Here is a 144,179-nt window from a genome sequence, read left to right on the forward strand (position 1 = left end):
GCCGGCTGAAGGCTTACGTACGTTTCGAACACAGAAGTGATTGAAGAAAGGTTTAGATCGAATCACTCCTGTTGGACTTCCGCACCCCTCTATTGAAAAGAATTTCAACTAAATTATGTTCCCGTCACCAAAACAAAATTCCCTTTTCATGAGGATAGCTTTCCTACAAACCATAATTCAAATGAAGCAATTCCTGCAATTTTTTATGAACTTTTGAACTATTCACGAATTTAAAGGACATCCTGTTCATCAGATTGAATTATCGGACATTCCGAATATAGTGCGCTTCTTAAAAGAAAACATTCGGACATCAGAGGAATGTCTTAGCTCAACTGCAAAACCATTAGTAAATAGGAATGAAGTTTCTAAACACCAGGGGGAACGGTACCTACCGTCTACGGACCAAGAAAACCCTGAACTTTCTGAGTTTCTTATTATGTCTTAACACATGTTTCACAGGAAATGATTTCCGATTTAAGTTTAAGAGGATGTTTCCGGGAGCACTTCCGCGAGTCTGAAATCTTTATCACCCTCCTTACCCGGCTCCTTGTGTCCCATCTTGTCACAGACTGAACACAGAGCGTATATTACGTACGCTTTCTCGAATCCAATAGTGGAAATCTTTTAAAAGGTACTGCCTTCTATGTTGAAAGTTTGGACTTCGTGGAAGAGAAGACGAGGAGGAGGAGTTGAAGCGGCTTCTGAGAAGAAAATCCAATCGATAATCTCTTTGCTGATATCGAATGGTACGGATAAGTTGGTTGTATTTTTTAATCTAGAAATGATCGCAGAGAAGTCCCGTGTTCTCTCTCTCTCTCTCTCTCTTCTAATGTTGGGAATCGTTCGTGAATTCGAGACATCTTCCATCATCGTCTTATTGAACGAGATGCTTCTTAAAATAGAAAAAGGGTATCTCGGGTTTTTAGGTGGAAGATATTTCTTGTGTCCAATCCGATCTTAATCCGAAACGTAACTCGTTTTTCCTTATAATCATCTAATGGATCAAGTTCTTATAAAAATGAAATCGTTCGTTGTGTTTTTTGATCCTTTATATATTTTCTCATGTATACTCATAATGGTGATATTACTCGTATTTCCGTATGGAGAATTCCAGTCATTTTTGTGGCCATTCCATTTCTTTTTTTCATTAAAGTTTGCGTTGTCCCCTTCCCTTATTTTCCCCGAAACCTACACGAATTATGAACTTATAATTGAAATCTTTCAACCTTAAGCTTTTAATCGTATATCAGGTTGCTGTAGATGAGGATTACAGTTAAGATATTATCGCGGTTTTTAAAGTAATTTTCTTTATTTATATGCTAAATTACATTACGATAATTGTGACAAATATGCAGGTTGTTCTGTTAATGGACAGGCAAACTCAGAGGGTTGTTAGTAGGAGACATCAAGAGGAACAAAAATTGCAATGGAACATGGTGTCGCAGACCACGTTGAGAGGGTGAAAATCGCGAAAAACGCACGCAGGTTTCGACGTCAGGATGGAACGACAAGAAATACAGTAATAACTACTTTATTTGATTAATTATTGCAAGAGTTGTTGGAAATGGCGGCCGCTGGCGTCATTGCACAGTCTACAACAACGTAAAAACGATGCTTTTGATGTCAGCCGCAGTGACGCCAATCCGCGCTATGAGATCTTCCGGTGTGTCCACAGGCGTCAGACATGGTGAGCGAACCCACGAACGCGTTCAGCGATCAACTGACATCCACCTTTCGTCTCCTCTGGACTCAGAGCCTGCATGCGTTTTTCGCGATTTTGCCATGCTCCATTGCAATTTTTGTTCCTCTTGATGTCTCCTACTAACAACCCTCTGAGTTTGCCTCACCCTGTATATAAAAAATACCCTTTTCGCATATTTTTTATGTTCAACAATTTTTTTCGTCAAATGAATTTTAGATCACTGAAATTCACTGCAGTATGATACTTAAATAACGCAAAAAAATTCAAGTATTTATCATCTTGTCTTCCAAAATATGGATGCGTGCGGACCACAAATACTCACAGAAGATACATTCCGGTATGCATCGATTTGTTAGAAAGTTCATATAGGAGTGTGTGTACGAACTGCATGTATGGTAAGGTGGTAATAATATGGTAGTAGCTGCTACATTTCCCGTCCACTAGCAAGTTTTTATCAATTACAGACGTAATTGTCAATTCCCCCCCCCCACTTCCGCTGCTTTTTGGCGAGAATTGGCGTTTTTCCGTATTCCCTTGTATTTAAAACTTCTGTTTTAACGATGAAATACGGACAACCGAAGTATAGTTCGATAAATACTTCAATCCATCGATATCGGAATCGATCGTGCATGTCCCCTATTTATATCAAGTTAAATTCTTCAGAATGAATTCCGGAGAAAACAAACGGTGTACGTGGCATTTTATGTATTCATAAAATGGACATAATATCTATATAGGCCTATATATAAAATTTATTTTCTGTCTGTGTGTGTGCGCGCGTGTGCGTGTAAGCAGCACCTCTTAGAGATAGGCGGCCTCCGCAGTCTGCTTGCGACGTCAGTAAGTACTTCATTTTCCCTCAGAATATTCAGGGGGAAAAAATTCCCTGCTCGTACCAGCATCATCATTGTGAGGAAAAGAAATGATCGCGCCCAAAATTGGTGATTTCTATGTCCCACATCCAATCACTATGCGGTATTTGTGAGCCAATCAGGAAGATTCTACGCCAAAATAAGAAGAAAGGAAACAGGATGCTGTATTTCAAAATGTGGCAAACTTGCTAGATAGTCTGAATGACGTTTATGGCAAGCAGTGCAAAGGACTTCTATCTGTAGGAGATGCTGGTATGAGAGTGTGTGTTCTCTATACAAATCTACAATTTAAGATCGATCGTCGCCAAATTTTGCGTATACAGTATAAGGAGCAGGACCCGGATTGAGTGATGGGTTACTTCAAAGTTCGTCAGAGTAGTAACGGAAGTAAGTTGCTTTGCATCAGTCTGAAGTTGTGGGTGGTTCTATCTATCTATCTAGCGGTATACGCAGGTATACCTTGGTTAACGAATTTTTTCATCTAACGAATACTGTTTTCGGGATTTTTCCGCCTCAGCTTACGAATACGGATTCGACTAACGAGCATTTTCATTAATACGTATGCACCTGCTAATATAAAATAGTTGCGTCATGAGTTGAAGGTTCACGCCAAAAAATCGATTAACACCCACGTCTACCTCGTATTTTTTTTATCAGATGCACCTCCAATTCTTTTTGTAAGAATTTCATGTAAATGTGAAAGATTTCCGGAGTGATGAAGGGATTCCGGAACGAATCATCTTCGTTAACCAAGGTATCATTGTATATCGAGAAAACCCGGAAAGTGCCGGGTAATATAGTAATATAGCCACTTTTTTTCATCTTTACTTCAGAAAACGGAAACCAGATGGCAAGCATGAACACGAAACAAGCGCAACTCGACAACATAAACACGTTAAGGCCAAGCATACACTCAGAACACACATTCCGGAATGTGCCGATTCGTTATAAATTCCGTAGAGGAATGTCTACGATGTGCATGTTCGGTTAAGTAGAAGTAGTAGTATAGCCACTTCAATAAACTTGAATCATCGAAACAATGTAGAGTGATTCCTCTTATCTGGATAAACATAGATAGATAGATAGAACCGCTCACAGCCCCGGACTGATGCAAAGCACTTTACTTCCGTTACCTCAAAAGAGGCAGAGTTGTGTCGGAAAAGTTAGCAAAGATTTATAGTAGTGGCTCCCCTTGCCCCGTGCTCGCAAGTTTCGAATTACTCGCGTCGTTCTCCCCATGAAGACAGCCATCAACTCGATGCAACGTACAAGCCATTTGACAAAAATGGGTGACTGAATCCAATGACTAGGGAGAAAAATTGCACGTGCGCCCAGTGGCACATAACGGCCGGAGACCGCAGCCTGGGATTTCAAAAGAAGGGTGGGAAAGACTTGTGGACAAGAAAGAAGAAAAAGAAGCTGGCATGTTGAAGCGGGAGAGATTTGAGAATGGCCTAAATACACAATGCATACGAATTACATATATACAGTGCCTCGACTGTGACGGGAAACGAAGAAACAAAGCCTCCGTCCACAGCGCTGAACAGTGTGTTCTGCTCGCTCTTCCCCTTACAGAACATGCAATATATACACACACAGAATACACACATAGCCCACACTGCGACGGGAACAATCAAACAGAGCCTCCGTTGTCAGCGCTGGACATTCACATTTGAATTACATGCATACATTATTTACTTTACAAAAATTCCCCTTTTTTATACTATTGGGAATGAACATAAACATTACTATGAAGGTAGTATTGGGTACAAATATCACCCTGAGCTCATACAAATATTCAAGGTTACAAAATTACTATCATACTATAAAAGTGCGGCTGGAACAATCAAACACAACCCCCGTTGACAGTGCTGGGTGGCAGCGATCACATTTGAATTTCCCATGCATATATTTACATAATATATTTATATAATATACACTATTTACATAATATAAATTCCCCTTTTTATATAATTGTTGATACACATAAACATTACTATGCACGACACATATATTGGAAAAAATGCCATAATGAGCTCATACAAATATTCAAGGTTACTAAACCACCGTCATACTATGAAATTGTATATACAAATGGATAAACATAGCTTTTTTTCCTCTGTATTCTTTAGATTACATAACATATACATGCCTTTCAGTAAAAATATAACTTACATCTCTTTGATACGTATATCGATGGTATCACACAAAAATATCATAAATCGCCGTCTTTTTCTCCTCACATGTTAAACAAGTATTTATCAACGTTGTTGTGCGATGCTTTTATGGTTTCCATCGATGTTTTATATAAGAAAAAGAGAAGCCTAACATATGATAGAGCTAATAAAAGAGGTTCGGTGAATTAAATGTTTATTTGGTGGCGACGAAGATTTCTTTTTTTCCTTTACGAACGTATCCAAACATACGAAATATTTTTTAAGTTATTCAGAAATAAAGAAGCTAGTGATACGAAATATATTCACCATTTTGCTAACGTGTGAATATATTTAAAATAAATTCGTAAATTCGGGAATAAATACTACTACTGAACTGTACGTGAACCTCCGCGTAAACAACAGTAAACATTCCTCTGGCTGATTTCTAACGAAACGGTCTTTGCCGCATATTGTTGGATTAGTATGTGTGTGTGTGGCTGTAATGTATTTGCGATGTCTGAGTTATATGAGCGCTTTGTGTTCGAAAAGTGTTGCCCCCGCCCCCAGTCTTTCATATTGTAGAATCCCAAATTGCGGAATGTGAATGGAATGCACATATGTGTACTATTTTGTTTTGCTTGTCATTTTATTGTGCTTGTATGTATTTCTGAAATGTTTGGAAATTGTGGAATGCATATGGGATGAGCATATGAATTATTTCATTTTGAATTTTAACTATATTGAACATTATTTGTTTGAAAAAAGATCGCAAGATCAATATGAGGTTCCGTTTACATGAAAATGTTTGAAACGGGATTAAAATAGTACCGTGTGATTAATGTCATTAAGTGCTATTAATTGTTTCTATTGTTTCCTATTTTCTTTTGATATGATATACATACAGGGGGGACAAAAAGTCCGTAGAAACTTTTAAAATGAATAAAAACCGGAAAAATAAACGAAATAAAATACGGTTTGCAGGGTTAGCAACGCTAGGTCACGGGAATTTTTTTTAAGACAGGAAAAAATAACTAAAAAACAGCTGATAGATGGTGCTGGTATGAACGAGTTCGGTTGAAATATGCAAATGAGACGCTTATAAGAATTTGCGTTCCTAATCCACAACCGTTGTAAACCGTGTATGTGGACTTGCTGTACTCTGCCGTTGCTGGATTTGTGACTCGCCTGCAATGTGTTATCCCCTGTGGTGGTGGTGGTCATGTGGAGCACATACCGCTGTAATAAACGATTTGGAGACATTCTGTTTGTTCTTTGCGTATCCTTTCCTTTGACTTATGTACGTCAGCGCCACCTATCGACTTTTTCTTGAGCTACTTTTTCCTGTCAAAAAAATTCCCGTGACCTAGTGATACTAACACTGCAAACCGTTTTCTATTTCGATTATTTTTTCGGTTTTTATGAATTTTTAAAGTTTCTACGGACTTTTTGCCCACCTGTATTTGTACTTTAATTGAGCCATGCTCTCAATCTCGATAATTAGGACTGTATTTCAATTTCCATATCAAATACCGCAAGAATTCCTCGAAAATGTATTCAAAAGTCATTCCAAAAGAATCTGATGCGAAATTCCTTCGAACAAAAGATGAATTGGAAAGAAAATATTGAATATCGGGAAATATTCGTCGCGGATTCCTATCGACCGGTTCTCGAAAATCGGCAAGACATCGAAATGCCGCGAGATGTCACTGAAGATTTATGTTTCGAAAACATATATTTCGTGGTTTTGTCTCAGTCGAATTACGAACTCAAAGAGGGCCGGAGAAATCCCCTCGTTATAACGAAATTATAAGGGGATTCCAGGTTTTTGCATTGTTCCTATGTAAACTTATCTGGGGGATGAGAAAGGTGTTCGTTATGTTCGAAAATGAGAATTTCGCTATAACGGTATCCGTTGAAACGGGATTCAATTGTAATTTCCTCTGGCAATCCATGCTTCTATTCGAACCAAAAATTAAATCCCGCGGCATTTGATTTCTTCGGAGATGTCCAGCCAAATGCTCTAAAGTCGATATTTTTTCCGTAACGTAGCCATCATGGGAAATATCCACATGCCCAAAAGTTACCGACAAAATCAGTCGCTTCGTTTACGGAGCGCGAAGTCTTCAGTATATGGCAGTAATCACGAATTTGAAATAATAACAGTCATTTCTTCAGATTGAAACGATTCAACTCTGTCAGTTGCTTAACGCATTATTTACTGTTGTCCTTTTTGGGGACGCTTGTTTTTATTACTAATTAACTAGACCAGAATTGAGCGTTTTCGTCGGTTCCTAGCCCTTGCAGGCTGTCTTCCGGCCTGCAAATTGACAGGGATTGGCATATGAAGAAAAAGATAAGTTTGTGCTTGCGTGTCAGCGGTGCAGTGAGAGCATGTTTAGAGAAATAAACTTTAATGCCAATCCAAAAAAGTGGGTAATTTACAGATCTTTGAATTCAGAGCACTCATCGCGAGAAATATTTACTATACTCTGAAGGAACATTTGTCATTAAGGAGGGTATGTCTAATTAAGCGGAAGAATTTTTAGTTTTGATTGCTGTACCTACATTTTGAGCTGACTGCTATAAACATTACAAACTCAATAAAATTATTCTAAAATTTTAATATTTCAATTTTTTTATTTTAATTACTAATAGCTTTAATTTAATACAAAAAATTCCCAAATAATTTCCCTTTCATATTTCATTCATTATATCAATTTTAAGTAATTGTTTGATGTTTAAAAAGTTAAATATAAGAGTTTTGTCGCATGATATGATAAGTTGAACGAGACGTTGCATTACTCAGAGATTGTATAAGTTGTCATATTTTCAGCAAACTGAGACTTTCTTTCCAATTAGAACTGTTGGAACGCTTTTGGATTTTTAAGAAGATTAAATTTCCTGTCAATTAACGTTAATATAGTTTAGTGTTGATTAATTTTCCTTTCAGAAAATTGTTGCAGCTAAATTTACAAGTCGCGACAAATTTTGCAAATCTGTGAAAACTTGTTTTAATTTCTTGAAAAATTTCAACTATTTAAAAGAGAAGAACTCACCTCTCAGTTATATACAGGGTTAAAGTCATATTCTTATACATCCTTTATCTCTTGAACTGTTGGTGATAGACACATATTTTTAATTAGAAAAATAATCTGAATAACAAGCCCGATTCAGATAAAGTCCGTCTCAAAAGTGTAGACATTAAAATGTTTGACTGCGCCGTGGTTAATGAAACCAAAATTTGAAATTTTGTTTTCATTTTGCTTGTGATCAGAATGCAAAAACCTACTTATGCGGGCTTATTCTATGAATTCCTCTTCTCCCAGGCTCTCATTGAATGAATGATACTCTGTCGGTCAAATTCTTAAGACTCTGAAATTACCAAGTAAAATCACCCGTGCCCCACCGAGATCGCATTCCCTTGCATTCGAAGAACTATCAATCTTTAGTCATCTAATGATTACGTCCTGCTTTTAAGTTTCTCCATGTATGGCTAATCAAGTCCTCTTGAATAAGACAATAGAAGCATCACTCTCCAGTCTTGAATGTTCAATCAGGAATGATGAAAGCTCGCTTCGAAGAAGACAGAAGAATAGTTTTGCATGCTTTCCAGTTCGACATTAATTTTTCATGCGTCTGGGATTGAATCAAGGAGCATTTGAAGTAAGCGGATATCGACGTTTGGTGTGAAGCATTAAAAAATGAAATTATGAGACACTTTGACCCTTAAATGCTTAGCTTTGCATACGTGCAAGGATTCTTTTAGACGTTCGTTACTGCAGCCAGTTTGAAGATAAAAATTCAGAATCAACTTTCACGTAAACTGAAGTCGAATTGTTTCCTTTTTATATTTTGAATTAGTCGATAGATGTCCCAATTAACGCCAACAACTCCTTGTTGTTGAAGAGCATCTGCGATTGTGATCTTGTTAATTTATTAGAATGTTTGCCTTTATTTTATTTTTTTACCTGAAAGTTTGCAACCCGAATTTTTTTTTTACATAACTGAATCATACATTTTGAATCATACAGAATGTAATTATACGGTCCATCTCGAAAGGTTAGGCACTATAGATTTTTAACTGCGCCATGGATACCGTTACCAATTTTGATTTCATTTTTGTTTACTTGTGATCAGAATGAAAATAACCTATTTTAACTTCAGTCATTGTATGTCGGGGAAAATAAGTTTTGGATTTTTTAAACTCAAACTTTTGAAAAATAGCTGTCTTATATATGTTTAGAAAATCTTCAGATTATATGCAGATTTTGAAGATTGCGTCTATGTGGCGTATCAGAGACGTGATAGTTTAAAAAGCTATCTCACATTGGTTTTCATATTAAAAAAAAGCCAAAAGCGCCGCATATTGTGTACGATGAAACGCTTCGAGTACTTCATTTGAAAGAAAAAGAAAGGCTGCAAAAGGCATTGCTATTGCTTTAAGCAGGTCGAAATTAAGTGTGACGTGTATTGACCCAAGGTGTACCTAAGATCACGGAGTGAAAATTTCGACAGTTACAGTTCATAGACAGATCAGAGAAGCTCGTATTTGATTCATTTGCTTCATAAAAGAGTGGTTTGGAAATCGCCTGTTACAAGGAAACACCAAAGAGAGGTGAAGAGAGATTGAAATGGGGACAAAATCGTATGTATTATGAAGACAAATAACTTTATCATAATTAGAGGGGCAAAAAAAAAGAAGTCATGTTTTAAACAGATGGTTTCAGCAGACAGTAAGGTGGAGCTTCGATAATGATATGGGCAGCATTTGCTTTTAATGGTTGGGCTTCTCTAACGTTTGAAATTGTTCGTCAAAACTGTGATGATATACTAGGGACACAACGTCGGTAAAACCGAAGGTAATACGAAGAGAACAACAGCTAGACTCGTTTCGGAACTGCACGAAGTTTCTTCGTCAGTAGCGAAGAAAAATTGAAAGATAGAGAAAAATTCAATTTTTCTTGGCTGCTGAAGAAGGAACTTCATAGTCCCAAAACGTGCTGTTGTTCTCGTATTTATGGTTTGCCGACGTTGTTTCCCTAGTATATTGTCTCACCCGAAAGGTAGTTTATTTCTTTTTCTAAAACTCTGGTGCTTAAAGGAGATCCTCGAGAACAATTTGCTGCTGATTGGATAAGATTTAAAAGGAGGACCGAACTTGACATTTCAACATTATAACGTCTCTGTTCAAAGATCTGCTGCCACAAAAAAAGCTCGCCAACAGCGAAAATGCATCGGTTTTAGACTGACTATCGATGCGTCCTGACTTGAATCCTATTAGGAATGTATGGGGCATATTCACGATAAATGTGCTTGCAAATGAAATACAGCATTTTCGACTGTTGTTCACTAGGAGAGCTCTATCGAGGAAGCCTGGTACAGTTTTTATGTTGAAACCTTACAGAATTTAATTACATTCATAGAGGATAACGCGTTTGACTTCGTTAGCAAAACATGAAAAGTCTATTAGCTATTAAAAGCCGGAAATTTTTGTAAATCTGAATTTTCTCTAATCTTTTGAGGCAGCAATTTTTTGCATTTTCTCTAAATTCTCTTTCGTAGAATGTTTTTTTTTCTATAAATGTAAGAAACGCTTCGGGTATTATCCATGAAAAAATGCTAACTTAACTCGCCGTATTTTTTCTTGTTATTTTAAGAAAAAAGCATTATCTAAACTTTTGGGACGGACTGTATGTCTTTTTTTCTGCTAAGGGTCATATATATGGTGAGATGCAAAATTTTCATACGATACCCTCGTCATTTAACTTCCAATCAAAAAGTTGTTGCCCTGCTTATCCTGAGCCCAACAACAACAACAACAAAACATTCGATGTTTCTAAGTACAATATTCGTGGTGATATTGCTGATTGGAAGTTAGAGGAGGGTGGCATTTCAGAATTCAGAAAAGTTTTATTAAACTGCAGCGCATTGCAAAAAAAAAAAAAAAAAATTTTTTTGAATTTTTTCTTAAGTTCGTTCCTTAATATAAATAAAAAATATATGGATTTTTTTCCCTGATATACATTTTTATTATTCATAAAATATTGAGATATAAATCAGAGGGAGATTCCCAACCTTTCTGAGCCCGAGAACCAGCAAAATGTCTGAAACAGTTCTACGGACAGCTAATTTATGGTATGGGAGGGGGGTGTATATATATATATATATATTTGGTATACAAATGAATAATTTCAATTTCATTTGAATTTAATTTTCAAGTTTTCTTGCGGACCACCGCTAGTTCACAGGTGATAGGTGCTTATTTTAGGTGATTTTTGAGCTCAAAAAATATCTCTTCTAATATTGCACTTAGAAAGATGCAATTTATTTATTTTTTGTTAATCTCAGAAGAGACAGAGCAACAGTTTTTTTAGTTGGATGTTAGAGGACAGGGAGATCATATAAAAAATTCAATTTTGTACCTCAGCAAATAAACGGCCCCTAGTAAAATGACTTAAAATGGGTACGTCATTTGAATACTTTTTTCTACTTTAAACCCTATTTCTATACCGATTCAAAAGATAGATGCTGTATAAGGATATATTGCTCTACATCCTGTATATGAATTCAGAAATATTGCAAGACGTATAAGATTATATGTATAGCTGTTACCGTTGGCTTCGCTTGCAGGGATTTGGTAATCTGAAAATTATTCGGCGATGATTCCCCCATGTAACACTAAAACCCCTCATGACCTCCTTGGGGGTTGAATTTTCGGAAATCCGGTCTTACTAGGTATCAACATTATAAAATATAATACTGACTAAATTTCATACTTATGGCTTCGGCGATTTCGAGACAGTTCAACCCTCTTCGGGGTTGAAATTCGAAAAGTCCATTCTTAGGAATTCTTTGCATCATTAAATGAAATTACTGACTCTACGATGCCCTGGTGCGCCTCTAATCTTTGTTACAGCCGCCGTGGAGTGATGACGTTGACAAAGGTTTTTCCGAAGAGATTCTTTGTTAAATAGCTCTGGGGAGCCGGTGGAGCGCCCAGGTAACTATTGAATAGGGAAATAGGGGAGCCACGAATGTAAAAATGTTTGAGAACCCCTGCTCCATGGGGTTCTAATGTTAGTAAACTCCTGAGAATGCGTGAGCCCACCCCACTTAAGAAGTCACTTTTTGTGTAAGCACACTTTGGAAAATTACCATTCAAATCGGAAACTCTTCCTACAATATACACGATGAGTCCAGCGTTCACTCTTATCACGTCAAAGAAGGCTCGCAAATTAGCATTTCAAGTAGAAGCCACTGAAGTCTCCACCCCCCCCCCCCCGCAAGGCGTATACACCTTGACAAGCGAAAGAATGATGTTTGTATTTCTTCCATAGAACGCCCGACGTAATATTACGTCAAAAACATTGGACGAGTTAACATTTTAACGGTCGAATCGAGAATCAAATTGATTTTCTTAGTTTTTTTTTCACTTACTGTCCCTCCTGATCCTTTAATTAGGATCCACCAAAAAATTATTGGAAACAAATTTCTAGTATGTTTTATGGAATTGCCCATGTCCATAGAAAAAGCACAAAAAAGTTAAATTTTATTCATTCTTAGAATTAAGTTATTTTAAAAAATTAAATTAATAGCGTGAGTGCTGAAATGAATGAAATATTTGTCATGTGAATTCTAAGTTTGGAACCCATACGTTCAGGAAAAATAATATTCAAGTCCACGAAAAGTATTTTTTCTACTTATTAAAACCGATGTTCCCAATTGGAAACATTGGCTGTTAAAAGATTAACACCGAAATTTAACGAGTTATTCTTTCTAATATTCTATGGATTTTGTCTTAATTCATTTTCTATATGCGAGGCTCGTAGAGAAAAGTCTGTGTTTGGTAAAACACATTTCGCTTCCATTAGTGCAACTGCCGTAAGACTTGTATGTGAGAGAAGGAAAGAAACAACTTCTTTTGCTGAAGATTTATGCGATTGGTCAACCTGTTGACCTAATGTTTTGTAGATGGCGCTTTGCGAACGGCGGGCATTGAATACCCAAGTGAGAGAGAGCCACACACAACCGACACGCAGAGAGAGCTTCTTTCTAAATTTAATGGTTCATTCCACCGAGCGATCCGCTTGTGTTCATTCATTTCAGTTCTGTCAGTGAAGAAAGTTGCATCGACATGCGCTCACTCTCTCGAGACATTGAAATCAAAATCTTCGCTTTGACTATTCAGAAAACTTTTGGCAATTAAATATTCATTTGTGTCGTCAGATGGTGAGTTTAAATATATTTGTCTTTTATACATAAAAATAAATATATTTTGATAATGTATCATTAATTTTATTTATTATTTATTCTCAATATTACTATGAATAACCTATTCTAATGTAGGATATATTTGACATTTTTCTTTTGATATCTCAAGATATATTTTCAAAAATAAATGTCATTAAACAGTTATATTCTCATATTTAAATGAAATTTAACGTGATATGCTGAATTTTTCATCCCTTTCCAACGTATTGATATTAATTGAAAAAAATTTGCATTTTAAATCTTTTTTTTTTTTAATTTTGTGTTGTGATGTGTTTTAAACTTATAATTGGTAAGTTTGACGCACAAAATTTCATGTTCATGATGAATATGTTGTTGCGTATTACATAAAAAAAATCTATTTTTCCAGTTTTCGTTTTCAAAATTTCATGAAATATAATTCTCATGCTGTTGAAATTGTATTTTTCAACAATTCATGGATTGTTCTCATTCTCATTCACCTTAATTATATAACTCTAATATGCATTTTCATTATTAATGTAATATTAATATATAAATCTCAAAGTGTTTCTTAACCTTTCTTAGCCCGAGAACAGTAAAATGTCTGAAACAATTATTCGGACCATTTATTTACAGTTTACGGTGGGTCTAATCTAACTTAGGTGAATATTACTAGTATTTTGGACCTTTAAATGAATAATTTTGATTTCATTAGAACTAATTTTTCAAGTCTTGCGGACCATCTAGTTCGCAGATTGAGGTTGAGAAACACCGATCCGAAATAATATGCTTCAGATGTATATCGATCAGTGTTATGGGAATAGAATCACATGAGCGCGGTAGCCCAGGTCGGTAAGATACTCGCCTAAAGTACCGAAGAATGTTTTGAAGTGTCGCAAGTTCGATACCCGGTTCGTCCTTGCCAGAAACTTTCCTGACACGGGAGTACAACAGAAACGGCGACATTACCACAGAAAAACATTACTACGGCATGGAGTCCCGCATCGAGGGGTTATCGGACCACCCTCTCGGTGAGTATAAAAAAAAGATGCCGTTCGGAATCTGCAACAAATTGTAGGTCCCGGTCTAATTAGCCCTCGTGTGCAGAAAACGACCGAGGTGCGACAAAAATGATCAAATGATAGAATCGCATTGAAATATCTCCAACTATTCTCTCACGGTTATGGAAATTGCAGTTACGAAAATTGCTTAAGGGTGACACTGAAGTGCCCGCAGATGAAACAGGTTGCAGCGAGATAATTAAAATTCCAATTCCGTGAACAAATATCTTTGATATAAACGATAGTTGCAGCATATGAAATTAAAACATCAGTCCGATAATAAACCAATACTATTCCATCGCTTTATCACAAACTACTGTAAGATAATAGAATAAAAAAATGCAGACATTCCCATTCTAATATCTTTTGAATTAAATTCATTAATACTGTGTTTTTCGATCGGCACTTGTCCGAAAATCCCTTCTTAAAACACCGAAGGAACCGCGATTTTCGAAATTACGATAGCAGAAAATATGTTTTTGAGAATCAATACTTTTGTTATTACTCATAGTCGTATTCAAAAGAGATATCAGAAGATGAGCTTTAAAGATAGCATAAAAAATGGAGAAATTATGATTAATTTACTTATATCTGTATATCCGTGGAAACATACTTATCTATAAGCATACCATTCCCATTACACATTGAAAAGAACTGAGTCTATTCGGGAACCAACTAAACGTGAAAATTTTTCGCACCAATCCCACTATATACTATGTTCCGAACTGTTATATGTGTCTATTCAGAGCAAGTGATCTTAAGCTTTTTTGTTCCATGGAGACACCCTGGCGTCGATAAAAAATAAAAGCCACGAAATTATATCCCCCTTTAAAGTTACAAATCAAGAATAACATTTAATACCTGTAACTGTGGGGCTGGTTCGATTAAAAAAAAATAATCGGGTCGGTTAATCGATCAATTGCTAACCGCAGTTAAAAGTTTTAGTCGAGTTAATCGATTCGATCAATCCGATTAAAGTTTGCAGAAAAAGTTTGTAATATAACTTCATTTATATTTGACGAAATTTATTTTTGATGTTTTAAATTATGTTGCTATTCATAACGTTTTAGATGCGTGTCCATATTTAAAAACATTTGAATCAATATATTAATCAAATGTTCCGCCATCGACGAATATATGTCGATTCAATGAAAATTGGTGATACAGAAATTTCAGTTGAGTTTGATGAGCTTTCCAGAAGACAAAAAGAAACATTTATTGTCTCCACCGTGAAAACATCAGTTTTCGTATTCCGTATAAATATTTATTAAGCATCCATGCTTTCGAGGACATTTTTTTTTCAGCCACTTCTTTGGGAAGTTTGCCTGTCGTGGCCTTTGTATTTGGGAAGCATCAGCTACTCTCCCAACAAGTAGTTTTCGGCAAGAGTTTCCTAGAAAAACAAGATAAAAGTATGAAGACTGGAAGTAGTTTCGAAATCAATGTGATTAACCTAAAATAACTGATTTAAATGACAGAGCAAGTGAAGAAACTTCAAGGTTTTACAAATACCTTCAGACTTTTTTTAAATCTTAAATTGCTTAATTTATTCTTATTCAGGGTGATTCAGAAAAGATAGGAAAAACTTTAAGAAATGATAAAACAGACCTATTACAAGCAATTGTCATCAAAGAATGCATGGTCTTACATGAAACTCAAACGCGCTAACGCGTTTCGAAACGACCGTTCCGCGAACATTAAAATGACATTCCTGTTTAAATTTATCTGCAGAAAAAGAACACCATGCAGGCAAATGTAACCTGGGGAAGAAGAAGAAACCGTATGCAATCTGCGTCACAGTGAATAAAAGGCGTGGAAGCCAGACCTGTGAAATTATTCCAGCGTGCAACTGTTCTAGCAGTTGTAACGTCCGGGGTGATATGGCGCACTTTAGTAATATTGAAAAAGCAAGCATGCATTTCATTTACGGAGCTGCAAACGGATGCACCACAAAGGCAGCAAGAATGTATGGTGAACGTTTCCTTCACAGGCGGTTACCCAATCCGAAAACATTTACGCGCTAGCTGCCGATGCAAGCGCGAAAGGAAACGGGATCCTTTCTTGTTCACTGATCGGATGCACTGGGACGCAGATTTGCATACGGTTTCTTCTCTTCTTCCCCAGGTTGCATTTGCATACGGTTTCTTCTCTTCTTCCCCAGGTTGCATTTGCATACGGTTTCTTCTCTTCTTCCCCAGGTTGCATTTGCATACGGTTTCTTCTCTTCTTCCCCAGGTTGCATTTGCATGCATGGTGTTCTTTTCACCTGTTGATAAATTTGAACAGGAATGCCGTTTTTACGCTTGCGGTTCGGCAGTTTCGAAACACGCTAGTGCGTTTGCGTTTCATCTTAGACGACCATGCATTCTTTGATGGCAATTGTGTTTGTATCGGTGTGTATCATCTCTTAAAGTTTTTCCCCTCTCTTCTGAATCACCCTGTATTTATTTACATCTAACGAATAGGTGTATAAAATGAAGGAAAAATATTTTTATAGAATCAGTTAATATATTATATAGTTACGAAAAATGTTCAAAATTTAGCGATCAAAAATTTTGATTGACCAATGAAAATTTTTAGAAGATTCCGGACATTGACTTGATGAGTTGATGGTATTGGGGTAAGAGTTTTTTTCTTCTTTTGTCTTCAATGCAGTAACATAATGTTTCCGGATTAGAAAGACCCCCCCCCCCCCCTGATCACTGTTTAACCCTCAAAGTAGAAATCTCGAGATATCTCGTCTTCTTAAAACCATCTCATTTCGGCAATCCCTAGCCCATCTAGCTCTGTACAGAGAGCTTTGCCTGTGATAACATGTTTTCCTTTCCTTCCCGCCCGTCCTGTCACTTAATTGACAGTGGCCGGAGTCAGTTTTTGTTCAAAGTCTGATAGGAGGAGAAAAGAAAATATGCGTTCCCTTTCCCTTCGAGGTAATTACGGGGCTATGCGTATTTGCGTACAGCATAAATAACATAAAACGATAGTTTTTCTTCTAGTTTTATTATTATTGTTTCTTATCGAGGGGAAAACACTTATCAGCACTCGCATACAGTGGAAAAATATTTTTTTTGAACAGAAATGGCAATTTCTAGAAGGTTTGGTGATTCCCATTGTGGCTGTTATACTGCGGATCTCAAAAAAATTTAAAAGCCGCTTTAAAGTTCTTATGACTCGTTGATCACTCTTTGAAAATATCCGAAGACCCCGGTGTCACATTATGTTGCGAGTCGATGGAATAGATTTTTGCAAATGAAGGCGGAGGGGAGATTTCTCTCTGCTAACTATCACCTTCCCCACCCCCTCCCCACAAAGTTATTCAAAGACTCGATAAACAGCGTTTTCATCTAATGATCCATTGTGTTTTTCTGTATTTCGCTTGTTATATAGATTTGAAACTGAAGTCACATGAAGCATATTTCTGAAAGATTATCGTCAGCCCACCATGGACTATTTTTAGAGAAACAATATATACTGTATGTATTTCAATGTATGATTCTTCGTGTCTGGAAAATTCATCACTGTGATTATTCACCGACACCAGTTCGACATGAGTGAATGATCGAGTGAGCAAGTGAGTGCGAAACCGCCCTGTCACTAGAACTAACTCACCAGGTCACTCAGCCAATCACTGGGTCGCTCCCTCTGTCACCCACCCACTCACTAGGTCGCTCATGATATCACTTAGTCGCTCACTGTGTTACTCCCTCTGTCACTCTGTCACACACTCAATCACTACTTCACCAAACACCAACTCTGACCATATCGCTCTATTGCAATTTACTGTCATTAGTGAGAGGGGTTGGAAGTGAAGGCGCTGTCTATCGGTGGTCGCCTCGAGTTCGTTAGGGAAAACATCTTACCTATATCCTCCCTTGGGTTCGAACCCGGGACCCTGACAACAACCTTCACGATGGTAGACGAACATCTTACCACCATGCCACTCGGGCACCACACTCAATCACTAGGTCACACATTCAATCACCAGGTCACGCACTTACTCACTAGGTCACTCATTCTATCATCAACTCACTAGGTCACCCATTCTATCATCAACTCACTAGGTCACCCATTCTATCATCAACTCACTAGGTTGTTTACTCTGTTATACACTCAATCATCTGGTCACTCACTCTGTCAGTCTCTCACTGACAAAGTAGGTCACTCACTCTGTCAGTCTCTCACTGACAAAGTAGGTCACTCAATCTAGCCCTGACTAGGGTGCTCATTCTATCACTGACTAAGTAGGTCACTCAATCTAGCCCTGACTAGGGTGCTCATTCTATCACTGACTAAGTAGGTCACTCAATCTAGCCCTGACTAGGGTGCTCATTCCATCACCAACTCACCGGATCACTCACTGCCTAGGTAAATCGCGCACTCTGTTACTCCCTGACACAGGTCACTCACTCTGCCACATGCACTCAATCACCAAGTCGTTCACTTACTGACAAGGTCACTCAATCACTAGGTCACTCATTCTGCCCCTCACTCATTGGGTCACTCATTCTGTTACTCACTCACTAGGTCACTCGCTCACTCATTAGTTTGCTCACTCACCAACACTAACCACTCTGTCACTCACTAACTAACTACTGTACCATTTACCGACTCGCTCACTCGGTGATTCCTTGCTCGCTTTCTGGGCTGTAGTCGGTGAATGTTCCGTCGATGAATTGTTGGTCGGTGAATTTTTTTTCTATAAACCATGGACCCCCCCCCCCCTCACATACAGGGTGACTCTAAATTCATGGGACAAACTTTAAGAGATGATATGAGACAAATATGAGCAACCAAAACAAGCATTTTTAGTCTTAGAATCACAATGGCAAAGGCGGTAGAGGGAGTTCTTGTAGAGCGCCCAATTTAGCACCTCACCAAAACACAAATATTATATTTTACCAACGAATTTGCTGCGATACATGGTATCGTTCCCGTTACATTTCGTTCCGGGTAAGTTTCGCAAAGGACTGTGAGTCGCAAAGGACAACGACTGTGAGTGACCGTATGAGTGACTGACTACGTGAGTGACAAATTGATTAGGTGAATGATCATAAGGGTGACAAAGTGATTAGGTGAATGATCATAAGAGTGACCAAATGACTAACCGTTTGAGTGACCATGTGAGACACCGAGTGATTTACCGTAGGACTAACCAAGTGATTTACCATATGAGTGTTCAAGTGAGTAACTGAGTGACTGAGTGATTAATTTTATTAGTGATTGACTGTATGAGTGACTGAGTGATTAATTTTATTAGTGATTGACTGTATGAGTGACTGAGTGATTAATTTTATTAGTGATTGACTGTATGAGTGACTGAGTGATTAATTTTATTAGTGATTGACCATATGAGTGACGAAGTGAGTGACCATGTGAGACACAGAGGGATTGACCATATGAGTGATCAAGTAATTGACCATATGGGTGTTCAAGTGAATAATTGAGTGATTGACTGTATGAGTGTTCAAGTGATTGAATGTATGAGTGACCAAGTGATTGACCATATGAGTGACCCAGTGTGTGACCATATGAATGGCCAATTGAGTGATTGACCACATGAGTTACCATCATACTACCACTCATATGTTCACTCATACGGCCAGGGTCGCTCATATGGTCAGGGCAGGCAAACTATCACTAGCTTGATCACTCTTATACGTTCACTCATATAGTCACTCTCTGGGTCGCTCATATGATCTGGGCAGGCGAATTGTCAGGGGTGACATTTCCGGGAGCAAAAATATACCGATGACAACATATTGGGGCAAAGTTCCCGTAAACCGTATATGCACGATACCTGAACGAGCTTCACAATTCTTTTCAATCACTCAAGCTATCCATCATAATAATGATAAAAATACATTAAAGGAACATCTCGGAGACTATCGAAAGGATTTCATCTGGACACTCTATTAATCTGCTCATTTCGTTTTCCCCCTTATCGCGTAGTATTCCAAATAAGAATTATTAGCTGTCATCAAGTTTCAAAAGTTTGCGTTATCAATAGAATTTAACAAAGGGAGCAAACAAATTATTTGAAATAAAGTGGGCTTGGCTTCATTTTTTATTAATTACGTGGCCATTATAACACGCGGCCGCACCTTTAATATGTTTTATTTTGCTTGCTACCATTTTTTCGTAAGATGAATCCCGCTTTTTGTTTCGTTCATTTTTCTTTCTTGTCTCGCTATCTACGGGTATTATCAATTGCCCCCCCCCTCCTTTTTTTATTCAAATAATTACTTTCTTTGTATATTGTTCATAATTTTGGAAAGTGTAAAGGGAATTTGTTTAAAATTAATTTATTTCATAACCGGGGAAGAGTAACTAGGCAGGTACAACAGGTACACTGGGCCCACTTGGAAGGGGGGACCCCAGAATGAGCCTAAATGGGCCAGAAGGCAAGTCCGTTATTTCAAATTTTTCCGGGGGGGGCGGGGGGCAAAGCTCATTTACTCAATGTATGTATGTATATATTTGTATATAGCAAGAATTATAAAAGAGCAACTGACAGAAATAAGATTTATTTGAAAAATTTCAAAAGTCAGAGTTTTTATTTTACGGCTCCTCATTTTAACTCTAATTTTATATATATATATACCACTTTTAGTGTATTTTCAAAAGCCAGGGGGGCCGTTGCCCCCCTGACGCCCCCCCCCCCTCAAATCACGGGCCTGCCAGAAGGGGCTTAAATTCAAATTCTTACACAGGAATGGCTAGCTACGGTTCTGTTCATAGCTATTACCGATATTAGCGTACGTATTTTTATATATAATTATTATTATTTTATCCTTATTATTTAACAACAGATTTCAATTCTTAAAATATCCTTGACAACATATTCTCGCGTACTGATCCACAAAAAATATGTACAAAGCATGGAAAGTTTCTTTTGGAAATGTTAATGAAATTACTGATGGCGTAATTTTTACGCGGTAGTGTCTTTCAACTTTTTCACAGTTGTAAACCGGTGACAGTAGTGGGAAAATTTTGCGGACCGACGGAAGTGGGAAAAATAATTCGATCACCGGCAAAAAAAAAAATAAATAGAAGAAATAACATAAGCACTGGCAAAAAGCTTGCCGATTTGGCAAGTGACCAATGGATAGCATTTTGTAAAAAATATTGCTATTTTTTTTCAAATTTATCTTTCTTTCAAACTCTTAAAATTCATGAAATTCGAGCGAATCGTTACACATGTTCATATTTATACAAAGGTGTTTAACAGCTGGCTGATGCGAAGATATATTTTGGAAAGAGAGAAAATTCAACTATCCCTGTGTGTGTGCGGGGAATCGAACCCACGTCTTTTCACTTTCCGGGTGAACGCACTAGACTACAGAGGCAACGAATATCTCAATCTTTCCTTGGAGCTCGTGCGCACTGAACGGGACCGTACATGGACGGCCGGACATAACTCATTACTCAGGCCATAGCTCACAATTGCTGACAATGTCACCAGATGGCGACTTATCCGAGGATGGTGTCATTTATGATTTTATTTCGTACATTTTGTTTCCATGTTTAGAATTGATTGATACAAAATCATACGAAATATACAAATACAAATACAACGCCACAATAGGCAAAATTCCCAAGGAGGTGGCTGAGAACTAGAATAAGTGGCTAAAGAATAATTAACCTAAATGATTTTAAAAATTTTTATTTACCAATGAAATGACAAATCATTATCATCATAAAACTAACATCTAGAAAATGTAGAAAATTCATCAACATCATGTTATTCGGGGGGGGGGGGGGAATTTGCCATTAAAACACCATCCACTTCCCTTCTGTGGGACGCAAAAACTTTTTCTCCATATTTTATATTCATAAGGCCAACGGACATTTATCAAGTAATTTCATTAACTACATACTTAGCAGTTCTGCCGACCATCACCCTGGTTCAGTGAAAGAGGACTTCCCTGATTTGCCCGTAGGCCGCTCGGGCAGCTTATTTTTCTACGCGAATCCACTGACTTGCCCGACTTTTTCCACTCTTTTTACTTTGCCGTGTTTTGAGCTGTTTTTAAATACAAAATCGTTTTTCAAGAATGTGCTTTTTTTGGACATAATTTGGAAGAAAAAAAACTGTTAAATGATTAAATACTGTAGAAAACGTAGCAGTAATCCTCGCGCAACTGGAATATTGCGCTTTTATACGGGGTCCATGCAACAATCTATACTCACTGATGCTTTCTGTGTTGCTTGTTTTATACGCAATTTCACGTTTGCATTAATGACATAAGTATCACTGATGTGTGTGTGTGTACATATATATATATATATATATATATATATATATATATTTGCCATGGGTTTTTTTTTTCATTTTCAATCATTGGAATTCCGAAGTTAAATTCACTTTTTTATATAAAATTTTAAATAATGGTATTGATGATTGCGATCTTCTTCAACGTGTAGATTTTTCTGTGCCAATTCGAAATAAGTGTTCGGTGAACTAATCGCCTGCCTAAACCTCGAACAAATATTTTGTGACGGTTCTCTACTTTTGAGATGTGTAATTTGTATAATCAATGCCCTTTGAAACCCGATATGTTTAATTCAAGTACAAAAGAAATTCTCAAAAGTTATGTACTTATTAATGAGTATTTGAATATAGGCCATTCAGAGATAGATGTTTAGGTTTTTGTATCTTATTGTATTTCTCGTCTCTTGTTCATCTGTATAATTGGGCAATGCTAGCGTGTTGAGATGTGTCTAAATCTTCTATATATATAAAATTGATTTTCTGTGTGTCTGTGTGTCTGTGTGTGTGTATGTTCTCTATACAAATCTACAATTTTAGATCGATCGTCGCCAAATTTTGCATATATACCAAATGCGACCCGACTTGAACGATAGGCTACTTTAAAATTTCGTCAGACCAGGGCAAATGCCCCAAATGGGCAAAAAACTGTCCGGCAACAATGGTTTTTGGGCCTTAACAATCACTTTCCGAACGTTTACTTTGGTTACCGTGGTTCCCTAGCAATGCGTTTCAGACGTGTATATGCCTTTACAATGGTTTACAATATATTATATATCTATCTATCTATCTTCTATATATATAAAATTGATTTTCTGTGTGTCTGTGTGTCTGTGTGTGTGTATGTTCTCTATACAAATCTACAATTTTAGATCGATCGTCGCCAAATTTTGCATATATACCAAATGTGACCCGACTTGAACGATAGGCTACTTTAAAATTTCGTCAGCCCAGGGCAAATGCCCCAAATGGGCAAAAAACTGTCCGGCAACAATGGTTTTTGGGCCTCAACAATCACTTTCCGAACGTTTACTTTGGTTACCGTGGTTCCTAGCGATGAGTTTCAGACGTGTTTATGCCTTTACAACGGTTTGTCACTTCTTTAATGCTGTCAGTGATGTATAATAGTTTATGCCTTTATAATGGTTTGCCACATTTTCAATACTCTCAGTAATGAGGCTTTTTGAATAGACGTCATAATCATCATCAGTATTGCTTTGAGGGTCAGGAAAAGGGTGATCCTCATAGAAATCAGTATTAAAATTGCCGATTTAACTGCATAAATACGGAAATTTAGTGGGGGGGGGGATTTCCTGCCACATCAATAATTTTAAAAATTAAATTGAATTCTCGATTTTTGAAATATTGAATTCGCTTGGAGATACGAAGCCCAGAAAATTAAAAATATGAATAATTTGCCGGATCTACTTTTGAGTTGGATATCCATGTAATAACATTGATTTCAACTTTTTATTTACATCTTCTCAAGCATGAAAATTAATGTCTCCGTATTGTCTTTTGATATTTATTTGCATAAATTCATATAGTTTAGGATGTTTTTAAAATTAGTTATGGGCTCCGTAAAGTGCATCGAAAAAATTCCACAGCTTTAATTAAGCATTTTTGGAAGCTGAAACAGGCAGATGGATAACTTGAAGTTCAGGGGGAGGGAATCGAAATACCCATCCAAAAAAGGGGGAGGGACATTTCCACGTTTCTTTAAATCTAGATTTGTTTATTTCATGAGTCGCGCAGGACGTCGTCATATTGGTTAACTTAGACACGGTTTGCATGTCCCTCAAAGAAAGAGGGAGATATCACGTGTTTCTAACAGCCTCATTGAAGAAAACCCGGGTAGCGCCGGGTATTGTAGCTAGTAAATAAATAAAGCGCCTCTTCAAAGGGTTAATGAACATTTTCCCACGATCATTTTGTTTCAAACGTGAAAGTTACACGTAACAATAGAATTTAAAAAAATAAGAAGAGTACTACAAATACGGTGTTGTTTGTTAATACAAACAACTCTAAAAGAGATATTTCCAGTACGAATTCTATTTTGGAGATGAAAAAGGAATTCACCGAACAAGCATCCGTATAATGGCGCTACTGGGATTCGTCGTTGTAGCAAAAATATACAAGATCAAAAGATTTTCTTCCAGCAAGATTAAAGATCCGTTTCCTCGCCATCTCCTAAATCTGTCAATTACGGAGCCCAAGCGAAAATCTACACACGGTCGGTATCAAAGTCCTTGAACTCCATGTCACGAGATCAGTGAAATCTTTGACAAGGAAGACGAAGTCGTTAAACAAACACGGCGACAACCCCCCTTCCCCTTCCTTTTTCTGCGTGCTCGCATGTATTAAGTGACAACTTGAAATCCCCATCTCTTCTTCTTTTAGTTACATTTTCACCTCTGAAAATTTTGTGTATTTATAGAAAAAGACGGATTTTTTCTAGTTGAAAAAATCTAGTATTTTTTTTGAAAAATATTCAAAATTGTACTCAAACAATGATTTTTAAATCAGCGTTTATGTGTTCATCCGTTTCCAATCAGGATATTTTTTATAGGCCTACTAACTTAATACGGATGAGACAATTGAATGAGAACGACGTTATTTGAACCCAAAATTGCAAAAAGAACCACGGCTATAGGCGTTTCGGAACTATAGGAAGTTCCTTCATCAGTAGCAAGAACAAAAGAAAATAAAAGAAAAATAACGGATAATATATACTCCTTATAGAGGGATTTATTTTCTTATGTTGTTTTGTTTTTGTTACTGATGAAGGAACTTCCTATAGTTCCGAAACGCCTATAGCCGTGGTTCTTTTTGCAATTTTGGGTTCAAATAACGTCGTTCATTCAATTGTCTTACCTAACCCAAAAGGTAATTAATTTTTTATAAATACGGATGATTATGTCACACATCGAATTCGTAATTGTTCTGAATTTTCAAACCTTGTTATACTCTTTCATGGCCGTTTATGGATGAACAGCAATCGAGCTGGGATCTGAAAAATTCACTTTCTGATGTTTCTGCTACATCTGTGTCTCTTTTTTTGTCATGGAGGCCATACGAGGTCACAGGCCATCTTTCCGTGGTCACGCTATGCAAACGTGATGTCAGATAAGAAGGATAGAGAACGTTAAAGCATTATATGGGTTTGACTATATTTTTCTATACTTTGAAAAAGACGAAATTTAAATTTTTATTTAAATGTTTTCTTTTTTTTTTGGGAAATTCTCTCGTGGCTCCTCACCTGCTTTCCCCTAGTTCTTCAACACGAGAGGGTCTCAACCCACACTGTGAGAACCACTACTTTAGGGAATTTCAAATGAAAAATGTTGTGCGTGTATACGTGTGTCACCACTAATGTCTTTATGCACGCTTTGTGGTCATGAAGTGCGGTTATCTGTCTTCCATATTAGAAATAAAAATAGCTGGTCTCTAAATTCTTATATTCATATTTGTACAGTATCATGCTAAAATCCAGCCTTTCTCTATGGAGGTGATTTTCCAAATGAAACTGACTCCCTTCAAGCGTCAAAGTTTGATAACCACAGGAAACCTACTTCAGCCGTTAATGTCACACTTTTCTTCGCAAACACGCTTCGCCATCATAAAAAAAAAAAAAAAAGAAAACTTCGGTCACATTTCTCATTACAAAAATGATAAAATTCATCAATATGGTATTTTAAAAAATTATTTATTGCAAAAATTTCGAGATTTAAATATGAATATATGTGTCACTCGTCATTTCTGCAATAAAATTAACATTTTCTACGTTTATAATAACGTAAGAATGTGATCTGCATTACTTTTCCATTCATTTTCCCTACAGTCTTTATAAACAGAATATTATAATAATATATTATACAGGGTGTCCTGGAAGTGTTAATGCGGCCTTTATCTCATAAACCGTTCGTCGTAGAGGTATGACTACAATTTAAAAAATGATCAAAATGTGTTTAAAAAAATTATCATGTATCCCGAGAGTAGAAATACATGTGTCACAAAAATCGGCGAAAAGTTGGGAAAGAACAGCATAAATTGGGGGGAGGGGGGAGAGCGTTGTCCGTTATAGTTCCCAGAAAAAAATCCATCATAAAATTATAGGAATCCTGCTGCCACCTATCAAATAAAAACAAACCTATCTAATACTTTCAAAAGAAAGTTGTTTATTTCAAACCGGTATACACATAAAAACAACCAAATTATATGTTCAAATACCATACATCATCCATTTTCTGCTCCACACCTGCAAAAAATATTTTATGCTCTAAAAAATACTACGTTACTATATTTTAATATGTCACTAAATGAGTTCTTGTAGCTCAAAAAAACGTATTAGGGGCCGTTCAAGTATTACGTCAGCAAATTTTTAGCCGTTTTTCCGACTCCTTCCCTCCCTCCCCTTGTGAGCAAAAGTCAGCAAAACTCTGACCCCCCTGAAAGCAAAATTTCGTCAGCACTGCCCCCTACATCCTAACGCATATTGTTGGGATCAGAAACGCACGCGGGAGGGCGGCGGCATAGGGGGGTTCATGTGCCTTCTCAGACGAAAAATCTTTTTTTTTAAATTTAAAAAACATTTAAAAAAATTAAAATTTCGAAAGAAAATATCTTTATATGTTATTATAATCCATTTCTGCTCATTCCAATGCTATTTGAAGTGTAAGAACTTCAAAATTTCTCTTTAAGAAATTCATTGCGACACGCCCTTTAAGCCATATATGGTAAATACTTGACCCGCGGACCAAATGTCGCCCTCAAAGTTCGTGGCTTACCTCCTCAAACGTAATTTTAAAAAAAAATGAAATAAGCGGCACATTTACAGATCGCTCAAATGCTCCGTGGCACAATTCCAGAACATTTGAGTGGCCCGTAGCACATTTTCAGATCACTGAAGTAGGCCCGTCGAACATTCAAAGAACACTTAAGTAACCCGCGACACAGTTCCAGAACACCTAAACGATCCGTGGCACATTTAGAGATCCCTTGAGTGACATGTGGCACAATTTTAAAGCACTTAAGCGGTCCCCCAGTGCGGTTCTACATCACTCAAGTTACCCGCGGAACATTCCGGGATTACTTAAGTGACCCGTGGCATAATTACGAATCACTTGAGTGATGCATTGCACAGTTCCAGAGCACTTGAAGGATCCGTGAAACATTTACAGATCGCTGAAGAGGATCTGTAAGGGATTTGAAGTAGGAAGAATGTTAGTTCAGTTGCCCACAATCTAGCGAAAAATGATGACGTAAGCATCATCCAAATCTTCCCCGTCCCCCACTGTCATCAAAAGCAGCAAATCGGAAACCCCTCCCCCATCGATGCTGACTTAATACTTGAATGACCCCTTAACCGTTATTTCAGAGCACAAAATTTGCACATGTATGCAGTGTAAAAACAAACAGAAAAGGCATCATACCACGCATTGTTCATTTTCAAGCTGCACACCGGTTCAAAGCAAATAAAAAATTTTATTTCGAGATTTAAAACTAATAGTTTTGTTTTTATTTGATAGGTGGCAGCAGTAGTCCCAGCTTAAAGTGTCTTCTCTCGTGTATAATAAGAGAGCATATTATTGTTGCACTAAAACTCCTTCTGGCATCTACAGACATGGTGGGAAAAGGCGCGTTGTCCGTTAGTTTTGTTGCTCTTTCCCAAATTTTCTCCATTTTTTGAATTCCAATATCTAACTGAATATTGCAGTTAAAAATGGGATTTCTTTTTGGCTCAGAAGAAACAGGGCAACAACTTCCTTATTGAAAGTTATAGGACAGGGGGCCGTATAGAAATATAGATTTTTTGTTTTGAGACACACTGTATTTCCACTCTCAAAACTGGTACAGGGTAATTTTTAACCCATTTCGAACATTTTTGTAATTGGAATCATATTTCTACGACGAACGGTTTATGAGGTAAAGGCCGAATTATAGCAGTTACTGGACACCCTGTATGATATATAATCCAAAAAAGAAATATGATATAAAATCATTTTCTCTAATATAACTCCAAACTCAAACCAGAGAAACATTTCACCAAATCCCTGCAGCGAAGGAGATAGAGAGCTTCTTCCATAAATTTTTGAATATCCGAGAAATACGTTCCCTACGCGGGGCATTATTTGACATGCGAAATGATACGAAACACATGCGCCTGAATTAATAATGGCCCTACGCATTCCGGCTATGACCCCCGCAAAATAAGGGATATCTATTCGAATATACATGAGCTAACGATTTAAACTTGCATGGTGGTTGGTTGCCTGTAGGTTGGTATAACGTCTCTCGCCGGAGTGATACTCTTCCACTGGGGGAGATGTTCAGGGTTAAGCAGCGTAGTCGCAGTTTTGTGAAATCACTCCCATGGTAGGTAACAAGAAAAAAGTAGGCCTAGTGGCTTATATATACGGTCTGAATCGTTCCTAGAGGCTACGAATAGATAAGAGATTTCTACCTGAGGAGAAGAGGAGCCTATCTCTTTTTTTATACGCCATTTGTGGTAGCACTTTACGCTGTGGCCAATAGGTATCGCGTTTTCCGTAATAAGATTTAACCTTCAACCCTATTCGTTTTGCTGGGGCCATTCTCCCATATATCCAGAGGATTGCAAGAAAATTTTGTGGCTTCGAGGCAGTTTTATGGTGTGAATTCTTGCGGTACTGCGTGACTTTTAAAGTAACATCAGCACATTCCCCGTAACTTTCATCGTAAATATCACTTTTTTATTCCTATTATTTTATAAAATGCGGACGTGGCTTTGGTCAAAGCGGAACGAACAGAAAGTTTAGGTCAGTAAAGTATGTGGAGATGACACGAATACGAAATGCCAAATGTTCTTCAAGTGTGTATTTTAAACCGGTGTTTTTCAATCGCTTGTCCTCCGTTGACCGGTGCTGGAGCACGCGATACATTTCGACCTATTCGTATAGTAGCTACAGGATTTAATAGATTCATTTTGAATATCGTACCGTCTCTATTATGGTTTTTATTTCAGCCTGCCAAAAGCTCTACGAATTACTTCTCAAATTTATATTCTGTGCCGGATATATGGGAAAACCATTTTTCTCCTCTTCATTGTTTTTGTCAGCATATTATCATCCCACGCATTCGGTTTTTGCGGTCCCCAAAATATTTATCCCGTGCATCTGGTTTTTGCGGTCCGCCAATTGTTTGTCATATTCACGATATGTTTTTTTTTTCGCCGATCCGTAAATTATTTCTACTATTTATTCATTTTATGCCTGTCCGCAAATGATTTTTTTTCTGTGTATTTATATTTTTGCAGATCCACAAATTACTTCTCGTATTTAAGGCATTTTTTGATGGTATGCCAATTATTTCTCCTATACATTTTACTTTGGTCGGTCTGCAAATTATTTATCCTATTTATAGTATTTATTATTTTTTGCTGGCCAGCAATTAATTTTACGGTATGCGTTTTTGATTTTGCTAGTCCGCAAATTATTATTTTTCCTATTTGATTATTTTGTGTGTGCGCGTGTGTGTGTGCCGCTGTTCAAATTATTTTTTCAACATTTCCACCAGTTCACGCAAATTTTCCAATTAATAGCAATGGTCAGAGGCTGCAAGCTCTTAAATTCGCTAATACATGATTGGAGAGTTGCATTATCGCGTGGTGCGAAGAATGCTTTGATATTTTTATTTATGTGAGAAAAAAATGTCCTTCAGCCGTGTCACAGTAGTAATAACCCAAGAGGGGAATCGAATGAAAGTTATTCTAGCTCTTTATAGGGGATAGCTCTTTATTCCAGCTCTAGTGGGGCCGGCGACTTCGCCAAGTGGCCGGTGATGCCTGGTCCGATAACAAAAGACATGATCTTTTATCATCGTCAAAAACGTCCATGTTAGTTAAGGTAACCCATAAATCCGCAGTCACGATGCGCTAATCGCTTTTCCCCAAAATTTTGCAGAAAAACTATATGTTCATATATAATTATTTTTATCATTTTTATCTCAAATTTCACTTTCTTTTCTCTCGTTACATAGAGCTAATCCGATACAGCTGCATGGGCATGTATCACACGTCGGTGATCAAAAAAACTTCATTTGACTCCTACTGGACCGTCTTACATCAGCACATCGAGCTTTGGCCAGGGATCTCCGGCAACTTTGCGAAATGACCGGTCACTGTCCGAATCATTTCTGCAATTTGGACTTGCCCAAAACTCTCGACCATTTCGTGAAGTGGCCGGCCCCGTCGCTAATCGGTCGCACTTCGGGCTTTGGCAGTAACATATATATATATGGAACACTGTGTAAGAAGGTTTCCGCAATAAGGGAGGTACAAAATATTGGTTTTTGGATGGCACGAAAGGTTTGGTTTTTATGGCCCCGGAAAGACGGTTCGGGTTTTCCAACAACACGCTCTATATATAAAGATCGCACTTAAACATAACATGGTTAAGACCAAGCGAAGCAATATCTTTATCTGAATGATCTACCGGCTTTTCCTAACTAACATCTTTAAATAACTATTTCCTTCAATGTCGGGTATCTTTTGGAATCACAGCTGTTCAGATTCAGACATTCATTTACCCTCGGAAAAATCTTAAGAGTGAATAGTTAAATTTCATACGAGATTTACACGTACATAATTCCTGTACCTCGAAGATTTTGATGCCCATAAATCATTTCTGAGTCCTTATATCGACTTTCAAACCAATTTGCCCTAAACCGTATAAAGTTTAGTAACGGCAATTATGAAGAGTAACAGAATAGCCATTCACATGCCATGTGGGTGGATTCTGTAAGAAAATGTAAATGTGCTTAGCATGTACGCCAATATTTTCCCACAGAGTTGAGCTCGTTGCTTAACTCTTCGAAAACCTCTTTCGAAAATTCCTTTAAATATATGGAGACAACAAGGCTGAATCTGACGGTTGTTGGGCAACCAAAATTGATGAACCTTGAAAAAAATTGTATTTTATAAAATATTCGAAACTCAAAAAATTAACTCTAGATTAAATTCTGATTATTTTTTTTAATGAAAATTCCATGCACGGTTGTCATGAAAATTTTGATGTACCATGTGATGTTGCAGATAACGTTTCACATTCGACAACATCATAAAATAACGGAGGAAAACTAATTTCACATCAAATGTAACTCATTTTGGAGAAAAAAAGAAAGAAATAGAACCCAGAAATATTTACTGGAAGTAATTTTTTGAATTATATTACATTATTAAATAAATAGTTTCCCAACATCATTTACATACTAGGATATAAACAGGGTGCGTAGGTAACAAGGTGTATGGCATTTTACTGGCAAACTGTTGATCTTAGAGGCATACTTCCGATTAGAAAAAATATCCAAATAACGAGTAGCACTCAGATATATTACTCATGTTGCAAGGGGTTGTATAGTTATTAAAATAGAAAAATTAACTTTTTATTCCGCCCCTGGGTGCTCAAAATCCCAATTGCAGAATGTCTCTCTTGATGCCAACAAAACAATTCCCCGTTTTCAAGTGCAATATTCAGTAAGGTGTTTGAATTTAATAAACGGGGGAAACTTGGGAGAAGACAGCATTAAATGCACAGATAAAACATACTTCTCACATTTAATGCTGGTTTTTTACCCCAATTTATCTCCGTTCTTCCAATTCAAATATCTCAGTGAATATTGCACTTAGAAACGTAGAATTTTTATGTGCATCGAGAGAGAGACAGGGCAACAACTCTGTAATTGGGTTTTTGAGCACAGGCTGTCCGTATAAAAGTTAGCTTTTTTTATTTTAATGAAGTTTTGAGGTTGTATTTGAGGTTTAAACGTTCTTTGGATACTTTTCTCAATTGAAAGTGTACTTGTAGGATCAACGGTTCACCAGTAATTTGCGATGCGTGCTGTTAGCTATGCACCGTGTATATTTAAAAAACAATTGCAGTCAAGTCTGATGAACACTATGATCAATATACCTTCAGGAGCATGCCTAAATGGAACGAAGGAATGAAGTCCCAACTTAAGGAAGTTTTCTGCAGGTATTATGCAGTTTGCATTCTGAAGGCCCCTCCACTTTTTTGTATTCTGAAAAATGTTGTTTCCATACCAATAATACATATAACTTCACCTGGAACGTACGCATTATGTTGCGGTATTTAGTACCTTAATCGGCCAATCCATGATCTTAAACATGTTCTTTCCCGTGAATCTGTCTTATCCCCCAGGTGTGCAGAGCCGTCTCAGCATCATGAGCCCAAGGAAAAGTGGTGTTCTTAGGGAGCCCGTACTGATCTGGAAGTAACAACTTACATACACTCAAAAATCACATAAAAATTTTCCAGAGTTTTTTAATTTTTAATTTTTTGACAACATAACAAATTAATACGAGACAAAAATGGTAACACGTAACAAAAATTATAAATAAAAACAAAAATAAAGTTAAAAATAAAAATAAAATTAGGAAAATTCAATCTGTGACCCCAAGAGTTTTATGTGAAAATATATATTAATTAATATTACTAAATTTTATGTAATAAATCACACTTTTCTTGAAAGAACTTACTCCTAGAAGTCATCTTAAAAAAAACCCCTTTAAAGTTAAACTTTAAGTACTGCCTTTTAATGAAAGCCCCCACAAAGTTCACATTCTGTATATTTCTAACTCAAAGTTTACACAATTTTCTAAGTTATGGCTTAACTCCATGATGTCAAAAGAAAAAATTCTAGAGTGAGGAAAAAGCAACCTCCCAACATTTGTGGCACCAGGGTCTGAAAGGGATTTACACGTACATATGTTTTCTATAAGAATGGTTCACGATATAAAAGACATATAAAAACAAATACAAAGCATTGTGTAACATGTTTCGCGGTAATAGTAATGAATACAAATATTTTTCGTTATTATTAAATTTATTTTAAATTCAATTACGATACCAAGAAAATATTATTGCTGCGTGGTCATTATTGATACTGAATTCATTTAATGAAATTATACTTCCACAACGAATTCACACATTCACATTTAAATATTGTATTAATGCGACAAGTACCCGATAGTACGTCATTCATCTTCAAATATTGGGGGAAAAAAATTAAATTCTCTAACATTTTCAGGAAGACTTACCTGATAAACCATGATTATTCTTCATAATTAATAAACTACAAATTATCCAATCTATAGAAAAAAAGGGATTGAATTTCCTTAAATATATATAAATCAAGTGGATATGTTTTTATTTTTTATGGTTATTTATAAAAGGGTAAGTTTCTTGCCCATGTTTGAATAAAACTTGATTAAAATGTAAACGTATTCAAATTAAATTTGAAAAAAAAAATTAAATTTCGCCCTTAAAAAAATTAAATATTAAGAAAAGGCTTTTATTTTCTTTAATATTTTTCCTTCAAGAGAAGCAGTTTCTTTATCTCTCATTTCTGCCATGTTCTTGTTGAAATATTCTCCCACTCACTTCATTTCTTTAATCTTAATTCTTTTGTTTCCGAAAGATCTTTCTTGATGAAAAACTTGAGAAAAAAAATTTCGTATATTATGGAAATTACGTATGAATATTCAAGTTAAATCATGTTTTGGATTTTTTTTATGAAAACTATGAAACGAAAAAAGGGAAATTTAAGACACAAAATTTAATCGTATAAAAAAAAATTACGTTTATATTCATGCAATGTTAGATGATAATTTGAAAGAAGATTTTTTTTTAATTTTATGATTTTAATAATTATAAAGGTCGTCCCGTAAACACGGCATAAACTCCGAAGAACAAGAATTCTCGCTTCGAATGAATAAAACACGTCCAAAAAACAAAACTTGTTTGATCCATAGTTTTCTAGGGAAGTGTTGAAAAAAATTTTGACGTCACTGCCGGAACATGGAATCAGAACCAGTGCCTTTTCCGGCAGGGGTCTTCAACCTTTCAGATACTGAGGGCCAAATTAAACTTTCCGTGGAGCCCGCGGGCCACAGTCATATCATGATATTCCCCGTTATTAAACCGGTCACCCATAATTATTGAACAATTTTGCAGTCTGTTTCATGAGTTAGTTTAGCTACCGTAAGAAAATTGCAACAAACAAAAAAACTAGATGTGATTGCAACAAAAAAAAAATCTTATTTACACACACAAGGTTGCGTTTCCCGTCACAGTTGAGACGCTGTATATATATTTTGTATATACTGTGTATTTAGACCATTCTCCCACTTAAAACGCCAACTTCTCTTTCTTACTTGCCCCACAAGTCTTTTCCCACACTTTGAAATCCCAGGCTGCGATCTCCGGCCTTTATGTGCCACTGGGCCATGGGCGGAGATACGGGACCCCCCCCCCCCCACCAGTGTCAAGTGAAGTTGACTGATCTAATGTATATATGCATATATGAATTGACTTCATCATCGTTTCCCCCACCAGAAATAATAACAGTGCCCACCAGACTTCCAAGTCTATCTCCGCTTATGCACTGGGCGCTCGTGCAATTTTTCTCCCTCGTCATTGGGTTCAGCTATCCATTTCAGTCAAATGGGTTGTACGTTGCATCGAGTAGATGGCTGCCATCATAGGGAGAACGACGCGAGTGACTCTATACTTGTGAGCACGGAGACAAGCAGCCTCTATAAATCTTTGCTAACTTTCTCCGACACAACTCTGACTCTTTTGAGGTAACGGAAGTAAGGTCCTTTGCATCAGTCCAGGGTTGTGAGCGGTTCATCTATCTATCATTGCACTAGATGCGACACCATAAACATTGTTTCCCGTTTAATCCACAAACTAATAATCGTATGAATACCGTTCTTTGGGGTGCAGTACTTTAATTTATATGAAGGAATAATAAGAATTCAGCAGTTTTGTTAAATCAAGTTTCTCGTTTTAACCTGGTACGTGCAGTCAAAAAATAATATAGGGTGCTCTAGAAAATAAATTAATCCAGATATTTACTGGACGCCTCTTGAACGTCAAACAGTATGGTCAGGAAAAAGTTTATTTGCATACAAGATGCATGCACCTACATTCATTGACGCCATCAATCTAACGCATAATTAAGATTTCAAAACCAATTTTTGTTGAAGTCATTAAAATGAATTTGGACGCGCATTTTCTTCTAGAAGCCTCTTTGTAGTTATGATATTCAAACTCACTTAAGACACATGAAATGTCACGTAACCCGTTTGCAAGTCCTTCAATCAATGTTAAAGGCTGTTGCGATGAGAAAAGTTCAGTTTTTATGATTGGTGATTCTTTTGATGGAAAACTACCAAGAAAAAAAACAAGAAGAAATCATTTAAGAGCATCAAACGCAATCATCGCGAATCAAGGACGATAAAAATAACGAGAAGGAAAGAATCTTTTGCAAGTTCATAGTGAAAAAAGGTTCAACCTTGGCACTCCGAATGTGCCCTTGATGATCTATTCATCCTGTATTTTTCAAAACACCGCTTTTCTTCTTTTTTTTTTTTCTCCCTACTACAGCACAACATACAAATGTCCTTGTTGTCGATAGCAAATGAGATTCATTCAATAGCCTTAATAAGGCAGATTTTGTTGTTTCTCTTAAAAACAAAATTTTCGTATTGAAACAGTTCGAGGGAAATGAATGCAGGCCGTCCATATAGAAAATGAAAAAAGTAATTATCTTGAAATGACAAAAAGTAATACCTCTCAGGGGAACAGCACTCTGTCCCACTCTTTTGCTGATCTATATTAATGAATTATGCCTTCTAAAATTGCATGGTAGTAGAATAGTATCTTCCGCGGATGGTATTGTTATATGTTGAAAATAGAAATATATTTCTCATTTGATTACTAATTTTAAATACGGCCTTAGACAGATTAACACATGGCTAGCAAAAAATAAATTACTTCCGAACAATACAAAAAACAAAATTTATGTGTCTAAAAACTACAGATGTGAAATCTGAAACTCCAATATCACTAAAATTGCAAGTTTGTAAATACCCCTCCCAACGCTGCTCTTGAAATCATACAGAAAAAGTAAGGTAATATACCTATTTCAGTATAGTTATACAAGACGATCTCAAATGGAACAGCCATTCAAACAATGATTGTAATAAAATAAGAAAACAAATCGCAGCTTTTATATAGATTAAGAAACATTAGTTCATAATCCTTATAACAACCAATGTCTGGTCCACTCACCATTGGTTCGCAAATATTTCACTCATGCCCACATGACAGCACAGCGATGTTTTTTTTTACTGCAGTCGCTGCAGAATTTCCAAATATGACCTCGTTGAAGTATGCACTGTAACCTTATAATTTGGAAGATTCCATGATTGTTGTCGGTAACATTCAATGTTTAATGCTCGTTGAACGTAAAAAATGCGTTCTACAATCTCGTAACCCACATGGGATATTGTTGCATGACATGAAATTTTTCATTAAACCCCCCCCCCTCATTGTTTACTTTCTTACCATCTTACCAGTAGAAACCTGCGCAACCAGTAGAAATCTGACATCGTTCCACGGCCATATTCTACAAACGGAATGCATTAACCCTTAAATGCTTAAAATTGTTCTTCTCAGCTGATGATTTTTTCATAGTTAATGACACGTATATATAGAAATCCTGAAAAATCATTTTTAAAAAATCTATCTCAAATTATACTGCTTATACAGGGCCTCAAAAATCACTTATAAAATAAATATGTTGAAGTAATATTACATGCCAAATATATAATGACCTTCAAACTGTAGTGAAGAAAAAAATTTGGGATGCAAACTTCCAGTGAAAACAATAAATACACACAAAACATTTTAACAAAATAAAGCGAAATCACAGCCGAACATGCTCTTCAACAACAAAGAGTTGTTTGTGTTAATTGGGGCATCTATTAGCCAATTCAAACAATAAAATGAAAAGAATATGACCTCAGCTTATGTGCAAAGTCGATTCTGAATTTTTATCTTCAAACTGCCTGCAGTAATGAACGTCTAAAAGAATCTTTGCACATATGCAAAGCTAAGCATTTAAGGGTCAAAGTGTCTCGTAATTTCATTTTTTAATGCCTCACACCAAATATCCATACCCACTCATTTCAAATGCTCTCAGTGATTTAATCCCAGATGCATGCAAAATGAATGTCGAACTAAAAAAGCATCCAAAACTACTCCCTGTCTTTTTCTATGCCAGCTTTCATCAATCCTGATTGAACATTCATGACTGGAATGACGTTTCTATTGCCTTATTCAAGAGGACCTGATTAGCCATACATGGTAAAGTTTGAAAGCAGGACGTAATCATCAGAAGACTCGCGTTCTTCGGATGTGAGGGAATGAGATCTTGATGAGAGGTACGGGTGATTTTACTTGGTAATTGCAGGGTCTTAAGAACTTGCGCGAGAGAGTATCATTCACTCAATGAACCTTGGAGAAAGGGATTTCATAGAATAAACCCAGTTATTCAGAGTATGAAACAACCGGAAAAATTACAGATTCGTTGGACTCACTGGAAGCTAACCTCAGGGCATATTCACGGAAACAAGTTCGAATTTAAAGGCGCATTTGGTAAATTTCGGAGTTGTTTTGAGAACTCACACTCAAACACACATTCCTTTATATTTATTCATAACGTAATCAAGCTTTGAAAGAGATTCAGTTTGGTTACTCCAATATTGAATTGAAACAGGTAATGTGAAACATCCATTAGATATAGTCCGTATTTCAAATTAAATTGAAATGTTTATGGATAATATTATACAGGGTGCTTAAAAAAACATCGCTAAAAGGAAAGGGCAATTCAGGCATACAGTAACAATCAAAATTCACATAGGAACATAGGTGCGCAAACACCATTTGGAAACAGCATGTGTCACTCCAAATAATACGTTATACAAGGACGACGAAGAAGAATCTTTCTACAATAATTTATTTATGAACAATACTACACAGTAGATACTCAAAGATTTTGCCAGACGTACTGACACGCGCATTGCATCGACGCTGCATGGACCGCCGCACCTTCTCAAAAATACCAGGTCTATGGTGCAACCAAGTGTATTTACAAGTTTGGGACGCAACAACTCCCTGGCAGCCTCGGATGACATTCGCGCACCTATGTTCCTATGTGATTTTGGATTGTTATCGTACGCCTGAATTACCCTTTCGTTGCGATGTTTTTTTTAAACACTCTATATAACAATTGCTTGGAAAGTGTCAAAAATAAAAATGAACACGAACATAGGCAGATTTTGGATGCATGTTTGCACTTACGTCCTAGGGAAGGGGATTTTGTGCAGGCCTTCAGGCAAAATGATTTGTAGTCCCTTATATCAGTTATGTAGGAAGAACGAAGGCAGTCTTCAAGCTCAAAAACTTGTCAGTTCCACATTACAGTACACCATGTGTGCACAAGATTGAACGATTAACCCTTTCCACGGTTTTATGAATTTCACTGATTCGCATTATAAATGGTAAATGAAATCACTAACCCCCCAATGTAAAATTCCATTTTTTTTTACAGACCTTTTTCCGGATTTCGTGCAGGTGATAGTGTTCTCCGAGAACAATAAATCAAGAAAGAGAAACTCTCGATCTTTCTTCGGTTACTTATTCTGTACGCATATTCCTGTGCTAGTCCAAAAAAGAAGGTAAGAAAAAGTATATATTTCAAACCACGTCTCTCTCCTCTTATCAAAATGTTTAAAAAAAATTACTTCACCCACTAATTCAAAGGGGTTACGGAAAATATATTCTTAAGAGAAACAAAGTTACACAAAGAGTTCGTCATCACGAAATAAGCGGCTTTAAAGGAGTTGCCGCTCTGCAGGTTAAGGAGGCGAGATATCTCGTAATTGCCTCTGACAAGGTTAAGTAGGCAAAAGATATCTCGTAAAAGTCACTGAAAAGGTTAAAAAAAGCATATCTCGTAATTACCGAAATAAAACATCAAGCTAGGCAGGATATCTCGTAATTGCCGAAAAGCAAAGCATCAAGTTAGGCGAGATATTTCATAATTGCCGCTGAGAAGATTAAGGAGGCGAGATAGCTCGCTAGTTATTGACTGATTCAATAAGTATCAAGCACCGATTCCTGAGAAAAAACAATTCACTTCACTTAGTATGTTTTTAGTATAATGCTGTCATCAATATGGACTGAAAAAGAGTGTTTTTGCTCGATCTTATGAGAACTTTAAATATTGGCTACAATTTGTTTCCAGTGGCTTCTGCTGGCATGAACGCAGTTGCTCAAACCTCTTCGCCTTCAAGTTCTCCTCGGAAACGCGATGAGAATTATTTTTATGCATGCTTTTCAGATCCGCCTTTTCGAAGTTTGAATAACCTATTGTGCTGATTTCAACCGACACCGTCACCGTTTCTTCTTCTCGGATGTTTGGAGGAAAATAATAGATTGACACGAAGCTAAATCTGGACCCAGTTGATACACACACACAATACGAGCATTATGTGTGTTTGTTTTGACAACGTGATTGCGAATATCCAAATTCACTGAAACAAAAATGAAAAACCACTGTGACACCGGGGCCTACACACAGCCAAACTTGTTTTCTATTGAAAAACAACATTTCAATGGTTTCACGACCTCTGTTTCAGCTGAATGTAACTGTTTTTCTTACCCTTAACATTGAGAAAGAGGTTTCAGGGACGCGAAATAACGTTCTAAAAATAATCAAAGATTTGATCATCTGGCTGTGGAGCTCCAGTGACTCATTTCCTCGCCAGACTAAATAAACACTATTTTCTAGCCAAATTTTTAGATGTAGTGCATCGAAAACATTTTGCAAATTGCAATTATTTTTTGCGAAATAATTTCCTCTGATTTCATTCAATGGCAAGAAAAAGGATATTTCTGCAAGTGTTTGAAAAGTTTTGGTCTTAGGGCATCTTCTTCAACTTCAGCACTTTCATGTTTTACATACCTGTCCACAGGGCGTCTCGTAAATTCTGCCGAGCGAGGGTCCTCGCGTGGAGTTTTAGAAGCATCTGAAGAACCATAAATCACCATAATCTAATAATGGAACTTCTTTTATCACTAAAACGATGGGAATATCGAGCTAACTAGAACGATGGATAGCGGTCATTTTAATCGCAGTCGGAAAAAATCAATACAAATTATTTTTCTTTACCTAAACTTCTTAATATAGTATCTATTCGATCTCTGCTTTTTTTTTCAATAAACCCTTGTTCGTGTTCCAATTTTTTTTTTTTTTTTTTTTTTTGTGGAATTTTCAACAAAAGGGTTTCTTACGACAAAGACTTGATTTCGTGTTTTTTTTTTGTCCGTTTTTTTTAGAAAAAGGTTTGATTGATTTTTTGAGCTCTTGCAACATTCGTGGCTGCATTTTAACTTGGCAGTCTACTAACAAGGTTTGAAACATAATACGGTTCAGAAATATAAGACGACATTGCATGCGTGGAATGAATAAACCTTGAATAGCTCCCAATGATCAATGTAAAATGCCAATCACATTATGGACTGAATGAATTTATTTATTCGAAAACATCAACGACATAAATTAGTTTAAAATTAAAATTTCATAATCTGTGATTTCAATTTTGTGTGCGCATAATACTTAAGACCTAGATTTTCTCTGATTACCAATTGTAAAATTATTTTTTTGCTCTGCCGAAAACATATGTTGTGAAATAATGGTTCCCCCACATCATCCAGCAGGGCCCCTAGACTGGGATCTGTGGTGTATCACCCGGAAGCCCCCTCCCCTATAGTGAGTTTATAGTGTGAAGAAACAAGGAAAAAAATAAGAATCATCTCTACCCCCTGGCTGGAGCCCTGCCGTTGGCTACAATCATAAAAAATGAAAATTATTTTTGTCGTGCAAAATTTTACCAATGAATGCAATGTAGTAAAAGTGCGCGAGAAATCTGCCCATTTCCGCATGTTTTGCAATCATATTAGTTAAATATCTCTATAGCGGTCAAAACGACCTGTGCCGTCGTTCTAGGTAGAATATAATTTTACTACCAAACTAAGAAACCTAGAACATTCATATTTTATGAATTTGAGCCAAAATGATAAAATGCATAAAATTTCCACAACCTACGATAAACCGTTCGGGCGTAATCGTATGTCAAAGTAGCTTAGCGGCCAAACTTACAACTTCCGTCGTTGCTTGAGAAACGCTTCTTTTGAGGACGTCTTGAACACGTAACCAGCATGATGACAACAACAAAGAACAACTAATAAGTGTATTTCTCTAATAATTCGAAGGTGCGGTAACCCAGGTCAATAAGATACTCGCCTAAAGTACTAAAGAATGTTTAGAGGTATGGTGAGTTCGATACCTGGTTCGTCTTTGTCAGAAACTTTCCTGACACAGGGGTGTAGCAGAAATGGCGGCGTAGCCACAGAAAAAGATTGCTTCCGCAGGGAGTGCCACATTGGGGGTTAATGCACCAACCTCTCGGCAAGTATAAAAAAATATCTGCCGTCCGGAATCAACAATAAATTGTAGGTCCCAGTCTAATTAGCCCTCGTGTACAGAAAATGACCGTGATGCGATAAAAATAATATTTATGCGCATTTGTCTTCTGCATAAAAATATCGGAAAAGTATCTGCCACAAAAACATGAGAACCGCCTGCTGCCACCTATCAAATAAAAACAAACCTATCTGTTATAATTTTTTAAGTAAAGTTAGTTGGTTTCAAACCGGTATGCAACGTGAAAATGAACAAAATGTTATGATACCATGCATCATCTATTTTTGTGCTGCCTTTCCTGAGTACATTTCACGCGCTAAAATACCTGTTACGAGTTTTTTTAAGTTTGCCGCACAATCAGTTCTTGTAAGCACTAAGAACGTATCAATCCATATTCTGGCGTGTAAAAAATTTACGCCAGTATGCAGTATAAAAGCAACCGATATACGACATCATACCACATATTGATCCTTTTCATGTTGCACACCGGTTTAAAACCAACAACTAATTACAACAAATTCAAACTAATTACAGCTTCGAAAAATTACAACAAATAGTTCTGTCTTTATTTTATAGGTGTCAGCACTGATCTCAGCTCCAGGGAGGATATAGGTTGGTGATTTTCCACTAACGAGCTTGATGCAACCACTGATAGCCAGCGCCTTCATTTCCAACCCATCTCATCAAATGGCAGTAAATTGCCTGATAGTGATAAGGCCAAAATTGGTGTTTGGTGTAGTAGTGGTCCCAGCGTGCAATCCAGGAATAACATTTATGCTCATTTAAGTTTGAAATCATGCCATAGTAAACTGCATGAGTACTCTTCCCCTGATTTTCTTCAAGATCCCTGATATAAAGGACATTAGAAGTCTTCACGGAAATCCGTAATACTTTTTCTCAATGTTACGGAACGCATACCAAAAATTTAAAAAAAATAAATAGAAATTCGTGGTGGCAAATCACTAAATTACATTACTATTGTATCGAAAGTAAGCAAAATATATTCTAATTTCTTTAATCTAAGGAAGTCATAAAAACTGGATATCCAACAAGAAAAAGGAATTATATCACTTATTTTTGGGCACGTTATAGACGTAGGTCACGACTTCCGAAAAGGCAAAAATAAAGACCATTTCCTTTGAAGCAATGTTCGAAATGAGAAGACAGATAAATAAAAATATAAGTAAGAGCTCTAAGAAGGCGAAGAATTCGAGGCTGAATTCTTAAGAACCGTGAAAATATCTCCTTTTGCCATAAGAAATTTGATGGCAGCCTTGCGAGAGAGAGAAAAAATAGTTATTAATAACTTAGAGGAGAAAAGGAATTCCTACGATATTAACTCTTACGCTTGTGCCATCCTAACACATACAAGTATAAAATATAATGACGTTTTTTTTTTCCCTCGAACATATGGATCAGCGCGAAACATAATGGTCCTTAAAATTCTTCAGTAAAGTTTTCTGTTGTCTTCATTTTCTGCCTCAAAATAGCTCTTATCATTAGTTTTTTCGTGTGTGTATTAAAGAAAAAATTTGTTAATTATATTCGTAAATAGCTTTATAGAAGGAAAAAAATAATTTTGTATCCAAATTTTGCTACTTTTAGCGAAATTATCTTTTAATCAGATTATGTATTTCCACTATTTTCAGTGCATTTGGCATTTAAGTAGATTTCTGTACAGATTTTTTCGGGGGGAACCATGCATTACCTCTAGCGCTTGTACTGATGCATTTGTTCCGTAGACAAATAAAGTGTTGCATTATGTAACGCATTTTTCTTGAAGAATATTTTCATACATTCTGGAAATTAAAAAATATCCTCTTAGAAAAACTCTAATACCTCTTACCTAACGAATTATTAAATAAATTTATTGCTCAATTGTGACGAGATTTTTGTGGGAAAATAAGAGATTTTTCGTAATACTATTACGATATATCGTCTGATGCTGTGTGGCCGTATTCCTAGGATGCATTTGACATGAAACGCCGTTGAGACCGGTTGCATCGTACCGTAATTGCTTTCCACCCCGTCCTTAATAAAAAGTTATTTTTTCTAGAGCAAAGTGTTATCTGGAATTGATACCTTGCAATTTTCCAACCTTGTGCAGCAAACACAAACTGTACCCGTAGAGTGGTAGTTGCAAAACTTCGCAACCGTGGCTCCCTTACCTTAGTTATTGTTCATAGGCGACTCCACACAACAGTCTCAAGGAAAGAAACCGCTTCTTGGGATTGAAGAGGCACACATCAATATGGACAATTCACCGCGATGCCCTAGAAACTGCTACGCACACTTTGAGGAACCCACTGCCGTAGAAAATTTCTCACGATAGAGGTGACAGAGTTTCTATTTCACTATATCATCATGCATGACCCCCATATCCTAGAGTAGAGCCTCTATGCAACTTCTACTTCACCACACACCAACACTTTGGTCACATCTTCATAAAACAACTTACTAACGATCGAGTTGGGTCGGAAATTTTCTCTGTAGAGAAAGTCATGTTATATATGATTTCTGTCCTCGTCTTAGAAAAAAGAGATATTCAATAGATGGCGCAAAAATTTGAGCAATTTGAAATTGAGTTATTTGTTCGTATGATTTATGATTGAAATAATCAAAATTAAAACCAAAAGTTTGAATTAAGAGCAAAAATAATGACTCGTACCTAATCCGCAATATATACAGGATGTTCCATAAATCCGTAAATAGTTAAAAACTTTATAAAAATTGAAGGAATTCGTATACAGTGATACATAGGCCAACGAAGATGTTTCAAATTCGTTTCAAAATTATGTTCGTTTGCCGAGATGCGATTTCCCATAGTGTTCTATGTAAAATCGTTTAATTCCTATGTGAAATCGTTAAGTTTTATAAAACAGTAAGAGTATTATAAAAGACAAAACTAACCAAAGGCTAAGATGAACAGCTTCCAACTGAATGAAGGAGAACTTAAAAGAGCATAAAAACTGAAGATCTTTTTCTTAGTTCACAACATTTACACAACGTTTTGCTCAATGTTTTTACAGCGTAGTCTTGTACCATGTCTCCAAATTCTATTCAAGGGAAACTTGTCAGAAGCTGAATCTTCATCAGAAGCTGGCTTCTGACTCTTTGCGGGAGGAGAATTTAAAAATCTGACAATTGAACTTTTTTTTTAATGTTCTGGAGTTCTCCAATTATGGCACACAGTATCACACTGTTTGTGTTCTCATTCAGTTGAGCATTGTCTATAAGAAGTGAAGCTTTTTCGCGCGCGGTTTTTCTCCTCTAAAATACGTATTCACTGTGAGTCCGATCATGATCCCCACATATTACCTCTAGACTAGGATCTTTGGCGGGAGTCTGATCAGATTTTCAACGGGCCCCACTATAGTGAATTTGTGGTGTGAAAACAAAACAAAGATATAAGAATCGTCCCGACCAAAAGCCCTGTCAGCTCTCCTCCCCCCTCCTTGTGAGGACCATGAATTCGGCACTTCCATGACCACTGATCAGTTAGATGCTGAAAGCCTTGTCACTGTAACAAAACTTAAGTCTGGACCTTAAAAAAAATTATTTTCTGTAGTGTACTTTCAGAAGCTTTCTGTAAGAAAAATTCAGGTTCCCCAGTTTGACATAAATTCGTAAGGGGTCATTCAAGTATTACGTAAGCATCGAGTGGGGGGGGGTTCGGATTTGCTGACTTTTGATGACAAGTGGGGGAGGGCAGTTTGAAGGTTTGTTACGCCATCAACCACCCCTTTTTGAAGATATGAAATATTCTAAGCAGCTGACGAAATTTTGCTGATGGGGGAAGGGGAGGTCATGCTTACGTAATACTTGAATGACCCCTAAGTCGTGAATGACTTTTAACTTGGAAGATCTCGTCCAAAAATTTGTCGTGTTTGCGCTTATAACTGAATTGAATCTGTATTCGAGTGTGAAAATTTTTGACAAAAAATCTTCATTAGCCAAGGCAGAAAAAACCCCGGAAAAAATCTTTGTTAGCCGAGGTATCACTGTATTTGAATGCGATTTTTTAAAAAATTTCCAAGGGGAGATTTGTTTTTTCTCTCCCATGCTATATGAAAAATTAATTTGAATTTATGTCGATAGAAAGCGCTGCATAAATGAAAGTCACTGGAAATAAGCAAATCAGAGGCCCATACAACGCAGGGTGCAGTATTAGCTCATTTCCGGTCACTGGCATTCACGTAAGGTTTTCATTGTGAGGTTGACATGGGTTGGCAAAGCACTATTGGTGAAGTTGTTTCACCTCATTCACGAATTGCCGGCTGACTGAAGCTTTACGTACGATTCGAACGCAGACGAGATTGAAGAAAGTTTCAGGTCTACTTCCTCCTCATTCGAGTTTACGCGGCGTCCTCTATCGACGGAAATGCAAACTGAAATTTTTTTTGTACCAAAAAAGAAAAAAATAGACCCCTCTGTAAAAGAATAACATTTTCGCGAACCGCATTTAAATAACACTTCAATTTCTACGGACTTTTAAACTACTTACGAAATTTTATGGGGGGCACTCTGTATTATTACTCAAATTTATTTCGTAACTAACATCTGCGTATAGATGCTGTTCTCACAAAAATTATTTAACCACCAGATACAGACTCAAGTTCTCAACTTACCATGTTTGTCTCTATATTGAAGTTATATGTCTACAGTATTCCCAGATTCCCTTGAAAAATTTAAAAAAAACCAGTACGTTTCTGAATATTTTATGGTTTCAAGATAACACGGCGATGCATATTTATAGCTTCCTTCACAAAAACTGTCACGGCTGACACACAAACTCTATCTAAATAAGAAAAGATATACACCCGCCAAAACTGTATTCTGCCAACTCCAGACGGTCCCGAAGGGGGAATTGGAACCGAGAGTATTCGAATACGATGTTCCTCCAAATTGAAATTTTCCAGAATTTTCCGCAAGAAAAACTTTCCCTTTTCCATGCAGGGTCGAATGCTCGAGAATTCAAATGTCTATATAAAAATGTATTTTTACAAGTAAAAGCTGTGTGTGTGTGTGTCATAAAATCTATACGTTTTTTTTTTACGAGTCTTCGAGACAAGAACCATCAAAATTACTCAAAAATCACAGACATAACCGTAACACCATTAACGTGTCCGAAAGACATCAACGATAATCGCACCTCGATATCGTCTCAAGGGTACTATTTCTGAAAGAAATAATTTCCTGAGAATAATACGGGGGGGGAAAAAAAAGCGGAGGGGTTTTCTTAGAGTGAAATAAAGGGTTGGGAATCACTGATCCATCAGATAATTCCAGACAAAACTTTTATTTCGTCGAGACCGAAAGTACTTTGCTCAAATATTTTCCAACGAGACCCCAGAGATGGAGTGTTAATGCCTCGGTGAACGCTATAGTGAATATAAAAGAAGAAAAAGAACTATATGTTTTCCGTTGGTGTTTGTTGTGTTGAGAGAACACAAAAGGCACATTGCATTGCTTTATGTATGGACACAAAGAACTAGTGAAAGATTCTATAGGGAGGAAAAAAAGAAGTGAGAACTTTTCTATTTTTGAATTTCTTTTGGGTTTCACTGGCTCCGGAAGAATTTCTGTCATCAGTGGTGGTGGTGGAATCCGATGCTTCAATGCCATAGGATTTCGTTTTTATCGCCGTAAAACACATTTTACTTTCAAGAGTCTTGGTGTGTTTGCAGCTTCATCTTCAATGAATTCTATGAAAATTCTCTCGACGGAATTATATCTTCTTAATGCTGGAGAAGAAGAAGAAAGAGAGAGAAGAGAAGAGATTGACTGGCTTTACATAATTTTATATACACACTCATAAAATGATTTATATCCACAACCAAGAGTTACATCTGTTGTAGTAGAAGTTACATTCATATTTGCGATTGAATTTCAGTTATTTTGAAGTTGTTTTATTAGGGGTCGTAGTCCAAATGTTACGCCATGATGCCCAATATCGTTATTTTATAAAGAAGGTGGTCTGCGCTCCGTTCTACTTGCTCGTGGGGACGCTGCGCTCAGCAAATAGTTTCGGCCAATCTATGTTGCCGCTACTACTACTGAACCAGATATGCATCTCGTTGTTGCCGCTACATAATTTCAAAAGTTTAATAATTTCAAAACAAGGTGAAATTATTTTGAAATTATTTAACGCTAAATAATTTCAAAACAAGGTGCAGTACTGTCTCGAAATTTGTTGTTATAAAGAGTAAAATAATTCGTGCAGTTCTGGAATTCATCCCGAAGTTCTGCTACGTATGTTCTCCAACCTTCATTTTCGATGCGTACTGCACAGCGCATGCTAACAGATGACCAAACTGTCCAAATTTTATGGCACAGTATCTAAATATATTCAGAAAAAATGTTTCCGCTATCATTTCTTAACTGAAGTTTATGTCGTTGAGTTTCATAACAAATTGATAAGGCTTTCCTTTAGTTTCATAATTTCCTGATGAATGGTTAAATCTATAGGCAGCTCAGAACTATTGGAATTCAGTCATCCCGTGACTTACAAACTTCTCGAGTTGCGAACTAAAATGATTGGTGAATCCCAGATCGACCTTGGTGCCAGCCGACAAAAATTATTGAAATAGACTCTTCCTGTTCTGCCAATCTTGGTATTCAATGGAAATTATGTGTTTTTAAAGAATAATGTAGAAATAAACCATCTAAAAGTTTAATTATATATATATATATATATGTTCCATATGCATACCGATGGTTTTCAGCCCATGGCCTTATGTGCCCTTTGAGACCCTGGGCTATGATATTCAAAGCAGGCCATAGGCAAAATCCACAGAAAGAAATCCATTTAATTAGTTAAAATTGCCCTTGGATGTGGGGATCCGGTAATAGAAAATTGTCAAAAAACGGGAACCGCGGGACGATAAAAAATAGTCCTGTTCTAGGCTCGCTGGACGCATTGGGATGTACTTTGATGCAATTGTGTTTAAGTTTGCGCATGCCATTCGAATATCGCATCGGTACGGGAGATTTTTAGATCAACATCTTGCGTGGTTCGTACAGTGCATGAAAAGTATTTGCTCAGGAATTGTTCAAAATACCCATAGACAATTTTAAAGGCCTTGTGAAAGACCGAATTCACAAGGGCTTCTTGAAAAACTCAAGATATCGGTGACTTGACCTGATCAGAATTTACGAATACTTCAAATACGGATGGTACTCGGAATGGAATCTGCTCATAAGATGGGTTGGGGGTCATCCGTTTCAGGTGCGCGAAGTGCGATGGTCAACCTACCGAATTTGCTTTCCTCACGTAAGGAATGCAGTTTGCGGTCCTAAAAAAAATGCTATTCGTTTCATTGCGCACAATCACCCACATTCATTATAGAACAAGATCAACTCATATTGTACAAAAAAAAAAAAAAAATCAAGTATAAACAAATCTGTGTCCTGTGATCGATTTCTGAAGGAACCTCTGACATAAGATGATGTTACAAATAATAATCATGATTATGATCTGCTTTGATAACATAATACCTTTGTAATGAAATTGTAATAATTGAAGGAAGAATCGAGAAATCTTCAGTATAAGCTGCAAAAGAAGTGAGAACTCATGAGTGGAAAGTGTTAAAAACTTCTCAAGAAAGATCTCAGTAAATTTAATCTCAACTATTTCTATATTAGGTTTAAAGGAAATTGAATTTAAACAAAAATCCCTCGAAAATGAAAAAAAAAAATCCGATAAGAGAAAAAAAAATTCAACTCTTCATAAATTTAATTTTCTCAATTGTTTAGGTAACCACATATAAACGAAAACGAAATACATTCTGACCTAGACCCTCCCTCACAGAAAAAAAGGAAAAAACTCGCTGTTTTTATCATTTAGTTTCCCGAAACTTTGAAGTCTTAAAAATATTAGTAAATCAAGTATAAAACCCAGACATTTGTTAAAAAGTTAGTCATTTAAAAACTATTATAAACTTATTACTAATTTACAGTTTTTGTGACGTCTTATAATGTAGATGGGGAAACCTTACTCGTTTTTTGTTTGTTTCTGATTGCAGGTAAATCCCGATACTTGTGTAATAAAATATATTTTTAAATGCATTTTTGCAAATACAGTCGGCACTGCTTAAATGGATATCACCGATTTCAGCACATAATACCCGATTGTGTGAGAAACAATTCAATTGCTGTTTATCACCGTTCTTATTGTTTATATATTGAAAATTGATGGAGGATCAATATTAATAATGCTTCCTTAATAAATCATACATCAAAATATGAAATTAAATTAAACAATAGAACTTCCCATACCGGACAAGCCCTATTAGCGGACACCTCTCATCAGTGTTATCTAAAAAAATAATATTTCAGAGCGATTTCATTCCTCTCTCTCCAAAATTTTAAGGAGCAATTTTGTAAAAAAAAAAAAAAGGTGGGGGGGGGGTATTTTCTTTCATGACAAACTGAGAAATAACTCTATAAAAAAATTACCTAAAATTTTGAGAATTTTCACTCCTGGCCGAAATTTGGAGGAGTAAAATTGAATTTTGATACGTCAATTACAAATCCAGTTGCATATTGGCGAACACTGCCTCGAAATTAACGGGCTTTTTTTGCACAATGTCGATATTGACCTCAATGGATAGGAATGTACATTAAACCCCCATATCGACATTTTGAATAAAAGGACGATATGGGCCTTTGTATATTCCTATCCACATCAAAGGACACTTCTCGTGAGCGAACAAAATTTTCTGTCCCATAGGTGTCCGCTGTCGAGAGGTTTCCCGTATTGAATTGCAACGACCACAATACCTGGCACACATTCTTAGTTTTTACGAAAGTTATGGGCTCAACAGAGAGGGGAAACATGAAATAATTAAATGTACGTACTGAAGATAGTTTAGATACTTCGAGGCCTGTAAAAACTCTCAAGTGTAGATTTTTTACTAAGTTTTATTTTTGCAACATATTTGCCGTCGATTCCAAACGTTTCATCCAATAAAAATAGTGATTGATGGAAATTAACAGTTGTAGTGTAAATCATAATATTCAATTAAGCGGAAAAAAGTTTGCTGAACGTATTCGACTGAACGGGGAACTTTAACATTGTGTCTATGAAAGAAACTTTTGTTTAAGAGGACTTTATCCGTTTAAGCGAAGTTGACTCTGTATATGTACAAAAACATTTACATTTTTAAAAGTACTACAGAGTGGATGATGCAATTTTAATGAACGTGAGGTTAGACAAAAATTTAGGCAGTATTTTCTGACGTATTGTAATGTTGCTGTTTTTTAACACAGCAGTGTTAGAAATGACATTTTCGGAAACACATGGTACTACTTTACCGCACACCAGCTCCGGTCATATCGCCATACGAGAATTTCCGAGCAGTGGAGTTGGGTGGAAATGAAGGCGCCATCTATCAATGGTTGCCCCAGGCCTAGTAGGTAAACCGATTGTTTTAGATGACCCTCCCCTTCCCTTGGATTCCAACCTAAGGACCTTGACGTTAAACTCGATGGTGGAAGACTAGAATCTTACCACTGCACCACTCGTGGGCTGAACATACGGTACTGGAATGTTTAACGATAACGATCACCTCAATATAACAACTTTATCAAAATAACACCAACCCTTCCTCTGTCCCGAATTGCTTCTATATATATATTTATTTTATAGCAATATTGCAAAGCTGCAAAACGTGCGAGAAAATGTCGGGGAGGAAAAAAACTGCTCTATTACTCTCTATACCCAGATTTTTTTTCAACTACACATAATAAAACTAAATGACTCCATTCTTAACATGTTCATTTTTAAGAAACATCAACGCTTCAGACTCACTTCATCAGATTCAAGATGATTGTCGTTTCATAAACCGTCGTTGTTGAAGATTGTCCAAGATTGGGACCTACATCCGTAAAACTGGAGTATTTCTCGGGCATTCTGCCAGAGAAGAGACTTCCATTACTTTGAATAGCGGTTGCGTGTCTCCGGCCTATCATTATTGAGTCACTTAGCGTGAAACACTCTCTCACAGAAACGTTCACGTGATTTCACATGTATGCGACTTCATACGTAACGCTTAAATGTTCATATTGTTAAATAATGTTGGTTATTGTTTTTAATTTAATTTTATATACATATATTTTTTTTTAAAATATTAAAACACCTAAATTTGTAAGTGTTCTGCAATGTGTATTGTGTTCCTATACACTTCTAGGCACAATTGCGAATATAAACTCGAACGTAAAGTCGGAGAATAAATGTATATGTTACGATAAATGTGATAAATATCGGTTATTATACATAATGACTAGCTATCAGGCATACTTACCAATAATCTTGGCAAGTTTGATAAATTTATCACTGGCGAATATGCAATCACTTTCATACCCACACACACACAAGCGTCGTTGGTAAATTTTATAAATACTGAAAACATTGTCACTTTCCGAAGGTTTTTATCAGCTGGCTGATGCGAAGAGGAATTTTGGGAAAGAGAGAAAATTCAACTGCCCTTGCGGGGAATCGAACACACGTCTTCCCACTTGCCGGGTGAACGCCCTAAACTACAAAATTATCACTTTCACGGGTAATTATGCATAACACCCTAAAGTAATTGGTGACCCGCAGCACATATACTCATCACCTAAGTGACCAGTGGCACAGTTTCAGATTTCTCAGACGACCCACGGCATATTTTTCCAGATCACTTAAGCGGCCGCGATGCACAGTTTCATATCACTGAAGTGATCCATGGCACATTTCCAGATAACTTAATTGGCTCGCGGCGCATTTAAATATCACATAACCATTTTTTTTTAATCATTTTTGTCGCACCACGGTCATTTTCTGCACACGAGGGCTAATTAGACCGGGACCTACAATTTATTGCCGAATCCGACAGCCTTGCTTTTTTATACTCATCAAGCGTTTGGTGTGCGAACCCCCCTTGATGGTGGACTCCCTGCGGTAGCAATCTTTTTCTATGGTCATGTCTCCGTTTCTATTGCAACCCTGTGACAGGAAAGTTTTCTGACAAGCACGAACCGGGTACCGGGTATTGAACCCGCGACACCTCTAAACATCCTTTTGTACTTCAGGTGAGTATCTTATCGGCCTGGGCTACCTCGCGCACTAAATATCACATAAGTGAGCTACGGCGCTGTTCCAGATTACACTAAGTGGCATTAATTTACATTAAGTTATTAAGTGGCCCGCTGCGCGTTTTCAAATAAACGACGTGGCACCCCACTATCCTAAAAATTAAGCACCCTTGTTTTATATGTTTTCATAATTATAATTTAACGCGAGTTAAATTATGGAAGGTCAAGAATCATGTTGAATTGAGGTATATCAAATCATTTCTATAGTTTTCCCTTCAGTGTATATGCTATGCTTTGTATTTTTTTTTTTCATTCCATTATTATGAATTGATCATTCTTTCCGCTCATCATTTTATGTGATAAAGGATCAATGAGAAAAATGTAATGAGGAGAGAGTCATATTCATGTTCGGTTCTGGTTTACGTTCGAAAAAATATAGAGTTTTCAGATAAAAAATTTGGACAATAAAAAAAACTAATATTTTATGGAGAGGAAAATAAGAAAATTAATGACACCCCTCATTATATAAGTTACTGGACAAAAAATACCGTGAGATGATAAAGTAGAATCGGAAGCCAAGTCGAGGAAGAGAGCGGAATGTGTCTCTGCTGGGAGGAAGAGGCCTCCGAAAAGTTTTCTGTAATGAAAGACGATGGTGGACAATGTGCTGATGATGAGCAATGATGATCATGAGCTGTTCCTTGCGATAACGGCCGGTAATGAGCTTGAAGCGGCATCTGGCTCGTGACGGCTCATTATAGAAGATCACTTATACCGCTCTCGCAGGGTTACCTCGTGTTTGCCACTTTCTATAGTTAGGATTGATTGAGCCGATGTCAAGTGTCGAACCGACCAGTTATAAGTCGAGATCATAATAGAATCAGAATACGTTTTACTATGATAAATAGAAGGTGAAATCCAAGGGTCTCACTTACTTTCCTAATTTCGTAATTAATAGATGATTGTGGAGGTAGGTGTGCGCGATTTTGGCTTCCCGTGCTTTCCTATAGGAAAAAATCTCGTGGCTTCAACCTTTTCAGTACTCACGGTATTTTAAAGTACCACCAACTTCTCAAACCCCATAACATGCCAAGCATATGTTGTTGGGTGTTGATATTTTGAAATAAAAATGCTTAAGTAAAAATATAACTACTTTACGATTACCAAATGACCACAAAAGAGTGGGACTATTAGTTATTTAAAAATATGTTAATTAATAAAATTCAGTTGGAAGTTTCGCCCCCTGTAAACGTGTTTACTATGATAAAATACTTGAATTGTACTTGTTTTGTACTCTTGCTGGTGCTGACATCTGACTTCCATATTTTGAAGTAAAGATGGTAAATACTTAAAGTTTCTTGTTATGTGAGAATCATGTTGTAGGTTTGCCTGTTCTCCGCGGAGAGGCTTTTTTAAATGAGAGACCGGCTCGGATTCATGCCTTGAGGTTGGAAAACCGCAGAAAACCCCCTTCAACAGACCACCGCTGTGCGTCAATAAGGTTCGAATCTGCATCCTCACGATAAGAGTGACAATGTGCACGATGCCCATAAGACCGCATAGCGGCCACGATACTGCATTGCATTAATTCAGTATTTTTTCATAAAGTTTCCCTTTATAAAATTTCATTATTCATTCAGGAAAACCCCCTGCTGCACAATAAGGTACTGACTGACTGAGGTAGATACATTCTCGAGTAGTAATGATTTCCAAGAGAACGTTATATAGAACTTAATTTCAATAATTTGTTATATTACACCCGAATAATCCAGGATAGGTGAAAAGAAAATGACACATTTTGAAAATTAATAACTTTAAAATGCCTGATAAAATACTTATAATGGAGTAGAGGGCTTTTTTCCCTCGTGCAATTTGAAAATAGTTAAAAATTTCACTCACAGATGGAGCATAAAAATTGACAGCGTAGATGGCGCAACAAATAAACAAATTGTACAACATTGAATTCAACAACAATCCGTATAAAACAACTTGAATGGAGGGAAAATAAAGTTGGATATTAAATGCTTTCAAAAATTTTAACAAAATTTTTAACAAATAATATCAGTCTAACCCTATTTTTTTTGGATCTTGATATAAGCTGTTTTTGCATTTTGGCATACTTTGTTTGCAGCTATTCGGGTAGAACAATTGGATGCAATCTGAAAATACCGCCTATAACCTGTGATCCAAAAAGTGCTCATATTCAAGGAATGATAGTTTTATGCAAAGCAAATCGTAAAAAATATTATGCTCCGTTTGCGTTCCATTTTACGTGCTCAATCCGCATGAAACCACTTGAATAGAGGGAAAAGAAGTTGGATTAAAAATGATTTCAAAAGTTTAAACAATTTTTAACAAATAATATCAGTCTAAACTGAGGATTAGTCTGTTGCCAGGCATTTTATTAAAATTTATATTTATTCAGATTTATGTTGAATTTTTTTTACTTAATTATAAAATTTATTTGAAAAAAAATGAAACATCGATGGATCTTGTAAGTCCTTGGATAATATATAAATTGTGATGGTTTGTTTTGCGTTGTATTATTTTCTTTCGCGTAAAATAAATTTCCACTGAAATTTAATCTGCAAAAATGATAAATTTGAGACCCATTACTCACCGCCATTAAGTTAACAAGAAATATTTAATATTCACTGATTTATTTCATTCATATTAATTCAACCTTCAAAGATACTTTAAATTGAAGGTTATCAGCCAACCAAGTTAAATTACGGCCATAAAGCGAAAAAAATAATAATTTAAGAAATATATATTTTTTTTCTTATAATTGTTCTTCGAGTTATGACCTGCTTAGCCACGATTTTGTAATTACAGGGATACGTTTAAAATTCTTTGGGATAACAAGTTTTTCTTTGGAAATAGTGTTTCTTCATGAAAACGCTTAATTTTCCGTATCTGAAAAAATTTCTACCGAGCCATAAATACTGAAAGGAAATGAGGCGAGAAAAAAATTTAAATTCCTTCAGTATAGAGGGAAAAAACAGTTAATTTTTTTTATATAAATATTTCAAATGGAAGGTTATTCGAATTTTCGATACTAAATTTTTATTACCGTTTTTGTAAAAGAAAATTTTGCATCACATTATTATTCCTTATAAATAATATCGGGTTATAAAAGTACGAAAAATAAAAACTTGAGAGAATCTAATAAAATGTAAAATTCACTCTATATTGGTTTTTGTTCAAGGGGACCTCATATCTTTAAACATAGTCGAATTGTGTCAAATACTATGCTCTAGTAAGTGTTCCTTAACATTTTTACAACCGTGGACCGGTGATAGTGATAGGAACCGAGAGACACCCAGACGTTGTCACATTCGATGATATAAGCACATTGTCCCTGAGGACTCGGGTGCCTCCGGGAAACCTAGCCATTTATTAAGCTTGAACAAGCTATATAAGTTATATATGGGCAGTTTCCGTTATGCTCATCGCCAGAAAACAAGTATAAAATTTATGATCGAAAAATGGTGATTGAGGTGAATAAATCACATAATCGTCATAATCGAAAATAGTTCTTGACGAAATTTGATTTGCTTCTTGCTATGAAAATCCCTGAAGAGAACTTCAGGGATTTTCATTGGCACTTTTCATTGATTGATAGTAACTGATTCAATCTGCAGCTGGATTGATCCAATCGCTGCACCGCGTTGTTTGATTCAGTCCAGAAGACATTTGTCAGACTCAACAACGCTACTTGTAATCCGCTTCTCGGTAAGCCCGCGTGGATCATATCTATAATCCAAGATATACGGAAGACTGGATGTTGTGAAGATATTTATTATTTGAAATGTTAATTTTTTTTTTAAGGAAGGAAAAACTCATCTCTGCCTCTAGGGGAGTCGAACCCGGGTCCCTCGATTGCCGGACGAGTGCTCTGACCACTAAGCTACAGAGGAGATAGAGATTTTCCTTCGCTAGAGCGTTCTTCACAACATCCAGTCTTCCGTATATCTTGTATTAACAAGTGAAGAGTGACATTTATGTGATATATCTACTTTATAATCGACTACTCTGGCTCATCCTCTTCTCTAAACAGATGTGTGAGCTCGCTGTCAGGGTGTACTTGACGTCTTATTCTGGTAGATCTGTTAACAGGCATGGGTGACTATCTGGTTCCGGTTCCGTGTAGCTCTGATACCATGTGGATGCTGCTCCGGAAAGCAGACCAGTCTACGTATTTTACTTTTTGAATCCTCCCGCTTCAGAATGGACCGGTGGACCAGTGAAAAAAGTTGAACATTTTCGCGGACCAGCGGAAATCTGAGAAATAATTTGTGAACCTGTGAAAATCGGAACAAGTAATTTTCGGACCGGAAAAAGCAGCAAAAAAAAAATAAAATAAATAGGAGAGAAAATAAATATTAAACGCTATTTTAAGCCAGTAAAATATAAGTTAAGAAGAGAAGTAATTTATGGACTGAAAAATAAATAAATGAGAGAAATAACTTACGGACTGGTGAGAAATAAATAATAAAAATATTGGTTCCAACAACAGACTTTCGGATTACTTACGTTCATTATTTCTAGTGACGAAAATAATTGACTATGTCCTCGCCACACTGCTTTTTCGAATACACAAATTCCTTATAATGTTTGTTATGGGCATTACTTTTTCTCCACCAGCTCGATGGGTACGTTGCTTGTTGTGGGACCTATACTTGTATCTAAATAATATATATATGGTATTCTAACTAGTGTATTTTGAAGTGGATGCTAACTCACAATGGCACCTCGAAACTACTACCTACTAGCATGCGCAGACCGTAATAACTACAAAGGACAAAAAGGTATCATATTCTATAGCAAAGTCAATATCGTTGACCAAAGGAAGTTCCAAACCTGGAAAAGATTATTTTGCTCCAAAAACAGAGAAGTATTGATCGCTAAATTTCGGCATCGCAGGTTGGTGGCATTCTTCAACCTGAACCACCGATATTCTTGTAGAAGGGAATAGCAATTTTAGGTGGCAAAAATCCTAGTTACGGTCCTGGAAGAAGGTAGCTCTTACGTGATAAGAATATGTGCATCCTTGCAAATTTATGGGTGTATAGGAGCACTAGGATATCGTACGACCATATTCTTTCATATCTACAGGTAGTCTGCTTGGTCCATGCGAAGCTGGTCCATCTTATCAGTGCCATTACGCATTTACTTGTTCTGCTGTACACCCTCGGAGCGGATGGTCAATGCGATCCACACAATAGTATTTTGGCATATCCGATTTTTATATCTGCCGGTACGTAACCATTTCCTTGTGCGACCCCGTACTCACCCGTGCGGCTGCACTAGGTGCCTGGGTGTAAGAAGGGTACCAGAAAACTTTATAAAGGACGTCTTGTCTGCAATGTTTAAATTATGAATTTCATGGAATAATTTGAAAAAAAAAAAACCTAATTTTTGATGGCTTATAAATTGGAATGGCACTTCTAATGTGGCCCACGAAGCTACAGCTGATCAATTTGGGTGGCCCTCGAGCAGAAAGAAGTTTGCCACACTTGTGCTAGAACATAGTGTTTGAGGTCTTTTGAAAATATTGGAAGGTATGAGACCCATCAACTCAACATTTCAGAGATGAAAATATATATATAACATTTTTTTTAGAGTTGCTTTTCCAATTTGTGGCACATGTTCCTTGTAATGTCACTTACAAAAATAAGTTTGAAATAAAAATTACTGGTTTTATTTATTGATTTATGGGATAGCGTTTGTTTTCCGTCTCCACCGCCATGTTTTTTTTTTTCACTTTTCTCAGGAATTTTCTCTCTACCTATACCTCGATATCACTAATGTATTTGACAGTTTTTGAGGAGTTATCCGAGTTTCCTCCTCCCCATGTTTGATGGATTACAGGAAGTTATGCGGCAATCTCGGATACCAAAATCCGTCTTGTTTTTATGACTTTCGGATGAAAACAGCCCCGATAAAATTCCGAAAATTTAAAGATAAGAAAATAGATGTGTGTTTTATATATATATAATATGTGTATTATATATATATTTAAATTTTAGAATTAAAATTAAGATGATTTTTTTAGGCCAAGGGTATGTAATACGTAGCCTATACGTACCTTCCTTCAAGAACTCCATGTTAAAAAGAATAAAATTCAGATCATCACAGGATGATTAAGCAGGCCACTACGCTCATCATGTGTGGATGATGAGAAGATATTCATGGTTAAAGATAAAATCTTGACTTCTTATTCATTTATGCACGTTTTTAAAATCTAATGTACTCAAGTATTCTTCGGAGAGAGAAAAATGGTCACCAGGGAATCTGAAAATTCCAAGCACTCGGTCAAAAATGTGTTTACAGCCCTTGATAGCATAGAACGCCGTGGTTAACCAAAAATTCGTCAGAGCCCATTTCGATACAGTTGGAAAGACAATTCAAGCTCAGATCAAGATAGATCGGTAACTCGGGTCCTAATTACAAACTACCCCCACTCTAGTAACTAATAATTGAAATTCAACATTATCAGCCCGCTAATTAATAGTTTTAAAATTGTTGGGGAAAAACGACACTCGAATACACTTATAACATACCCTGGATGTATAACATACACCGTGGATATAACATACGGTTTTGGAATCCCTGATTTTCGGCCCATTCTCTTCCATGTACTTTTACTTCTGTTATTGCATACCCCCTCTTAAAACATACACTGTAGATATAACATAGGAAAAACCACTCTTTTAACCTATAAAATCATTCGGATATAACATACTAGGAAGAAAAACCTTGACAAAATGAAGCCAAAAAAAGTGACTTATTTGTGTAATAATCATTGTGTGCATTCTCTCCGATGAGATATGTTTTCTTTCCAAGAAAGTCATGGGAATTTCTTTAATAACGAAAGAAAGAACTGTCGAAATAATAACATTTGCTACTGATAGATGGTTGGTTCTGTAATGAATCAGGGTTGAGCGGACGCCCCCTCCTCCTTTCTCTAGATCCAGAATAGATAGCTTCTAAAAACCAGAAATGCAATTGAATATCTTTCGTCCGTAATTTAAGGGGACACATATTCACGGTAAATTTGCCCCCCCCCCCAACATATTACTCTGGACCCGCACCCGTAGTGGATGGCTAGAAAGTCTATTGGGGTAAGTGATGTATTCTGTGGGAAATTACTTGTTATTAAAAAAAAAACTTTTTCCTTTATTTCCGTGAAAAAATGCATCGTCGATGCTTTTTAAATTATCGAATGTTTGCTTTTACTGGTACTTTTGAATCCCCTGGCAGTGATAAAAGAATAACTGATATGTGATCGTGTGAAGCAGAAATTTGTTCTGTTTCAAAAGCATCACATCTCTACCTGTTGGAAGAATATGCAAAAGCATATTGGCCGATGACAAAATTTATGAACATCAGTTGTTTGCTTATAAATTAATTATAAATATTATGACAACTTTTTGAATGAAAACTATTATCATAAACACAAATAATATTAGTGAAATTAATAAATTAAGCATAAAATTTATGCATGTTCGGTATATGTCATATACTCTAATTCAACTAGGGTCACCGATTTGGGAATTCTCATTGACGAGCGACTTAGGTTTTCTGAACATTGTTCAGCGGTGGTCAAAAAGTCGAATAGAATGCTTGGTCTCATTTTCAAAAAGGTCTCTTCGCGTTCTCCTAAAGTCATTCTTCCGCTTTTCGAGGCTTAGTTCGTCCTGGACTGGGGTATGCTGTAAGGTTTTGGAGATCATACCTACAGAGGGACATAGACTTGGTTGAAGGGGTACAGAGAAGAGCTACGCGTGTCCTTATTGGCACACAGGGCTTGAGTTATGAAGAGAGACTTCATTTTTTGAATATGTTTACATTGGATGAACGCAGGTGTCGAGGAGATATGATCGAAGTGTTCAAAATTTTCAATGGGATGGGTAGGATGGACCATGAACTTTTAGTACACCGCCAATCGACTGCTTTTACAAGGGGACACCAGTATCGATTGGTGAGGGACAATGCAAGGTTATGGTGTCGCAGGGAATTTTTCTCTAATAGAGTTGTTAATAAATGGAATAGCTTACCCCCGGAGGTAGTAAATTATAACACAGTTGACACGTTTCAAAAGAAATACGATAAACATGTTGGGGTAAATCGAGAAGCTATCCATTCTTAGAATAAGAAAACCATAAGTATTCTTTATGGGCGTTGTATAATATTTTATGAGGTGTATATATTGTTTATAATTTGTGTTAATTGCATTTTTAATTGGGTTGCTGTTTTTTTTAAATATATAACATCCATATTTTTATGGGCATCTTTTTATCAGTCACCTCGTTGGGCATTTTGTCTGTTGTGGCGTTGCATTTGTATTTGTATTTGTATTCTAATAAATTTTTAAAATTCCTCTGGACATATATCAATTAAAAATATATCCATTCTAGATTAACTTTAATTGCGTGCTGCATAAGCTGTCCCCGCGAAAATCTCAATAATGCGCTTTATGCTTGTATGCAACTGCTCTATATCAGATAATTTCAAGACGGGCGCGGTATCCCAGGTCGATGAGATACTCTCCTAAAGTACCAAAAGATGTTTAGAGGTGTCGCGAGTTCCATACCCGGTTCATCCTTGTCAGAAAACTTTCCTGACACAGGGGTACAACAGAAACGGCGACATGACCACAGAAAAAATTGCTACAGCAGGGAGTCCCCCCCCCCCCCATTGAGGGGTTAGCGCACCAACATCTCGTTGAGTATAAAAAACAAGCCTGTCAATCGGCAATAAATTGTAGGTCTAAAAAAAATTAGCCCTCGTGTGCAAAAAATGACTACAGTGCGACAAAAATGCTCAAATAATTTCAAGACCTCGCTTATAACATGCAGGTTGGTTATAACATACACTTCTCGTACCACCAAGGTGGTATGTTATAAGCAAACTCGACTGCAATTTTAAAAATAATTTTTCGACCATTGTTCTCGGAGTTATTAGCTGATTATATCTAATTTCTTAACCCCGAAATACGTTTGAAGTTCTTTCTGATATTTAAGTTTCTTTTGGAAATAATATTTTTTTGTGGAGGAAACTCATTATTCGATAAATACTGACTAATTTCTTTTCGATGCAACATTTTCATACAAACGGATGTTTCATAAAAAGCTTGAATGGTAGTCCACCATTATCATAGCCGTGAATTACCATGCATGATTCAAATGCGTTTTCATGTCACAATGAGTAAATAAATTGCAATTATTTTTTTATAAAATAATTGCGAAAATATTATTTTTCTATGAAGTGTATGGAACAAAAGTACTGTATATGTTATTGATATTAATTGTTTCTGTGCTTGCAATATCGCATGTCAACATCGCCCTAGAAAACTTAATAATATGAGTCTCTGCCCAAAGGAAAGAAAAAGTAGCCCGAATCGAATTGAATTCCTGTGAAATTCGAGAATTCATACAAAAAAAGATTTCTTTTTCTATTCGTATGAGTGAAATTTCCTTCGATATTCTCTCTATATCTCCCCCTTTTTTTCATTTATTTTTCTTGCCTGATGCGAAATATTCACAGATGGTCTTTTTAATATCAAGAGAATAGCAGACATACGCAGACAAAAAGATACGCTGCACGTATATTTCACGTTTGAGAAATATTCAATATTACCTTCAGCGAATCAGATCGTGACCAATTTCTTTATAATATGGCAAAAATAAAAAATTTCTAATTATAAATCTACGTGAGAATGTGAATGCACTCGTATATACGTGGAAAATACTTTTTCTTCTTCATTTTCTTCATTTTATTTTTAAACATTTTCAGTACAGAAGAGCTCAAGTCTTTTGACAGCAATAAATTTGTCTGCAAATTTCGTACTTGAATTTTTTAGTGAAATCTATCCTATGAAACACAAACACTGAACCTTCTTTCAAAAATTATCATCACCAAAAGATTGCTTTTCTACACTTTGTAAAATCAAAAAAAAACTTGTATGATGGGTCAAAATTTTTTGACACAAACAGAAAAAGCAACTAATGGATAGTGAAATCCGCCATGTCATGGCCATTATAATTATAATAAAGTATAATAAATCTACTTTTCAGTCGGAAACTTTTGGACTGTAAAACTACTTGGCAAGTCATTGGCATGGACTCAGTGAGCTTGTCCCATGGTCAGTAAGTACTTCCCCCCCCCCGTTCTTTTTTCACAAAATTGAAAAAACCATGAAATTTACACAATTTTTGACTCCGACTCGTTTATTCAACCCAATCCATAAATGATTTACGGTATAAGTAAATGATCTGACTTCACACCACCAATAGAACTCTAATTTCATTGCCCTTCAGGTAATGTCTAATAACTTTTGAACTATATTTACGGTCATTGTTCTGTTGTTCTGTTGGGAAATCGGTATTAGCAAATATTCCATATTTGATTAAAAGATATCTGTCAAAACACTTTCGATCCGCCCAAAAACCAAAATTAGACAATAAAAGCTCACAAACCCCAATCAAGCAAATTTCATCTACAGGTGTCGAGAAAAATATCTTCCTTCTTCTTTGCATATATCAAGGTTAAAGTGGTACACACAAATGAGTTACCGCGCTACAAACGTTATTGCATTTGTCAAAAAGAGTATATAAGAGCACTTATAAAAAAGATTATATAAGTGCTACTGTATGTATCTTCTAAGTGAAGGATGCTCAGGAATCCAGTGAAATTTCTGAAACTTTTTGAGATATTGTAAATTATGTCCTCAAAATTCACTCATTTTCAGTACTTACGCCAGACATTGTTCACTGAAAACCACACCATTCATTTGAATACTTTTATGCTGCATGTGGTCATAGTGACGGACTCGCATGGTGAGGATCCGAGTTCGAACCCCCCCCCCCCCCGGCGCTACAGTGGTGGTTAGCTGAAGTTGGTTTTCTGTGGTTTCCAACTTCAAGGCGTGAATGCGAGCCGATCACCCCGTTAAAAAGTCTCGCCACAGAGAGCAACAGGCCTACAACGTAACAAATATTCAATCATTACACTTCACTCACAATTTGAAGTATAGATGGCAGCACTGAAATATCAAGCACCACCTCCAGTTACACACGCAGACCGTTAGGTGCACTCACTTTGTTCCAGACTGCCACGAAGCTGGGCTGGAAGAGATCTCGGCAACGGGATAAGTCCAGTGGCAGTGCCCCTGGCGTTCATTCGGTTGTATGTTGCTATGACTGTTATTTGTGCAATGAGCTAAAAGTTTTAAGATACATAAAATATTCCCTGAGATATATTAAAAAATTCGATTTTTTTTATTCAAACATCTGTAAAATATTGAATTCTAAATATATGACCGAGATCTCACTTCATTGCACAGCTAACGTTATCTGGAACACTGTTGAAAAGTTTTATGAGAATATCCTGCATATTTAAAGTAACGGAAAATGAATATTCAACAAACCACGCGTTTGAAAATTGTTTGTTTCCTTTGAAAACTTTGTTCCAGATGATTTAAATCAGCCATAACTTTGTTTTCACATATTGCAGACACAAGAATAAAACAGTACTGGATTCTTTGTGTAAAATATTCTTCGAAAAAATAAATATATATATAAAATCATTTTCAATAATTTTTTCGATAAAATCGTCATTTGAACATAGTTCTTAGAACCTTAAGTGATGAACAACTGCACATACATTAGAACAAGGTTACCATATTTATTGTTGATTCGTCAAATAGAGTCTCGGATAATGTCTTACACAAGTTCTTGAAATGAGCAGAGGATGAAACAGAATGCAGGACGTACGGACGTCACCCCACAGAACAGTTATTTACATGCATTTACAAGCAGAGGTCTTGACGGAACGTCACCTACAGATATAAATGTGATATAGATCGTGATTAGAATGCGATCTACAGAAAATGACTTGTATTCCGACTGAAATTTTACAACTGCATAGTTCCTTTTCAGCGGTGCCACTTATTGCCAGACCTTCTAGAGTGATTTCGACGATTCGCGTGACGTCTTTACGATTCTGGTTTGGCATCATCACATTGTGCGTACATAGTGTTGTGCGTGGATTTTTAGCTCTGCCATCTATATTTCAAATTGTAAATGAAGTGTAATGATTAAATATTTGTGCCGTTGTAGGCCTGTTGCTTACTGTGGCGAGTTGAGATCGGCTCGCATTCGCACCTCAAAATTGGGAAACCCAGAAAGATACTTTTCTACTGGAACACCTTTGGCTGGCCGTAGTTTGCCCATCACTAATTCAAATCAAGAAATAAAAATACGAACACTCATTACGCTTTTAATTCATACAACTTGAATTTTTCAAACCGAAGTAATTACAGTGTTTCTTACGTGTATTCTTTTATGATGGTAACTATTCCCTGTGTGTGCGAATGTTTCGGTCATTAACACGTGTTTTTTTTTAATAGGATTTTGGAAATTAGTGAATGGAACAATTGCGGGGCTACGAGAATGAAGAAATAAAATACTTTCAACTTTAGGGTTAGCTTCAATTATCTTGGTGAGTTTGCTATGTTTTTCTATAACGCTTAGGATTGAGAAAATTTTACACGTTACATGAAGAATTTTTCACCCAAAAAAATTTAAGCGTGGTTTTCAAACTCTCTGAAATTAGTCTGAATAAAAAGTCTAGTATACGGAAATTCAAGTTTTTTTTTTTTTTTTGGTTCTTCAGCAACTAATTAGTGCAAACAATAACAGTGAAGGATGAATCCAATTCAGTTAAAAAAAGAAATGGAATGAAATCACGGTGGTTCCTTTTTAACGTGGGGGAAACTAAGTCGAGACCGCGTTTTCGAGTTTATTATTACTGTAATAAATCTTACTGCGTATGACTTTGAATTTTCAACTTGGTTGTGATTTCAGCCGCAATAGATCTTGTCAGTTGAAAAAAAACAACAACGAGAGAAATGAGATACTGGGCTGCTGTCTTCTTTTTAATTACAGCATTTTCAGAATGCTGTTGTGCCGAGGAGTCACTCTCATGAGGGGCTATATATATGTATATATGTATATAAAGAATATAAAATGAATCATAGCCACTGACGATGTTTCTGCGCCCTCACGATATTTTCAATTATTTTACCTGGTCTGGATAAAAACCTATTGTCCGACATGCTCGGGTCATGTGAAAATTTTGTCCCTGCATGTGTTTTTTTCGACCGATAAGACCAGATGCGTCCCGCTTTACATCTTTTACACATTTCAAGGGATCGACGCATCTAGCGCTTATTTATAAATCAAATTTTTATATATAACGGATATGATGTAAATATCTGAGCATGTGGGTGTCCTTGCGTACTAACAATCGTCTCTTAGCGCCTCAGAGCGTCCACTAGGTCAACCGTTGTGATCTTCGATATAGTTCTTGACGTGCGTTAGTACATATGCTGGACTTGGTGAGGTGTCACTTATTCCCCATTAATGCCTCACGGTCTTGTTTTCGATGTTTCGCGACGGCAATAGATGAATCGCGGAACATCAAGGTTTTTATTTGACCGCATGGCCGACCCGGGCATGTGAAAAAACAAAAACAAAAAAAAGAATTTTTCTTCGACGATGTGATGCAAGTAATCTTACACACATGCGTGAAATTCCACAGAAAGGCTTTCGTTGACAGCTATGATACTAATATAGCCAACGTATTTTGATCTATTTTTACAGTCTTAATATCTAGTAAACCCGGTTTTGGTCATGATTTCCCCCATATACTGCAACTGAGCTCAAAGGCTGGAATCTTTTTTAGGTCTTCAGGCTATAATTTTTGCACGTGCCTTTCTCTAAAATTTATCAGTTCAATAGTGGGATTCATTTATATTTATATAAAATCAAACATTCATGGGCTATTATAAATAGGAAATCCGGGAATCGAACGCGGGTCCCCTTGCATTCCGAACTAGTGCGCTAACCAATACACCAGAGTATTGGTTTACCTCATAACACTCATTAGTAGCGTGAAGCGCTGAGTGGAGTCATAGCAGCCTGGAGTCTACAGCAATGTTCGGCCTTTGGCGTTTTTTTATGAAGAGTTGGTATTCACTCTACTAATGCGTGTTATGAGGAATTGAAAACTGTGTCTCTGGTGTATTGGTTAGCGAACTTGCCCGGTATGCAAGGGCACCTGTGTGGGTTCGATTCCCAGAGGAGACAAATCACTTTTCTTTCCAAATATCAGTTTCGGTATAACATCCGGAAAATTAAATTTCTCAGTATATTTCGGGCCGAAAAAATACCATCTCTCCAGTGCTAATATTTTTCGGCCGTGTAAAATATTGCATCGGGCATCTATTATTTTAAGTTAAATTCCCTACTGGGTTCCCGTCCAAAAATGAATATGGCTGATCGGGCATGTACATTTTCGGAGATTTGTCCAGCCTTCAATTTCATGCCTTGCACTTGATATTATTTTTAATTTGATAACGCACGAGTCAGTTTGACACTCTCTCCCTCTTTAAGAAATTATTCTAGCATAAATCCCCTCGTGCAAAGACAAGCACAGAAAAAAGAATTTTAATTGAAAGAACGCGGTTCCGTTCGACGCACACACTTGGCAAGCCAAAGAATGGTGTTTTGTATTTCTTCTATGAAACTGCCGACGTAATATTACGTCAGAAACATGTGCTGGTTAAGTTTTTTTGATCCTGACCTTTGATACTAGAGAATTCGGTACATTAGCGTGTACATGCAACTAATTATTGCATCAACTAATACATATTTCATCATTTTTTCTCTTCTAACGCATTTTTATTGAAACGGCTCACATTATAGCAAAATTAATAATACATCTGACGCCCGTTATAACGTTTCCCATTGTGCCGTTGAAACGGATGTTGTATAGGGTGTTCGCTGAAAAAGAAAACAAATATAAATGAAGAAATATCAAAAAGAAAAAATATAGGATATTACTCGTATGAAAAAAATCGGGATTTATCCTACCAGTCGTTGTAATAGAATGGTTACAATAACAAAGGTTGTTCTAACGAACTTTCACTATATATTTTTGTATTCCGTCTGAATATAGAACTCTTAAGGAAACTATTTTTTCATCAAACTTTCGATGACCTCCCAATATAACGTCCTTTTCCTGTTAAACGGTGGGAGGGTCGTTATCACGAGTGTCAACTGCAGTTTTTAAAGATTTTTCAGTGTTCACTGACTTCGACTATGAACAGACTCAAACATCAACACCTATTTCAAGCTTGAATCAATTGCCACAATACCCTTCCGGAAAACTCTGTATGCAATTTTAATGCAAGAATGAAGCAGGGATTGTTATAACTGGTATACAGTAGTCTCTACACTGATTTTATCACATCCTTTCTTTTTTATATTCACTCTTGGATACTTCGTAATTAAAGCAATGTTAGACAGTCTTTGATGCATCTCCAATTAACATACAGCATTTTCAATTACGGATCACAGGGAACCATTTATAATCTAAATTTCTGAGAACTTGCTATCCTAGAATTAATATTTCCAGCGTTTCATCTCATGTTAATAATTTTAATCCACGAATGATATCCGCTTCTTAAGAGCTTTATTCGGAGCTCTATCACGCCCTACTACTCATCCGAGAGCCGAATTTTCGTAAGAATAAACGCATTGGTGTTTCGAAGGGTCTCTTCGCATTTTAATTACGTATTCTAAGTTCGGTCCTTGTTGCCCTGAATATTTACGTTTCACGTGCATCTAGAATCTTAATGTAGAAGCACATAGATTTGAATGTTTCTTGAGTGTTCTGTCACGTACAATTAAAACAAATGTTTTCTGTGTCATTTACGTGCTTGGCTGCCGCGCTCGATTTGTCGCAGTCACGCATTTGAATAAGTCTCGGTAACAAAGGGAATAAGAGGCACTGGCCGTGGTGTGACAGAAGAACACGCCCAAAAAAATATTCTGTCGACTACGTGCAAGATTAATCTGTTGCATTCTAGAATGATTTTTTCCCCCTCTCTTTACGTTACTCTATCGATTCCAGATCGAATTGCCAGTCTATCTGCAATCTAATCAAAGAGAGTGAATTTAGTTTTTTGGGCGCTTATTGTACTTACCATTTTTTCCCATCAAATGGCTAGAATGCATTATATCTGTAATCAATGAATCTAAAAAACACGTGAATAATATCTCAATGGACCCTCGATCCCGGAGGTTTCTCAAGTAGATGCTAATGGATGCTTTTCTAGAGTGAAAAAGCAGGAATTAGGGTCAGAATTTGGCAAGTGGCTATGTTATAGACTAGAGATTCCTTGTTTTCCATCTTGTTTGACGAAGGGTGCCCGGGTATGCACTAATTGAAAATACTGCCTTAGATTAAAAACAAAAAATATAGCTGATTGCATCAGAGGATTAATTTGACCCGAAGACTGCATGTCCTAGGACACAAGGATTACGGAGCATTTTTCTTCATGAAATTTTTGAATGAAAAATTAGCAATACAGAAAACCAGAAATAAAGTTTCCCATGAAAAATTCATGCATCTTTTCAATGCAAAATAACTGTCGTATGCTACCAATTTTAATTAATTAATTTTTGCTCGTATTATATAACTTTTTACAAGCAATCAAAAAATTTAATCCATGTTCCAGAAATACAGAACATCTTAACAACGGTAGCCTCCCAATAACGGCCACATTTGCTCGGTTCCATTAGTGAGTTGTTGGGAGGTTTCACTGTACGAGGACTTTATATTTTGCTTCCTATATACATCATGCTAGCCCTATATATGCATAACTGTCATTTAACATCTTCAAGAACTTACTCTAACTTGTTAGTCGTAGTCAGCGGTAATAACTTAGTTGTCACCGTTGACTTCGACTGACAAGTTAGAGTAAGTTCGTTCTTGAACTAACTAATTTCGGATATTATCCAAATCACATCAGGCACATTGTCAGAAACAGATTGATATAATTAACATGAAATATCTTATCGATAGAGAAATGATAATTCAATGGTGAGACATGGCAAATTCCTGCTATAATGACCAAAATACCTAGTACTTATTCTGACGTAAACACGGGTATTGCAAATCCAGTGACTGAGCTCTTCGGTAATGAATTGATTATTCGTCAATTTGTAACATTTCCTCGCGGATCAACTTGATTAAAGAAGAACAAACATTCGTTTGACTAGGAGGAACTTCGTTCGTAATTATGTTCCTGATTACGTGCTAATATTCTAATTATTCGCTGCTTTGGATCTCGAACATCATGACATGGAGGTATGTTGTTATAACGAGGGAACTTATCGAATTACAGAGCTCCGGTTATTCGCCTATCATGGTGAAAGTGTTGGAAATGAAAGGACACTGGTTTTAGTCATTCCCCCCCCCCATGTTCTTTTTTTTCATCAACGATATTATCAATGCTTACAAAATGTCAAAGGTTGCAAAAGGGAGAAAAAACTAACTAATAATTTTGCCAAAGGAATTTTTCCTTAATTAAGTTTATCTCCTGATATTAATTAATTAGATCGAGGAAGTTTTACCAGCTTTTGGAGCAGCAGCAGCATCCTGGGCGTGTTAACATCTTTCGCTCTTATTGTTCTTTTTTTTTTCTGTCTCTCGTGTCGAAACCAGCGTTAAACGTTGAACGTGTTAATTACGGGTGATTTGCAAGAGGGCGCTACTACGTTTTTATCATTTAAAACGCTGTTTTCTCTGTTCTCTCTCTCTCTTAATTCCAAATCTTTAATATCTGGTGAATGCATCTGACAGAGAACAATATATATATATATATATATATATATATATTTTTTTTTTTTTTTCAACAACATTGATAATAATTGAATTACATACAGTACTTAAAATCTGAGGATAAAAATTATGTTATTGATATGCTTATCAGTATAAATCGAGTTTTCTGATTTTTTCAACTCCTAAACGGCGTATGTGTTACGGTAAATGTGGTAAATGCGTTATTATAAATAATGACTGTTATTATGCATAGCTTAGTTGGTAGAGCACTCGTCCGAACGCAAACGAGAGGCCGGGGTTCATGTCCCCGTTGGGGCAGAGATGAATTTTCTCCTTTTTAATCTTCATCTCGACTAATAACCAGTCTTTCAATGAATCTTGTTGTAACAAGTGAAGAGGAGATTTCTATATGGATTATGCATAGTACCCAAGTGTCGATGATAAATTCAATGAGTACTAAAAAAAGTTATCACCTTACCTTTAACGGCGATTATGCATAATACCCAGCGTCATGTAGTTGGTGGTGCGATCGTAAAATTTGTTATCATTATATCGGGTCCGACTATATTCATCACACGTATTAAACTGATTTGGAATTCATATTTGTCAAATTCACCAATTACACTAGGTATTATGCATAATCACAGATAAAGGCAATAAATTTCAAGTATTTATCAAATTTACAAACGACACTTGGGTATTATACGTAACCTCCAGTATAAATGTGATATTTTTTTTTTAGTTTCTATCAAATTTACCAACCACGACGTTTCGGCATTATGCATATTTGCCGGTAAAAGTGATAAATTTATCAAACTTGCCAACACGTGCGTATGAATACTTTTTTACCGATATGTCACATTCACCGTAACATGTACACGATAATTGATTATGCAATACTGTAGGTGTTAGAACCTATGATTCGTAAATTTCTAATTTTATTCCGATTGTTGTATTTCACTAACTGGAACAGTTTTCTCACCATAAAATGATTTTCATTTAATAAAAACTTCATAATTTCTCGGAAAATTTCTAATTTCAAAAGCTATTCTTATTATCGTTTCTAAATTGTCTCAAAATTGAAATATACTACAGTATAAAAACTCTAGTACTCCCTTGAAAAACGTTATAAGCGTGATTCCCTTTTTTTAATGATTTTTCCGGCTTTCTATTCGTGTCGGTGATCATGAAAAAATTATCAGTTCAAAAAAACACAGTTAAGCATTTAAAGGTTGAGATACAGGGTGTCCATAAGTAAATTACCCTATTTTAAAGTAATTGAAATACAGGGTGATTATATAATTAAAGTTCCCGTACTTCTGAATAGTTTTTCTTAAAACTACTATCCTAACACATCCGAACACAACCAAATTTATCAAACTTACCCAGATGATTGATATGTCTAGCATAGTAACCGGTTATTATACACATTTACTGTAACACAGTGGTTCTCGACCTTTTTTCGACTCACGGAGCCCTTTCCAGTATATAATTTCTATTGCGGAACTATGTAGGACTCTTTTTTTTAATCATCTATCAAATTTACTGATTTATTTTATTTTCCTCAAGTCGCCGTGAAGCCTCAAGGGTTCCGCACAGCACCGGTTGAGAACCACTCCTGTAACATATGCAGTTGTAAGCATTCCTCTGAGGAATTTCAAGTGAATCGGTGCATGTCGGAATGTGCCACATATGTGTAGTTAACTTGAAGTTTGCCTGTGAATTATGTATTTAAAGACCACCATCACATTTGTCACCATTTATGAAGCAAACAATTCCGGCAGGTTTTTATATCACCTGTTCGCATTATGCGTGAGTTTTAAATTTTGTATGCCTGATTGATGTCTGGGGAGAGCCTTTTTAAAAATACTTTCAATTCACTGCTTTCTAGCCCTATTCTGTCTGGACGGGAAAAAGGTACGACCAGTTAATCATTTGCGAAAATTGGCTACAGCATAAGGTGAAATTACCCCCGATCATTATCGCAATTAAAATGAATTGGCGAAAGCACAGATTTCCTACGTCACATGCCTTTTTACCAAGGCCAACGTTCGTAAAATTAATGCCACAACATCTCAATGTTTTGATTTGTTCAATGTTTTAATCATCAGCTTTGTACCATAGAATTTTATGATTTTAATAAAAGTGTTTTTCTTGAGTCGGGATTACCTTATAAAAGTTTGATAAAAGTCCTTTTATAAATTTTATAAAAACAATCGAGGTGACTGAGAAAAAGATGCACATAACAAAATATGGATGTCATATATTTCTAAATCGCCTTTATCTGTGATTATGCATAATGCTCTAGTGCAATAGGCGAATTTGGTACATATGAAAAAACTCCAAATGAGTCTAGTATGTATCATTATCATATAGTACTATTTATCATGGTTACCACTACTACTACTAAACCATACATAACCTCGTCCATATCTGCGGAATCTCGTACGAATTGGTACGTGTAGTGAAACCTGACGTGAAGTATGTTTCTGTGTAATGCTTGTTAGGTTTTTCTGTGTAGTGCTGCCATCTGCCAATAGTATTTTCTAACTATGAAACAGGGTGTAATGATAGAATAATTGTATCATTGTAGGCCTCTATCATGTTTACCAACGACTCGACGCTTGAGTGGTATGCATAACCACCCCTAAAAGTGACGGAAGTTAATCAAACTTACCAAAATGCTCGGCGATTATGCATAATAACCGAATATTTATGTGTAATTGCCGGATTTATCACATTTACCCTAACATACACATGTATGATTTCTTTCGGACCAAATAAATCTCTAATAAATATAATTAATGCACGTATACTATTAAAATAATTCAAATATTGATGCACTTTCATCTACGATGATTATACAGTAATTGTACACATGCGTTACTAAACCTATTATGCAAATTTTTCTGTTAAGTCCATCGATAATTTAAGTTATATTTCAGGTCAAAAATATTCCAACCGATTTCTTCATTATATTTCAATACAAATAATTATCGGAAAATAAAATTTCCTGAGACTTTTCTAGTAATGAATGTTCCACGAGATTTCGGAGAAGAAAGTTCTTTTGTCGTCACTACTTAAGATTTGTTCAAGCATCGGAAGATTTATATTAAATTATATCTATTTTCTTGCATCCGCTGACATCATTAATAGTTTACGGGAAAAAAAATTATACATTAATTTCATACTTGTCTGAATTTAATCCGAATTATTCATGGCATAATGACAGTAATAGCAGCTAAATTCTTTGTTTTTTTTCACAGTCATGTAGAATTTGTTTTGTTATTTCCTTGAGAAAAAAAATGGAAACAATAAATTTTAAAAATATCTTCCATCATTAAGAAAAAGGTATGTATTACTTTTAATAAATAATCAAAAATATTTCGGGGAATATTATATAAAAATGTTGGAATAAATATAGAAAGACTTTTCTTCCGCTTGATGGAATTAGAAAAGAAATATGTTAAACTTCTCACTGGAGACGATTTTCGATGAAAATAAGAAAAACAAATTTTCTTCTTTCGGTTAACATGATAAATGATGAGTCCTTATTTGAACATTTCAAGCTCTTCTGCAGATAATATTGGAATTGCAGAAAAGATTCCAGTTCTTAAGATAACCCAACGCGCACTTTGTGGGGGGAAAAAAACATTTTCAATAATTTTCATACAAATTTTTTGTAAGAAACGACGATGACTTTTGGAAATTGAAAATTCAAATGATATATTCCCTGGTATTTTTAATTTATTTTTTACAAAGAAATTCAATTTCTTATGATTAATGTATATTACACATTCGAAATTTAAAATTTCTGAAAATTTATCGTGTTTTTAGTTAGGAATTATTTTTTCTTGTCCTGACCATAAACAGAAATAATTTTTTCTTAATTTACAAAAATTGTTTTTCATACCTTTTTTTTGTCACATGGTACATGAGGTTTCCCGTAATCATCTATTTATTTTAATTGAGTAAATTTAATCAATTTATGTCAATTAAAATATAATTTAATTAATTTTAAAACACATCAAATTCATATCCATTTTTTTTAAACTTCAGTTTGAAATTAAAGTAACCAGCAATTCTATTTAAAAATTGTTAACAATTTGGTGATGAATTTGAAGAATGGTCAAACAGCTGGTGTGTTTGAATTTCAGTGAAGGTTGTGTGTGTGCTGAGATTTCTCAGACATTGAGAATTTCGATATAAAAAGTTTCCAGACATGAACATGTTCAACGTAAAAATATTTTGAGCCAAAAAAAAAAGGAAAGAATACTGAATCATTAATACTTGATCTGTTAAAAAATTCTTAAAAGTTTTTTAAAAATAAAAATGCTTGAAAATTGCTAAAAAACGTATCTGGAAAATATTTAAAAAAACGTTTAAAAATTGTTCAAAATATGTTTAAAACATTTCTCGAAAAATGGAAAAAAATTGTTTCAAAAATGTCAAAAAATTCTTTGAAAAATTTAAAAAATGTTTCAAAAATTATTTAAGTGCTTAAGAATTATTCCAAATGTTTATGAATTTTTTTTAATGTTAAAAAAATTCTTAAAAATGATAAAACAATTGCTTAAAAGCGATAAAAATTTACTTAAAAATGTTTAAGTTTTGAAATTCAATTAGAAATCACTAGCACCCCCCTTCACGAAAATGACATATCTTTTTAAAGACGTAGGCTTTCTTCTCCGATTTCCAGCACATACAGACTACGGTGAGTATAAGGAAAAGTTTTCCATTGAGAAATTACAAAATTTCTGGGCTTGTCAATGCCAAAATAATAGGCTTTCACGGAGGCGAGATATCGCATCATTGCCGCTTAAAGGGTTAAAAGATATGTTCAAAATTTTGTTAATTTTTAATAAAATCAAATCAAGGGATATAAGGTAAAACGAAAATTTTCAAATGTTTCTTACGAAAATTCACTACCGAATCTCATATTTGGTAGCAACCAAAAACATTAGAATGAATTTCATCATCGTTTCCACGGTTCTAATGTTTAACGGTGTTTTTATTTGAAAATTTGAAAATAATTCCTTGAAACCTTATTAAACCTTGCACTTTTTATATTATTATTCTTTTTGATTACGTTTTCATAATTATACTTCACTCTGAGAGATAGATAATGAGGATTGAAATTTAGTTCTTCTCCGTAATTTTTTTTTTCTCCACTGTCATAGCATTTAGGTATACGATTAGAGCATATTTCCGTTGCGCTAATGATTCCCTAATGGAAGAAACTTAAGGGGATGGAAGTACTTTAACTCAACGAAAATATTTAAATGCACCCTAAACGTTATGAAAACAATCATTTGCCAAAGTGGAAGTTCCTCGCTTTTCAGCTACTTCCTTTCGAGGAAATACTATGCACAAGTCAGTCATCATCCATCTTGGAGATTCCTAGGGTTTTCACTTCAGCCCGTTTTGCAATCAGTATAGAGTTACGTGCTTGATTGCTCTCGAGTAAAAATTCGCGAGTAAATGGAAATTAGAAGCACAACATAATCTTTTTGGGGTGCCCAGAATATGCAATGTGAATAGGAAAGTCTCTTTATCTTGAAATTAATACACGGACCTTTAATCTTAAAAGCATACTTTCAATAGGGAAAAAATATCAAAATAGCGTGTAGACCCTCAGATACCGTAATTTCACACAACTATGGTCCAAAATAACACCATTTTCTACATTAATCGTCATCACTTCAGTATTCAAGCTGTTTAATTTTTTTTTTTTTTTTTTTTGCTGATATTGCCTGTAGAAAGATCAAGCATTAATATTGAACATTTTTTTTATTCCTTATGTAGCACAAATATGTATTTTTGTTTAAATTAAATTTTGGACAATAATTGTGTTATGAAGTCTCAACTATAGCCCATCATATATATTTCGTGTTATAAATCGCTTACGAGCCATAGTTGTGAGAATCTACTTCAACTATATCATATATCCATCTTTATCTTCTTTGCGAGAAGAAGATGAAGAAGGGTTTTTTCTAAATTCGACCCCCTTAAGGGAGTCAAAAAAAGGGGGGTTCATAGAGAAATCACGCTGAGCTAAAACCGCCCAAGCTCATCATGAAATTTGGTTAGAAGTTTCGTTTCATGACTATGAGTGGTTTTTTCGAAATTCGACAGCTAAGGGGTTGAATAAGGGGGGTTCATATTAATTGGTCAGTATTTTTGTATTGTAATGTACAGATTCACCGAGAAGCGATTTTCCAAAATTCAGACCCCCTCCAAAAGTTACATTGGGGGAATCAGGGGAAATTATTACGGGGGGCGGGAATCATCGACGAATAATTTTCATATTACCAAATTCACGCCACCTATGCTACGGATAACAGCTTGTGGCACATAAAAATGGTTGGACCATAGTTGAGAGTGCAATTTTCTACTATTTTTCCCGTAATTATTTTTATACCCACGCAACAGTAAAAATGTTTATCAAACACTAAATACTAAATTACCTGTAATACAGAACATCAGTAATGCAGAACAGCTTGTTGTAGTAGCCGTAGTAGCTTGTAGCCGCGAAAGTTTGCAGCTGACAAGATAACGTGAAAAACATAACCCCCAACTAACAGCTGATTCGCGGGAAAGTATCAGAGAGAGGGTGTCCTAACCACATCCCCATATTGCACTATCTATACCCTTTGCTTTATTAATTTAGTATTCAGTAGATGTTGTTAGCATTTCGATTATCGGTGTTTTAGCGAGCACGGCTGTTTGTACCATAGTTGTGTGAAATTACGGTACGTCATTCATATTGAAAGGGATTGTATAGTTAATAAAATAAAAATAGAAATTAACTTTTTATTTCGTCTTCGTGTTTTAAAGAAACACATTAAAATAGTCGTTACTGCGTCTCTTTCGAGCCCAACCAAAACACTCAGTGCGTTTAAGTGCAATATTCGCTAAGATAATCGAATTTAAAATCGCTGAAAATGAGGGAAACAACGGCGTATGAAACGTAGAACGAGAATGTCCATTTGTTTATGGGGTTTTTTTTTCCTCACATTCAAATATCTAAGCGAATATTTCAATTAAGAACGTGAAATGTCTTCTGTTGGGTTCTGCAGGACAAAACCTTTTAAATTGGGTATTTTAGAACAGAATGACGAAATAAATTTTTCTTTTTTTAGTTTCGACAACTATACAATTCTTTACAGTATAAATGACGTATCTGATAGTCAACCTATCCAAAAAACAAAACCCAATTTGAAAGCTGTTGCTTTGTCTCTGCCAAAGCCACGAATGTTAATGGGATGAAATGTTAAATTTCAGAGGGAAAAATGAGTCATTTTTGACGCGGTTCCTGTTTCGTTACTGGTGTGTACGAATACTTCATTTCTCAAAAGAGCACATTTTTATTTCCATTTGTGAGCAGCTACTAGTAATTAGTAATTCTCGAATAACAAAAAGAAACATGTAGAAGATTATTTGCATAAGACTTTTTTCGGAAATGAATATACACTAAGAAATATAAAATATGCATTTTAAAACAAGTTTTCTTTTTCGTGGGTATTTTAACGCATATTTTTTCAGTTGTAATATGCGTTTTGGAATTTTTAACGACTTTTCAAGAATTTTTTAAAAATGCATATTTTGACGTTTTTTTTCAGTGCAGAGATTCCAGATTTCGTGACGCGAATGCGAGCTGATATCCCCGTTCACAAGTCTCGCCACAAAGAGAAACAGGCCTACGACACTACAAATCTTTAATCACTACACTTCACCCATCGTTCGAAAAATATATAGAAAATGGCAGCATTATAACAAGGATTACACTGAAACCAACTTCACGTCAGGTTCGTCACACGGACACGCGCATTCCAACATGTACCGTCCAAAGGCACCCAGGCCACATCACCATATGGCAATATCAGCTCATTGTCCTCACGGATATACCTCTGGCAATTTATTTATAAAAAACACATTACAAAATACATCACAATCATAACACGTATAAAATCAGTTGCAAGATCACAATCTACGCATACAATCGGAAATCACATATAATCCTCTATCACATATTATATCTTAATTCGAATATGAAATCCTAAATCGCATATTGAAATTAATAATAAATCAAATATAAAATTCACAATCGATTTAATCTTCAATTTAAATCGTTCGATTTCCACGGCATTTTACTCTTCTTGTGCCATCAGTCGGTCTTTATAGTTGATCAGTTTCGTTTTTTCTTTGTGAACAGCTAAGTGGCGCAGTTTGTACTTGTAGATACTATTGGTTGAAATGACGTCCGTGTGAGATCACTTTATCTTCATTGTCTTCTTACTATCTTTTGTTTTTAAAAATCTCTCTGATCCATAGTGTGACATTTCAGCAGCGGGCACAGCCATGTGCTTTAGATGTGCAGTTAATTTACATGTCGTTAAAAAATGGATGGAAGTGCCGATTTCATCACAAAGGCAATGATCTGTTTCTCGTTTTTTGAAGCGGTGAAGGTAATTTGGAAAAGATCCGTGATTGGTTGTAAGAAATACAAGTTCTCTGCTCCAATTTTTTGTGTTTTATGAAATTTTTGGTACAATTTGTGTCCAGTTTTCGCATCATTCCATCGGGTTTGTCATAGATTGAGAATTTCTTCTCTCGCCTTTCGTTTTGGTAATAATATTTTGATTAATTGTGTGCCGGGTGATTGTCACTGCTTTGGCTATTGCGTTTGCTTCTTCATTCTCCCACTCACTCACGTGCGCTTTGGTCCAAGATATGCTAATCCGTGGGCTCTTGTGGAGGGCCTGTCGAATATACCTAGCCATGGCATGGATGGTCATTGGGTTCTGTATTGCATATATACTTGAAAAGCTGTCGCTATAGATTATAGTTGCTTGTTGGAGTTCGTGAGCTTTCATGGTTGCCATATATATAACTCTAGTAATTCAGTATGGAAAATACTATTGTCGTTTTCCAACATGTACCAATTCCTTAGAAGTTCCGCAGAGGAATATGGATGAGGTGCATGTGTGATTTAGCAGTAGAGTATATTTTTGCATTTCAATGCATATTTGATTATTTTTACAGTATATTTCGCCACTTTTTAGTCTATTTAATCCGGACTCTGATCATTACAAAGCAACATTTCAGTATCGTATTATCAGCACCCGGTGTTTATTTCTTGGGCACATCCATATATAACGAACAATACTATTTTTTGGTGTATTACATGCATTGAATTTCGATACATTTTCAGAACAAAAAATTTTGCTCTTAATCTTGGTTTTTCGCGTTTGAAGAATGCCAGATAATAAGGTTTATAGGTTTATGATTCTCTCGAAATACATATCTTTTTGAGCAGAATAAAATCCTAGTAGATATCACAGTGAAACGTTGAGGTGGGTTGTCGGAATCGAAATATTAGCATATCAACTTCGTTCAGCCGTCCTGGATTTTAATCCTCAAAGTTATATGCGAAAGTAGAGTCGTGCGTAGAACGATGGCGGTGGGAGAAAAAAAACATTAAAATTCATTAAGAGAACACAGTTCTTCGGAAGCATATGATAAATTTTCACTGTCATCCCATAATTTTTAACTAAAGGGAACGTGAGCAGAAGTTCTATCTATTTTCGGGAATCGAAAGAACAAAATTCTTATCCCAAACGCACTAGGCACACCGGATGCTGAAATCATTTAGTCACTCTTATCGTGATTCGTGACAGCGACGTCACATTACGTGATTTATCGATATAAGATGCGACTGTAATTAAATTGGATATATCTCATCCAATGAACTATAATAGACGTGCTTTCGCATATCTGTCAATGTCACCATCTGTTTAGTGAGCCAAGGTCATCGATCATTCATAAAACAAAAAAGAAACATTAATTCGTAACTCCCTTCAGCATAGATAGAATTGCGTCATTCTTTAAAATAAGAATATATTCGTGAGCAATAATTTCTCGATGCATTATACAGTCCAATTCGGTTATTGCAAAACGTCCGATATACTATCAATAGGTGGTATTCCCAAAGTGAGTTTCCATAGCCTTTCACAGAAGCTGTTTCCACAAATGTGTGGGTTGCTATTTCTCACTACTACTAAACCACACATGTACCTCGTCTATATTCTTCTGTGGAATTTCCAATTAATTGACACATGTTGGAATGTGTATGTTCGTGTTGTGAATCTTACGTGAAGTTTGTTTCTGTGTAATGCTTGTTATAATGCTGCCATCTGCCATTTATTTTTTCGAATTATGAGTGAAGCGTAATGATTGTAGATTTGTACCGTTGTATAGTGCTGTTTCTCACTGTAATTTTTTTTTCTTTTGACCGCAGGGACTTGAGTCCCGGCTTAAAGTATTGTGTAAGTTTCGTGTTAGAAATATGGTGAATATGAACTATGGGGAGTTTCCATCACAGGGCAGCACTTAAAAGTTGTACTGAACTTTCAAGGGGTTTTTAAGATGGCTTCCAGGAAAAACTGTCTCCGGGAAAAGTTTGATCTGTTACATAAAATTTAGCAATAAAATTCTGTAAAATGTTGTGTGTGAATATGAATATAACATGCATCATCTTGGCTAAAAAAATTGAACGAAAATAATTATTTCTTCACAAAAGAAAATAATAATATAATTGAAACTCTAAAAAAGATAGATTTGCTGCTATTTTTTTATGTTTTTGAATATTAAAAATGCAAAAACATCCTGAAAATTCCATTAAAAAATGAACGCTAATCGTAAAAGGTATAGATAATGGTAAAGGATTATAAAATAAGAATTCCATTGGGAAAATAAACCTCGGAAGTAAATGCAACGACATATTTTGCAAGTACAAATACAAGGGTCAAATTGCCCACCGAGGTGACTGAAAAAAGATGCTCACAAAAATACGGATAATTAAAGAAAATGGTCAAATATAACCAAAATACAGCGTCAAAATTTTCTCAGCTCTTGTACGTCTATGTTGTTTTCCAAGAAATTCTTTGAATGAGAGCTCATTTACTGATAAAATGACTGTCAGCTTTATTTATTTATTTTATTTTATTTATTTTGAATGAACGATTCAAGGCGGGAATTAATATTTCCTTCAAAAATAGAAAAAAAAATCAGCATCTTATATATAGCTAGTTTTCTGTATATCTTTTATTAACAAGAGGAGAGGACATCTTTCTCTTCATATATGCTGCCATCTGGCGTCCTTTATGTCATTTATGAGTCATTACGTGTGGGCACTGCACTCACCACCTATCGCACGACGCCGTTCATACACTCCAAGGAGGGAATATTCTATCTGCTTCTATAGCTTAGTGGCCGAGAGAGCGTAAGAGTGGCCGTGGGTTCTAATGCACGTGAAGACAGAGATTGTTTTTTTCTTTAAAAAAAACAGCATCTCTACGTATAGCGTTTTCCATATATCTTGTATCAACAAGTTAAAAGGATATCTTTCTTTGCATTTACCAATATTCCCCCTCAAAATTGCCTTTGGTATATATTTTTCTATTTCCATCACCCATTTTTGGTCTTTCGAGAGTTTCTGATAGCATATGTATTTTGTACCACGTGCCCACTGAAAGTATTAATGAAGTTGTCCTGAAGCTACTTTTCTAGTATGACGCATAAATGTAATGCGGTGAACACCTTTATAGGAACGAAACATCTATCAGAATTTTAATAATCACCTAATCAATTATAAGTTTTGCAGGAAACAAATGCTTATGAGTCCATACTCTGGTCGCACTAACAACGCCGATTTAAAGATATGCCAATGAGACAGCATAAATTTGATGATGCGTAGTGTTAATGCTGCCTCTCAATATAACGATAGTCCCTATACAACGAAACTTTTTCTTAATCCGCAGTGTATCGTTAAATCGAGGTTTCAATGTATATTACACTAAATTACAAGCTATCAGATAAATCCCTTGTTCATTGAGTCTTTTAGAAATACCGATTATGCTGTACTTCTCGTCTCTTCTTTCCTTGAACAAGGATGAGCAATCGATCAAATTTTAAATCTGCAATAAAATCTTCCCAAACAAATATTTAAATTCTGCCAAGAACGTTTGTTCAATCACTTTACTTTGTCTAGAATATTTCCCTGCTGTCTGAGAGCATCATGAATACCTATTCTGCCTTTAAAATCAGTGAAACCAGCATAAACTCGATTTGAATTTCTCAGTTTGATCCATTGTACATTCCGGAGTTCAGCTCCACGATTTTTCCAAATTAACTTAGACTTGTCACAGATAATTGCTTAAGTTTGCTGGATCTGTCTTAATCAGTCGTTTTCTAATGTGATAAAAATCTTCTCCAACACTTCATTGATTGCAGATTCGTTCTTCTTCATTGCTGCAACAAACACCTTAACACCAATGATTGTTTCTCTGTATAGGCTATATTTAGAAAACTCCCGCAATTGATCTTAAACTCACATTTTATCTGTAGCTGGCAGTTTATCTCCAATTTCTTCATTCCTCTCCATGTTCAATCCAATTAGCATCCTTAATGTATGTTTATCTCACTGCATTTTTTAAGAATTCTTAAATTTTCCGAAATAATTATTTCAAATTCGTTCAATCTGAATTTATTAAAAATTTGGAACTGAAAATGACCACGAATAGCAAATTATAAATCTAGTCGAGGCTCGTTATAATAACCGAAATTATTGCGACCGTTCAGTTATAGCAACCGTTTCATAAGTCCCAAATATTTTCCTGTTAACCTCGTGTTATTTTTCACCCAATACAACGCCTAAAAACTACCATTCAATCCAATTCAACGTCCAAACTCAGCTCTGGCCCACCACTATTTTGCAAAGAAACGTGCTAAATCCGTGTTTTTTGTTTGCCACAAATTGGGTTTGAACTTAACTTCTAATATTAAAAAATTGAGTGCGTAATTTCATGCATGCAATTGATTATTAATTTTTTATTACTATTTTCTAACCTCTGATGCATTTTCATTCCTTACATTATAAGAAAATTAATCATATAGTTTTATTCCGAACAAACAAAAATTATCTTTATATAAGAAGCTATATATTTCTTTAACCCTTTCACTACATCATTATGGGAAAAAAGGGAAATAATTATTATGTAAATTTTTGGAAGGTCATTTTAGATATATTTAAATCCTATAAACAAAATAACTATTATATTTTTTGAAAAAATATTTAGAGCACAAAGAATTAATTAACCTAACACTGGTACTGTAAACACGAGTTTTACTTCAGCCTACCTTTATGAAACCTTCTGTTCAATCTTATGCCAGAAAATAACAAGTAATAAATACTCAGATTTGGGGTAATTTTTAGATCAAACCTTTCTCTAAAAAAGGACTGTGATATAACAAATCAAATTTCTATAATGTTTTTATGATTCTTTTTTTTTTGGGCCGAAGTTGTCAAGTTATGGTAACTTTATCCCATGTCAAATATTTATTTTTGAAAACACTGTAAAACATGCTTGTAACAATAGGAACGACTGGATTTGAAGAAAAACTGCTCTAACGTGTGAATACAAAAATACACTTTATTTATTCTTATTTTGCACTCGTACATCTTTGTCAAAAAAAAAAAAAAGCAACGTTTAAAAATCAATGAAGAAAAAAAGACGAAACCATCAGTCCTATTGGAAGTCTTAGATAGGTACGGTACCTAAGTATGATCTTTGTATCAGTCTTTTCAAAGACAACTTTCAGTTCTTCAAATATTCACAAGAAGAAAGTCCGGTCTTGAATAGTGTTGGAGGCTTGATCGCTTGTGCGATGTTATACCATTTGTAGAAAAAGTTGTCTTTTCTTCTGTTTTTTAGGGTTTGAATGTTCGATTTAGTAGGGTTGATAATGAAATGCGGCTCCAGCTATCATGTGGGAGTAACTACAGCACCATTTTATATATAACTATATTAACTAACTTTTATATAAACTATAATTTAAAAAGGAAGAAGAACACAATGTACGCCTATCTTATTGCGAATTCGTATTTCTTCACCCCCAAAAACATATAATTTGACGTACAGGTCAATAGTGTGCCACGAATGTTAAGAAAATCGGTAAATGGCAGCCATCTTGGATGCCATGTTGTAAATCATATTTACATATTAAACTTGCAAAAAAATCCAGCTGGAAAACATTTCATCCCTCTAGTAGTTGGCCTCTTCCAAGCCTTTTTTTTTAGACTCTATGCAATCCACAATAGTGGCATTTTCTGCTACACTCATAGCCAGTCTTGAAAAATATTTTTCCTTGCAAGCAACTACTACAAAATGTTTTTCTTTTCACTACTTCCAGTTTTCGGTTACTCAAGCATTTTCCGCTGGTATGTCCCACTTTTTTTTGACAAAGGAACCCGTTTTTTTGTAGAATTACCTGTGCTATTTTTTCATCAACACATTTCACCAATAAACCTCGATAGTTCAACAAAAGCTTAGTAAAATTCTTAATCAGGATGATGTTTGCATTAAAATTTGCTACTTACTTAAACTAAAACATGTCCTGGAATCTTTGTACAAACGTATGTTTGACAATAACAAAGCATGCGTATTTAACAGTGCTATGAGAACAGCAATATGAGAACAACCTAGCAGAGAAAATTTTAACTCCTTTGAAGGTGGGTTTATCTAACTAGTGCTACGGCCTGTCGTTATTGCCGGCCACTATACTAGCCTGAAGCATTGAGTTTGTAGCAGGCATGTTTCAATCGTTTTTTCGTTTTGAGACAAAGCAACACTTAGTAGTGCCGAAGTAGACCGTATTTCTATATACAGTACTTGCAAGTTTCGTCAGCACTATACAACCACAACCGTGAGTGTATAGTGCAGTGGTTGATCGCATATGAACTGCTTGTCGCATACTTGTGCCGTCATCTAATGATCATAAAGTAGTTATACAGGCTTTATATTCCAAAATACCAACACCCAACAACGTACGTATGTAAGAGATGTTACAGGCGGTAAAAAAAAATTGTGATGCTTTAAAGTACCGTCAGTAATGAAAGGGCTAAACTTCCGATACAATAACTTCCGAATGAATATAACGTCCGTTCTCCATGGGACGATTCAGGGTTCGTTGTAACGAACGTCGACTGTAATTCTACTGACATAATTTGGCGGTCATTCAAAATACCACGAAACTGTATGTTTTCAATTTTTCTATTGATTTATATTTTCATTTTGTTTATATACCTTTATCCATTTTTTATTTTTACTTTGTTTTTACTCACGAGATTTTCGGCTGCATCCAGTTTATACCTTTTAAATTATTATACAAATACGGAAAAAAAGTGGCATCTACAAACGTGGCATAAATGCATCTCTTATATGAACGTCAGAGAATAAAAGATTGAAACAAGAAAATGGTCCCAATAGAAAGTGAAAGTCTCAAGGAATTTATTTCCGTTTTCTTGAAAACATTTCCGTTTCATCTACATTCCAACAAGGAACCGGGAAAAAAAAAATACGAGAACAAAATGTATAAAAAAAAAAAATAGAAAATTCTTTTGCATACTCCAGAGATTTCCCCAGTGATTCTTTTTCTGCCTTCTTAGGAATAGTCTTATGAAGTGCTGGGGGAAAAAATAATAATAATAAAATACAAATCTTTTGGAATATGTGTTCAGTTCTGTCAGCATTTCGAGAAATCACGTCATATCGGAAGAGGGGGGAAAAACAAATACAATAAGCCTCACGTTCGAATAACATTGAAATTTGTACTAAATTGCAAATCGTTCCATAAATTTGATGGATTTTTCCTCTTTTCTAAATGCACACACACTTAGTAGCATTTTATTCTTTCTTTGACAAAGAAAAGGGCATTTATAGGTATTTTCGCATTGCAAACGCTTCTCTATAAATTTGTAAAATCTGGGAATTATAATTTTGTTACGGTAAGCGCATAATAATAATAACAATAATCCATATGGGGTTTGAAAGTGTAATGGAAACAATTTTGATATTTTTTGCTGTGCTGTTTGATTTGCATTCCGTGAAACAAATACGTTGGTGTTTATGTGCAAGGGATTTTAGGATTCTCATTTCCAAATGAATTTATGGACTTCATTTCAAAAGTTTCGAGATACAGATGGCTATACTGTACTGTACCTGCTGACCTCCACAGCGCTGAGCCGCACATTCAAGGACAAAATTAAACTTTCATTGAATAAAAAAAACAAATATTCAATAGAAAATATATCCTAAATGCTCACAGATAGCATGTTATAATTCTAGATAATTTTTGAAAATTGTATTCTTTGAAATAAAAATTAACGTAGGTGCCATATGTGTCAATTTTTTCTTTTTTTTTTTGAAACCGCGTCACAGTCAATAAGGGGCCGTTCAAGTATAACGTAAGCAAATTTTTAGCCATTTTTGACCCCCCTCCCCCCCCCCCTTGTCAGCAAATTTTCGTCATCAGCTCTGCCCCTCTGAATCCTAACTCATATTGTCATAAAGGGTGGTTGATGACGTAAGCATTATCCAAACCCCCCTTCCCTCTTTTCATCAATAGTCAGCAAATCGGAAACCCCCTAACCCCCCTAACATCGATAATGACGTAATACTTGAACGGTCCCTAAGCCGAAAATATACCGTAGATCCTGTTTCAATTTTCATCGTTAGAACTTTTGCTTTTTAATTCTAGATATTCTGATTGTCATTCCTAGAACATTTTATTGTTATTTTTAGAACATTTTATTGTTATTTTTAGAACATTTTATTGTTATTTTTAGAACATTTTATTGTTATTTTTAGAACATTTTATTGTTATTTTCAGAACATTTGAATATTATTCCTAGAGCATTTGATTATTATTCCTAGAGCATTTGATTGTTATTTTTAGAACCTTCGATTGTTATTTTTAGAACCTTCGATTGTTATTCTTAAAACCGTCTTAGTTTTGTGGAGAAGTTACATGTGATTTTCTATCTATAAAGAAGTGTATTAAGGAAATGGTAATTTTATAACGATTTACGGATTATATTAACACATTTTAGACCGGTTTTTTAAGTAATTTACTATGTTTTCTTTTCCTTTCCCCAACAACGTACGAGTACAATGTGAAAAAGTATGAGGTAGAGGAAAAAATATTGTCAAATAATTACGGAACTTGAGGAAATGTTTTTTTTGAAAAATTATTGAGCACTGATGGAATATAGATCATAAGAATGTGAAAACGTACTGTAAGAAAACAACTTCAAATTATAAATATCAAGATTTAAAAATTTTATATATTTTTTTTAAATTCAGATTGAGGAATATTTATGAAACATAATATAAGTTGATTTAGAAAATTACTGATGATTACATACAGAATTGCAGAACGTAAAGCATTAAATAAAGTGTTCCGGACTCTTTCCCGCAAAGTTCTGGCGTTCATTCATTCGGAACGTAAAGCATTCTATGGTCGGAACTTCAAAAAATCAGAGATTATAGATTCAATTTGTTTTTTAATTGAGATGAAAATAACTTTAATGAGACGTTATAGACGTATTTACGCGAAATATAAATCCTTAATGGTTTAGAAAAATATTCCAAAATCCTCAAGAAATATTAGACATAATCGAGAGGAAAAAAGTCTTTGGATATTTGTGGAATACATATAAAGCATGAGAGAGAGAGAGGATGTGGGAAAATAACTGCTCTTAATTAGATAAAAATTGAGGGAATTTAAGATTGTGATTTTGTAATTAAAAATGAACATTCCAAATTTGCAAATTCTAAAATTGTTAAAAATTCAGATCTGAGAGCAAAGAATTACTCGCAGAATACAAGCACTGATGAAGGTGTAGAAAGCAATTGTCGAATATTATATTTAGAACATGGAGTATCAGAATACTTCTAGTTATTATTATTTTATACTATTATTATTATTTTATACTATTATTATTATTTTATACTATTATTATTATTTTATACTATTATATTTCAGATTTTCCGAAATAACTTCAGATGAGAGAAGTTTTTACCGTCATCCTTTCATAAGTCGCCATCTGGTGGCAACATCAGCAGTTGTGAGGTTGGTCTGAGTCAGGTGCGGCCGTCCATGTACGGTCCTGTTCAGTGCGCACGAGCTCCAAGGAAAGATTGAGAGATTCGTTGCCTTTGTAGTCTAGTGCGTTCACCCGGAGAGTGAAAGGACGTGGGTTCGATTCTCCCTACAAAGGCAGTTGAATTTTCTGCTCTTTCCAGAAATTCATCTTCGAAACAGCCGTTGTTATTTAAAAAAAAAAACCCCTTTTTGTCAGTTTTTACCTCCTTTATTTAAATTTATATAAAACGATATATTTTTCATATAAATCCGATTTAACGGATTTGGTTGCGATGGAATTGCGATGGGGTAAATAAATTCAGTGTAATATAAAGAGTAACGATTTATCTGAAATCCTAAGCAATTTCCTTGAATAATTTTAAATTGTTTCCGAACAGTATATCAATACGTGTAGCAAAAATATGAGAAAAATATTTCTCTCTTGTATTTTACGCGGAATTTAATCCTTCCGGAATCGCATTTGACTTTCACATGAACAGTAAATACATATTTTTAGATAGTAGGATTTTTTTTTCATTAATCAATAAATTACCTTATTATCTAGCGAATGTTATCGGGAACGATAATTATATATTTATTGAGAATTTATTTATCACTGGGAGGTCTTGTATCGACACGTTCATTGGCGCAAATCCAGGAAACTCTAATGCGTGTTACGATTCGTAAAAGGGTATTAAAAACAATTTAAGTTTAATGAACCATTAAATATGATTTGGAATGTTTAAAAGCATCAATATATTACCCACATATTGTTTACTGCCGAAAGGATTAATTTTTCCACGCTGTTGAGAAATATCCTCTTAATGAATAAATCCCATTGGTGAACGTTGGATGGCTTGTTACCCAGGAAAATTCCTATGCACTGTTACAAATGGCATGTAGAAGGTGATTTATCACACTGAAAAATTGTTTCCAGGTTGCCACGTTTCTTGGGATATAGATTGCGTAAAGGCAACGAGACAGATAGATGGAAGTCGTATCCTCCAATCTCTCACCACCATTAGCGTATCGTGTGAAAAAAAAGGACTAATTTCCAATAAAAAAGCCGTGACTTCGTGCAGTTTTAGGAATTATTTTTTGCTTTTGCGGCTAATTCTATATATATAATACCCTTTAAATAATTATTTTTCAACCTTAGCCATATTCTCTTCGCTCCAGAGGTACGCCTATGTGTACCTGCCTTTTTAATGGTTTTAAATGGGTTTTAATAATTCTTTTTCAACAACTGAGGTACGTATATATGTACCTAACTCAAATTGTTCTAGTAAAAATATTGACCTAAATTAATTTTTTTTTTCTTTTTAAAGGGCATTTTGACACACGCTAAGTACAAAATAAAAATAAATTCAAATTAACAAAAAAAATTAATTGCCAATTTTGGCTCAGGTTTGAAGAAAAATATATGGTAATAGTTAGAGCCCGGAAGTTAAGGCAAAATGCCATAAATCTTGGCTTTTATTGCCTATTTTCCAACTCTTTTGGTAAAGTGCCTTTTTTTTAAATTTTTCTGTCATAAATACCCATTTTAACATATCTTAATTAGTGAATTTCAGAGACGATAATCTGTAAAACTTTGAGCATTGAGAACTTCAAAAGAATTGCACTTTTTAATTTTCCAATTATTTCAATATTAATTATCATCAACCCCCCCCCCCCTCCTGCTAGCACCATTTAAACGTGAATAAGTGATCTGCTAGATTGGTGTTGCTATGCGTTAATTTTGTTTTGACCGGATGGTAAATCATTTTGTTTAAGATGAACGCAACCTGTGTTAGAAAAGCAGGAGAAAATTATTAAAAAAATTGTTTCTCCACATGCGCTGAGGCATTGGACTACATTGTATATGTATAGTTGACCGATGACTGCTCCAACATGTCTTCAGTTCACGTCATGGCTCACACTAGACTGGGTAGGAGAGGACAGGGTCCTGAGGCCCATGTTGTTTGGATTTTATATTTTACACCATAAATTCACTACTACTAAACCAGACATGCACCTCGTCCATATTCCTCTGCGGAATTTCTAACGAATTGGTACATGTTGGAATGTGTGTGTACGTATAGTGAATCTTCCGTGAAGTTTGTTTCTGTGTAATGCTTGTTATGTGTAGTACTGCCATCTGCAATCAATTTTTTATACTATGAGCACCATAAATTCACTGCATGGCAAATGCCATGGTTATTTATTAAACACATACATGTTTAGTACTCGATTAAATTGACCAGGGCCGCCTCAGGGCTGTGCGACAGATGCGGCCACACAGGGGCTTTCGCTTGAAGGAGTCCGGCATGTGTTGTAATATATAAAAATAGAAAAAGGTTAAATTTTTTTACAAAAATAAGAATAATTGAACGACTAAATAATACAATAAATAAAGACAATTATTCGCAACTCGAAGCCCCACAGATAATTTTTTCTACGGGCGCTGCGTCTGTTAATGTTGGTCCTGGAATCCATCAAATTCTGAGAATCTACAAACATTGTTTTTTTCATCAATTAAATCAATTTTACTAGGAAAACGATGTAGTTATTATAAACTATGATTGAAACAGTAGACAAATTAAGTGCAAACAAATTTTTCGGCTAGTTTTTGGACCTTGAAATACCTTTGATTTTAGTCATTTTTCTTCCTTTCAGATAATTACAAATCCTTTTTTTAGTGCCTATTTTAAGCATGTTTAGTGCGTTTTTGCCTGCTTATTTCGACTATTCTCAGTGCCTAAACTTCCGGGCTGTAGTAATAGTATATTAGGATTCAGTACGACATTACTATACATCTGAACCATTTTCAGCAAACATCGCGAACAGTGGTCCCCCAATACGTATCTAAATGCCTTATTCACGCATCAAAATTCAAATTTTACTCCTCCACATTTCGTTGAGATGTGACAATATTCCTTCAAATTTTAAATAATTTTTTTTCTCATTATAGGTATTTCTCACTGATAAAAAAAATACCTCTGTTTATACAAAAATATCCCTTAAAATTTTGGAGAGGAATGAAACTACTCTTCAAAATTATATTTTCGGCTGACACTGATCGCGAAGAGAAACCTCAGATTTACCATGACCACCTGCAAATATCTTAAAGCAAATCCACCTGCAAATTCGTAAAGTCATGGTTTATATTCACGAAATAGCTATCAAATACTATCAAACATGCTAATAATAACAAATCTATTTTTTGAAATACAATCATAAGTGAGAATGAAAATGCCTATTTTGTAGTAATGATTGCTCTTTTTGGCTCGACAGACCTTAAATTGGCTCTCGGCCGACGTATCTTCCGTGCAACTTAAAAAGATAAATCCGAGTCATATCATAAACTATGTACGTACATAGAACATGGAAACAGTTTTGTATATATTTATTCAGATATTAAATCCATAAAAGATATGGTTCTTTCACGAACACCATTTTACATTTAGTACTTGGTGTGGCTCCTCAAAAGTGAGCACTGTTCCATCGATTATGTATTGCTTTGCATACATAAGATCTTATATCGCAGTTCTGATTATCGGCATTAAAGAGCTCGTCCGACATGTTTAAAGTATTCATATGAATACAAAAATAGCTCGCGGATACAGCTCTTGTTTTGCGAATTTAATGCAAGAAGTTAGAGAAATGAGAAAATATGAATACTAAATGATGAATTTCGGGAAAGATCGGAAAGATTTATAAGTAACTTACCGGTTCGTGGTAGTAATAATAGGTGAAGAATTGCGAGACTCCGCAAAAGTTTGTGTTAATTTATTCAAAAGGAAACTTTGATTTTTTTTTCCTCTCTTGTAATCTATCTTATGCATATTTAATGATATTGACTGGGTGAAAACATGTCGTGTTCTAAGTTTCTTTTTATTTTTCCTCTTTTTTTTTTTTCAACGTGCAAGAAATGAATATGCAATGATGAAAAGCAAAAATGTTGTGTTTCGATGACGTGATGCCTGTATATTTTCCGATAAAATAAAATATGCCTAAACTTCCACGAAAAATTCGAATTATTATGAAAACATGAAACAGAAGGGGGGAAAAAATGTTTTACTAACAAAGTCTCATGGACTATTTCACAAACAGTGACAGAAAAGAATAAAAATTCTTCGGCTGATTGTGCATATGAAGATGTTGAATATTTTGATTGGATTGGATTAGATTTTAAGTTTATCGGCTCAAGGACCAATTTAGTCAAACTGCGCCAAAACAAATGATTATAAAAAAGAAGATTGTCCTTTTGTCGTGTCAAAAAATTAAAAAAGTGCAGGATAAAAAGCAACATGAAACGTAAAACAATGACATGATTGAATATTTTGAAACATAATTGTGTTCCGTTGAATATTGTGAAGTATACTTGTGCTTTTGAAAAATTTTAAACACTTGCCAAAATTTAAAACACACTTGGTATTAAAAAATTTAAAACACACTTGGTATTAAAAAATTTAAAACACACTTGGTATTAAAAAATTTAAAACACACTTGGTATTAAAAAATTTAAAACACACTTGGTATTAAAATATTTAAAATACACTTGCCGTTAAAAAATTGGAAACACTTGCCATTAAAAAGTTTGAAAAACCTTTTATTAAAAAGTCCCAAAACTTGCCATTGAAAATTTTAAACACTTTCTATTTAAAATTTTAAAAATTCGTTAAAAAATTTAACGCATTTTTATTAAAAAATTTAAAACACTTTTCATTAAAAAATTTGAAATATATTCGTCACTGAATATTTTGAAGTGAACTTGCTAAAAAATTCAAAATAATTGCCATCGAAAAATATAAAGTACTTATCATTGAAAAGTTTTACCACTAAAAAATTTGAAACACTCCACACCAGCTTAATTGCCCTACTTTTTGCTAAAACCCTCACGATTACTCAAAAAGACCATAAGACCATTAGATTTCATAAATATCACCAGCTATTAACAGCAACTATTCTTTACATCGGTCACTGATATTTTAATGTTATTGCGAAAAATTGCAACTGCAACGATATTTCAATCGTTTACTTTATTTATTTATTTAGACAAGACAACACAAAACCAAACAAAACAAAAAGACAATTACAAAAACAAACACTATTTTACTTAAAGAGATGATACGAAGGTTTTTTTTTAACAGCCAGTTGATGCGAAGATATATTTGAAAGAGAAAATTCAACTCTGCCCCTGCGGGGAATCGAACCCACGCCCTGGACCACTAGACTACAGAGGTAACGAATACCTCAATCTTTCCTTGGAGCTCGTGTACACTGAGCGGGACCGTGCATGGACTGGACGGTCGGACCTAACTGGCATTGTCAGCAATTATGAGCTTTGGCCTGAGTTAGGTCCGACCGTCCATGTATGGTCCCTTTCAGTGCACGCGAGCTCCAAGGAAAGATTGAGATATTCGTTACCTCTGTAGTCTAGGGCGTTTACCCGGAAAGTGAAAGGACATGGGTTCGATTCCCCGCAGGAGCCGTTGAATTTTTTTCTCTTTTCAAAATATATCTTCGCATCATCCAGCTGTTAAAAACAAAACCTTTGTATGAATAGCGGAGAGTGACATCATCGTCGGGAAAGAGATAATCCTTCCATGGTTCATAAAAAGTAACTTAAAAGATTCACATTGTAACACCGCGAGACGCAGACGGTGTTACAGTTTCTGGCGCCCCGACGGTCTCTCGAAATAACAGAGCCGCCGACATGAAGGGAACCGGCGAGTTCCGAGAAGCAATTCTTCTGAGGAACCGCTGGTACCATCGGGCCTATATAAGGTGGCAGGAGTCGAGGTGAGAGGAGAACGAAAGAGGGAATCTCTGGTGATGAATATGGACGATCAGGATTGAGATGGGTCCGAAACATTTGGTGGTGAGTGCCGTATAAATATAGTCTCGGAATTATCTCTCTCAGTAAATAATCTAAGTTTTATTTTTATGCAGATAATTAATCACTTAAAATTCGGCCTGTCAAGTTCATGTATTTGCGATGGCGTTATATCATGTTGGATAAGGATCTCCTCTTTGAATAGCTCTTATTTTAATTGTTAGTTGGATAAATTAATTTGTTATTATTAACCCCTTTGTGTGAATTCTATTAATTTTCAATGGTCAATTTCTTTGTTGACGGACGACACAAAACGCAACGCAAAAATACTCCTTAATCGTAAATTTAATTGTTTTCCTTTTTGTGCCCCTTCCCCAGTCGACTCCGTCACAACATGGCTACATCCAAGTATGCAAAAATGAAAATAATTAATGGTCAGTTTAACTATTTTTGGAGAAAAAAAACTACAGAAATGTTACCCCTCCTATTGTCTTCATTCCGTGATATTCAACAAACTTTTTCAAAAAAATTAAAAAAAAAACTAGTAAACGCGCAATTAGTGCAATTAACAATATCCCTACAATGTTACTTGCAGAGCTCAGTAAAACACAGGTCTCAACAGAACTCCTTACAGATTATCACTTAAGCATAAGAACCAATAATATTTATACGAAGGTCTCAACTGCTGGTTGATGCGAAGATAAATTCACGAAAGAGAGGAAATTCATCTGCCCTCTTGCGGATATTGGAGCCATGTCCTCTCACTTGCCGGTTGAGCACACTATACTACTAAGGGAACAAATATCAATCAACGAGCACTTGTGCGCTGAACGGGACCGTACATGGACGGTCGGACTTGACCACGACCTCCTATATAACCTTTATTATTAACCGGTTATCTAGGTGGTCGTGACTTGACTCAGGCCAGAGCTCACAATACTGACATTGCTATCAGATGGCGACTTATCCAATGATGCCGTCACACTCTCCGCTATCTATACAACGGTTTCCAACAGCTGGCCGATGCTGAGATGAATTCAGGAAAGAGAGGATATTCAAATGAGTTAAGAGTCGATCGTCTACGTACGGTCCCGTTCAACGCACACGAGCTTGTCGATTGATGTTTGTTGCCTTAGTAGTTATGGTGCTCTCAACCGGCAAGTGAGAGGACGAGGGTTCGATTCCCCGCAATAGCAGTTGAATTTTCCGTCTTTCCTGAATTGAAAACCTTCAAATAGAAAGCAAAGTGTGCATCATCCTTGGACAATAATATTTAACTGAAAAGAAATAATCTTTATATACTCCGTTTTTTTTTTTCCCTCCATCTCACTATTATTCTTTCCTTAAATTAAAGTGCTATCAATTTTCTAGTAAAATGAACTATTCAATATTTACTGTTTCCAATATACCATTTTTATAACTTTTTTAAACATATTGAATGACAGCTGTTGCCTATTAATATTATTTAATTCATTGCATAACGTTGGAGCAAGAAAGCATAAAGTTTTTTTTGTAAATTTTGATTTTCTCGGTATTGGTATATGATATATAAATTTTCTGTTCGTATATAGTACATCTTTGTGTAGTTGTTCTGTTGGAATACCAATCAATATTTCTGTACATAAATAACAATACCTTGTACAAGTATATATAGTTCGCGTACGTTGAAATTAATTAATGATATATTGCCTTGTGAGATATTATTATTTATCGTGTATGAATTTACTGATTTTATTTATTTATTGTAATAGCAAACTTTCCATTGGACACACAAGTTGAAAAAAAAAACCACTTTGTTATTATTTTCTGAAAAGTAAATGCTGTCTATGTGGATCAAATTCAACATTTATCTTTGATCGTGTTCTTCGCGGATTGCGTTGTTGACATTAGGAAGAGCTTCAGCGCAAATATGACAAATACATATGTCGATATGAAGCGCTCAGTTTTTCCTCCTGACAACTCTCCTTTCGGACATCGAAAAGGAGGTTCAAGATTCCCAAAGAAATATCTCTGGCATCTATACCCCCTTCCCTTATACGAAGAGAGTCAAGTAAACTCTATCTAGTGATTTTCTTTTCCGTAAGTGAGTAAGTATAAGTAAGCACCATTCACTAAGGTTATGTTTAACTGATACGTAGATTCTTACTCTCAATAGTACTTCACTTTTATCTTATCATTGACAGACGCTGGTGTAAGTGTCTGTGAAGGGGCTTTTATTATTAAACGGCGTTTCCAATTATCTAAACATGTGGATACCCTCTTTCAAGCCTTTCTTTCCCTGCTATTGCTATTCGGAAAAATGGAAAGTATGAAATTTGAGATGTGCTCTCTCCCTAAGAATGGGGTTTCTATACATCAAGGTAACTTTTCAAATGATTCATTAACACAGCTAAGAAATAATCAATTTCTCAATTTAAGATTTTATTTCCCATTTTTCTCATGAAATTACTCAATATTTCTGAAACCAAACATCATCACTAGATTTCAATTGTTCAGTTAAATGAAAATATTACCTTTTACCCACTTAAATGCGAGGCTTTACATATGAATATATACTCCTTGTTGCAGAACATGCGTGGCTGTGATTTCGCATATTTGTCAACATTTTTTGTTTATAATTACGGTTATTTTTTCCTGGAGGTTTGTAGTCCGAATTTTTTTTGTACTATAGTTTGAATCACGAAGAAGGTACCTTTATATTTTTTGCAAAATAATACTACTGCAATACATTTATTTTATGGTTGATTTTCAAGGCTTTGCACGTCTCCAATAAGGCCTTGTATAAGCAGTATAATTCGAAATAGATATTTTTAATTGATTTTTTCGACTTGCAATACGTATCATTCACTATGAGAAAATATTAACTAGAAAAAAAATTAAGCATTTGAGGGTTAACTGTCATGCATTAGGCTTTTTTAACCGTTCAATTGCATCGAAAATTCCATCTTTACTTTTTAGTCCCATATTATCATTATGTTCTTTAGCTAACGAAAAATTAGTTCGAAACATATTTATTGCGAATTCATTATCTTTCTACAAATTGTGTTATGTAATTTTTTCTCATTTGTTCATTTGTTAATTTGTACAGTATTACGCCGATTGCTCATGAATGATCAGATAAGATTTTAATAACTGTTTGATTTCATAAAGGTTAATTTTTCAAATAAATTCAGTACAATAGCTAAGAAATCATTCAATTTCAAATGTCTCCATCTCAGATTTTTTTTTTCCTGAAATCAAACATTAATCATTCCGGTTTCAATCGATAAATACCCAGATCAAGAATAAGAATTATTGATTTTTTTTTCTCCTAACAATATGATTAATTATCATAGATCAATGTACTGTGCATCTGACGTATAATTTTGAAGAAAAAAAATTATGTGTATATAAAATGAAAAATCAATTTTATTGATTTATTTCTTGTTTTGTCCTCTGTCTTTATATATTTAATGCGGTTTTTTTCTCCCTTCTTTATTTTCTGATCGATTTAGTAGTGATCGATGAGCGTCTTAACCAGGACCTTTACCTCAAGCTTCCCGTAGATTCGTGATTTATTTATTTTGTGGCATTTACTTTCTTCAGTCTGAAATAAGATATCGCTTGTTTTTCTTCCAACGAGAAAATGCATCAATTCAAACTTTTTAAAGACTTTTATAATCGCGTATATTATTCAGTTTTCTACTATTTTTAAGTTATTTTTCAAGGTACACAAAACTCAGAATGCGAAATAATTTATTGAATAAAAAGTATAACATAAACTATAAAATTGAATTTATAAATAGCTTATAAAAATAATTGCGCATTCAAGAATGAATATTAGGGAAAATAAATTAATCTTCAGTGCATGTATTTGTAACGTGGAAATTAATTTTTTATCAATTAAGCTGATTAATTAGCTCATAATCTAATTAGTTATGAACAAATAAATACTGAGTCAAGATAGTCATGTCGATCAGCTCGAAATTTCATGTATGCAATTCATATCAGGTTGAAAATACATAATAACAAGATTATCATTGTTCAAGAATGCGCACCAATAAATCTCTTACGCACATGGTATTTCACTTCGAAAATGGAAGTGTTAAACTGTTGTACACCAGCAAGTCTCAATTTAATAACTGATTTTAATCTAACTTCCTTCTGAAGTAATTTTCCCACTGACATGGTCTGATTGATTTAAATTATTATAATTTACGCTCCAACAGTTTCATTGCGTTTTTAACGAAAGCAATAACCACAGACCTGTGTGAATGACAAGCCCAAAGAGACAAAGTTAAGACAGTATTTAGCTTTAATTAAAACACTGCTTATAATATAGCATATTAACGATGCGCATTAGAAGTTTAGATGTGCATTACACAATCTCGCCAAGTCGAGCAATTAAGCACGGCCTCAAAGTTTCGTTATTTTGACACTGTCTTACTTTCACCGATCATCACAAATCTCAGGCACGTCTAGCAGCCCTAGAAACATGAAATTCGGTATGAAGATAGTGCTTAAGACACAAAGCAAGGAAAAATTTCAAAAATCCTGAAAATTCCTCCCAGGATCGGAAATATAAGAAAATTCGGGACATTGCCAATTGTTGCCTAAAAGCAATGCCAAATTATTGCAAGGTGCCGACTATAGTTGAAATTGTTCGATATTTGCCAACGACGGAGGGGGGGGGGGAGGTTTCCACATATATCGGCAGTGGTGTTGGTTTAGTGCTGTGTCAATGTAAAATTTAGTGTTAATTTCGAAAACAAAAATTTCATTTATGATAGCACTAGTGCCATTGATATCTTTTCCAAAAATCGCCCATTTTCGATGAAAAAAACGATCTAATTTTTATTCTAATTTTGTTTCATGGACAAAAATGAATCCGAAAAACATACAGGGAATTTTTTTCCATTTGAATTTTTCGGATGATATCATCTCCAAAGATGGGGATGAGAAGCGTAAAAATAATGAAAAACAATCTGAATTCGGCCTGTAAAATGTTATAATGTACGTGTTTGTTATGCACGACAAAATATGGGATTTTGTCGTGCAAATTTTTGTAACAGTTATAATATAATAATACGTTATGCATATCATCTTTGTCCACGACTTCTTTGTCCATTTCAACTGAGCTACGATGAAATACGCCAGTGGCGTATTTACCGGGGGGGGGGCTTAACGGGCTATAGTCTATTACGCCAAATTCAGAGGAGCGGCAAATTTGAGGAATGACTGTCCAAGAAAATCAGTAGAATAGGAGAAGGCCGGAAAAATTTGTATAACCCTCAATAAATCCGCATCTGCTCAGACAGCTAGGGAATAGATCAGTGAGCGATCAAAAAGTGACCTAGAGAATTTGCAAGAACAGAAGTGAGCAAAAGAGTGACTTAGAGCTTGAGCAAGTATGTATATAATACCTCGAGTGTACAACCCCCCTTGCAACATTATTGACGTATCTGAGGTCTAAACATTATTTGGATACATTATCTAATTTTCAATTAGATATGTTTCTTGGATCAACGGTTCTAAAGTTACTCCAGGATAAAGGGACTTTCCTAAGCATTGTGAATATTTTACAAAATAGAAAGAGATAAATTCAGAAAAGTTACAAAAAAAATTCATCTCTAATCTCTACTCAAATTTTTTAAACTGAAAATAATATTTTTGCTGGTTGTGCAATATCCATACATACATACCCTTACGTATTACAGGAAAAAAAGGAAAAACGTTTAAAATAGATGTTTATATACGTTTTAATAGAACGTTTATAACATGTTTTTGTCATCGATTATATTTTTTTGCGTTTGAAACACTTTCCGATGTCATCACCGAATCGAATATCATTGTTATTATCCGCAAGACAAACATGAATACAAGGAGAGTGCAATTCAATACGTTATTCAAAGCTATTATGGATATTTTATTCCACTCCCATACCATCCATACGGAACGAAAAATTTATTGAACCGCAAAATACTTACTGCCAGCAGTTTCAAATACGTATCCTGTTACATATATCGTTTCCTGTTTATGTAAATTTATTCTCTTTCCGAACCTTTTCCAAATAATTTATTCTTTTTATTTTAGAAATTTGAATTTCACCTTAAAAACGAGAAAGTGTGTGGTTTAAGAATTCAAAAAATAAATCATAACCAATTTTCCGGAAAAAAGAAGGAACTTATATTTTATTAGTTTTTCATGTTTTAATGTATATATTGGCCATTAGGAGTTGCGGATAATTTGCTCATGAATTATTATCTGTATGATTTACTGGGGGTTTTTTTCTTTTCCTCTGATTCTTCGCTAGTGAATGCAAATGGAAACCTTTTTTTTTTTAGTTCTTTAATGTTCTATTCGCAATATTTTTTAAGAGATGCAAATTTTTTAACTATTTCATTAGAATTGTTATTTCTTCTTTTGTATCAAATTCCATCATACTTATTGAAGTGCGGCTAGTTTCTATGGTAATCATAATATACTCCATCTAGTACAAACTCGTGTATGTAAAGTCTTATTTTTCGTTTTATCCCACAATTTCAATTTTTTTTCAAATTATATTTGATATACATTAAATGGGTATAAAATACATTTACATTTTTTGGTGTCTGATATTATTTTTTAATTAATTAATATTCCATTATAGAAACCGCAACTACTTTGCTACTTCTAAGGTACATTTCTCAAAAAAAATCTTATGTGAACATTATGTTGTAAAGATCTGACGAAACAGCTTGCGAAGATTTTCATAACCATGGTATAAAAACCTTTTTTGTGGTCATAATGGACTTAGAATTTGCAGATATTTGCAATATCTTTTAGAAGTACATTTTTAATGCTGTTTGATTAGAATATTATTTTTTCTTCGTACTAATTGAAGAATGGTTAGTTTCTATGCAAACTATAATACACTCGATCTTTACCTTTTTTTGAGGTAACGGAAGTAAGTTGCTTTGCATCAGTCCGGCATTGGGAGCGGTTCTATCTATTTATCTATCTACAGTCAATCCACTTATAACGTTCTCACTTAGAACGTTTTCCCGCTAAGTACGACTTATTTAAGTGGACTCAACACTAACTAATGCTCATTAAGATTTTAAGATTTCCCGTTTAAAGGGTTTTCCCCCACTCACAACGTTTTTTAACGGAGGTTTCTTGAAAATCGTTATAAGCGTGATCCACTGTATACTCCATCAATTAGAGATACGTATATATACTAATTTTTTGTTTTATCCCGCAATTTCATTTCTTTTTTTCAAATTATGCTTTATACGCATTAAATGTGTATAAAACTCCCTTTTATTTTTCAAGTTCTGAAATTGTTCTTTATCAGATAGTATTCCATTATGAAAACCCCAACCAATTTGCTACTTCTAGGGTACATTTGTCCAAAAGTTTTGCACGAACATCGTTTTGTAGCATTAAAGCAACAACCTATTCGAAGAAACAGCTTGCTCTGGTGCGCATAGCCATGGTATAAAAGCTTGTTTGCGCTCATAACAAACTTTGAATTATGCACATTAAAGTAGTTATTTGGTAGAGGTACAGAGAAATGAATACAAGAGGCAAATTAGGAAACTGGATTATGAGCCTTGAGGGATGCTCACTGAAGACACGTATATGACGTCATTTTCGTCTTATCTCCCAGTCATCATCTAGATCTGGCACCAAGAGAGAAATGAGCATTATCCATTTTGAAATGAAACTTCTTCATCAGCGGTGCAGTGAATTAGTTACATGGAAAATCATCGTCACGAAAATTGAAATGCTTCCATCATTCCATCTACAGCACGAGTTTCTGATAATAAATCGCTGTAAGCACGTGGTACAGTTTAGTGATAATGCCTTCATCTTTAATCACAAGTGCCTCGATAAGATTGGTTTCGAACCCAGAAATCGGAATACCAGCAAAATTTTCTAATTGTTCTGGCCATCAGAATTAGTATAGGCAACTGTGTATGTGTTTTTTTTTAAGTGGAACTTCTTCAGTCACTGTGCAGGGAATTCGTATATCATAGAAAGTTAGCGTGGCGAAAAACTGAACGCTTCCATCACTCCATCTACAACACGTGTCTCTGATAACGAATTATTACTAATACATAGGATGGTAAAATCTTCATCTTTAATCACAAATGTATCAATAGTAACGGGTTCATACTCAGTGCACTGGGCAGAAAATCTATTTGCATCACTTCACTATTTCAGAACCTGAACTTTACGGGAGGCGTCTCACTCTGAACGTGTTACGTTCTACTCGTTATAATTACAGTAGAAAATTAGTTCCGTGAGATTTTGGGTAAGCTCCCGTTCCCTGTTTCTCAACCTGTATTTAAGAGATATTTGCATATTTCTCAATAAAAAGTGTCTGTAAGTCATTTTAAGATATTCTCAGACTATACACGTGTATATATATATAATCCATGCAAATATATAATAAGAATTTTATAAATTGTATTATCAAGTTTTATTCATATATTTATTAAAAAGTCAGTCACCTGCGTATCAACTACTCTTGCGGTAGAAAGACGTTTCGCTTCTACACACCAAGCGAGATTTTCCCGCTATTTTTTCTTCTCATTGCGGAATTCATGTCTATGCATTCCAGGAGGAATGCACAGACGGAGTGTGGCTGTTTCTGCATACTGACAAAAAACTTGAAGGGGTGACAAATCTTTTGTCAAATCATTTCGTTCACAGTCATCCGTCGTAAAGTGTGCACCTTTGTCCAAGTGCATTATCCCCATTGACAGTGAAAAAAGAAACTTGAACAGTTTTGCGGTTCTTCTTGCATTTACTTTCCATTTTCTTTTATTTTTGTATTTATTTTTCAGCACCTCTCAAAAAAATGACTCCGACAAGGAATCAAGTCTAGATTTTGTTTTTAAAAATGTACTTTATTTAAGCTTACAATAGCCATATTGTGTACTGAAATGACACTAAGAGTTAACACTTACGTTCGAAAACACCAAACAATTGAGAAAGGACATTGTTATACGGTTTTGAATCCTTCGTTAAATCCGAGCTACCGTAAAAATTTGCTCGATAAGTGACAGAATTGCTATACAATCTGCATTGTAGCGAACAAAATGCATTAACTTGCATGTTATATCCAGACTCTCACTAAAATCAGGCTCGTTATAAGTGAGTCTGACTGTATTTAGTAAATAAACAATAAAACAAATTTTATTTCAAATTTTTTCACAATATCGCATAGACTAATATAACTTACTTATTTAAAAAAATTAATTTAACTTTATAAAAAAAAACACTTTCTACTTGTCATTAGTTTTTGACAATAAAAAACATTCTGAAAAACAAAAATTATCTCGTAAGTATGACATGCGCGATTATAAAGAAGTCAAACAAACTAAAGTAAATATCACACGTTGTACATTTGGGGTGTATTCAACAGTATATATCTATTCTTTTTTCTTCTGACATTTACTTCATTTCCTTTGAACTCCGGCGAAACAAAAAATTTCATAAGAGCAAAAAAGAGAGGATTCATCCTCTTTGTATTTTGAGGCTGGAAGTGATTCCTTAAGCCATGAGCTGTCACAAACTTGTCGGATGGAAAATTTATTTTCACTCTGTGTATGTTTCTGTTTGGGAAGTTGCCAGGATCTCATTCTTTTTATACATACAACTTTTTTTTATTATTGTTCTATTTATTTAAAAGGCTTATCGCGAGTATTAAGTTCCGTCGTAAAATATTTACAGCATTGTTATTAGACTACTCTCTACCGTCTCTTACTTTTCATGTTCTTCACAAAATAAGAACTTTTAGTAATTCCTATTTATTCGCTGTCTTCTTCCTTTTTTTTTTTATAGTTCCAGTGATGTTCAGGGGGGAAAAAATCGTATTTTCTGTTCTTTATTGTTCAGGGAATAGTTTTTATGCGTTGTAAGGAAATGAAATACGAAGACATACAATATGGTGTTGTTTTTTTTCAGTTCTTTTTATTCTCTACTAATTTAAGAACGGGATAGAAATATTTCAAATGGAATTAGATGTTGACGTGATGAGTCTATTATCACTTGGATAATGACTTCTTGCATGATTTAGAAACATTTGATATTTTACATTACTTTTGTATGATTAAATGTCATTTCTCCTAAAGTATGACAAGAGCCGGGGTATAATCCAGTCATTTTATCTACAGTAAAAAACGTAAGTTTTTTTTTTTTTTTGTATACTTATTTTTCTTGGTGGAAGTCCTTGAATTATGAGGATTTATACGTGCAATGACAGTTATAAATCCCTTTGAAATGACATGGTCGCTGGCAAATTACTTGATTTGGGCAGCGATGGATGTCTCTTCATTCAACTGGAAATATCCAATTTAGTATCAGAGCAGAGTTAATTATCGTAGAGTTTTATATGCAAGGTTGTTTAAAAATTGCTATATATGAAATTTTGGGATATTTGTAGTCGAAAAGATGGAAGTAATTATGGAGAATTTTTTATGCCACGTGATAGGTACGGGAGACCACTGTATCTACGGTCGAAATTCACATTTTCATTTTTCTCAGTTGCTGAATATATTTTCGCCTGGCAAAACGCCCAGGTTATGCTCAAAACCTTTCTGATTAAAGTCATGCTTTTTTAAAACCTAAAATTTTGAACATTGAAGTTTTAAAAATTCGAAATTTGGAGAAGAAATTTTCGTCCTTGAGTACAACAATCAGATGTACCTAATAATTTATCGACGCACCAAGATTTACCTTCGGGCATTATATAAAAAAAAACAGTTTTTATACTATACTGCGCTATACTATTTTATATACCCATGAACTGTTTTTCCATGCTTTCTTCCTCCAATTCCTTTGTAATAAATCATAACCTGAGGATCCCAATAACAAAATTACTTCACCGGAGTCGTCGGAAGAACTAAAGGGAACATTTTTTCCCCATTGATTGTGTTATTTTTTTGCTACGTTCTTGTCTTTTGAGCGACTCTTTTTAGCTATTTTAGCGAATGTCCATTTATATTGATATGAGTACATATACGAGTATATGTGATACACTTCACATATACGAGTGTACATTAAATGGGTATATGGGTATATCGTGTCAAGAAAGTTTCTGACAAGGACGAACCGGGTATCGAACTCGCAACACCTCTAAGCATTCTTTGGTACATAATGTGACCATTTCATTGAGGCATACAACCGGGCCCATAAGAAGAAAATAAAACTGAATGGGGGAGAGGGGATCAAGTTGTGTTGTAACTTCCATGACAAAGTTCCCAGCGATCTAGAAAGTCAGAGGAAAATAAAAAATATTCAGCAAAAACCAGGGAAATTTAAAAAAAAAAATTGTAAAAGTGAAGGAAATACGCAAATATTTGAATAAAAAAACAGGAAAATTTGATTTAAAAGAATTGAAACGTAAGAAATCTCTGAAAAGTTAAGATTTTGTGAATTACATTTATTTTTCTTAAAAGTTTTGTACTTTCATGGAAATTTTTTTAGTTTTGGTTAACGAAAGTCACACAGGGAAAAGATCAAGCAGATTTTGATAGGAACCCTGTATTAAATATAATTAAAGGAATTATAGAAATTGAATGTCTTGGAAAAAAGCATCAATTTTAACAAAATCTGCGCCTTTTTTCACACAAAACCTGAAGAAATTTATCCCGTTAAAATTCACAGAAAATTCTGCGACCGCTGAGTAGAATGATGAAAAGGAATTGTTGAAGCAATTAAACAAAGAAATAATAATGTTACAAATTCTTCAGTCACACGAATGGAAAAAATAAAGTTTTTGTTACAATCCAACAAGTTTTTTCTTACATTTCATCTCCTGATTTCATTTGAAAAATAGTTTCCATCTAGTAATCATTTAGATTTATTGTCAGTTCTTTAGTGCGTTTTCTTCCATATTGCCTCTTCCCAGATCGAGTAATACGCTAAACGAAATCCATAAATTGGAATTCGAAAAAAAAATAGAATGATAAACTCTGAGAAAAATTTATTTTCTATAGTGAAAGGAAAATCTATCAAAGCGATACAAGGATATATATATGTATATATATATATATATAATATATATATTATATATATATATATATATATATATATAATGGATTTTGTATAAAAAAACAATAGAGTTTTCATAGATTTCTTAGAAAATCCAGTCAGAGATATTTCGGGAAACAGTCAAAATTCATACGAAAAAAAAACTCATTTCTCATGATAATTTATGAATGTTTTCAATGGCTTTCAGATAACGAAGAATATACAGTGATATTTTGAAAAATACACACAGTGCATATTTTTCAAACTATTTCAATACAAACCATATTTATCATTTTCTGTAAGTATTTCTGTTGACATTTCTTGTCACTTTTTTTATTGTATTTCGTTGGGACGAAACTTCCATATAGAGTTCAAAAACGAAAGGGGGATATTAAGGTCGTCAGAATGAGGGCCATCGAATGAGAGTTGATATAGTACAAGTCACGACAAACAATTTGCCCGTTTAAACCTAAGGGGCCGTTCAAGTATTGACCCCCCCCCCCTTGTCAGCAAAACTATGACCCTCCCCCCCCCACCTTGTCAGCAAAATTTCATCAGCTCTGCCCCTCTGAAACCTAACGCATATTGGTGGGATCAGAGACGTACACGGGCGGGGGCGCATAGGGGCTAGTACCTCCCCGCGACGACCAAAAATATATATTTTTTAATGCAAAACAAATATTTTTTAAAATTGAAATTTCAGAAGAAAATACCTTTATATGTTATCATAATCGATTTCTGTTAATTTCAATGTTATTTGAAGGCTATGAACTCAAAATTTATCTTTAATAAATTCATTGCGACCCACCCTCTAAGCCATACAATAGCACCGTTCACATGTGCAAGATTAGGGGGTCGCTTTGGTGATAATTACCGGCATGACAACTTTGTTCCCCTCGTAGGGAAAAGCTCATCAAAAGAAGCTCACTCATGGATCATTCATCAAATAGAAGCTCATCAAGAAAAGCCCATCTTTCTTGGGGTGGATTGGAGGTCGACACAGACCTTCTCTCCCATAATTCTTTGCGCCGCGAAAACTACTATAAGCTCCATCGTCAGCCATCTTGAATCAATCACTTCCGTTCAACCTACGTAACCAGTGACGACTTCCGGAAAGGAAAGGGGGATTACCGGCATGAAATAAACGTCATGTGAATGGTTTGTAGCGAAAATCCACGTTACCGGGATGTTCTATTGCACATGTGAACGGGGCTAATGATAAATCGCATAAAGGCCCTTAGCCCGCGGACCAAATATGGCCTTGGGACACAGTTCCAAAACACTTAAGTGATCCGTGACACATTTAGCTCTTAAGTGTTCTGGAACTGTGTCCCGGGTCATTTAAGTGATCTGGAAATGTGCCACGGGCTGCTTAAATGTTCTGGAATGGTACCACGGGACACTTAAGCGATCTGTAAATGTGCTGATCCCTTCAGTGACAAGCGACGCAGTTTTAGAGCACTTAAGTGGCCCCCAGTGTGATTCTACATCACTCAAGTTACCCGCGGCACATTCTCAGCTTATTTAAGTGATCCGCGGCATATAATTACGGATGACTTGAGTGATGCGTGGCACAGTTCCAGAGCACTTAAGCGGCCCAGACACATTTCCAGATCACTCGGATCCGCGAAACATTTAGAGATCACTAAAGTGGCTCTGTAGGGCACTTATCAATTAGGGGGGAGGAGATGTTACTTCAAGCGCCCACAAACTATCGAAAGGTTTTTCCCGATTTTGGTGCACCAAGTAGGATGCCATTAAAAAGATTTCATATTTCCATAAAGAGTGGTTGATGACGTAAGCATTATCCAAACCCCCCTCTCCCCTTGTCATCAAAAGTCAGCAAATCGGAAACCCCCTTTCTCCCCCTCATCAATGATGACGTAATACTTGAACGGCAGCAAAGGTGCAAATGACCTTTCTTTCATTCGCATTTTGGCACGTCACAAGCGCGCGGGACTGAGATATCGGTCCAACCTTATCTGACTAGAGTTCAAAACTTCTGTTTCCAACAAAAACAGTTGCCAAGTGTGGAATTTTTCGGCACATTTTTAAAACGGAGTGAAAGAAATTGTGTCCCAAAATTAAGATTTTTCCCCTCTTTTTTCTTTTGTCTTCTGATGAGGGGGGGAAGGGGGAAGAAGAAAAAAAGGGCAATTCGGTTGCAATATATTACGCCAGTGTTGCTCCCGCCTAAAAGAAACGATAAAATACTTTTACCATTACAGCTGAAAAGGGGTCATTCAAGTATTACGTCAGCATCGAGGTGGTGGAGGGGGTTTCGGATTTGCAGACTTTTGATGACAAGGGGGGGGGGAGTTTGAAGGTTGTTTACGACATCAGTCAAAAATGGCTGAAAATCTGCTTACGTAATACTTGAATGGCCCCAAATCCTACAAGTGTTGATATGAAATTCAACCCACTGGCTTCCAAGAAGGGGAAAAAAGGTCCTAAAGTACCCTTAGGAGTTGATAAAGGGAAAAAGTATCCTTTCCTCACACATATGATACTTTTATAAAGGAAATGCATTTGATTACTTTCCCAGCCGTAAAGGACATACAATTGACCTTCATAAGCGATGACTTTTATCTTTTTTATTTTTTTTATTTCATTTGTTTTGCACTACAGTCGAATCCCGTTGTAACGAACTCCAAGAGACCGGAGAAATCACTTCGTTATAACGAAAAATTTTGTTATAAAGGAATTCCAGGTTTTTGCATTATTCCTATGTAAATTTATATGGGAGGGATTAGAAAAATGTTCGTTAAAACAAGATTTTCGTTATAACGGTATCCGTTAAAACAGGATTCGACTGTATAAATTAACTTTAGGAAGAACTGGCAAAGATCTCAGCCTAGAGATGCAGCTTAGCAGAGATGGATGCAGGACAGAAGGATGAGATTTCAGCCTGATTCAAAAATGAGGTGGGATGGATGTGGGCGGCATGGATGTGATAATGATTGTCACGAGGTCGGTCTCAGAAGCAACTGGTGTTTACATCACACAAGCCTATTTAAATTTCTGAACTTACAAAACGTTGACTTTATATGTCCAGAAGGAAAAACTCAATTTCCCAACTAATTCTAACAAACAACACTTTTCAAATACCCACGGATGACGTTCACGCTCGTGCTTTCCTATGTTATAGCCAGCACTAAACCACACATGCACCCCGTCCACATTCCAATGCGGAACTTCTAATGAATTCATACATGTTGGCATGTGCCTGTACGTGTTATGAACCTGACGTGGACCTTTTTTCTGTGTAATGCTTGTTATGTGCAGCGCCGCCATTTGCAATCTCCGATTCTTTATTCCTTTTTTTTTATAAGTATGAGTGAAGTGTAATAATTGTACTGTATCATTGTAGGCGTGTTGTTCTCTGCGGTGAAACTTTTTAATAGCCACTGGAACAACGCGTTACACCCAGTGGAAACCCCACTCCGACTCACCCGCCACTCGTGCTCAAAGTCTGACGCCCATATTATCGCTACAGGCAATAACTGTTCTTTTTATGCCGTGTTTTTTTTTTTTTTCGTTCACGATTATACGTCACTTTGTGCAAAAATCTGGGTTTCCCCCATTAAAATGGAGGACGATATGTCCGCTTGGTATTTAACAGTCGTTTTTATCCTTCGTGAATGTAGTCAGTTTATTTCGATGTGTTCCCACCTGAAAATTTTCACCTGAAATTTTGAGCCTCCTTGTATGCTAAAACAGAAAAAAACATTGCAATGAGAGTATCATGATTGACTTAACAAATGTTTTTCCATGACTTATTTGGATTTTTTTTTATTTTTTCAGACCTTCATGGCACTATCAACGGCATTGACATAAATTTCCTGTGAAGCGACAATGCAAGATAAAAGAAACATTTCTCTTTCATCTGTGCAACCATAAATAACTCATTCCGACAGCCCGAGCTTGTGAAAATTTTCAATATGCATTACGTAATGACTAACTACAGACAAAATAAAGTAAAATCTGAACTGTTGCTGATGCTGTTTCTAACTATAGAGCTCTATCATCTCGGAATTGAACGTGCTTAAAATTGTGTCGATTCGCAAAGAGAAGGTATCTTCCTGCAAAACAAGACATCAAAGACTCGATTAGTGCCATACGAATTATCTGATCAAATCTAAAGAAAAATGGGAAACATTTGCAAATAAGTTTTTTATACTCTCAAATTCTTAGCGGTAGAATATGGCGTACCAATGAAATGATCTCATAAAACTACGTGGGAAAATAACTTTTCTCCTCCCCGATACATCTGAATACGTAAAAGACTGGAAATTTTCTATTCGTGTGAGGATAAATTTAACTCTGTTGACTTTAGAAGGGAATTCCAGCGGTAAAATTGATCTGAAAAAAAAAAGTAAAAGAGTCTATTATATCATATCGGCTGAAACAGCAAAACATTTCAAGGACGGACCCGATATATCGTTGTTTTGGGAGAATAGGCAACCAACCGTCTTGATTTAGAAAGAGGTGGAAAGTGCAAGAAGTAGCTCAAGAAGATTTTTGCAGTTGAAGCAGTTCCAGTTTAAGTCTAATATGTATGTTAATCAATGCACTCATCTCATGAATAATGAATAAGATGAAAAGGACAAGGCAGGCAATAAAGGAAAACTGAAGTTTGATCGCATCTGAATCTCTCTTTTTTTTCACAATTTTCTCTCTTCAGTGAAGAAATGAAGTTTGCATAAGGAATGTCATTCCGAATCTTTCAGATGACATCGCTTCGATGGATCAGTATCTAAGTCCTAAGGGACAAACGAGTTTGGAATTTGGGAAGTCCAATTTCGAAGACAACATCGGTTATTTTTGAAAAACAAGTGTTGACGTCAGTGATGTGAGTGGGGAGAAAAAAGAAATATTTATTTATTTATTTATTGAACCAAATCTAGCGAAACAATGGCGCATGCGACTGTCTTGCTTTTCGGTATAACGTTAAACTGTTCAATGATCGATGAATTCAACAACTCCTGTGATTGTCCAGGAATCGTCTCTGAGTCGTCGTACGTGAACTGTTCCGGCAATGTCTCGAATTTCGATGGGGCATCGAACTTTTCAAACGGCCATGTAAACGCTTTTATTCCGGATGAACGGCTCGAACAGTTTCAAGAACGAAGTAGGTTCTGGGTGCAGCGAGTGCTGGTTCCGATATTGATGGCTGTCGGAGTAGTTGGGAACACGGTCACCATTATCATCATGACCCAGAGGCGTATGAGAAGTTCCACGAACTGCTACCTGGCGGCTCTGGCCATATTTGATATGAGCTATCTGGTGTTCTCGTTCCTACTGTCGTTCCAACATTATCCACACATTCACGATATCAAGTATCATATTTACTGGAAGGTTTGGCCTTACATGATAACGTTGACCGACGCTTCCAGTAATGTGTCTGTGTGGCTAACCGTGACGTTCACCGTGGAGCGATACATAGCCGTGTGCCACCCGATCAAAGGAAAAGTGATTTGCACTGAATCTCGAGCTCAAAAAATCATAGCCGTTTTATTCTTCGTTTGTTTCGTCATCACTTTACCGACCGCTTTCGAATGGGTGATAATTGAGGTCCCGGACGCGGCCACCAATTCTACCAGGATCCGCGTGAATTACTCAGAGCTTGGACTGCACCCGGTGTATGTTTCTGTCTACTACTGGGTCATATCAGTACTTTTCATCATCGTGCCGTTCATACTGCTCGCCGTTTTCAATGCATTCTTAATACGGTCCGTTCACACTTCTAAGAGCCGCCGCAAGACAATGACCAGGAGAAGAACTAACGGGGACCAGTCAAGGCAAGAGAGCAAGATTACGATCATGCTCATTGCTGTCGTCATACTCTTCTTTATGTGTCAATTGCCAACGGCCGTCATACTTCTGTATCGTTCGTTTCACCACGTCCAAGACGGTGGCAATGAAGATCTTCTATTGAGGGGTTTGGGGAACATATTTAACTTCTTAATGGCAATCAACGCTGCGGGGAACTTTGTACTGTACTGCTTGTTGAGCCAAAAGTATAGAAGAACATTCTTACAAATATTCTGTCCCTGCATGAAGGCCAAGATCGATAAAACTCAAGCAATGTACCAAACTACGACCTACACTTCTGTAGATAGTGAGAGTCCATCGATCATCAGAAAGTACAGCGTGAAACCCACTAGATGCTCCTTCAATATTCACGCCAGTCCTTCAAACAGCATGAACAGGACACGTTCGACATACGTCAAGCAGCCAGCTAGATCACCGGCACTACTAGCGGTGCCAACTACTCCAGAGTATACTGGAACTACCAATGTCCCCACGAGCTCTTCACCTACTGCTGCATGCTACACGAACCAATTGGTTCACCGTGGGCCAGACATGGACGAAACCCACTACAGGAGAGTGCTAAGAGGGTTCAGATGTCTATGGAAAAGACAAAAAGTGTCATCCGGTGCGAATGGCTCTGACAACGGTCATAACCAGTTGATTGCTCTACGAGCATCTCCACATGGTGTCACGACAAAAGATACCGACACTCTGAAAGAGTTCCAGTATCTGGAGTGCAAATCTCAGCTGTGAAGATCCTTCGAATAAGACCAATCTCGCACAACCTCTCTTAGTATGATATTATCACCAGTGACTTCATGGAAAAACTATTCAAACCATTCGACTCAATGTCTCTAGCTTCTCTTTTGCCAAGGTATCCATAACTGAAAAAGAACTATTGCAGCACAGCAGCAACTGGCAACGTTCAAGATTCATTCGAAAATCCATTAGACATTTTAAAAATTAGCTAGCATAGTTTTTATGCGTAACATTATCGATGATCGCAGTATTGCTATCTATTGATCACTGTATAGTGGGGCCTCCATAACGGTCACTTCCGAAATCTGTGGAACAGGACCTTAATGTGCTTGCTATATATTAACGACACTTCTCGTTAGAGAACAAGTATTTCGATCCCACAGAATCCGTTATCGAGAGGTTCCACTGTATACATACAGAGCAAATGTTAAGTAAAATATCCATGACCACCAAATTTATCGAAGAAATCCTCATCAATACCCTCTTCTCAAAACGCACACGTCTTTAATAACATTCCAGTGATTTATTCATACTATAAAATAAAAGATATTCCAAACCATCTATCCATCTATTCGATCAGGTCTATCCCATGTGTTGTAAACAAGTGCTGTCGAACCTTTTCTCTAGTCGCGAGCACCGTTTATGAACAGCATCAGAAGAGGAGCACCAATATGACATATGTTCGAACTAAGACCTACGTGATTTGAACTTTTAAATGCAAATCGAATTGGATGCTTCAGTCGGGGTGACGATCGAAACCACAAAGAAAAAGCCAATCAAACATATTTCAAATCGCATTGCATTAATGCCGGGTAGTCCTTGATGAAGATCTTTTGATGCTATCATATATCATCAGACATGAAGCTATCATATATCATCAGACATGAAGCTATCATATATCATCAGACATGAAGCTATCATATATCATCAGACATGAAGCTATCATATATCATCTCTATTCATAGGCTGTTCGCGGAAAAAAATTACAAGCTGCCAAATACGGCGATACCTTGGCTTACGAATTTTTCGGCTGAAGAATTATTTTTTGCGACATTTTTCTGCCTCGGCTAACGAACATTTTATTTGATATAAATGCATGGGCTAACATAAAACACAGGAGCTAGAATTTCGTGCCAATCGAAATCAATCCCATGAGATAGAGGTGAAAGTTAAGAAATCCCCCCACAGGCCAGTGGCAACTAAATACAATGACCACTCACGAAGGTGGACAAAAAACAATAATTTCAACGTTGGCTCCTCTTCTTTCTGGTATGGTATTATCCTGATAGGTTAGGGTGCCTGGGGAATCTCTATTCAGCACTAAAAAAACTAGTTTAGGCCCTTAATGGTCAAAGACGAGATATCTCTATTCAACGCGAATGGAACAAAAATTCATTCTAGCTCCTCTGGTTGTTTTTTCCCCTCTTTCCTCATCATCGCGAAGCTTCAATGTAACAATATCGACGGAAGTTGTTTTTTTCTTTACCGTTCTCTTTTAGTGATTTTTTGTTCCACAAAAAATTTACCTTTCTTATACAAGAGAATGAAAACGAATACAGGTATGATGGGGGGGGGGGGGGAGCGAAAAATAAATCCACTGCATTGATCTTTTTCTCTTCTTATATTTCTAACATGCGAACAAGGAAAGAGAGAGAGAGCAGATTTTTTTTTATTCCATTTATTGCTATACTTCGAATACCGGTCATCAAAATTTGTTGCCATAAGCCTGTACGTGAAGGAGTTGAGGAGACTATTATTGCTACTATTACTTAACCGCACATGCACCTCGTACACATTCCTCTACGGAATTTCTAATGAATCGGCACATGCCGGAATGAGTGCTCTGAGTGTGTGTATATGGCCTCAACGTATTTCTGTTGGTGAGTGAGTTGCGCTTGTTTTGTGTTCGTGCTGATAAAGTCTGTCTTTAATCTGCGGAAGTAAAAATGCAAATGCATGAATTTTCATGTTATGTCAGTATCGTGTTGTTGGTCTGCCTGCTCTCTGCGGAGAGACTTTTTCAAATGGGAGACCGGCTAGTGCGTGCGTGCGTGTGTGTGTGGGCACCTCGAAGCTGGAAAACCGACTATAATTGCTTTCTTTCTTTCAAACCGAGCACAAATCAGGTCTATCATCATCTATGGGTTCTTTCACTTTCCGGGTGAACGCCCTAGACCACTACTACTGGAAAGTGAAAGGACGTGGGTTCGATTCTTCGCAGGGCCAGTTGAATTTTCTCTCTTTCCTAACTATATCCACACATCAGCCAGCTGTTAAAAACTTTTGAATAGTAAGTATACGCTCAATAATCCGGCCCTACGCTAATCTGTCCCCATGCAGTAATCCGGCGTCCTTTAGCGGGTTTTCTTCCAGCATAGAAGAAGGATTAACGTCACTATGTCTGGGCACAGAGGTTTGTACAATGGGCCCTCTCAAATACAGACTCCTCTATACCTAAGTGATTCCGGATTAAGGAATCAAAGATCACAAACCGTTAGGACTTATGGATACATTTTTGTTTATTTTTCTGAAGTTTTCATATTTAAATCAGTGAATACCTCTTTGAGCACTTTGATTCCAAATTTCCTTTGAAAAAAATTGAAGCGAATTCTCCTTCATCCATTTGTGACGTTGGTAATCTCATCCTCCATTCAATATTTGTCTTTTTTTGCAGTGCTTCTTAGTGTTTTATTAAAGTTACTTTGAAATTTCGGGTAGTTCTCAGAATGAATTAAACGGATTTACATGGGACCCTATGGGAAATCGCGTCGGGGCTAGCGAATGTGATTCTGGAACGAATTGTCTTGGTTAGGCAAAAATGGTATCACTGTATTCAAACAAGCATGACAGCATTCGGTCGTCTTATATTTCTTGTACACAAACTCCACAAGTAAATCTTCAAAACAATTTGAAACTATAGATCACCTCGTTCATTCATTAGTCTAAACCTCATTTATCAGAATCCAACCTGGATTCCTACAAGAATCGGCATCAAAAGAAATACGACCGCAAACGGGAAAATTGTCAATGCGCATCTTAAATCAGTTTTAGTATGTTTCAAAGTATTCGGCGGAAGCGTTTCAACAAGGAGTAACATCAATCATGAAAAAACATAGTTTAAATAATAATAGAGGTTCGTAAAACGTTCGTGTTTTCATCAATTCCTATCTTGAAGTTATCCTGTGTAAACATCGACGCCAACTCGACTGATGAAAGTGAACTCTAATTAAATTATTTCAAGAAAATCTTCCAATAAAGTGAATTTACGAAAATTCCCGGCTACGAAAACACCAAGAAATAGTGATCACATACATACATAAATCGTAGACCTTCCCGATTTCATGTATGTGTGATTCGATCTCACTAATGTAATTTGAGAGCGATCACAGCACTTGTATTCTAGTCATTGAAATTAGAGGAACTATCATTTTCTAATTGAGACAAAGGAAACATTTCCGATTACGCACCAATCATACACGACTCTTTTTTCCGAATGTACAGTCGGCCCGGCTTAAACGTATACCAATGGTTCCAGCACATAATATTCGATTAAGCGAAGTATTCGATTATGCGGGGAACTATTTTCAAATACTGTTTAACACCGTCAGTATAGTTTATATGTTGCAAAGTGATGAAGGATCAATATTACTAAAGCTTATGTAATAAATCAGACATCCAAATGAAATGAAAATTATATTGATCACAATACCTAAGAGATTTTTAGTTTTCATTGCCAAAGTAAATGCACTTACTGAAAGCAATTCTTAAATTCTTTCGTTGCTTTTTCAATTTTATGAGCTTTGAACTCGATTGTATCCAACCATATACGTACATTATTTCATCAAATTATGCCTCTACCGATCAATCTTCATTTGATGGACTGTCGAGAGCTAATTTTTCTCAGTATAGTCATCACGCAATGAACAAAAATGTTTTTTCGTACGAACTCTAGTCCTTCTTATGATTTCGGATTGGATAAATCAAAATTCATTAAACTGAATGAATCAAGAATTCGTCATATATGTATCTATGTGTCTACCTTCGTATGTGTGTGTATATCCTTCAAGAAGAATCAGTATTTTTAATTCATGTGATTTGGTAATTATGGACATAATACGTTTTCATGCTCACAAAGATAGATTAGATTGGAACCTACAGTTTATAACCTAATCTTTAAAAAATCTTTCTTCCATCAAAACGTTTGCATGCTAAACACTTTGTATGGATTTTTTTTACTGTAGCCTGAGACTTCTAAGGTCACCTTGGCACCATCTCTCTTCCACAATCGGAGATATACATAATACTTCTCATCAGAAAATAATCCGACAAAAAAGAGAAGTCCTGTTTATAATTCATAAAACCGGCTGTTGACATTTTGAACCATGAAAAATCTTTTTGTAACCCGGGCTTCCGAGCCCTATTTCATTGAAACGTTAGAAGAAATATATGATGAGCTTATTTGAAATTAAAATCCAACATAAATATGTGTGCATTTCTCATATATGTTTGTTTGTTTTCCGCGAAATTTTTTCCAATGCACTGTATGTTTGAAAGTGTCTTGCACAAATGAATGTAGTTTATCTCCTGACTGTTTCCGTGTGAATTATTTCATATTTTATTGCTGAGTACGCGCGTAGAGCCTATAGAGCTTGCAAAGTAAAAATTGCTCGTGCATCTTTAAACTTTAGATCATAGAGAAACATAGCAGTTATACAAAATAATCAAATAGCGTGTATATTTTAATGTCATTTATTTCAAATGTAAATGCACCCGAATGCAAATTACTGTATTTATCTGCACATAATCCGCAGACGAGAAACTGAGGGAAAATTTCATCGTTTATTTCACAGCGGTTTATAATTCTGGACAAAGTTCTCCATCAATCTCCAATTTCTCCGAAATCAATATAGACAAATTTCTTCAAAATCAATAAGGACAAATTTCATTCATCAAAAATAACTGTCAATCAATCAATCATTTATTTCGCTAATGGAGCCAAACCCGGTCAGTAATTAATATTATCTAATAGGAAAAGTTTATCTCGTTCTTGTAGAAAAAATTTCAATTTTTCTACTTTTACATCTATAGACCATTCATTAAAACTGGGAAAAATAGTTTTTACATAAACAAATTATTTTTTTATAAATTACTTTTTCCCTATTCCAATATCTCGTCCTATCAAATCCTACTCTACTGGTTCTTTCACTATCTGTTCCTCTGTAGTAAAATGCATGTCCACTGGCAAGTTCGATGTTCTCCTCTTCTTTTCTTCTTACTTCACAGATGCCTAAGATGCCCCAATTTATTATTTCCAGTTGTTCTTCCAACTACTTCACCAAACACCAACTCTGGTCATATTGCAATTTGCTGCCATTAGTGAGATGGGTTGGAAGTGAAGGCGCTGTCTATCGGTGGTCGTCTGGAGTTCGTTAGGGAAAATTTCTTATCTATATCCTCCCTTGGGTTCGAACCCGGGACCCTGACAACAACCTTCACGATGGTAGACGAACATCTTACCACCATGCCACTCAGGCACTGTTCTTCCAACTAGTGCAAACTATTTTATGAAGAAAGAGATCGTCCGTTATACGTGGCCAAGGTCATCATCTTATGGCAGCCTGGTCATCACATCCAGAGATTCTTAGCACCCTCTGTCTTCATGTCTGTCTGGTTGCTGCCGTAACCAGGGACACTCAGACTGCCGGGGACTGAGGGCCTTAGTTTATAGACAGAGTTCATACTTCTTTTTAGATGGTTATTGGCCGTAATCATCCACGCTGGCCAGTGCGGGTTGAAGGAAACCCACCCGCTTCCGTTCACCACGTGTTAAAACACAGCTACTTACAGGCTGCACCACGAGATGGTGCGGAAGGTCAAATAGGTTCTACTATATACATGTACATAAGAGGGGAAAGAGAACTATACTTTCATATCTATATACATACTATCTCTTATCTGTAAGTATTACAAATACTTACAGAGAGAGATAGAGTATAGTAATATACTGTTTAGCTGTCATTTGTTTTTCCCTTACTTTTCTACTTTTCTTCCTAACTTTTTCCAACATGCCATTACGTTAGAACAAGGTTATATTTATCACTGATTCGTCAAACAGAGATCATCCGAATTTATTGTCAATCGCTGGTAAGCGAAGCAGTTAAATGAAACAACTGTGATATAATAACAGTGAAAAAATCACGTATAATAAAAAAAAAATGCTATTGCTTTTAGATCTGCATTCAATTTTAAAATCTGCAATAAAAATGCGTCAGGACTCATGAAGTAAAATCCAATGCACCAATGTAACATTCGTAACAAAAAAAAACCTGGTAAGTGACGCATGTACAAATATTAAAAACAAACAAACGGCATCTAAAGTACTGCAGTTAATCCAATAGATTTTCGCCACTCGAAGTGTTTCCATGATTATTGGTTTGAAAGTAAAAGGGCGTATAAGAGAATATTATTTAGCACTCTGTACATCTTTTATCCTATTACCGTAATTTCATGCGTACAATTCGCGGTGGCGTATACTCCGCATTCGCAAATTTGATGGAAAATGTCATCCGCATAGTCCGCAGTGAAATATAATCCATATATGCAAATCCCATTCACATCAATTATGAAATATCAAGTAATGGAAGAGGTTTTTGCCCACGATTTACCAGACAAAATGTCGATTTTTATATTCACATCTCTACGCAATCGATCAGTCTTCAAAAAATTAATTTTAAAAAAATTTAATTTTTAAAAATATTTGTTTCAATTCCAACCTCCCAAAAAAACCCTTGCACCCATAACTGTGTATAATCCGCATTTTTGACTGACGTTGAATTTGCGAAACGCTTTGTTTGAATTTTTTTCAGCTAGTTTTCATGCCAATTTTTTGTATGAAATTTACATTTTTCAAAATCCAGCACGATTCCTACACGATCGCACAGCGGCCCGTAAGATATGACTCTCTCTCTCACACGCACATAGTTGTTCACAAATTTTATCAGATAACATAAAAATATCGATTAAGAAAAACCAATACCCTATCTCTCAATATAAGAATAAGCCAGACAATTCAAATTTCCCAGATAAAATCCCAATGCAGATACAACTCAGAAAATAGCTACATACATCACCTTTGGGCCGACATTATTATCGTTAGGTTTGTGTGGGTAGAGTTGTTTCATCTCTCTCTCTCAGTTCGAAACGATGCTCGGAAAGGTTCTTCAAAGTCATCACGCTTTTAGAAATCATTAAAACTCGTCACTGGAGAACCGCTTAATTGGCTGACTTCGTATATTATTGGTTGCCGATACTTTCCGGGCAAACGATACGGATCCTCCTCTTCTCTGTAATATACGCTGTTGCGTTGAGGAGAGATATGATTCCGCTTTGTCAGCAACGCAAAATAAACCTCTGGAGTACCATCGGGAGAAATCACTGTGAAATTACAAATCCGAGAGAAGAACCCGTTATTAGAAACAAATGAGAATTCTAAGAATGAGTGTACATTTATGGAAAATGAAATGCATCGGCGGGCTCATTCCGTTTGAGGCTTCAATTCTCTTAAGACAAGAGTATTAAATTTTTCCGATCCATTCCGGTGAAAAGCAATAATTTCGACAGTTTCGATACACGTGTCCGAAATTTAAGTCCCAAATCTGTTTCAGGTCAAGAAAGGAGAATAATTACAGGAATATTAATCATCACAATGTGTCACAATACATATCATTTCAGGCAATACAGTACAAACTAAAACTCAATATTTAAAAGCAGTATATTGACGCCATAAAAGTAATAAATCTTAAAGGGAATTGATACTTTTTAACGTGGTGAAAAATTATTCTCTAATAGAAATACCATTAAAAATACTATTTAACCATTGATTTATTTCAAGTTTTTGTACATGTTCTTGATTGTATGTGCTTTCCTATGCGGGTATAAAATTTTACGGTACTTACTTTTTTGTAGATTTTCAAAACAATGCATTGAAAACAGCTTGTGCGCAGGATAAAATACCATGCCATCAATGTAATAGAATAAAAATTGATTCAAATAAAGGAAACTGTTCAGTTCATTAAATGAAGCAAAAGGTTGAGATTTCATTGACTCAATCTTATTTAAAATTAACTTCGAAATTTAAATTTTTAATTTCAAATTTTTTAAATTTAAAATTTAATTTTAAATAAGATTGAGTCAATGAAATCTCACCCTTTTGCTTCATTTAAAGTATCATTTTTACAATGTCATATTTAAAGCTTCATTTCCAACCTCTGATTAACGGCCACCCCGGCTTTTGCGAACGAGCTTTTTTTGTTCCCTCGGTGGGGCCGCCAAAGCGAGGATTTACTGTATTTCTAAAGCAAAATCAATAATATATATATTTTATCAATGGATGTTTCTATAACGAACAGCTAAAAAATTGTAAAATTTTTATCTGACGAGTTTAAAACTCGTTTTAAGTATCTGAAGAAAGTACTAACTCGTTTAAAAGGCATTTCTCCAAGCAAGCGATCGATTAAACATCGATTGTTACTTTGTTTTGCTTAAATATGGATGCACTTCGTGATTCATACCGCTAGAAAAATTAAGAATAATACAATGTATACGTACGGCATCTTTTTCAACCTATGTTGAAGGTTGTTTTTATTTGATAGCTATAAAATAAAGGTTTACTCTACAAAACTATTGTATTTTCATGGTGATGTACACCCTGTAGTATTACACCCCTATAAGAATTATTTATTGTAAGTCGGACTTTCATTGTAACGGACAACCTTCAGTCCCTTTAGTCCGTTATAACGAGGTTCTACTGTACAAAGAAAAAACAATGTTGCGGAAGAATACGCTATATAGAAGTAGTGCTATATACGCTATATATCAAACTTTTATTCTGAAATGATAAAGGAATATACTTATGTGGCTAGCTGTGATGAAAATGATAGATCGCCAAGTTAATTCTTTATTGTAATCCGTTTTTGGACAGATTTCAAGACGATGTTACATTTGCCAGATGAATGTTTGTTAGTGTGGAACCCGTTAATACAACTAGGCTTACGTGTCAAAAGTTCACTCAATTTGTTTTGCATGAATTCTCAAAGAAAAAAAAAATCACAGTTTAGCTTTGATGATTATACAGAATTCTTTAAAGCTTGTCCGGATATTAGAACAAACAAACTTGAACTTATATCGACTTGCAAATGGTTTCCGGGTTATTAGGCCATGGTCTAGGAGATTTTTTCTTCCTGACGTTTCGCCCACATCTGTGGCAGGCATCATCTGAGGTTAATTGGACGTAAGTCTCTGCGGCAAGTGAGACAGTAGATGTACGAAGCCTTTCTCGCTTGCCGCGGAGACACGTCCAATTAACCTCAGATGATGCCTGCCACAGATGTGGGTGAAACGTCGGGAAGAAAATCTCCTAGACCATGGCCTAATAACCCGGAAACCGTTTGCAAGTCATTTAACGCCGGCCATGAAAGCCTCAGACAATATTTTGAACTTATATCGTCGCGAACTTGTACCGTATCTGTAACGAATAATCTGTACATGTATGAAAGGTGGCAGTATCACGTGCAGTACTCACACTGGAAATCCAGCAAAGCCCATTTCTGCTCGACATCGGCACATTCTTTGGTGACAGAATTTTCTGTATTTAAAGATTGAATAGTTTATGCCACCCCCGATTTGACTTCAATGTATCTCTAGTTTGTGATATAATTGGAAGTAGCTAGATATCAATGAACTCCTGCTTTGTCATCACTTTTTTTATGCAATGAATGATCACCAGAAATACTTTACAATCAATTAAAAACCAACAATTTGATACATATCGGAAAGTGTGTGTGATGTGTGCGAGCTAATTGTGGAAAATGGTTTTAAATTAAAGTGGCAAATGCTAAAAGTTTTATCATTGTAATTTTTTTGTCGTGGAATTACCTACTTAAAAATTATAGCCACAAATATTTGCATCAAATTCACTAATTTAAAGTATTTATACTCTACTTCTTTTGCCGTCTTTCAACTAGTTTCTAATACCTCGCTCAAACAACTGATAAATATAGCCTTAGAAAGAGAATAATTTGTTTGTTTCATCGAATAAAAACAAAGATAACGAATGTAAAAAACTACTGCATTTGGAGAAAAAAATAAACACAAAACAGTTTCACATACACTCTTTTTATTTATTTTTTTTAATCTTTGAGGAAGATAATCATCATTTTGCGTGACAGTTACTTATAATATTTTTTTATTTATTGTCAGATTCACAATGAAGAAAACGTAAAAAGAATTAAACTTTTGTTACTTAACCCCCTTTTTTTATAAAATGAATAAATTTAAATATTTTAATGAATTAAAGAATCAATTGTTGACGAGATAATGAGGTTCGTATCGGAGTAATGAATAACCTCATCACACACACACGTGCTTGAATTCATTCGATTATTATTTTTTGTTCAAAAGTCTGAATAAGAAATCGTATTTAATTCAATAAAAATAAATTTTCTTTTTTTAGCGTTTTTTTCTTTAAAATTCATTTTCAGAAAATGTTTTTAACTCAAGTTATTAATCATTATAATTTTTGAAATTAATTACAATAATATTTTTTTCTTTAATTTTAATACTTGTCTTGAAAGATTGACATATGAAAACAGCATTTAATCTTTTGTATTATCTTTTTATGTCAATTTTTTTCCGGCATGGCAATACATTAAATACAATGTATTTTTTGTTTTATTTTTTATTCTCAAACTAATTGAATCCCATAAATGCAGGAAAGCGAATCGGTATTTGAAGTTGTTTTTCTTGAAAATGAGATAAATATTCACAATTTTCATTTGTAACTCAATTGTAGTTTAATTTTTGACCAATGTAAAATTACAAACTTAAAGAGTAATATTGTAACTAGATGTACCCTGAGTTAGATTTTTTTTTTTCTGCTAAAAGTTATTCTCATAAAATAGCTTATCTTCTGTAGTCGTAAATTCTATTATAATAGACATTTGAGAAGTATTGCATTCATGGCAGGAAAAATCGAATAGCTATCTATTTTTAGATGGCAGCCATATTCTTATGAACGATATGTTTTCTTTTCTTTTTTTCAAAGTTATTAGTCTATTTGTTATAGATATAAAGGGTGTCCATTGTTATGGAAATATTTTCCTAAATTTAGTGACCTACTTGGGCTGTTGTGGACTTGGGTTCGAATCTGTGATGAAAAAGGGGTTTTCAAATATCTTTTACAGTTAGTTATTGTCTACAACTTTATTTAATAACATACGGTGAAATCTCGCTTCAACGATATTCGATATAACAATAAATCCCTCACGGAATGGAATGAAACACTTTCAAAATTTTATGAATTTTACGTCTTTGTCACCCCTGAAGCACGATGATCGCTCACTTATTCACCTCTCATTTATACGTTTCTGTCAGTTATAAGACGATTTTCTGCGCTGCCGACCAGAAGGAACAGGAAAATAATCCCGTTTCTCTTTTTGATTTATACGACCCATTTTGCGATGTACTTCTCAATTAATACAGTTTCACAGAAAGTTCAGATTTTTTTGCTTTTTTTCTTTTCTCTTCGTAATTTTTACAACTAACTTCCAGTAAATCGTAGAAATAGACAAGCCTGCTTTCCAGGACAGACGGCAAAAAAAAAAGGTTTCATTCCATTCCATTTTTTCAAACCATTTTAAGTTGCTTTATACGATTTTAAAGAGGAAATTATCAAGAAATATTATGTCCTGAGAATCAAACTACTATCTATGTTAAAATATAATGCACTATCTGTCATTTTGATGTCACGGATATTTTTTGAGTGTATTGTTCTTTCTTAATACTTATGTCTCTCTCTCTCTCACGTATGCGTCTTTTCTTCTTGTTCCTTTGCACCGACGCATAAGTGAGAGATTCCTATATTTTGAGAAAAATTCTTGAAGTAGAAACTTGTTTGAAAGTAAATTATTTTATTATTTGTTGAGAGAAAAATGAAGAGGAAAGAAAATCCAAAGCGTGTATTTTATTTGTTCTACTTCTTTGAGGAGCTTATCGTGAGTATCAACTTCCGTCGTAAAGTATTAACAGACTTTTATGTATACCTCTGTATGTACTGTCTTAACACCAAAAAAGCAAGGAATAAACATTCTTAGAGTTTTATTTATTTATTTTTTTTCATTGGTTTCATTGCAGAAGTAAGAACTAAACTTTTTCTTAGTAAACTGTTTGTTTTATGTTCAAAATATCACTGTCATGAAAAAAATCTCTCATTAACGTCAAGATATGTACCCAGAATGGTTCTTATTTACGATTGGACTAAAATTTAAACCTCCTTGAGAAATCTTGTTTTTCTTATGTCGTTAAAGAATTTCTTTTTTTTTTATGTAGACGAAATAGAATGTTAACGGAAAATTTTTGGCACTCCGAAGCTGTGTTGAATGCATTTTTTTTTTTGGCGGTAAATCACGTTTTGTTTAAAACTCTGTCTATAATGAAATGTTTAAGAAACAAAAAATAAATAGTTTAATGTTCTTCTAAGATACTCGTGTGAGTAGAAGAAAAAAGATATTTTATGAGAGTTCCTCTTGGAAAGTATCTCTGAAATGTCGTACTTGAAATGGTACAGTTTAAAAAGGTAAAATATTTGAGGGAAAAAACTACTTTCATGAATGGGTTTTTCGACAATTTTATGCATTTTTTCGATAAATATTTGTTATACAAGTGCCACTTGTCGTAAAAGAACAATATTCTTTCACTTTTTTAACCGGTTACTTGTTTTGAGATAGTCTACGTTAAATGAGAATTATTCTATGATGATGAGGTTCAGATGTGAAAATATGTATATTCACACAGTAACGTATGCAATTTTTTTATAAACCATCAATGGTTCCAGCAGAGATATATATAACAGATGGTGATACGTATAATGATTTTTCGCAAATAAAACAATCGAAATTTCACAAAAACAAAAAGTTTTGAAATCAGGATTTTTGCATTTATTCGCAAAAAAAACATCAAATCAAAAATTTTGCAGTTTTTTCATTGAAAACGACACAACTTTTTTTTAAAGTAAATTAAGACTGTTTTTTTTAATTGAAACGTCATTTTTGAAAAAAAATATATCTATTTTCATTTTTTTATTTTTTTTTTTATGAAAGCCCTATTCCTTGCAATTCAAAAGCAGGCCTTGAAAATAAAATTCGATGACATTTATGTTTTTAATGCACTTTTTGAGAAGGAAAAACATTTTGAAAATTCCAAAAAATAAATGTTCGAGTCTGAGAGAGGTAATGTACATGGCAATAACGAAATGCGTTGATCTTGATTTACGTGAAATATTGGTTGGCAGAAATCTAAGCATCATTGGGATACTCTAATTGGACACCATAAAGTTCCAACCGAAATCTAATGAAACTTAATACAGAGTCAATATGAAATCTTCCTTGATCCACCAAAGGTCTTGGTGAAGCACCTTAGTTTATATCAGGTGCAAAAGAAAAATATTCAGATATTGCATGACCTTATAAAATTTCTAAAATGACGAATAGGTCTGGTTATACGTGCTGAATGTGGTACAAAAATATTAGAGTATGCGACTTTATTTTGACCAAACAGCATACATCACCCTTAAAAAGTGTCACAAACTAATGTCTTCTGTTTCACAAATTTCGACTGTATATCCCACTGTATATTTAACCATATTAATATTAACCACGTTTATTAATATCATGCCAGTTAAATAATGAGTAGTTATTGAATTAATTAGCAAATAATTTATTGATACATCAGATAATTTAATTTTCAAAATTTTAAGCAGCGGGACAAGCGAAATAAATTTCGAGTATTAGTTGAGAAAGTTTAATATTCAAGCTGATCAATTCGTCTCAAGCTCATGAATAAGCAATGAAGTGGTAAGATTTGCGGCATCGCATCGGCGGTAAAAGAAATACGGGATTAAGTTGTCTTTGAATAATATATATCCCAATTGGGAGAATCAATAGCTTTCAGTATTAACGCTTCAAAATGCTCTAATTCCACACAATTTCTTTTATTTTTTTTCCCCCCCCCCCCATTCTTTTGAGTAGTTTTTAGTGGTCTGCTGTTACAGCCCTTATATAAAAATATTCACTTAAAAAGAGACATTTTTCTGAAATATCAGTTGAATTGGAAATAAAAATGAGCATATTTATCTGTCTAGTCAGTTATTAGTTATTTATTCCAGCTTTCTTTCGTAAGTAAATATTTTTGCATACATTAAATTTGAAAACGAACTCTCATTACGATTCACGTTCGTTCAACAAGAATTTCGATAATATGGAAGTGAGCGCAGATGTTGGAAAGCATTTTTAGTTATGAGTTTAATATTCATAATCTTCTTACCTCGTCTTTTTTTCGGAAATAAATTACAAATATGTGAAAATATAGTTTTTTGGAATTCATTCAAAATAACTTTATTTAAATAACTTCCTTTATTTTAACTTTCATTTTAATAAGTTTCTTTATTGAAGAAAATTTTTCACTTATAAAAGCATGTCCATCATTTTTTTTGATTATTGCTTTCCTCCTTTTCTGCCTGTAATTATATAAAAATGCGACACTATTTGTTATTATCCGATCAAATTAGTATTATGAATTGAGTTATCACAGCATTGACATTTTTTGCCCTCTGGGGCTAATTAGACCGGCACCTGCGGTGTTCAATGGTTTATTTAAAAACAAAAAAAATATATTTTTCATGTCACTCACCGGGACCCACACCCACACTTTTCGATTCAGAAGTTGGCATGTAACCAATTTAACTGATATGTAGTTAAGAATATGATTAAAAGTTATCTTCAAGTGAATATTCACTTTCCTTTGTTTTCGAATCGCAATACTCTTACAGTGTGTAAGTTTTATAACGCTGAATTTTTACAAAAATCTTGAATGGATAGATTTAATGTGTCGTATCTGTAGTAATAAATGATATAGGCAGTATGGTTAAGGTCTGTTTTCTAAAAAATATGTCTTTAGGTTTTTTTTTTTTCAATTAAAATTATCCAGAATCTAGAACTCTCCAAAAATATACATTTATAGTTACAACAATGAATTAACAACTACTAACTTTTCTATGAATTAAGTACTCTAACTTCTATACGTTGCTTAACTAGCAACTATCTATTGCGTGCTTCCCGTAACAGAAGCGTGTACTTCCGAAGCCGCTCTTCCGAATCTTTTGAACTAATCAATATTGAACCTTTTCTTTTTAAGGATTGCATCGCCTAGATGAGAACAGAGCATTGGTGAAGGTATGCAGAATTTAGAAGATCAGTGGAAACTTCTGCAGATTTGAAGCTCAGAAAAAGCATGTGCAAGCTTTTGAAGCTCGGGGAAGGCATCTGCTGATTCAAAGCTTTGTGAAGTTATCTGCTCATTTAAAAATTAAGGAAAGCATCTGTAGGTTCGAAGCTCAGAAAAACGTGTGGTTAACTTTAAAGCTGGGACAAAGGCTGATTATTTGAAGTTGATTTGAAGCATAAGGAAGGCATCTGATAAATTTCGAATGAAGGTGTCAGTTGATTAGAAGCATAAAGAAGCTATCTACGAATTTAGCGCTCAGGGACGACATCTGCCGATTTAAAGCTTAAGAAATTCTTCTATAGGTTTGAAACTAAAAAGTGTGCACATATATTTTTGAAGCTCGGGGTAGATGCCTGTTGATTTGAAACTTAAGGAAGACGTCTAGTGATTTAAAGCTTAAGGAAGACGTCTAGTGATTTAAAGCTCAAGGAAGACGTCTAGTGATTTAAAGCTTAAGGAAGACGTCTAGTGATTTAAAGCTCAAGGAAGACGTCTAGTGATTTAAAGCTTAAGGAAGACGTCTAGTGATTTAAAGCTCAAGGAAGTCGTCTAGTGATTTAAAGCTTAAGGAAGACGTCTAGTGATTTAAAGCGCGGCCCGAGTGGCGCCGTGGTAAGATGCTCGTCTTCCACTATGAAGGTTACCACCGAGGTTCATGGGTTCGAATCCGGGCATAGAACGTTAGAAGCAAGTTCTTTACTTACCAAACCTGGGGTGACCACCGGTGGATGGAACCTTCATCTCCCACCCGACTCCTCTGGTTGGAAATTGCCGATATATAAGACCGGAGTTGGCATGCGGTAAAGCAGTGATTTTGGAAGACGTCTGTAGCTTTGAAGACAGGAAAAGCTTGTTCATATATATATATATATATATATATATATGAAGTTCGGGGAGGGCATCTGCTTATTTGAAGCCTAAGAAAGGCATTCATTAATTTAAAACTCTTGAAACACATCTGTAGGTTTGAAGATTAGGAAAAGAGCAGAAAACACACACTGGGTTCAGATTTAAAGCTCACGAAAAGCTTCAGAATATTGAAGCTCAGGAAAAGCTTGTGCAGGAAATGTTATCTGTTATATTCAGAAAAGCATGTTCGGTTTAAATAAAGCTTTGGGAAAGCGTGTACAGATTTCGAAAGCTAAATAATGTCACTACAGACATGAATAGAAGCTAGCTTAAAAAATAAATTAAAACTTTAAGTTTCATATATTTCATGAGTAAAATTATCACTATTTTTCACACGTTTCTTTAAATCATAGTTCCCAACTTTTTGTTCCATCGCCCCCTTCTTCAAAAATTTCGTCTTATCGCCCCCAACTCAAGCCAACACATAGGATCCTATACTAAATCCAAAGCTTTTACCGCCCCCTTGGAATCTTCCATTGCCTCCCCGGGGGCAATATTGCCCACTTTGGGAAACACTGCCTTAAATGAACGTGAAATTGAAGTTAAAGACAATGCATTAAACCTCAGAGCTCGGGTAAAAAAAAATTATCCTATCTAAACATTACACTGACGAATCATAAAACGTTATATTCATATAAGTTTAACATAAAACTTTACTTCGGAGTACTTTACTTCCTTCAGTCAGTCACTCTTTGCTTCGTATCAATAAAATTGGAGATACGAAAGAGAATGCATTTCCTTCTACCTTTTCTCATAAAACTTTCTTTCCTTGTAATACCTATATCTCGAGGCATTCTTACCATTCCTGATGTTCCATCATTTTATGAGTTTCATAAATTTTTATCCGAATCTCAATAATGATTAGTTTTGTTATGGAATCGGTAAATTTTAATCTTTCTTAGCGTCCAAAACTATGAACTCCCCACGTGGGGCAATTACAGTTATTTATTGGAGTCAATCAAATGCTTGGCTCAACACATAAAAAGGCTTGATTGAATTCATCTTAGATTTTATATTGTGTTTCTAAAAATAGGTATTTTCTTCTTTCGTATAAACTTTCTACTTCAGAATCCATTCCGACTCCTATATCTACAACAAATTCGATATCGACGATATACTGTACTCTTTTTCTTCCTCCTGTGCAAGTACGCTATGGATCCCACTATATATCCCCACACGGGTAAAAGGCTTACATCTCGGAAGGGATAGAGATTGGGTCGTGTCTGGTCTGACAGTACGCTGTGGATGGGTTTACGGAAAATTCACCGACAACAGTTCGACACGAATCAGTCACAGTGCAGTCTTAACGCATGGGCCCACCAAGGCTAGGTCCACAAAAATGAGATCTAGTTAAAATTTACCAGGTAGGACCTCAGAAAAACCACTTGGTTCAGGAGCCCATGATGCTCTTAAGACGGCCCTGGTAAGTGAGCGAGTCAGTAAATTACACGGTAGTTACTGAGTGGAAGAGTGGTTAGTGTTGGTGAGTTAGCAAACTGGTGAGTGAGCGACCTAGATATAAATTAAGTGACCCGAGTGAGTGAGTGTCAGGGTGACGAGCCGGTTTCGCTCATTCATTCGATAGGGAGAAAAATTGTATGTGCACCCAGTGACACATAAGGGCTGGAGACCACAGCCTGGGATTTCAAAAGAAGTGTGGAAAAGACTTGTGGCAAGTAAGAAAAAGAAGAAGTTGACATTTTGAAGTGGAAGAGATTTGAGAATGGTCTAAACACACAATGTATACAAAATATATATATAGTGGAATACAGTAGGCGCTGTTCAACGACAAATCGATGTCATGTTTGCGTTGCATGGAGTCCTGGTCCAAGTCAGCCAATGTTCGGACACCCAAGTGTTTTAGCTCGTTCTAGTCGCACATTTCTATTATATTCACACTGATCACTGACATAATTTAGTAATCCACAGCACAGTCCCAGATCACTTAAGTGACCCCACACCTCGCTTCCAGATGACTCGCACGACCCGTGACATATTTTAAAATAACTAAAGTGGCCCATAATGCTGTACCAGATCACCTGTGGTACAGTCCATGTGGCGCAGGGGCAAGATACTCGTCTTCCACTATGTTACCATCAATATCCACGGGTTCGAATCCAGCCAAAGAACATCAGAAACAAGTTCTTTACCTACTGAACCTGGGGCGACCACCGATAGATGACACCTTCATTTCCCACCCAACTCCACTGGTTGGAAATTACCGTGGGGCGTTGTATGACCGGAGTTGGTGTGCATTAAAGTAGATAACTTAAGGTACAGTTCCAGATCGTTCAAACGCACTTTTCAGATCATATACGTGACCCGCGGCCAGTAGCGTTTGAGCCATGGGTGCCCAATCACTCCCGGTAATTCGTGGTACGGGGTTGAGCAACCCCCATAATTGATCCAGAAAAATCTAAAAATTTCCTATATAAACCTCAAGACGAGCACCCACACATTCGAGACACTTACGACACTCCTACCCACGCCGCTGTTCCAGATCGTTCAAGTGGCCCGCGACGAGTTCTCAAATCAATGAAGTGGCCCGCACTCTCGTAATGGTTGGGTACCTCTTGCCTTAACAGTTATTTATTAAGTCAATCCAATGCTTCGCACAACACATAAAAGCAATTGTATCCATCGTAGATTTGATTGTTTCTAAAAATAAATATTTTCTTCTTTCGTATAAACTTTCTACTTCAGAATCCATTCCGACTTCTAAATCTACAACAAATTCGAAATTGACGATACCGTATTCCCCTTTGCTTCCCTTCCTCCGTGTGCTAGTTACTTTATCGCACGAAAACAGGATTACGCAAAAGCAAATTGAATTTGTCATGCTTCCAAAGTTTTTCGGAAGTAGAAAGAGGAAAAAAAAAATCTTTGGATAAGAGGAATTCCAATGAGACATCTAGAGACGATATTGCAATAGTATCTGAACCTGATAGTACTATGAATTTTGAGCCAGAAAAGAAACAGAACCAAACATTTTATATTGGAAACAATTCGATCGGTTAAACACACAAACTTTTTAAAAACATTTCCCCCCCCCCTAGTTCCGAACAAAGTTAATCGCCTGTGAATAGCCTTTACATAATGTTCAAGTATCAAACAGGTCACGTATTTTCAGATTTCTCAACTCGAATCGATGAATCACTGAACGAATACCGTAATTTCTTGGGCACGATTGTTTTCTTTCGTTATATTTTAATTACAATCAAATTCTGTTCCAGCGACATCGAAGATTCCACGATATTTTGTCGTTATAACCCGAGAGGGTGATGCTTTTAAGACGTTTTTTTTTGACAAAAAAATACTCAGAGGGAAATCAAATGCTGTTAATTTCTTTATGATTACGTAATCTTGATATTCATGGAGGAAAAATATGTTAAATTAGGATAATATTGATACGGGACATCGCCAATTTTCGCCAAATATGTCATATATGTATATCCCCAAATGTCGGGAAAATCGTATTGCTTATAAAAAAAACCCTTGACAAGAAATACAGTGCTATACAGCTAGTCTGTTGAAATGTTTTTTACGGGAGAAAAACTAACTTGGTAAATATGGAGATGTTTTACAGATCAAAATTTATACAATTGTATATTCGTGAAAACAAAATTTATAAATTATGAAAATTACCTGCATTCCTGGTTCTAGTAAGAATTTGGAATTATAGCAAGCTTCGTGGAAAAAAAACGAACACTTTTATAAGAAAAAGTCAGGGAGGGCAGCACTTAAACTTGAACTTTTAAGGAGTTTTGAAATGACTGCCAGGAGAAAGTGCCTTGGTTGTAAGATGATCGTCTACCACCCCGTGAAATTTGCTGTCACCTGCCTGGATTCAAACCCAAGGGAGGATATAGATAAGATATTTTCCCTAACGAACTTGAGGTGACCACCGATAGACGGGCCTCCATTTTCCAACACATCTCATTAATGACAGTAAATTTCAATTTACCGATATGGCCAGAGTTTGTGTTTGGTGAAGTAGGTGAAAGTACCTCCGAAAATTTCCATTTATTGTTTAGAATTTAGCAATGAAATGCTGGAAAAGAATTGCATGTGAATATGAATGCACCCTGCATCATCTTTGCAGAAATGATTTGAATGAAGTTAGTTATTTCTTCACAAAAGATAAATAAATAAATTAAAATTAAATTAGAAATTTGAGAAAAAAATAAAGATTTTCTGACCTTTATGTAAAAAAGATTTATTTTTTGTTTAGTATCAAAAAATCGCAAAAAATCCCTAAAATTTAAAAAAAAAAAAAAAAAAAAAAAAAAGCTTTCTCGGCTCTTTTAAAGAGTTATGATAACTCTTTTATTTTCCAACGATAAGCATGAACAGAACAACAAACATTCTCTTGATTTGATCAGCTCTAATCTTACAGGAGTTTCTTGCAAAAACGTCATTAAATTGGAGCGAAAACAAAAGTGACAGAAACTTCCACATTATATCTGAGGTGGTGGATTTTCACCGACGTTATAGGCAAAGTTCATTAGGATTATAGGATAATTATAGGGATCATTTCATACCGCCAATTACTATTGTTATAGCCGAGGTGATGTTACAACTAAGGTCGTTATAACTCGTCGTTATAAGTCGTGATGAATGTGCTTGGTTCAAAGTAGGTAGATCGAATTTCATCGATTAACACGCACTTCCTGTAAGTGTATATTTGAATAATTCTTATTGAAATAATTAGCCATCCCCCTGTTTCTAATCATAAATATAATTTGCTAGTAATAATTGTTTCATTAATGTTATCTTTTTTTTCGTGGTAAAAGTAAAATGGCTTCTGTCTTGATAATTTGTAATTAGTTAACATTGAGGATACAGAAAATTATTTCTCGTGGAATCACTTTCGGTATGTTTAATTACCTCTCACTCTGATGAAAGTATCCGGTAATCACTTATCCTTCAATTAACTTAATTAATATTCCCCTCGTCACTAATTTTCATTATATATTAGATTTTTCAAGAGAAAAGTCATTTATTAACTAGTAAAAAACTACAAGTTATTTTTTTGGGAAATTTCAAAATGGGAACGCGTAGATACAAGAAGTTAGACGCATAACTTTTAAAAACATTTCCCTCAGTTTTCAGAACAAAGTTAATCGTCTGTGAATATAGGCCTCACGTAATGTTCAAGTATCAAGCACAGGTCACGTATTTTTAGACTTCTCATCCGGAATCGATGAATTTCGAACGAATACCGTGATTCCTCTAAGGATGATCATTTTGTTTCATCGTATTTTAATTACAACCTTATAAAATTACCGTCATGAATGTTAAGTTCAAATTAGATAGATCGAGTTTCTTCAATCAACCAACTTCCTATCAGTAAATTATACCAGTTCTTATTCAAATAATTGGCCATCTTGTTTCATATCATAAGTTTAATTTGGGAACAATAATTATTTCATTAATGCTATCTTCTTTTTTTTTCGTGGTAAAAGTTAAATTAATTCTATCTTGATAACCTGTAATTAGTTTACATTGTGGATACAGACATTCATTTCTCGTGAAATCTTTTTAAATATGTTTAAAATTTCCTCTTACCCTAATGAAAGTGTTTGGTAATCACATACCATTTAATAAACTCAATTAGTATTCCCTCCTTCAGTCATCGTTTTTATTATTTTAAATTGATTTCCATAAGAACCAACTATTAATTTGTAAAAAGAACTTCGAATCGTTTATTTTTGGAATAACTTCGAAATAAGACCAAATAATAACGAAAATTAAAAAAAAAAAAAAACAGAGCCATACAATTCATATCGGAAATTATTCGATCTCAGACACACTCAATTTTTAAAAACATTTTCCATTAGACTCTGAAGAAAGTTTATCGCCTGTGAATAGCGTTTACGTTAGGGGTCTTCAACCTTTCAGACATTACGGCCCAAATTAAACTTTCAACGAAGCCAGCGGTCCACCAAGTCACACCGTGGTATTCTCAGTTATTGAACAAGGGTTACCTAAATTATTGAACAATTTTATTTACTCTGAATTTATTTATTTTATTAAATTTGAGAGTTTTCTTGAGAGGCCCTATGGTATAAGTATATCGGTTTCATTCAGGGTGTCCTGTAAATCCTGATCGGGCCTTCATCAGGATTTACAGGTCACCCTGTAAATCCTCTTTAGGCCTCGGCCAACCAATATTGAATAAATAAATAAATAAATCTCATCAACCGTTGATCGTATAGGTATAATTTGAGTCTAAAAGATACTCAAAATGTGTTCAGAAATCAGCTTGTGCCACAGTTTTGAGAATAATAATTCATTGTCTCACGAAATTAAAAAAAATCTAAATTTCTAACGGTCCCCAGCTATCTAACGTTCAGTTAGTAAGTTGTTTCCCTGTCTTTTCTGAGCCCAACAAAAAAAATCTACTTTTGTAAGTGCAATATTCGCTCAGGCATTTGAATTCAAAATCAGATATAACATTGGAAAGAACGGCATAAACAAACGAACTCTTTATGGTGTTTATGCCACCTTCTCTCTGATTTTTGAATTGAAATGTCTCTATGAATATTACGATAGTTAAATACATGGTTTTTTTTTTGGGTCGAAAAAGACAGGGCAACAAATTTCTAATTGGAATATATATATACGGGGAACCCTATATAATTTTTTTTTTTAATTTTTATTTCGCGACACAGTGTGTTTTCACTCTCAAAACTGGTACATGGGGATTGTTGAACACATTTGGGTATTATTTAACTGGAACCCTACTTCTACGGTGGACTGTTGATGATACAGAGCCATATTAGGATTTATTGGACCCTCTGTATATAAGTATACCCGTAAAGATATTTTTATTTTGTACATAATATGCTAAGCTATATTGATTGATTTTTATTTACATACTCGTTAACACACATTTGCAGAGGTGTGTGTTTAGCGGCTAAAAGATCTATATTAATTCTAACTGAAGATAGTACTTTGAGATACGCGCAACGAGAATTGAACTCATAACTCGGAGTACCATTGTACTGCTACGTAAATTACCGACATGAAGTAAATTATCTTTATTTTTAAGATAATTTACTTCACGTCCTTTCATATATTTATGAATTGGAAATTAGTTTTTTGACCTGATAAATACTATAGTCTTGACCAGTGTATTCGTTCGATATTCATTGTGAGAGCTTTAGATAAAATATTTCCTTCAAGAGAGAAAGAGTTTTTTTTAACAATTCTAGTTTTCCTCACTGCTTCTGTTCATGTCTAGAGTTCCAGCATCGCCCTAGGGAAATCGAAATGAATAGGGGAATCCTGGAGAAAAGTAGATAAGGAATTCTGATTTCCGATTCGCGAGATCTCCTTCCTTCGCTAATCTTCTTCGCAATAGAAAAAGTATCGGCGGAGTCACTAATTCGCTCTTAATCAATGCATAGTTGAGTGCCCATTTTATTAATACCTGCTATGAAAATATATTAATAATGAGAGAAATGGGGGAGCTAGTTTTAAGCAAACCTAGTTAACAATAAATCAAAAAACAATGGAATTGTAAAATTTGCCGTTTCACGATCTTCGGAAATAAAAATAAAGTATCTTTTCAGGGGTTTTTTTCGGATCCGAACTCAAAAGAACAATTTTTTTTTTTTTTGAAGAATTAGGAATTTATTTATTATACGGATGACTAGTAACGGCGTGTAAATAGTAAATAATGGTTTAGAATTAAATTATCTGTTACTATATGCATATGTATCGCTATGTTAATTGTTTCTCAAAGGAAAATATGAATCAAAGTGCTTAAAGAGGGGATATTACTTCTTTAAATACAAAAACTTGGAACAAAAACAAAACTTGATCCATAATGAATCGCTGAAGAATTGGTAGAAATTTATAGAAATAGCTGCTTATGGCTACCAATGTGTCGAGTATATTATCATCTCATACTATTATCTCATAGCACTAGCATCATTTATCCGATTTCCGTGTTAAAGACTGAATTTGAACGCTCATTCTAACAATACATTATCAAAATATCATCGATTTCGTTCTTTCGAAGATATTTTTTCTGATTCTTATAAGTTATTCTCATCATTATTCAACGCATTATTTTTTGTAATCACCAACATTGTTTAGGGTAGTGTCTATAGGAAAGCACCTTCTCCCTGAATAATCGATGAACAATTAACAAAAGCAGGATGATCAATTACCTAATGAACAATACACAAAAGTGATGCATATCCACTATGCAACTCATGTAAATGCGGCTACACATGCACATTACACTGACGTTATGTGAACGTCATTCCCACGTTATAAATGTCATTCCCACGTATCAGAATTCACCATGTTACTGAGGTGACGTGGAACAACGCCTTAACTCCAATTTTTTTGCCGCGTATAATCCGCAGATGTGAATTTCGCGCTACTCACTTCCAAAATATATATATATCATCCACAGCAGCGTATGATCCGAACATGAAAAATACTCACTCATCATAAAAAAATGTAAGGTTTATTGGCTGTTTTTAATGAAAAAATATCCGTTTTTCTACTCACATGTGTGTACGCCATCTATAAATCCTTAAAAACTATTTTTTATTTTTATTTTAAAAACATTTATTTTTAATTCCAACTCTTTGGAAAGATGCATATAATAATAGTCTTATACGATGCATGCATCGTATAAGACATCGTTTAAATTTTGAATTTCAAAAAATTTAAAATTAAAAACTTAATTTAAAATGAGATTGAGTCGATAAAATCTCAAAATAAATTTTGCTTCATTTCATTAACTGAACCGTTTCCTTTATGTATTGAATCAATTTTTATTCAATTACATCGATGTGGTATTTTATTATGCGTGAAAGCTGTTTTTAATGCTTTCTTTTTGAAAATTTGCAAAACATTAAGAATCAGAGATACGCAAAACTCTTTATACTGGTATAGGATAGCGCATACAATCAAGAAAGAAAAAGTGTAAAAAATTTGAATTAAATAAATGGTTAAATAGTATTTTTAATATATATGATATTTCTATTAGAGTAAAGTTTTTCACCATATTAAAAGGCATGAGATCCTTTAAATGGTTGTTACATATGATCCTTACATTCATTGCAATGGCGATATGAAATCATCATCTTTATACTTGTAGCGAAATGACAACGTTTCGGAGAGAAAGTTTTATTCGGATAATAATTTTAATCTTAATTTTACTTCAATGAAATTACTTTTTAAAGTGGTAAAAGGCACACAAAGTCTAGATCAAAGAGGAATCTTTTCAATTAATCACCAATTGAGAGAGAAACTGTTTATCTAATCAAATCAATCTTCACGTGTGAGAACAAGTAGTTTCAGAAATTCTTAAGTATTTCACCATCTAAACCTTCTATAAGTTCCACTGATAAGAATGTTCGAGAGTATTTCCGTCAACAACTTTAATTATAATCTTTAAGAAAGCCGCTGCAGCTAAGACCTCCAAAGCATCCAAAGGGAAGAGAATACGGCCCTGGAATCAACGTAATTATTAGTTCAATTAGTCACAATTTCATCGTAGTAATTTCTGAACTTCCTCTCTCTTTGTTGGAGGTTTTACGAACCCAATTAGAAAAGGATTAATTTTAAAATAACTATGTTATTGAAAACGCATTTGAAGCAATTAAAGTGTTGTGAAAGTTATCGGGATTTCGAATTCATCGTCGTATTCGAAACACCGTCCGTTTCTTTAAAGAGGAATTAAACCTTATCGGGAGAGATGGATAGATTTCAAAAAATCTCTTCGGTGCGTTTCATACTCATTAAAAATTGAGATAGAGGTTAGTTACATGTATGCTACTAAGGCTATGATTAATTTTGCACCATTTGGATGTGAACAAATTTTCTTTTGTGGTTTTGATGGGTGTTTTTTTTTTCTTCTCCAGTATTAATTTAGCTAGCAACAGAAATAGCATATGGCAAGATGATCTATACCAGGGGTTCACAACCTCGGCCCGCAAAAGTGTTCCCGGTAGGATAGTATCAATACATACAATAAGATAAATGCCTACGCTGACCATATTTGTTTCATAAAAAATACGGGATATCATAAAAAAAAAAAGTTATCAAAGAAAGTAAATTTGTCATTTACAGCCAAAAAAAAATGTCAAAGGTAAGTACGGTTTCCAGTTACAGACAAAGAAATTTACCAAAGGCAAATACAGTTGCCAGTTATAGCCGGAAAACATTTAACAATATGGAGAATATTTCATAAAATATTGCTGGCAAAGTTACTACCAGCGGTATTGAAGGTGCCCCAGGTTCGGCAGGTAAAGAAAGGATTCGAACTAGTGGATCTTGATGGTAACCCTCATAGTGGCAGACGACCACTGTGCCACTCGGGCGCTCGTGCCCGCGTACTTAAAAGGTTGTAGTACCCCAAAGCACTTCGTACAATCTATGTTCGGCATATAATGCTATAGCAATCATGTAAATTAAGAACAAAAATATACAGTGTAGTTAGAAGTCTTGCCCCCCCCCCCCCCCCGTCCCTTGTTCGGAGCTGTCAAATTCGTAACTATTCCTCAAAATGTTTCAGAATTTCTGGAAAGGTAAATTTAAAAAGCAATTTAATTAAAGAATGGGGGAAAAATTAAGAGAGAGAAGTGCAAATATATGTATATATATATATCTTCGTCTAGGATATCTAAACATCTCTACAGCGTAATCATTTTTATTCGCATTTCGTCAGTAATAAGTCTGATATTGACTGTTGACTTTACAAGAACATAATTTCAATGGCTGGGGTAGATTTGAAAGGCTGAAGAGAGAGAGATAGGGGACACGATCAATGTTCGTCAATACGCATCGGAAAATTTAATTTTACTCCTGAAAATTTCGTTGAGGAGTGACAATGCTCCTTCAAATTTTAGGGGGGTTTTTTTTTCATATATTCATTTCTCACTGATGAAAGAAACATATTCCCTCTTTTTACAAAAATACCCCTTGAAATTTTGGAGAGGCGTCAAATTACCATTTACGATTACATTTTCGGATAACACTGACCACGATGATGATGGTGTTCATGACGTCAATTCATGAACATGCATAAACATTTAATCAGTCGGCTTCGTCTGTGACGCTGGGGGAAGGGGGGGGCATGAACTTTTTGATGTTGAAACTCTTTTTTTGAACACGTTGACTCCGCTCCAAAAAGCTATGCGTGGATTTCCAGCACTTGAAGGAGCTTCAAAAAATCCTTCTATCCCTTTATTGAGACGACTGTTTTTTCGTAATAGTAAAGACTACAAGATATACAGAAGACTGGATGTTGTGAAGATATTTATTATTTGAGATGTTGATTTTTTAAGGAAGGAAAAAACTCACCTCTGCCTCTACCGGGAGTCGAACCCGGGTCCCTCGATTGCCGGACGAGTGCTCTGAACACTCGAAAATCTCTATCTCCTCTGTAGCTTAGTGGTCAGAGCACTCGTCTGGCAATCGAGGGACCCGGGTTCGACTCCCGGTAGAGGTAGAGATGAGTTTTTTCCTTCCTTAAAAAATCAACATCTCAAATAATAAATATCTTCACAACATCCAGTCTTCTGTATATCTTGTATTAACAAGTGGAGAGCGACATTCATGTCATACAGTAAAGACTAATTTCTTTACGATTCACTAATACAACAATGCACAATACAACAAGAAAGTAACTTTCCGAGTTGTTTGTTTCCGAATCCGTATGCCAGATCACAGCACTTCTTTAACACACATAACCGGCATTCCTCAAAAACAAACTTCCGTTAGGTACAAAACACACGCGGCATATTTCGTGCCACCTACTTTTAATCATGAGCTAAAAAGAGATATTTAATATTGACATTGGATCCTAATTCCATGTAAAACGTGCCCACAGAATCAAGTATAGAAAAACAAACTGTGAATGCATCACGTGTAATCTCTCAGCCGAAAAGTTCCAGAGTAAGCCTGTTTGTTTTAAAAATGAATAAAAAACAAGATTCACTCGGATGCGTAAAAAATATTCGATTTTCTTCATCCCACATTCATATCACATACAAAGTGAAACACGGAAACCTAATATATTAGTCATAGCACGACGAATTGTATACCGAACTGAAACGTGAATACGTCAAAGATACAGAATAGGATTCATACACCCAGCGGCCAAAAAATCACGTGGAACTTCCTCTGGCTTTGATGACAGCAAATATTTTGGTAGGCATGGACTCTACAAGTTGGTGAAACCATTGAAGAGGAATATTAGCCCATGTGCTAATGAAATATGGCAGCTGTTAATTCCCTCAGATTAGAATCTGGTGTTTTGGAGCTTTAAGCAGACTTTTCAATCTCGTCCCACAAATGCTCAATTGGGTTGAGATCGGGTGACTGAGAGGGGGGGGGGACAATTGAAACTCTAACTCATGTTCCTCAAACCAATCTGGGATAATTCTAGCTCTTGGGAGGGCGCATTGTCATGCTGGAATTATATATGTATAGCCATCATCGTCATCAGGAAACACTGTGTCCATAAACGGGTGCGCGTGGTCAGCAACGATGTGGAGGTAGGCGCTGGCAATCACAGATGTTTCCGTCATATATTTATTTCCATTGGATATAAGGAACCAAGGGTATACCAGGAAAAATGCTCCCCAGGCAGCGATTCCACCGAACGCGCTTGAGTAGCTGCCATGTGGTATGCTGGATACATGGTTTCGTGCTGCTTGCGCCACACACGGATCCTGCCATTAACGTCACGGAAAATAAATCTTGATTCGTCAGATGGAATAACCTTCTCCCATTCATCAAGTGTCCAATTTCGAAGTTCTCTAGCCCCCAAAAGCCGTTTTCCTTCGGTTTTGCAGTGAAATCAAGGGACTCGCGTTGGTCACCGGCTATTAAAAACAATTCGTTTTAAGATCCGTCTTGTAGTGCGTACGGATATTCTTTTCCTCAAAACTAAGTTTTTCTTAAATAAGGAAAATTTTTTGGAACACCAATCATTCAAATGTCTCAAAACTTTGAGTGTCTCTCAACACTATCGTGTTACATACTTTAACAAGAGGATTTTTTATTAAAATCCTTTAAAAAAAATTATGACACAAAATATAGGTAAATTTTGGTGATTTTTGAGAAAGTTGCATGTTGCTAAAGTTAAAATTCAAAAATTCATTTGTTGCAATTTTTTGCGTTGTATTGCGTGCACTTTTTTGCGTTGTAGCTTTCTGTTGCGTGTCAGTCACCTGGCACCTCTTTCGTTCACAATCAATTTCCGCTCACTATTCCGCTTTCCGCTCGAAATTTTTTGGCTTAGCTGCCATTCTTTGAAGGCTCGAGATACTGTTGTAATAGAAAAACCAAAAAGGTTAGTGGCTTCGGAGATACTAGAACCACCCCTTCTGGCAATCGCAATCACGCCGCGTTCAAATTTACTCAAATCTCTTGTTTCACAGGCAAATTGCAACGTTAACTGGTGCTTCTGACCAGGAGAAAACTTTCTATCAGCAAATTCAGTTTATTAAGTAAGCGCGCATGCTGCATGGACGAGTGGAAGTTTGACTGAGGGGTGTTCCTCATTTTTTTTTTTTTTTTTTTTCGCTACTGACTGTATTTCCTCTAAAATAATGCTGTATAAATAGGATAGACCAAATACTGTATACCTTATATGATTATGTGGACGAGATATTCCTTAATGATTGCCGGATTGTTCTAGAGAAAAATATGATTTATATTGATCGTAGAAATTTTAATTTTATAATACTCGAAGACCGAGTGTGTTAGTTTTTTGTTCTTGAAGTAAGAAGAGTTCATCGATCATCGTAAGAGAGTGATTTATGGACTCGTCCGACAAGACAGAGAGTTTGAGTCGTTAAACTTCAAGAAAAAGTAATAAAACATTTATTGTGTGTGGGGTAAGAGCAATGCACTCACCGAGGGTTATTATTCTTTCGTAGTTCTTATACTCCAATAATTATTATACTGTTTTATTTAACGGAAATCATTATTTTTAACCGAAATTTCAAATCAATAGTAGATTTACAAGTAAAACGCTGCAATTCAAAAAGAGCAACCTACTGCGCGTAAATAATTTAATCATTATGCGAATCATAATCATATGTGCGTACGCCATCTATACGTCACTTTAAGAACTTCATAAAAGACAGATAAAAAATTCAGATCATCATAGGATGATTGAGAAGAATACCACACTGTCTGATCATCTGTAGGTGATTCGAGTAATGAATGCGTTAAGAAAATTAGAATAAAATGAGAGAAAAAAGGCGGCAAACCGTGAATCTGCCTCTGATTGATAATTTGTGGATGATCAAAGGCGGATTTACAGTTTTGCCTTGCCGTCTGTGGGCTATTCTATATTTTTTGACCCACTCATCATTCGAATTCACCACCCTGCGCTATAACCCACTCAGCCCCCCCCCCCTCCATTCTTGTAAATACGCCTCTATCTCTAAGTCACTCTCATGTTTACGGTGTCTTTTGGTGACTTCCTAACTCACGCAATCTCTATGTCACTCGTTTTGATCATTCCCATGCTTGCGGATGCTCTAGGTCACTTTTTTGGTCATTGATTTGGTCTTTTGGTCATGCTTGCACACGCTGTCGGTCACTCTTTTTGTAATTGGTATGCTTGTACACGCTGTAGGTCACTGTTTTGGTAACCGATATGCTTGTACACGCTGTAGGTCACTGTTTTGGTAACCGATATGCTTGTACACGCTGTAGGTCACTGTTTTGGTAACCGATATGCTTGTACACGCTGTAGTTCACCGTTTTGGTAACCGATATGCTTGTACACGCTGTAGGTCACTCCTTTGGTCGTTCCTTGACCCGATCCCTCACTTTCTAGATCACTCTTGTGGTCAATCGTACGCTTACAACGCTCTAGGTCACTCTCTTGGTCATTGACGTGCATACACATGCTCTAGGTCCTTCTCTTGGTCATTCGTATGCCTTTACATGCTCCAGACCACTCACTGACCTATTCCTTCGCTTTCTAGGTCACTGATTTGGTCATTGACATGCTTGAACTAGCTCTAAATCACTCTTTTGGCCATTTGCTGACATAATTCACTTTCCTAGGTCACTATTTTGATGTTTCACACGCTCTATGTCAC

The 144,179-nt window shown here is 35.4% G+C and overlaps 1 protein-coding gene, 1 long non-coding RNA gene and 1 other non-coding gene across 4 annotated transcripts; all 3 read left to right on the forward strand.

Moving 5' to 3' along the window:
* Positions 1-12,770: 12,770 nt before the first annotated feature.
* Positions 12,771-110,159, forward strand: LOC149082654 (uncharacterized). 2 transcript variants are annotated; one of them, XR_016193191.1, is made up of 4 exons: positions 12,771-12,959; positions 38,748-38,874; positions 65,176-65,267; positions 110,071-110,159. It is a non-coding gene; the product is annotated as an uncharacterized LOC149082654 (long non-coding RNA). The 2 variants fall into 2 exon arrangements; XR_016193192.1 differs by lacking the exon at positions 38,748-38,874.
* A 641-nt stretch (positions 110,160-110,800) lies between these two features.
* On the forward strand, positions 110,801-117,415 carry LOC149082655 (thyrotropin-releasing hormone receptor-like). Its single transcript, XM_089235930.1, has one exon. The coding sequence runs from the start codon at positions 111,181-111,183 to the stop codon at positions 112,831-112,833; it is 1,653 nt and encodes a 550-aa protein (XP_089092056.1). The 5' UTR covers positions 110,801-111,180; the 3' UTR covers positions 112,834-117,415.
* A 23,076-nt stretch (positions 117,416-140,491) lies between these two features.
* On the forward strand, positions 140,492-140,563 carry TRNAA-GGC (transfer RNA alanine (anticodon GGC)). Its single transcript has one exon. It is a non-coding gene; the product is annotated as a tRNA-Ala (tRNA).
* Positions 140,564-144,179: the final 3,616 nt, after the last annotated feature.

Source organism: Pholcus phalangioides, unplaced genomic scaffold (assembly GCF_987345545.1).
Source record: "Pholcus phalangioides strain wild (caught in Gottingen) unplaced genomic scaffold, Ppha-v1.0 ptg000009l_1, whole genome shotgun sequence".
NCBI classification, from domain to species: domain Eukaryota; kingdom Metazoa; phylum Arthropoda; class Arachnida; order Araneae; family Pholcidae; genus Pholcus; species Pholcus phalangioides.

What these genes read in the sequence shown, in the direction of transcription:
- LOC149082655 (XM_089235930.1), top strand. Translation starts at nt 111,181, where the DNA reads ATGGCGCATGCGACTGTCTTGCTTTTCGGTATAACGTTAAACTGTTCA.